Genomic DNA, 144,179 nt, shown 5'->3' with positions numbered 1-144,179 from the left:
ACAATTATGGACGGGCTGCCGAGTGCCGACACAGAGGTAGCCACAGCCGTGAACTACCGCACTGTACTGTGTCTGCTGCTAATATAGACTGGTTGATAAAGAGATAGTATACTACTAATATTATATACTGGTGGTCAGGTCACTGGTCACTAGTCACACTGGCAGTGGCACTCCTGCAGCAAAAGTGTGCACTGTTTAATTTTAATATAATATTATGTACTCCTGGCTCCTGCTATAACCTATAACTGGCACTGCAGTAGTGCTCCCCAGTCTCCCCCACAATTATAAGCTGTGTGAGCTGAGCAGTCAGACAGATATATAATATATATAGATGATGCAGCACACTGGCCTGAGCCTGAGCAGTGCACACAGATATGGTATGTATGTGACTGAGTCACTGTGTGCTGTGTATCGCTTTTTTCAGGCAGAGAACGGATTATAAATAAAATTGGTGGTCACTGGTCACTATCAGCAAAACTCTGCACTGTACACTACTGAGTACTCCTAATGCTCCCCAAAATTAGTAAATCAAGTGTCTAAACGGAGAGGACGCCAGCCACGTCCTCTCCCTATCAATCTCAATGCACGTGTGAAAATGGCGGCGACGCGCGGCTCCTTATATAGAATCCGAGTCTCGCGATAGAATCCGAGCCTCGCGAGAATCCGACAGCGTCATGATGACGTTCGGGCGCGCTCGGGTTAACCGAGCAAGGCGGGAAGATCCGAGTCGCTCGGACTCGTGAAAAAAAACATGAAGTTCTGGCGGGTTCGGATTCAGAGAAACCGAACCCGCTCATCTCTATTCAAAAGAACCCGCAAGAATCCAACACCAAAATGATGATGTTTTGCCTCAATTTGGAATCTGAGTCTGGCGTGAAACCTGAAGCTGTGGCTTGGATTGACTTGGATTTGAGAGTTCGGGTGGTCTCAGATTCCAAGGATTCCGAACTGCTCATCTCTAGCGAAAACATTTACTACTACATCAGGATCTGTATTAAAATAGTTAGCTTTCAGTATACAGTAAACTATCCATGGGCATGTCGTTGAGTGAGTACTGATGTTATGCAATTTGTGATTAGGGTTGAGTCTTAGCTAATGTAGCTCATTGTATGTAAATACAGTATAATATGAATATCAAGTGCTGTAAGTATTGATCAATAAAGAGCAGGCAATCCTGTGTGATAATGGTGAGAACAGCATTTTAATGAGAGCAAAGTTTCCTAAACATTCATTTAAGTACATGTGGCCTGATTCAGAGGTGTACGCTATGCCGATATATTTGCAATTGAGCGATTGTTGGTAAACTGTGTATGCACCACTGCTGCAATGTGAATGCACAGCGATTGATTTGTGATAATGGGCCTTATTCAGCATCATACTCTTATGCACTGCGATCGCATTATGCCGAGAAAGGGGTTACTGCTCACACGTAGGGCCCGATCTGCACGTGCGCTTGCTGGCAAATGTGATCACATTGATGCGAACACCTGATTGACAGGCAGATGTGTTTGCAGGGTAGTTGGGGGCGGCGACACTGCATTGCGGAGATGGGATAGTGAAAATGGGGGTGGGTCCGGACTAGTGATAAGCGGGTTCGGTTCCTCGGAATCCGAACCCCCACGAACTTCACCCTTTTTACACGGGTCCGAGGCATACTCGGATTCTCCCGTATGGCTCGGTTAACCCGAGCGCGCCCGAACGTCATCATCCCGCTGTCGGATTCTCGCGAGATTCGGATTCTATATAAGGAGCCGCGCGTCGCCGCCATTTTTCACTCGTGCATTGGAAATGATAGTGAGAGGACGTGGCTGGCGTCCTCTAACTTTGTTTCAGGGGGCTGCAGTGCAAATATCTTTATTCTGGGGACTAGCAGTATTGTAGGAGGAGTACAGTGCAGAGTTTTACTGACCAGTGACCACCAGTATACGTTGTCTGCCTGAAAAATGCTCCATATCTGTGCTCAGTGTGCTGCATATATCTGTGCTCACACTGCTTTATTGTGGGGACTGGGGACCAGCAGTATTATATAGGAGGAGTACAGTGCAGAGTTTTGCTGACCAGTGACCACCAGTATACGTTGTCTGCCTGAAAAACGCTCCATATCTGTGCTCAGTGTGCTGCATATATCTGTGCTCACACTGCTTTATTGTGGGGACTGGGGACCAGCAGTATTATATAGGAGGAGTACAGTGCAGAGTTTTGCTGACCAGTGACCACTGACCACCAGTATTATACGTTCTCTGCCTGAAAAACGCTCCATATCTGTGCTCAGTGTGCTGCATATATCTGTGCTCACACTGCTTTATTGTGGGGACTGGGGACCAGCAGTATTATATAGGAGGAGTACAGTGCAGAGTTTTGCTGACCAGTGACCACTGACCACCAGTATTATACGTTCTCTGCCTGAAAAACGCTCCATATCTGTGCTGCATTGTAGTATATAGTAGGAGTACAGTGCATAATTTTGCTGACCACCAGTATATAATATATAGGAGTACGGTACAGAAGGCCACTGCTCTACCTACCTCTGTGTAGTCAAGTATACTATCCATCCATACCTGTGGTGCATTTCAGTTTTGCACAGTTTGCTGACCACCAGTATATAATATATAGCAGTACGGTACAGTACGCCACTGCTCTACCTACCCCTGTGTCGTCAAGTATACTATCCATCCATACCTGTGGTGCATTTCAGTTTTGCACAGTTTGCTGACCACCAGTATATAATATATAGCAGTACGGTACAGTAGGCCACTGCTCTACCTACCTCTGTGTCATCAAGTATACTATCCATCCATACCTGTGGTGCATTTCAGTTTTGCACAGTTTTCTGACCACCAGTATATAATATATAGCAGTATGGTACATTATGCCACTGCTCTACCTACCTCTGTGTCGTCAAGTATACTATCCATCCATACCTGTGGTGCATTTCAGTTTTGCACAGTTTGCTGACCACCAGTATATAATATATAGCAGTACGGTACAGTAGGCCACTGCTCTACCTACCTCTGTGACGTCAAGTATACTATCCATCCATACCTGTGGTGCATTTTAGTTTTGCACAGTTTGCTGACCACCAGTATATAATATATAGCAGTACGGTACAGTAGGCCACTGCTCTACCTACCTCTGTGTCGTCAAGTATACTATCCATCCATACCTGTGGTGCATTTCAGTTGTGCGCAGTATATATAGTAGTAGGCCATTGCTATTGATACTGGCATATAATTCCACACATTAAAAAATGGAGAACAAAAATGTGGAGGGTAAAATAGGGAAAGATCAAGATCCACTTCCACCTCGTGCTGAAGCTGCTGCCACTAGTCATGGCCGAGTTGATGAAATGCCATCAACGTCATCTGCCAAGGCCGATGCCCAATGTCATAGTAGAGAGCATGTAAAATCCAAAAAACAAAAGTTCAGTAAAATGACCCAAAAATCAAAATTAAAAGCGTCTGAGGAGAAGCGTAAACTTGCCAATATGCCATTTACGACACGGAGTGGCAAGGAACGGCTGAGGCCCTGGCCTATGTTCATGGCTAGTAGTTAAGCTTCACATGAGGATGGAAGCACTCATCCTCTCGCTAGAAAAATGAAAAGACTTAAGATGGCAAAAGCACAGCAAAGAAGTGTGCGTTCTTCTAAATCACAAATCCCTAAGGAGAGTCCAATAGTGTTTGCTGCGATGCCTGACCTTCCCAACACTGGACGGGAAGAGGTGGCGCCTTCCACAATTTGCACGCCCCCTGCAAGTGCTGGAAGGAGCACCCGCAGTCCAGTTCCTGATAGTCAAATTGAAGATGTCACTGTTGAAGTACACCAGGATGAGGATATGGGTGTTGCTGGCGCTGAGGAGGAAATTGACAAGGAGGATTCTGATGGTGAGGTGGTTTGTTTAAGTCAGGCACCCGGGGAGACACCTGTTGTCCGTGGGATGAATATGGCCATTGACATGCCTGGTCAAATTACAAAAAAAATCACCTCTTCGGTGTGGAATTATTTTAACACAAATGCGGACAACAGGTGTCAAGCCGTGTGTTGCCTTTGTCAAGCTGTAATAAGTAGGGGTAAGGACGTTAACCACCTCGGAACAGCCTCCCTTATACGTCACCTGCAGCGCATTCATCATAAGTCAGTGACAAGTTCAAAAACTTTGGATGACAGTGGAAGCAGTCCACTGACCACTAAATCCCTTCCTCTTGTAACCAAGGTCCTGCAAACCACACCACCAACTACCTTAGTGTCAATTTCCTCCTTACACAGGAAAGCCAATAGTCCTGCAGGCCATGTCACTGGCAAGTCTGACGAGTCCTCTCCTGCCTGGGATTCCTCCGATGCATCCTTGAGTGTAACGCCTACTGCTGCTGGCGCTGCTGTTGTTGCTGCTGGGAGTCGATCGTCATCCCAGAGGGGAAGTCGGAAGACCACTTGTACTACTTCCAGTAAGCAATTGACTGTCCAACAGTCCTTTGCGAGGAAGATGAAATATCACAGCAGTCATCCTGCTGCAAAGCGGATAACTCAGGCCTTGGCAGCCTGGGCGGTGAGAAACGTGTTTCCGTTATCCACCGTTAATTCACAGGCAACTACAGACTTGATTGAGGTACTGTGTCCCCGGTACCAAATACCATCTAGGTTCCATTTCTCTAGGCAGGCGATACCGAAATTGTACACAGACCTCAGAAAAAGACTCACCAGTGTCCTAAAAAATGCAGTTGTACCCAATGTCCACTTAACCACGGACATGTGGACAAGTGGAGCAGGGCAGACTCAGGACTATATGACTGTGACAGCCCACTGGGTAGATGTATTGCCTCCCGCAGCAAGAACAGCTGCGGCGGCACCAGTAGGAGCTAAAACAGAGCGATTCCGCTAGACATGTGGGACTTGTGGATGGAGCCCTTAATTCGCTTAACCAGGATTCATGGGTGGTCAATCTGTTGAAATCAGAGCACTACATTTTGGCCACCGTGCTCGATCCTAGATTTAAAACCTACATTGTATCTCTCTTTCCGGCAGACACAAGTCTGCAGAGGTTCAAAGACCTGCTGGTGAGAAAATTGTCAAGTCAAGCGGAACGTGACCCGTCAACAGCTGCTCCTTCACATTCTCCCGCAACTGGGGGTGCGAGGAAAAGGCTAAGAATTCCGAGCTCACCCGCTGGCTGTGATGCAGGGCAGTCTGGAGCAAGTGCTGACATCTGGTCCGGACTGAAGGCCCTACCAGCGATTACTGACATGTCGTCTACTGTCACTGCATATGATTCTCTCACCATTGAAAGAATGGTGGAGGATTATATGAGTGACCGCATCCAAGTAGGCACGTCAGACAGTCCGTACGTATACTGGCAGGAAAAAGGCAATTTGGAGGCCCTTGCAAAAACTGGCTTTATTTTACCTAAATTGCCCCCCCTCCAGTGTGTACTCCGAAAGAGTGTTTAGTGCAGACACTCACCTTGTCAGCAATCGGCGTACGAGGTTACTTCCAGAAAATGGGGAGAAGATGATGTTCATCAAAATTAATTATAATCAATTCCTCCGTGGAGACATTCACCAGCAATTGCCTCCAGAAAGTACACAGGGACCTGAGATGGTGGATTCCAGTGGGGACAAATTAATAATCTGTGAGGAGAGAGATGTACACAGTGAAAGGGGTGAGGAATCGGACGATGAGGAGGAGGTGGACATCTTGCCTCTGTAGAGCCAGTTTGTGCAAGGAGAGATTGATTGCTTCTTTTTTGGTGGGGGCCCAAACCAACCAGTCATTTCAGTCACAGTTGTGTGGCAGACCCTGTCGCTGAAATGATGGGTTTGTTAAAGTGTGCATGTCCTGTTTATACAACATAAGGGTGGGTGGGAGGGCCCAAGGACAATTCCATCTTGCACCTCTTTTTTCTTTAATTTTTCTTTGCATCATGTGCTGTTTGGGGACAATTTTTTTGAAGTGCCATCCTGCCTGACACTGCAGTGCCACTCCTAGATGGGCCAGGTGTTTGTGTCGGCCACTTGTGTCGTTTAGCTTAGCCATCCAGCAACCACAGTGCACCTCTTTTTTTCTTTGCATCATGTGCTGTTTGGGGACTATTTTTTAAATCAACCATCCTGTCTGACACTGCAGTGCCACTCCTAGATGGGCCAGGTGTTTGTGTCGGCCACTTGGGTCGCTTAACTTAGTCATCCAACGACCTCGGTGCAAATTTTAGGACTAAAAATAATATTGTGAGGTGTGAGGTGTTCAGAATAGACTGGAAATGAGTGGAAATTATGGTTAATGAGGTTAATAATACTTTGGGATCAAAATGACCCCCAAATTCTATGATTTAAGCTGTTTTTGAGGGTTTTTTGTAAAAAACACCCGAATCCAAAACACACCCGAGTCCGACAAAAAATTTCAGGGAGGTTTTGCCAAAACGTGTCCGAATCCAAAACACGTCCGCGGAACCGAATCCAAAACCAAAACACAAAACCCGAAAAATGTCCGGTGCACATCACTAGTCCGGACCAGTTTCAGGACGGTCATTTGATGTCACATGTGGCCTCTGCTATGGGGAAAATGGCAGGTGCCAGACTGCCTTCGCAGTCAGGCTGCACAGGCAGGGGGTTTCCCTTATTCAGCAATGCAATCGCAATTGTATTGTGATTGCATCGCTGGCCGCCATTAGCATGCTGTATGGCCTTGCCCTGTGCTGGGCGGTCCCCAGCATGCAAACACAAGCAGTTGCAGTTTTGCTAATTTAGCAAAACTGCAACTGATGCTAAATAAAGTCCTATGGGGGTAATTCAGAGTTTATCGCAGCAGCAAATTTGTTAGCAGTTGGGCAAAACCATGTGCACTGCAGGGGGGGGGGGCTGATATAACATGTGCAGAGAGAGTTAGATTTGGGTGGGTATGTTCAAGCTGAAATCTAAATTGCAGTGTAAAAATACAGCAGCCAGTATTTACCCTGCACAGAAACAAAATAACCCACCCAAATCTAACTCTCTCTGCAAATGTTATATCTGCCCCCCCTGCAGTGCACATGGTTTTGCCCAAATGCTAACAGATTTGCTGCTGCGATCAGCTCTGAATTAACCCCTATGTTCGCAGTGATGATTAATTTGCAAGCGATTGATAGGAAGCAGACATTTTGTAGGAGGTAACAGGGAGTGGCGCCAAAATCACATCTACACAGGAATCACGTCTATGGAGTCTCAATTGCGGCGGCCATTCTGAATAACCATAGACTTTCTTGTGAATGTGTTCACAGTTGTGGGCAGCTGCAAAGGCTTCGGTGGGCGTCTTGATACAAATCCCAGCAGTGGCTCAATTAGCAAATTTTCTCACAAAAATCGCATCTGTGGCAGCATTAGCATACAACTATGAATCAGGCCCATGATGTACAGATTGCATACTACAAATAAAAACCACGTACAATGAAATAAAAAATGATAATATTGCAAACATTTTTGGGCAAACAAGGATATATTGTTATAAACAAAGTATTCATTTCTAGCAACATTTATAATGATTACACACAGTTGTTTTTTTGTCTATGTGAATCACTGTCATATACGTTTTGATGAGCACCTTTCCCAAGGCTCAGTGTCATTGAAGGATCAGCTTGCACATGATTATGTACGGGATCAGCATGATCGGCTGTCACTGATTTCACTGACATCTGTCCCCACAGTGAGACAAGCTGCAACATGAATTATTAAAGACATACACATGCAGATCTGTGTCATGATTACGGCAAACAATACAGTTTTCCACACTCTTGAGAGCTAAAGGGAGCCACGGAGGACAGCTGCTTTAACCCTTTTTGACAATCTGTTATCATTTTGCAGACACAGAAACCTGTCATGGTTTTGTGAATTTTGTAGACCATTTGCCTTGGATGTTCCTCAATGAATACTTTTGCATACATTTTACTAAAATGTATTTAATATAACTGGTCCATGCTCTGTTTCAACACATATGCTTACAGATGAGAATCAGTTTTTTGCCACTTCTGCAGATTTTTCATTTATTTTGTGAAATTTGGGATTAAGGCGTCAATTCAATTACCCGTGAAGGAGGCGAGTTGCTGTTGCAGTGGTATGTAAACGCTGGCAACAGCACCGCAATTAGCCACGCTTGTGTCCTGTCCTCACTCTGGACTCACAGATTTTTATACACAGCCCTATGGGGCTGCAAAAAAAAGTGTGTGAGTCTGGTACTAGAAATGTGGCCCATGTTCTAAGCTTTGCTGGTGCCGATATAACAGAAGGCACCATACTGCATATATTTTAGGACTGCCCCATTATATGCTCTTTCTGGTGGAGGTGTACACCCTTATTAAAAATGTTTTAGACCTTACCCTCTCCCAGAACCTATCATTGGCCCTACTTCAATGGCATCACCTAGCTGTCCCCAAACCAGACTGTTACATCGTTGGCTATATCTTGATATCAGCCAAGGCCAGTGGCGTCACAAGGAGGGTCTTGGAGGCACCTGGGTGTCACCCGCTGAGGAGGTGACACCAAAATGCTAGCTACCGTGCAGTGACAGGAACTGGGATCTGCAGTGTGAAATTATACTGCCTCATCCGGCTCCTGTCACTGAGAAGGAGTTGGGGGCAGCCAAGCCTCTCTGGAGATGCTGGGCACACCCCCAAAGTGATGTAGAATGCCCCATTTCTACTATGCTATGCCTCCTTTTTTGGAGTGCAGGTGGGCTTTTGACTGCACTGGGTGCCACCAACCACAGTCCTGCTATTGGCCATGGCCGCTATTGCTTAGAGCTGGAAGTCTCTGGCTCCCCCCACCCCTCCTTAGCAAGATAATTTCAAAGACTCAATTCCACTTTGAAATTGTGATGCTGAAGGCCCCATGTTCTACTAATCCTTCATTGTGAAGTGCTATCCATGGCATGTATACTGTATGTCACAGAGGGTAGACGCACTCCCACAATGCACCCCAGTGTGGGACCCTCCCCTTCATCTTTTGATCTGAACGAAACCCCTGAGATTGGACCGTATATGTAACGTACGTATGTGGATTTTCATGTACAATTGCTGTGCTAATATTCTGTTCAGCCTATTATATATGCCTATACACTTGCTCTGTTTTTGAATACACATGACATTTGGGAATGTCCTGCCCCTTCCCCCCCCCCCCCCACACACACACACACACACACACCATTTCCCCCTACCGTCTCCCCTTTTTTTTCTATTCTGTAACCCAATTCTTACATATCTCAATAAAACTTAATATTGAAAAAAAAAAGTGTGGCATACAGCAGCACTTATGCCACAATGAACTCACGGTTAATTGGATTGACCAATGTTCTTCATGTAATTGATTCAGATAATTTTTTTTATTTATGAGTCACTGTTTTCTGCATTTAAAATGTGTGTGATATCTAGTGTGGTGCAGATAGATATGTACACACACACACACACACACACACACACACACACACACACACACACAGTGCATACCTTGTACTTTGAATGGACACTGTTGTTGAAACACAATGGAGGACACATTGAATAATGGTGAACCTGAAGCACGTGCACAAATCAGTGGTCTTTAAACACACTCATAGTTCAAAGTAAACAAAAAACAAAACTTTGAATGATAATCGCAAAGTGAAACATAAAGCAAAAACTGTTTACAAGAACCACAAGATCTAAGAAGGTTTTGTTTAGTGCAGGGGTGGGGAACCTTTTTTCTACCGATGGCGATTTGGATATTTATAAAATCCTTCGGGGGGCCATACAAGTCTGCCCCCGCGTGCGCCAAAAAAATGGGTGTGGCCAGTTAAAATGGGACGTGATACACATATGCCCCCAATAGTGCAGTGCCAGATCCACAATTGCCCCCACAGTGCCAGGTATACAAATGCCCCTCACAGTGCCAGGTATACAGATGCCCCCACAGTGCCAGGTATACAAATGCCCCCCACAGTGCCAGGTATATAAATGCCCCTCACAGTGCCAGGCATACAAATGCCCCCACAGTGCCAGGCATACAAATGCCCCCACAGTGCCAGGTATACAAATGCCCCTCACAGTGCCAGGTCTACAGATGCCCCCACAGTGCCAGGTATACAGATGCCCCACAGTGCCAGGTATACAAATGCCCCCACAGTGCCAGGCATACAAATGCCCCCACAGTGCCAGGTATACAGATGCCCCTCACAGTGCCAGGTATACAGATGCCCCCACAGTGCCAGGTATACAAATGCCCCCACAGTGCCAGGTATACAAATGCCCCCACAGTGCCAGGTATACAAATGCCCCTCACAGTGCCAGGTATACAGATGTCCCCACAGTGCCAGGTATACAGATGCCCCCACAGTGCCAAGTATACAGATGTCCCCACAGTGCCAGGTATACAAATGCCCCTCACAGTGCCAGGTATACAGATGCCCCCACAGTGCCAGGTATACAGATGTCCCCACAGTGCCAGTTATACAAATGCCCCTCACAGTGCCAGGTATACAGATGCCCCCACAGTGCCAGGTATACAGATGTTCCCACAGTGCCAGGTATACAGATCTTCCCACAGTGCCAGGTATACAAATGCCCCTCAGTGCCAGGTATACAGATGTCCCACAGTGCCAGGTATACAAATGCCCTTCAGTGCCAGGTATACAGATGTCCCCACAGTGCCAGGTATACAGATGCCCCCACAGTGCCAGGTATACAGATGTGCCCACAGTGCCAGGTATACAAATGCCCCCACAGTGCCAGGTATACAGATGTCCCCACAGTGCCTGGTATACAGATGTCCCCACAGTGCCAGTTATACAAATGCCCCTCAGTGCCAGGTATACAGATGTCCCCACAGTGCCAGGTATACAGATGCCCCCACAGTGCCAGGTATACAGATGTCCCCACAGTGCCAGGTATACAGATGCTCCCACAGTGCCAGGTATACAGATGCCCCCACAGTGCCAGGTATACAGATGCCCCTCACAGTGCCAGGTATACAAATGCCCCCACTTGGCCAGGTACACAGATGCCCCCCACAGTGCCAGGTATACAGATGACCCCCACAGTGCCAGGTATACAGATGCCCCCCGTCCCTGTCCCCCTTACCGCTCCTTTCGGCGGGGACACGGAGGAGAGCGCGGCTATGTTGGGCGGCGGCGTGTAAGACTTGAAACCAGCCGCCGGTTCGAGAGCCAATCAGAGCTCGCGGACCGGCAGCCACGGCTCCTGATTGGCTGCCGGTCCGCGAGCTCTGATTGGCTCACGAACCGGCAGCTGGTTTCAAGTCCTACACACCGCCGCCGCCCGACAATAGCCGCGCTCTCCTCCGTGTGGTGACAGCTGAGACACGCTGCCGCCGGACTGTGCGGCGGCGTGTCTCACTGAGAGGAGCGGGTGGGCCAGACCAAACGGCTTTGCGGGCCGGAGGTTCCCCACCCTGGTTTATTGCAAATTTACTTATTGGTCGGTATGAAAAAGTCACACCAACTCGAACATTATAATGTGCAACTTTTTCCCGGAACTCGGCCAATGTAATGGCGTGTGGACCAACCAGAATGCATCTTTTAGGATAGGAAGTCCACAGTGTGAAAGTTACCCATTGCCATCCCATGAGTAAAGCAACACACCCTAAAAAAACCCACAGTCCTCCAGGATGCACAAGCAGCTTATGCTGATTAAAATGATATGCAGCATGGCTAGAATATGTGCGTGATTGCAACTGTGTCAGCATACCAAATTATGTTGCAGTGTTTGGCTGGAAATGCACTGTAGCATAACATTTTGTATGCAGATACAGTTGTTATTACACACAGAATATAGGCATGCTGCATATCATTTAATCAGCATAAGCTGCTTGTGTGTCCTGGAGGATGCATTTTCTGAGTCAAAATGTGCAAAAATTACATGTACACTACTCAGACTATTTTGAGAGATCAAAGTTTTTTTTTGTTATTAAGGTTAAAATTAATTTTTAAAAGGTTTATTGTAAATGTGCTGGAATTGGGTACTTATAATTGATTTTCAGTGTTGACAAATTTGACTCTCCCCCCCAAAAAAAGGTCTATTTGCTGTATGTCCGACTTTGTAGAGCTGTTTTGTGTGGGATTTCCGAACTCAGACTCCATTACATCGGCCGAGTTGTATGCCTAACATGGACAAAACATCTGGATCCAACTTTTTCCCAGCCACTCTACTTTAGAACAGAGAGCAGACGAGTTTTCATGTACTCGGCCGCTAATACACTAGCTGACTTTGCAAAACGTCCGACTTTTGCAGCTATGTCCGTAAAAGTCGCTCATATCTACAAACTTGGCCACCATTACATCCCATGCCTTTGTTATACTGTATATTGGATTTTTTGCGTTTATTACATTTATTGGCCTATGTCTTGTTTATTTTATTGTCCAGTACACTATTTGTGTGTGAGTGGCGGAGATGATTTTTTTGTTTGTTTATTATACTATGTTTTGCATTGTGGGAGTTATTCAGGTTGCATCGCTAAGCGATTGACAGGCAGAGGCATTTGCGAGGCTGCAACTGACTATTGCGGGGCTGGCGCATCAAAAATGGGGGTGGGTCGGATGCATTTTCATGGGCAGCTGTGTGACATCACACGTAGCAGCTTTGATCTAAAACATGGCGGCATACCTCCTACACAGCTATGATAGTGAGAAAACTGCAAATACAGTACTATGGGGCAGATGTATTAACCTAGAGAAAGCATAAGGAAGTGATAAACCAGTGTTATATGCAATGTGATAAAGGCACCAGCCAATCAGATCCTAACTGCTAATTTACATATTGGAGCTGATTGGCTGGTGGCTTTATCACCTTGAACTTATCACTAGTTTATCACTTCCTTATGCCTTCTCCAGGGTAATACATCTGCCCGTATGTCTTCAATACACTACAGCTCCGTTTTTAGCTGCAGTTCAAAAAAGATTATGCAGCGTGAGAAAGATTCTAAAATGCAAAAATACAAAACTGACTATCAAGTTAGCGCCATCTAAATTGCATAAAGCATCTCTCATCATATAGCGTAAAGACTATATTTACTGAAGGTTTTTTTTTTAATTGATTGAAAAATGTTTCTAAATTGATGTTGTGTTTCAGGGGCTAAAAAATCATTATCAAAAATTGTCTAATAGTAAATGTGCTTTATAGCCCATGAAGCACAACATCGATTTAGATTGATTTAGATCGATTTTTATTTTTTATTTTTAAATAATGACTTTTAGTAAATATATCCCTTGGTGAATTAGGGCACATATGTACATTATCTGATATGAATAGGTATGATACAATCATTGGGTGTATTTATTAGAGATGAGCGCCGGAAATTTTTCGGGTTTTGTGTTTTGGTTTTGGGTTCGGTTCCGCGGCCGTGTTTTGGGTTCGACCGCGTTTTGGCAAAACCTCACCGAATTTTTTTTGTTGGATTCGGGTGTGTTTTGGATTCGGGTGTTTTTTTTAAAAAACACTAAAAAACAGCTTAAATCATAGAATTTGGGGGTCATTTTGATCCCAAAGTATTATTAACCTCAAAAACCATAATTTACACTCATTTTCAGTCTATTCTGAATACCTCACACCTCACAATATTATTTTTAGTCCTAAAATTTGCACCTAGGTCGCTGGATGACTAAGCTAAGCGACCCTAGTGGCCGACACAAACACCGGGCCCATCTAGGAGTGGCACTGCAGTGTCACGCAGGATGTCCCTTCCAAAAAACCCTCCCCAAACAGCACATGACGCAAAGAAAAAAAGAGGCGCAATGAGGTAGCTGTGTGAGTAAGATAAGCGACCCTAGTGGCCGACACAAACACCGGACCCATCTAGGAGTGTCACTGCAGTGTCACGCAGGATGTCCCTTCCAAAAAACCCTCCCCAAACAGCACATGACGCAAAGAAAAAAAGAGGCGCAATGAGGTAGCTGTGTGAGTAAGATAAGCGACCCTAGTGGCCGACACAAACACCGGGCCCATCTAGGAGTGTCACTGCAGTGTCACGCAGGATGTCCCTTCCAAAAAACCCTCCCCAAACAGCACATGACGCAAAGAAAAAAAGAGGCGCAATGAGGTAGCTGTGTGAGTAAGATAAGCGACCCTAGTGGCCGACACAAACACCGGGCCCATCTAGGAGTGTCACTGCAGTGTCACGCAGGATGTCCCTTCCAAAAAACCCTCCCCAAACAGCACATGACGCAAAGAAAAAAAGAGGCGCAATGAGGTAGCTGTGTGAGTAAGATAAGCGACCCTAGTGGCCGACACAAACACCGGGCCCATCTAGGAGTGGCACTGCAGTGTCACGCAGGATGTCCCTTCCAAAAAACCCTCCCCAAACAGCACATGACGCAAAGAAAAATTAAAGAAAAAAGAGGTGCAAGATGGAATTGTCCTTGGGCCCTCCCACCCACCCTTATGTTGTATAAACAGGACATGCACACTTTAACCAACCCATCATTTCAGTGACAGGGTCTGCCACACGACTGTGACTGAAATGACGGGTTGGTTTGGACCCCCACCAAAAAAGAAGCAATTAATCTCTCCTTGCACAAACTGGCTCTACAGAGGCAAGATGTCCACCTCATCATCATCCTCCGATATATCACCGTGTACATCCCCCTCCTCACAGATTATCAATTCGTCCCCACTGGAATCCACCATCTCAGCTCCCTGTGTACTTTGTGGAGGCAATTGCTGCTGGTCAATGTCTCCACGGAGGAATTGATTATAATTCATTTTAATGAACATCATCTTCTCCACATTTTCTGGATGTAACCTCGTACGCCGATTGCTGACAAGGTGAGCGGCGGCACTAAATAAATAATAAATAAATAAACACTCTTTCGGAGTACACACTTGTGGGAGGGCAACTTAGGTAGAATAAAGCCAGTTTGTGCAAGGGCCTCCAAATTGCCTCTTTTTCCTGCCAGTATAAGTACGGACTGTGTGACGTGCCTACTTGGATGCGGTCACTCATATAATCCTCCACCATTCTTTCAATGGTGAGAGAATCATATGCAGTGACAGTAGACGACATGTCCGTAATCGTTGTCAGGTCCTTCAGTCCGGACCAGATGTCAGCATCAGCAGTCGCTCCAGACTGCCCTGCATCACCGCCAGCGGGTGGGCTCGGAATTCTGAGCCTTTTCCTCGCACCCCCAGTTGCGGGAGAATGTGAAGGAGGAGATGTTTACAGGTCGCGTTCCGCTTGACTTGACAATTTTCTCACCAGCAGGTCTTTCAACCCCAGCAGACTTGTGTCTGCCGGAAAGAGAGATCCAAGGTAGGCTTTAAATCTAGGATCGAGCACGGTGGCCAAAATGTAGTGCTCTGATTTCAACAGATTGACCACCCGTGAATCCTTGTTAAGCGAATTAAGGGCTCCATCCACAAGTCCCACATGCCTAGCGGAATCGCTCCGTGTTAGCTCCTCCTTCAATGTCTCCAGCTTCTTCTGCAAAAGCCTGATGAGGGGAATGACCTGACTCAGGCTGGCAGTGTCTGAACTGACTTCACGTGTGGCAAGTTCAAAGGGCATCAGAACCTTGCACAACGTTGAAATCATTCTCCACTGCACTTGAGACAGGTGCATTCCACCTCCTATATCGTGCTCAATTGTATAGGCTTGAATGGCCTTTTGCTGCTCCTCCAACCTCTGAAGCATATAGAGGGTTGAATTCCACCTCGTTACCACTTCTTGCTTCAGATGATGGCAGGGCAGGTTCAGTAGTTTTTGGTGGTGCTCCAGTCTTCTGTACGTGGTGCCTGTACGCCGAAAGTGTCCCGCAATTCTTCTGGCCACCGACAGCATCTCTTGCATGCCCCTGTCGTTTTTTAAAAAATTCTGCACCACCAAATTCAAGGTATGTGCAAAACATGGGACGTGCTGGAATTTGCCCATATTTAATGCACACACAATATTGCTGGCGTTGTCCGATGCCACAAATCCACAGGAGAGTCCAATTGGGGTAAGCCATTCCGCGATGATCTTCCTCAGTTGCCGTAAGAGGTTTTCAGCTGTGTGCGTATTCTGGAAAGCGGTGATACAAAGCGTAGCCTGCCTAGGAAAGAGTTGGCGTTTGCGAGATGCTGCTACTGGTGCCGCCGCTGCTGTTCTTGCGGCGGGAGTCCATACATCTACCCAGTGGGCTATCACAGTCATATAGTCCTGACCCTGCCCTGCTCCACTTGTCCACATGTCCGTGGTTAAGTGGACATTGGGTACAACTGCATTTTTTAGGACACTGGTGAGTCTTTTTCTGACGTCCGTGTACATTCTCGGTATCGCCTGCCTAGAGAAGTGGAACCTAGATGGTATTTGGTAACGGGGGCACACTGCCTCAATAAATTGTCTAGTTCCCTGTGAACTAACGGCGGATACCGGACGCACGTCTAACACCAACATAGTTGTCAATGCCTCAGTTATCCGCTTTGCAGCAGGATGACTGCTGTGATATTTCATCTTCCTCGCAAAGGACTGTTGGACAGTCAATTGCTTACTGGAAGTAGTACAAGTGGGCTTACGACTTCCCCTCTGGGATGACCATCGACTCCCAGCAGCAACAACAGCAGCGCCAGCAGCAGTAGGCGTTACACGCAAGGATGCATCGGAGGAATCCCAGGCAGGAGAGGACTCGTCAGAATTGCCAGTGACATGGCCTGCAGGACTATTGGCATTCCTGGGGAAGGAGGAAATTGACACTGAGGGAGTTGGTGGGGTGGTTTGCGTGAGCTTGGTTACAAGAGGAAGGGATTTACTGGTCAGTGGACTGCTTCCGCTGTCGCCCAGTTTTTGAACTTGTCACTGACTTATTATGAATGCGCTGCAGGTGACGTATAAGGGAGGATGTTCCGAGGTGGTTAACGTCCTTACCCCTACTTATTACAGCTTGACAAAGGCAACACACGGCTTGACACCTGTTGTCCGCTTTTCTGTTGAAATACCTCCACACTGAAGAGCTGATTTTTTTGGTATTTTCACCAGGCATGTCAACGGCCATATTCCTCCCACGGACAACAGGTGTCTCCCCGGGTGCCTGACTTAAACAAACCACCTCACCATCAGAATCCTCCTGGTCAATTTCCTCCCCAGCGCCAGCAACACCCATATCCTCCTCATCCTGGTGTACTTCAACACTGACATCTTCAATCTGACTATCAGGAACTGGACTGCGGGTGCTCCTTCCAGCACTTGCAGGGGGCGTGCAAATGGTGGAAGGCGCATGCTCTTCACGTCCAGTGTTGGGAAGGTCAGGCATCGCAACCGACACAATTGGACTCTCCTTGTGGATTTGGGATTTCGAAGAACGCACAGTTCTTTGCGGTGCTTTTGCCAGCTTGAGTCTTTTCAGTTTTCTAGCGAGAGGCTGAGTGCTTCCATCCTCATGTGAAGCTGAACCACTAGCCATGAACATAGGCCAGGGCCTCAGCCGTTCCTTGCCACTCCGTGTGGTAAATGGCATATTGGCAAGTTTACACTTCTCCTCCAACAATTTTATTTTAGGTTTTGGAGTCCTTTTTTTACTGATATTTGGTGTTTTGGATTTGACATGCTCTGTACTATGACATTGGGCATCGGCCTTGGCAGACGACGTTGCTGGCATTTCGTCGTCTCGGCCATGACTAGTGGCAGCAGCTTCAGCACGAGGTGGAAGTGGATCTTGATCTTTCCCTAATTTTGGAACCTCAACATTTTTGTTCTCCATATTTTAATAGGCACAACTAAAAGGCACCTCAGGTAAACAATGGAGATGGATGGATACTAGTATACTTATGGATGGACTGCCGAGTGCCGACACAGAGGTAGCTACAGCCGTGGACTACCGTACTGTACTGTGTCTGCTGCTAATATAGACTGGATGATAATGAGATGTAGTATGTATGTATAAAGAAGAAGAAAAAAAAAACCACGGGTAGGTGGTATACAATTATGGATGGACTGCCGAGTGCCGACACAGAGGTAGCTACAGCCGTGAACTACCGTACTGTGTCTGCTGCTAATATAGACTGGTTGATAATGAGATGTAGTATGTATAAAGAAGAAAGAAAAAAAAAACCACGGGTAGGTGGTATACAATTATGGATGGACTGCCGAGTGCCGACACAGAGGTAGCTACAGCCGTGGACTACCGTACTGTACTGTGTCTGCTGCTAATATAGACTGGATGATAATGAGATGTAGTATGTATAAAGAAGAAAGAAAAAAAAAACCACGGGTAGGTGGTATACAATTATGGATGGACTGCCGAGTGCCGACACAGAGGTAGCTACAGCCGTGGACTACCGTACTGTACTGTGTCTGCTGCTAATATAGACTGGATGATAATGAGATGTAGTATGTATAAAGAAGAAAGAAAAAAAAAAACCACGGGTAGGTGGTATACAATTATGGATGGACTGCCGAGTGCCGACACAGAGGTAGCTACAGCCGTGGACTACCGTACTGTACTGTGTCTGCTGCTAATATAGACTGGATGATAATGAGATGTAGTATGTATAAAGAAGAAAGAAAAAAAAAAACACGGGTAGGTGGTATACAATTATGGATGGACTGCCGAGTGCCGACACAGAGGTAGCTACAGCCGTGGACTACCGTACTGTACTGTGTCTGCTGCTAATATAGACTGGTTGATAATGAGATGTAGTATGTATAAAGAAGAAAGAAAAAAAAACCACGGGTAGGTGGTATACAATTATGGATGGACTGCCGAGTGCCGACACAGAGGTAGCTACAGCCGTGGACTACCGTACTGTACTGTGTCTGCTGCTAATATAGACTGGATGATAATGAGATGTAGTATGTATAAAGAAGAAAGAAAAAAAAAACCACGGGTAGGTGGTATACAATTATGGATGGACTGCCGAGTGCCGACACAGAGGTAGCTACAGCCGTGGACTACCGTACTGTACTGTGTCTGCTGCTAATATAGACTGGATGATAATGAGATGTAGTATGTATGTATAAAGAAGAAAGAAAAAAAAAACACGGGTAGGTGGTATACAATTATGGATGGACTGCCGAGTGCCGACACAGAGGTAGCTACAGCCGTGAACTACCGTACTGTGTCTGCTGCTAATATAGACTGGTTGATAATGAGATGTAGTATGTATAAAGAAGAAAGAAAAAAAAAACCACGGGTAGGTGGTATACAATTATGGATGGACTGCCGAGTGCCGACACAGAGGTAGCTACAGCCGTGAACTACCGTACTGTGTCTGCTGCTAGTAGACTGGATGATAAATAATGATATAAAAAATATATATATATCACTACTGCAGCCGGACAGGTATATATTATATAATGACGGACCTGCTGGAGTGGACACTGTCTGTCAGCAGAATGAGTTTTTTAATTTTTATAGAATAAAAAAACACGACGAGTGTACTTTTTCAGGCAGACATTCAATCACAATATACTATACTGGTGGTCAGTGTGGTCAGGTCACTGGTCACAGTGGTCAGTGGTCAGTCACACTGGCAGTGGCACTCTGGCAGCAAAAGTGTGCACTGTTTAATATGTACTCCTGGCTCCTGCTATAACCTATAACTGCTCCCCAGTCTCCCCCACAATTAAGCTGTGTGATCACAGTCAGATATTATACATAGATGATGCAGCACACTGGGCTGAGCACAGATATGGTATGTGAGTGTGACTGAGTCACTGTGTATCGTTTTTTTCAGGCAGAGAACAAGAACAGAACGGATTATTAAATAATAATAAATTATAAAACTGCACTGGTGGTCAGGTCACTGGTCATCAGTCACTAGTATAACTCCTCCTAAGCTCCAGTAAGTAAATGAAGTGTCTCACTCTCACTCTCCTATCTATTTTAATTTCTAAACGGAGAGGACGCCAGCCACGTCCTCTCCCTATCAATCTCAATGTACGTGTGAAAATGGCCGCGACGCGCGGCTCCTTATATAGAATCCGAGTCTCGCGATAGAATCCGAGCCTCGCGAGAATCCGACAGCGTGATGATGACGTTCGGGGCGCGCTCGGGTTAACCGAGCAAGGCGGGAAGATCCGAGTCGCTCGGACCCGTGTAAAAAAACATGAAGTTCGGGCGGGTTCGGATTCAGAGAAACCGAACCCGCTCATCTCTAGTATTTATAAATACATGAGGTACGCTTGGTACAAATGCTGCTGTTGTTTAGACTTAATGCATGCAGGTAAATAATTAGAGATGAGCGGGTTCGGTTCCTCGGAATCCGAACCCCCCCGAACTTCAGCCTTTTTACACGGGTCCGAGGCAGACTCGGATCTTCCCGCCTTGCTCGGTTAACCCGAGCGCGCCCGAACGTCATCATCCCGCTGTCGGATTCTCGCGAGGCTCGGATTCTATCGCGAGACTCGGATTCTATATAAGGAGCCGCGCGTCGCCGCCATTTTCACACGTGCATTGAGATTGATAGGGAGAGGACGTGGCTGGCGTCCTCTCCGTGTAGAATAGATTAGAGAGACACTTGATTTACTACTTGGGGAGCATTAGGAGTACTCAGTACAGTGCAGAGTTTTGCTGATAGTGACCAGTGACCACCAGTTTTATTTATAATCCGTTCTCTGCCTGAAAAAAAACGATACACAGTCACATACCATATCTGTGCTCAGCCTCAGTGTGCTGCATGATAATATCATCTATGTATATCTGACTGTGCTGAGTGCTCACTGCTCACACAGCTGAATTGTGGGGGAGACTGGGGTGAAGTTATAGCAGGAGTACAGTGCACACTTTTGCTGCCAGTGTGACTGACCAGTGACCACCAGTATATTGTCTGCCTGAAAAAGTTAAACAAACACTCCTGTGGTGTTTTTTTTTTTATTCTATAAATGCATTCTGCTGACAGTGTCCAGCAGGTCCGTCATTCATTATATTATATAAATATTTACCTGCAGTAGTGTTATATTTTTTTTGTTCATCTCTATCATCTTTATCATCTCTATATTAGCAGACGCAGTACGGTAGTCCACGGCTGTGGCTACCTCTGTGTCGTCAGTGCTCGTCCATAATTGTATACCTACCTGTGGTGGGTTTTTTTTTTCTATCTTCTTCATACTAGTAGTTTAGGAGTCTGCTGACAGTGTCCAGCAGGTCCGTCATTATATTATATATACCTGCAGTAGTGATATATATATATTTTTTATATCATTATCATCTCTATACTAGCAGACGCAGTACGGTAGTCCACGGCTGTAGCTACCTCTGTGTCGTCAGTGCTCGTCCATAATTGTATACCTACCTGTGGTGGGTTTTTTTTTTCTATCTTCTTCATACTAGTAGTTTAGGAGTCTGCTGACAGTGTCCAGCAGGTCCGTCATTATATTATATATACCTGCAGTAGTGATATATATATATTTTTTATATCATTATCATCTCTATACTAGCAGACGCAGTACGGTAGTCCACGGCTGTAGCTACCTCTGTGTCGTCAGTGCTCGTCCATAATTGTATACCTACCTGTGGTGGGGGTTTTTTTTCTATCTTCTTCATACTGGTAGTTTAGGAGTCTGCTGACCGTGTCCAGCAGGTCCGTCATTATATTATATATACCTGCAGTAGTGATATATATATATATTTTATATCATTATCATCTCTATACTAGCAGACGCAGTACGGTAGTCCACGGCTGTAGCTACCTCTGTGTCGTCAGTGCTCGTCCATAATTGTATACCTACCTGTGGTGGGGTTTTTTTTTTCTATCTTCTTCATACTAGTAGTTTAGGAGTCTGCTGACAGTGTCCAGCAGGTCCGTCATTATATTATATATACCTGCAGTAGTGATATATATATATTTTTTATATCATTATCATCTCTATACTAGCAGACGCAGTACGGTAGTCCACGGCTGTAGCTACCTCTGTGTCGTCAGTGCTCGTCCATAATTGTATACCTACCTGTGGTGGGGTTTTTTTTTTCTATCTTCTTCATACTAGTAGTTTAGTAGTCTGCTGACAGTGTCCAGCAGGTCCGTCATTATATTATATATACCTGCAGTAGTGATATATATATATTTTTTATATCATTATCATCTCTATACTAGCAGACGCAGTACGGTAGTCCACGGCTGTAGCTACCTCTGTGTCGTCAGTGCCTCGTCATCCATAAGTATACTAGTATCCATCCATCTCCATTGTTTACCTGAGGTGCCTTTTAGTTGTGCCTATTAAAATATGGAGAACAAAAATGTTGAGGTTCCAAAAATAGGGAAAGATCAAGATCCACTTCCACCTCGTGCTGAAGCTGCTGCCACTAGTCATGGCCGAGACGATGAAATTCCATCAACGTCGTCTGCCAAGGCCGATGCCCAATGTCATAGTACAGAGCATGTAAAATCCAAAACACAAAATATCAGTAAAAAAAGGACTCCAAAATCTAAAATAACATTGTCGGAGGAGAAGCGTAAACTTGCCAATATGCCATTTACCACACGGAGTGGCAAGGAACGGCTGAGGCCCTGGCCTATGTTCATGGCTAGTGGTTCAGCTTCACATGAGGATGGAAGCACTCAGCCTCTCGCTAGAAAAATGAAAAGACTTAAGCTGGCAAAAGCACAGCAAAGAACTGTGCGTTCTTCGAAATCACAAATCCACAAGGAGAGTCCAATTGTGTCGTTTGCGATGCCTGACCTTCCCAACACTGGACGTGAAGAGCATGCGCCTTCCAGCATTTGCACGCCCCCTGCAAGTGCTGGAAGGAGCACCCGCAGTCCAGTTCCTGATAGTCAGATTGAAGATGTCAGTGTTGAAGTACACCAGGATGAGGAGGATATGGGTGTTGCTGGCGCTGGGGAGGAAATTGACAAGGAGGATTCTGATGGTGAGGTGGTTTGTTTAAGTCAGGCACCCGGGGAGACACCTGTTGTCCGTGGGAGGAATATGGCCGTTGACATGCCTGGTGAAAATACCCAAAAAATCAGCTCTTCGGTGTGGAAGTATTTCAACAGAAATGCGGACAACAGGTGTCAAGCCGTGTGTTGCCTTTGTCAAGCTGTAATAAGTAGGGGTAAGGACGTTAACCACCTCGGAACATCCTCCCTTATACGTCACCTGCAGCGCATTCATCATAAGTCAGTGACAAGTTCAAAAACTTTGGGCGACAGCGGAAGCAGTCCACTGACCAGTAAATCCCTTCCTCTTGTAACCAAGCTCACGCAAACCACCCCACCAACTCCCTCAGTGTCAATTTCCTCCTTCCCCAGGAATGCCAATAGTCCTGCAGGCCATGTCACTGGCAATTCTGACGAGTCCTCTCCTGCCTGGGATTCCTCCGATGCATCCTTGCGTGTAACACCTACTGCTGCTGGCGCTGCTGTTGTTGCTGCTGGGAGTCGATGGTCATCCCAGAGGGGAAGTCGTAAGACCACTTTTACTACTTCCAGCAAGCAATTGACTGTCCAACAGTCCTTTGCGAGGAAGATGAAATATCACAGCAGTCATCCTGCTGCAAAGCGGATAACTGAGGCCTTGGCATCCTGGGCGGTGAGAAACGTGGTTCCGGTATCCATCATTACTGCAGAGCCAACTATAGACTTGTTTGAGGTACTGTGTCCCCGGTACCAAATACCATCTAGGTTCCATTTCTCTAGGCAGGCGATACCGAAAATGTACACAGACCTCAGAAAAAGACTCACCAGTATCCTAAAAAATGCAGTTGTACCCAAAGTCCACTTAACCACGGACATGTGGACAAATGGATCAGGGCAGACTCAGGACTATATGACTGTGACAGCCCACTGGGTAGATGTATTGACTCACACCGCAAGAACAGCAGCGGCGGCACCAGTAGCAGCATCTCGCAAACGCCAACTCTTTCCTAGGCAGGCTACGCTTTGTATCACCGCTTTCCAGAATACGCACACAGCTGAAAACCTCTTACGGCAACTGAGGAAGATCATCGCAGAATGGCTTACCCCAATTGGACTCTCCTGTGGATTTGTGGCATCGGACAACGCCAGCAATATTGTGTGTGCATTAAATCTGGGCAAATTCCAGCACGTCCCATGTTTTGCACATACCTTGAATTTGGTGGTGCAGAATTATTTAAAAAACGACAGGGGAGTGCAAGAGATGCTGTCGGTGGCCAGAAGAATTGCGGGACACTTTCGGCGTACAGGCACCACGTACAGAAGACTGGAACAACACCAAAAACGCCTGAACCTGCCCTGCCATCATCTGAAGCAAGAAGTGGTAACGAGGTGGAATTCAACCCTCTATATGCTTCAGAGGTTGGAGGAGCAGCAAAAGGCCATTCAAGCCTATACAACTGAGCAGGATATAGGAGGTGGAATGCACCTGTCTCAAGCGCAGTGGAGAATGATTTCAACGTTGTGCAAGGTTCTGCAACCTTTTGAACTTGCCACACGTGAAGTCAGTTCAGACACTGCCAGCCTGAGTCAGGTCATTCCCCTCATCAGGCTTTTGCAGAAGAAGCTGGAGACATTGAAGGAGGAGCTAACACAGAGCGATTCCGCTAGGCATGTGGGACTTGTGGATGGAGCCCTTAATTCGCTTAACAAGGATTCACGGGTAGTCAATCTGTTGAAATCAGAGCACTACATTTTGGCCACCGTGCTCGATCCCAGATTTAAAACCTACGTTGTATCTCTCTTTCCGGCAGACACAAGTCTGCAGGGGTTCAAAGAACTGCTGGTGAGAAAATTGTCAAGTCAAGCGGAACGCGACCTGTCAACATCTCCTCCTTCACATTCTCCCGCAACTGGGGGTGCGAGGAAAAGGCTCAGAATTCCGAGCCCACCCGCTGGCGGTGATGCAGGGCAGTCTGGAGCGACTGCTGATGCTGACATCTTGTCCGGACTGAAGGACCTGCCAACGATTATGGACATGTCGTCTACTGTCACTGCATATGATTCTCTCACCATTGAAAGAATGGTGGAGGATTATATGAGTGACCGCATCCAAGTAGGCACGTCAGACAGTCCGTACGTATACTGGCAGGAAAAAGAGGCAATTTGGAGGCCCTTGCACAAACTGGCTTTATTCTACCTAAGTTGCCCTCCCACAAGTGTGTACTCCGAAAGAGTGTTTAGTGCCGCCGCTCACCTTGTCAGCAATCGGCGTACGAGGTTACTTCCAGAAAATGTGGAGAAGATGATGTTCATTAAAATGAATTATAATCAATTCCTCCGTGGAGACATTGACCAGCAGCAAATGCCTCCACAAAGTACACAGGGAGCTGAGATGGTGGATTCCAGTGGGGACGAATTGATAATCTGTGAGGAGGGGGATGTACACGGTGATGAATCGGAGGATGATGATGAGGTGGACATCTTGCCTCTGTAGAGCCAGTTTGTGCAAGGAGAGATTAATTGCTTCTTTTTTGGTGGGGGTCCAAACCAACCCGTCATTTCAGTCACAGTCGTGTGATAGACCCTGTCACTGAAATGATGGGTTGGTTAAAGTGTGCATGTCCTGTTTATACAACATAAGGGTGGGTGGGAGAGCCCAAGGACAATTCCATCTTGCACCTCTTTTTTCTTTCATTTTTCTTTGCGTTATGTGCTGTTTGGGGAGTGTTTTTTGGAAGGGCCATCCTGCGTGACACTGCAGTGCCACTCCTAGATGGGCCAGGTGTTTGTGTCGGCCACTAGGGTCACTTATCTTAGTCACACAGCTACCTCATTGCGCCTCTTTTTTTTCTTCTTTGCGTCATGTGCTGTTTGGGGAGTATTTTTTGGAAGGGCCATCCGGCCTGACACTGCAGTGCCACTCCTAGATGGGCCAGGTGTTTGTGTCGGCCATTAGGGTCGCTTAGCTTACTCACACAGCTACCTCATTGCGCCTCTTTTTTTCTTTGCGTCATGTGCTGTTTGGGGGGTGTTTTTTGGAAGGGCCATCCTGCGTGACACTGCAGTGCCACTCCTAGATGGGCCAGGTGTTTGTGTCGGCCACTTGGGTCGCTGAGCTTAGTCATCCAGCGACCTCGGTGCAAATTTTAGGACTAAAAATAATATTGTGAGGTGTGAGGTGTTCAGAATAGACTGAAAATTAGTGGAAATTATGGTTATTGAGGTTAATAATACTTTGGGATCAAAATGACCCCCAAATTCTATGATTTAAGCTGTTTTTAGGGTTTTTTGAAAAAAACACCCGAATCCAAAACACACCCGAATCCGACAAAAAATATTCTGTGAGGTTTTGCCAAAACGTGTTCGAACCCAAAACACGGCCGCGGAATTGAACTCAAAACCAAAACACAAAACCCGAAAAATTTCCGGTGCACATCCCTAGTAAATATGCTTTTTTTACGTGCATCCAACATACATTCCTACGTACGTTCAAACAGGGATGCCACAATGTTTCTAGGTTGGGGGTGCCAAGCTATAATATCATTTTGCGGCCCCTACATTGCTGAATGTCACCCCTCAGGGGCAGCTTATTTACATTGCCTGCCACAACCCCTACCTGACAGAGATAAATATCTAGGCAAAAGAAGGGGCGATCAGGCACTGGTCATAATTACTTGAGACATGAATAATAATTAATATCTTTCTTCACCTATTTAATGGAATTTTCCATTATTGACTAAGAGTGCGCCCAAACAAGAGCCTTCTTTCTCTCCCTCCACTAGTAGAGATATCTATCTATCTATCTATCTATCTATCTATCTATCTATCTATCTGTGAGGAACATATGAAGTGGGAGGTGAGATGGGCACAGGGCTGACCCCAGTGGTGGGGCCAGCCTACAGTAATTAGACACACACTGTAAGTGCTGGAGCAGTGTGCAGGCTAGAGGAGGGCCATAGAGGTGGGGAAGGAAGAGGTGGAGCAGCCAGAAAGGAGAATTATCTCCATCCTGACACTTGGCTTGGCAGGCCTAGATGCGTCCCATAACCCAATACATTGACTGGGTCCTCTCTCAAATACATGGTGGGTGAGATGCCTCATAGCTTCCCCCCCTCCCCCATTCCGACACCTATGCTTTTAAGCACAAATTAGTCCATCAATATCTGTAAAACATTGCAAACTATGTACATGCTGTTTAAAAAAAATAAAAAAGTTAACACGCTTAGTTAATTAGGAAACATTTTAACCAGGACGATCTGAGGCAACCTACATTAAGTGGCACATTGTGAATGAATCTGGTTAAAATAATATTTTAATCCTAAATGTATATTATTTTGTAAGCAAACTATAAATAGTGCAGGGTTTACGTGAATGATTTCTAAATACAATATACTCTGTGTAATTATGTAGCTCATACCCCGGCAAATCTGGATTACAATTGTCATTACAGTTTTGAAAGATTGCATGACGTTATAGTATTAAGCTAAGATTTGGAAACACAATCAGTTTGACAATACGGAATAAAGGTTTTTTTTGGATAGAAAATGTAAAAGCTTTCTCATAGTACTGTATGATAAAAACTATTCTAAATACAAAAAAAAAAATGTATAATTATTTTGCTTTATACTGTTTTATAGTTTATAATATTGCATATGCTAAACAGCTTTTTTCCATTAAAGTAATTCAGAATTAAATACAAAAATGTAAATGTCTATTAACAACCACTTTTTCTAAAATACATACAGCACATCTACGATCAGTTACTCTGAAATGCGGGGGGGGGGGGGGGGGGGGACACCCAGCACAGGGCTAGTCCGCCCCGCATGTCAGTCCCTGTCCACCCTCCCCACCTTGCACAGGTTCAAAAGAATTTCATGGTGGCTATGCTTTTGTACCTGACAAGTAGCTCCCTGCCAGCGCAGCTCCTGCGCGCTGGCGGGGAGCTACTGGCCATGTCCCAGGTTGAAGAGGCTGCGTTCCCCAAAGGTCTGGACATGCCTCCATTGTACGGACCTTGCCATTGGCACGCCCCCTCAATCAGGCAGAGGGGATTGCAGCCAAGAGATGCTCATAGCATCTCACTGGGCTCCCGGGGTGCGCACGCGCAGTGCTGCCGATGTGCGTGCACACTCCACAAAAAGATTCAGACTGCAATCGCTGCCGCTGTAGCGATTCAGTCTGAATTAGCCCCCTAGTGTGTATATCGGAGTGGGCATGATTAAAAATTGTATTATTCACATTGGATGATTTATCAATGTTTATTTTGTGGAACATGTGTTAGGCTTACAACTTGTTGAAACCTAATTACTCTGCTGATACACAGCTTGTTTATCTTACAGCTCAGAGGTGTCAGACCTCCATTTAGAACATAAAGGGAATGGGGGAACGGGATGTGCTCTGGTATTAACTGAAAAGAGGGCCCCGACTAATGTCCGTCAATGAATCGTCCACTTATTACTGGATATTCAGGGGGCGCTACCAGAGACAAGTTATATTATACAGAAGAGAAGAGAGAAAGAATGTCTCTTTGTTGGCACACATAAGATAATTAAAAATTAACTTTTAATAAATCCATTAAAATTGTCCAAACACGAAATAAGAAAATACAATACAACAAATAATACACTTATCATATTCTTGAATAAAGAACTTAATAAAGTGAAATTTTAAAACCAAGGCTCGCTACCTGTGTCATATCTTCATTAGTCCAATTTAAATATATCTTACTGCGGATCCGAATGCTCAAGGGTAGTTGTTCAATATTCTACATATAGTGTACCAATAGAGACTGTAACCTGTCTACTAAATTTGATGTCTAGACCTCCATTTATACAGGGGACCAGAGTTTGCTTGGAGAATGCATTAAGGGGCCTGGGTGAATCCTTCACAGATGCTATGGCCAGCAGGGTGTGAACTGCACTTCCTAGGATTCTATTGTAAAAACCAGTATAGACTGATTACCAGACCAGGTCCAGAGCTTCAAACAATGCTGTAAAAATAAGGCCATCCACCCCTGTCAAAATGGCTGTGAAGCCCAAGTGCAAGCTTAGACTCAATCCATTCTGGGGGGGAAACACCTGCAGTGGGTTTAAGTATGAGAAACGCTTGCTGCAAGCCATTCATTTGTAGTGAAGGGATCTAGATGATCATGGTGAAACATACCTCCCAGAAGGGACTTCACCTCAATCAGCATTCAGCCTTGCCTACGTGATATGAATGTTGTCCCTTTTTTATGTCTTGAAATTGTAATAACTTGTGTGACTATTTAAACTATTATATTCTTGTAACCTTTCTTTTTCTCGTTTTCTGTAACTATAAGCTTTGAAGTTTTAACTTGGATTTAAAAATCTGAATGTTAGTTCTGGAATCTGTATTTTCACACTAAAGCCCCAAGAGGTTCATGTTACCTAATTTTTACGTATTAAAAATTGTGTTTGGGGATGAGAGCAGGAGCTCTCCCTGTGCTTGATGCAAAAGGTACTTCTGCTGATAGCAATTACCGCATTCTCAGATTGGAGAATCGCCATGCCTGGAATCGTGGCACATTGTTTCTCTACAACCTTCTCATGTGCATATATTTCTTTTCATTTGGTTAAACTGAAACTGCCCTGATGAAGTCATAAAGTGAAAATTAACTGTGTTAGCACCTGTTGTAGTAAAAGTACTTTCACACAGTGCCAAAAAACATATATATATATATATATATATATATATATATATATATCTTCAATGTATGGGCTTTATCTTTTATCATATATGTGACTAAACATTATGTTTTTAAACCACAGTATGGACATGCATCTTTCTCGGTGTCTCTTGGTATAAGGAATTCCACCACAACTAAACAGTCTGTGAAGAAACAAAAGAACACTCCAGATAAGATTAATTTTATTATTTCTTTTGTAAGAACATATATGGCATTTATTTTGTTATACTTCACATATTGAAAATTGTTTATTGTACTATGAGACAACTTGTATTTTTTCTTTTCTCAAAACACTTTAACCTCTGACTCTTAAAAGAAAAAATAAGAACCGGCATCCACTCTCAAAAAGATTGTATTATTATTTTATGACTGTTTTTATATTTATTTAATGTCCATGAAAGTAAGTAGTGTCACTCACAAGCTCCAATTTTTCCATAGCTTGCATTGCATTGAACATTGACCAATCTTTGATCTAATAGGATCTGGACTTTACTGATGTCATCACACCAGTGTATAATAACATCATGGAGGTGACAAGGCCTATCCAACACTACAGAAAAGAAATATAGTGAATTGGGGTTGGTGGAATGTACCCTATCTCCTCCATTCTATGACCTACAGACTTGGTGGTACACACAGACTTGAAGGCACACTGAACCAGATGCAAAATTTGTCAAGGCACAGCACTAGTTTTTTTTAAGAGAGGCTTTTTATTATACACTGTAGTAACCTCCAGTTCATATTATATGCCACACTGTAGAGCTACCAGTTCATATAAATTGCCACACAGTTCACATTATATGCCTCAAGTTAGCATTACAGTTTATGCCACACAGCCCCCAAATCATATCAAATGACACACAGTGCCCTGAGTTCACATTATATGCTACACAATGTCCACAGATCATATTATATGTCCTCAGATTAAGCAAAGCACATTAGCCTAACTCACCAAGATGGGTCTGTCAGCTTGTGATTTTTGAGACTATCCTGAAGGCAACAGGCTATTTGCATGAAAAGCCAGGCAGACACAGCAGCTGAATTTTCTTCTATAGGGTTGAAGGCTCCATCCAGTTAGTGCAGCTCAGCTAATTCCTATGATGCAGTGAGGAGTCCAGTGTGCAAAAGTGAGCCACAAATCACAGAGGGATCAGCAGACTGTGTAAGCAGAAGGCTGAGTACTAGACCGGCAGGCCCAACAGTTCTGGGATGGAACAGACTGATTGTCTGAAGCTGCACTACTAGCTTTTGGATTGGGGAATACATCCAGTTTCTGAAATTGAGTTCCTCACCTCCATCTTTTTGTAAAAGATAAACTATAGTGTTTAAATGCAAACACTGCTTGGCTCTCCGTATTGGCTAAAATTAGGCATAAGCTAGTGTCAGGAATGCATCCCATTGGACTAATTCAGACTGTTAATGTTATGCATAGTTGCAGAGATATCATCTGGGTTGGGTTGGGGCAGGTGGGCGGGGGGCACAAGAGGGAGTGCAGCTATTCCCCTTTAGTGTCTGTGGTATACGCTGGGGCAGAGGGCTCTGTGAGTGTCTGGCCCCTGCAATTGGCACATCTGTTTTCTGTCATCATACCTCCATTTTCATAATTTAGCAAGATTGACTGTGTTATCAATTGTCTCAAATAAAAATAAAATATGTTTTGAGGTAATCTAAATTTAAACCACTTCCTTTAATATGTAAAATGAGTAAAGCATTGAGTATTGAAATAGCTTAACCCCTTGGGGTGTGAGGACTAATTTTGTCCTCACACCCCATAGATATGCACAGGGAAAGTAACGAAGTTGAGGGTTCCATTATAGGCAAAGCCAACTATCACAATGTTGTTCTGCAGCACATTGCCCTGAATTGAATTGTCCTCTTAATGTTAAACATGCTATCGCCTTATCAAAAAGAATTTAGCAAACATTCTCTAAGAAAATCTGTGTTACTCTGTCCTGGAGCACACCATGAAAGGCTTGCTGTTTGTGTAGTAGACATGGAGTTCCTGGTATGTACTGGGCCCTCTTCCATATCCAATCTCTTCCATTCTACCTTTGCTCTTTACTCCTATCATACAGTTTCATGTTATCTGATTTGAGTATCAGTGCAGTAACTGTACACTAGATTTTACTGACATCTCACAGTGATCTGAGCAACAAACAAATGGCACATCATAGGATGATGCGTACATGGTGACATATGCTAGCCATGGGAGAGAAAACTTTGGGTGCGGTACATTTTGTTGACATTCATCAAGTTGACACTGATGAAATGTCCATATGATTAGAATGTTGAATAATGTCCCTGGTGGTCTAGTGGTGACAAACCTTGTATGATGGGTCCAGCAGCTCCTGTGGTGTCTTTTAAGTCCAATAGTGATGGAAGGCTTCTAAGGACTTCTGGCTAATCCTGCAAGATTCCCCATGGTGAATTTTACTTATCCTAACCCCTATCCTTATCCCTCCCCCTAATGCCTAACCCTAACCTCATCTCCCATAGTCTAAACCTAACACTACCCCTAGTGTGTAACCCTAACCCTCTACTCCTGCAGCCTAACTCAAACACGTTAATATTTGACCATGTAAAATGTTGATATTTCAACAATGTCAACTTCATAACGGTTGACAATCTGGTTTAGACATTATTAATGTCTAATGTCTACGTTGTAAATGTCGACATTATGACTGCATCCCCTGCTATGTAATAGTCACTAGATCTGAGATGTTGCCAAACAATAGGCTTGTAAGATCCTATTGTATATTAACCACCAGATTGGAAGGCTACCATGCACCAGTCATCAGACTGAAAGTCCTGTCATAAAATAGCCATTGCATTGAAGGTGGTGCCAACCAATAGCCAACATATTGGAGGTCTACTTTATTAAGCACTAAATACAGTACTATATTCAGTTCAGCTTTGTATATTATTCATCAAAATGCATGCTTTATATACTCACCTCCAGCAAGTAGTGAATTGTAAGATAGATGCGCGTATGATTAGCAGTTTGTAGGGAGCCATGAGATTTCTGATGGCAAATTTGCAGCAGCAACAACAGACAGGACAGCTTTACAAGATCCATTGATCATTGAAATAATTAGAAAACCTGGTGACCCACTTAGTAATAAAAGGCTGTCAGCAATAATCCCTCCAGCTCTGACAGGTAAACAATTCTAACAATTATTTATTACATGTGGGGTTTATATCTGAGCTCTTCAAGCTCTGCACATATTTTTGTGAACTTTGGTAGCTCATACTGTACTGTATCTCCATGTTTCTTAAACTAGAAAAGTCCTATCACTGGCACCTGAATATTATAGATAATGGCGATGATGCAGAGTTGTGCATATGCCTATTTGTGGGAAATATCTTAGATGAATTACACTGCATATATTCCAAAAATGAGCACAAGCAAATACTGGCTATGTAGATATATTGATCGTATCTACACTTGCGACCCAACGGGTAGAACTGGTTTGTTATAAGCAAAGCTCAGTGACAGTGTGTTCACACAAATACATCTTATAAATACCTGGAACTTAGCACAAAAATGTATTTTTGGAGATGTATATTTTGCATCTAGTATATGACAAGTACACACTGATAATGATAAGTCTCTCAAATTTAGTCATAGACATACTGATGTAGCCAAACTCCTCATCATTGCTGTAGTTTCACCATATACACGTCTTAGTCACGACATAACTATAGCACAGGTTGACATAGTATAGCATGGTAAGGCGTACTAAACCGCACAAATATCCACAGCAAGTAATACACAGTTTCACCACTTGGTAGCGATTGCTCCATTAATCAAACTACAGTGCTCAAAACAATAGCAGCATATGGATATGCAATGCATACAGTAATCCAATAGTATACAATACCAAGTCCTGAGAAATGGGCCAGTCACTTAGTGTAAAGCTTTGCAGTGTACAGTGTAATTTCGGCGGGCGACACTGATGCACTGATAACATGCCTTACAAATGAACGGTGGGCTTCAGGGGTGCTGTAGAAAATATACATTTTCTGGTAGGACAAAAAAAAAACCCTGTTTCTATAAACATGAGTTTGCGTCTCTTTACACAATCAGTAGTGTATAAGCAGTTACTGCTTATACTGTATATAGGGCTTGGACACTCGCAATCCCTTACACTATGCAGCAAAGGGAAAAGAAACTGAACTGCAAGGGACGCCTCTATGGGTCTCTTTTCCCAACCAAAGCCAGCATGAGCCGTTCAATTACAGAAAGCAGAAGAGGGAATGTACTGTACTGCAAGTGGCTATGGTCCCGGGTTTGATTCCTGGAACTGGAGAGTGTTTTTTTTTTATTATTTATTTATTTTACACATTAACACATATATGACCCCTACATTAACTAGAAATATGAATGCAGAAAAAGATCACATAAACTATATATCCCTGTGGAGCGCTCTTATTTAACAGATTAATCAAAAATTTTGTTTTTTTTAATTAAAAAAAGATATAAATAGAGGATGACCTTATCTGTACCTCATAAATGTATACACCCATATGTTAAAAACACACATCTTTTTAATAAAACAGCATAATCCAAAACATTACATTTCTGTACTCAATCATTTTGTAAAACAATGTTGATGATTAAATATACGTATGTTTGTTCAATTTTTGTTTATACGTTAAAAATAAATTTGTAAAAAAATGTATGCATTTTTTTTTTTTTTTAACGTATAAACAAAAATTGAACAAACATACGTATATTTAATGATCAACATTGTTTTACAAAAAGATTGAGTACAGAAATGTAATGTTTTGGATTATGCTGTTTTAATAAAAATATGTGTGTTTTTAACATATGGGTGTATACATTTATGAGGTACAGATAAGGTCATGCTCTATTTATATCTATTTTTAATAAAAAAATTAAAAAAAATTGATTAATCTGTTAAATAAGAGCGCTCTACAGGGATATATAGTTTATGTATCTATCCATTTTTTGATCCTTATCGACAAGGGATCTTTTTCCTGTGTTGAAGCTGCCCAAAAAGAGTAGTGTTTAATAAACTGTATCAAACAGAATAATTAACTTTAAGGTCAGTAAATCTATAAGCCTATAGATTTATAAAAATAGCACATTAATGAACCCCTTTATTTGCAGAAAAAGATTAGCTGGCATTATGAACTGAAAAGCACAGTTGTGATACAATCCAATATAACAAGAAGAAAATAGAGACTATAGGGTATACAGTATTTACTAAACTACAGTTTCTCAGGAGTGGAGATGTTGCATGTGATGATACCAGGTTCCAAATCACTCAGGCACAGTGGTAGATGAAAAACCAACAGTGTTTTATTGAACAACATGGGTTATAAACAGCTCAGCACACCTCTGTAATCCAATTCCACATGACAATTTCCACAACAAACTGCTGACAGAACATTACTTCTTAGTCTTGGAGCAGAGAATCTCCCTCAACTCTCTGGGTAGCTCTACTTATACCCCCAGAAGCTTCATATTGCAGGGGTGTGTTTGATTTCCTTGTTTTACGATCTTATAGCATTGGAATACAATACATATTCTAATCAAGGTGAATACATCTGTCAGTGAGCCACCCTGCCTGGTCAGCTCACTGTTGGATAATAGGGAGTAAACACAAAGGGACAATGGTACCTTATATGACTCACCCTCTGAGTGTCCACTATGGTGTATGAAAACAATAGGAAACTAGGTCTAACATAAATACATTATCTAAAAGGTAACAGATAACATAACACAATTGCTTATATTAACAATATTAAGGTTGATTTAAACACAATATTGGGTGAGCAGTAATGGACATGTTATGGAGAATGAGCAAACAGATGAATTGAATGTATAGGGATATGGGGATAAAAAGTACATATTTGATATGGGAAATGAGGCATAGCTATATTAATTGTCACAGACCTCTCATTTCCTCACATTGCACATAGCAACCAAGCAATATACAGTACCCCTATGGAAGTGTATGGGCTTAGCAGACAGTACTTGAGCACCGTGCATGGCAATTTAAGGGAGATATTTTGTACATTACAAATCTCATTTTATTCCAAGCTGCCAATCATACTGTGGACATGGCCTTTACAACTTAGGCAGTGACGCACGGGCAGCAATGACATACTGATACCATGCCTTACAAATGAACAGTGGGCTTCAGGGGCACTGTAGAAAATATGAATTTTCTGTCAGGGCCAAAAAACACTGCTTCTGTAAACACCTCAGTTTGTGTCTTTTTATACACACAGTAGTGCATAAGCAGTTATTGCTTATACTGAATGTGGGGCAATCACTTACACTATGCAGAAAAGGGGGAAAAAACACAACTGCAAGATACCCCTCTATGGGTCTCTTCCCCCAACCAAAGCCAGCATGAGCCCTTCATTTACCAACTGTTTTGTTACTTATTTAAGCTGTCCTCCCTGTCTGTGAAATGAGAAGTTTCATAAGGAGGGGGGTAGGCTGGCTATAGTGTGAAGTCAATGGAGAAGTTATGCCCCCTGGGTCCTTTCCCCCAACCACAGCTGCCATGAGCCCTTCAATGACAAAATGTAGAAGAGGAAATGTACTGTGGCCAAGCAGTTTTTTTTTCTTTTAATACATTTATACATGTACTGTAGGACCCCTACATTAACTAGAATTGTAAACACAGAAAAAGATTAGCATTCATTATGAACTGATGGTCCGTCACCGAAAAAAGTGCAATAACTTTATGGAATCTAACCTAGGTACATGGACATGCTAAGTGTTAACAGTACCTCTAGACCAAAGTCGCCACACTAGCAAAACTTATACACTGGAAGTGACATACTGTGCTGATGCCACTGATTACAATGATTTGTTTGGCTTTTTTTATGTGTACTGTAGTTGCTGATGGTCATTTTCAGTGGGGCAATAGATGCATGCAATTAACTCAATGCTGTAGTTACTGTGAGTGATCATGAGTGTCGCAGCCATATACTGTAAAAACAGAAGCAGTCCTTTTTTATGCCCTGACTTGCTGTATAGTGATAATATTATAGGATGCCCTTGAAGCCCATTGTTTCATTTGTAAGGCATGGTGTCACTGTGCAGGGTCCCAGATCACAGCACAAGTTGCTCGCTGTGTGAAATAACATGAGATTTGTAATGTAAAATATGTACAGTGTACTGTATATAGCATAATATTGATTACAGCAATTGTTTTAAAAAGTATAATCACTTGCAGGAATCAATCCCGGGTACATGGACATGCTAAGCATTAACAGTACCTAAAGACCAAAGTCGCCACACTATCAACTCTTGCACACCAGCAGTGACAAACTGTAGTGATGCCACTGATTGCAATTATTATTATTATTATTATTATTATTATTATTATTATATGTGTACAGTAGTAGCTCACTGTCATTTTCAGTGTGGCAACAAAGGCTCGCAATCAGCTCAATGCAATGCTGGTACTGTAGTTACTGTGAGTGATCATGAGTGCCCAAGCAGGAGCATGGCAAATTTTGCAGTGTGTAATAAAAAATCTGTTATCATGGTAGGCCTTGTAAAACATACATAACAGTGCTGTATAGCCACCATAATATGATTAAATGAATAATAAAGCATCTAAAAATAGTAGTTCTTAAACTGCAAGCATTGTTTGACTTTACAATGGATACTTCAAGCATGTGCAATAGTGGTTTTCAAAAATGATACCTGGTGGACCAACCCCACTATTGCACTGACCAGAGACTCTGGGCCTGCTTCAGAGCTGATTGCTGCTGTGCGTTTTCGCACAGCGGGCAATTATCGATAGACTGCTCATGCGTATGCACTCTAATGCGTGTCGCCAAACAACACAGGCATCGCCGAACAGCAACAGGTTGGTGCAAAAATTTCAACCACACAGCAATTCACATGCTGATTGACAGGAAGAGGACAGTTGTGGGTGCTAACTGACCATTTTCTGGGAGTGTCAGGGAAAACGCAGGCGTTCCCAAGCATTTTCAGGGAGGGTGTCTGACGTCAGCTCCGGACCAGATCAGCCTGTTCTCATCTCAGTGTAGGAGTAAGTCCTGGGCTGCGCACAGACTGCACACACTGGTAAAAACATTCAATGGTGAGTGTGGTGCGAACGGATTTGCAGCTGTCCGCTGACTGAGAGATATTTGTAGAACGGTGTACACATGAAATCGCACACTATCTGAATGCAGGACGGCAAAATTAGCAGCTCATCGATCAGGTCTGAATCGGGCCCTCAGTTCATTACACTGCGACTGAATATACCACCTTGCGACTGAATATGCCACCCTGTGACCAGATGCAGGCATACGTAATGCAACTAGTTTTTTGCACTACACGCCACACGGAGAATAGATAAACCTGGCTACATCTGCATTTACAAAGTAAAAATGTGTATACATATAATACAAATTTTAATAACATCATAATGATACATTTTAGATACTTTTTTTTGTTGTTGTTGCACCAGTTGCCTTCATACATAGGATACTGCCATTGCACCATTGTAGTAAATGAACCTGAGTAATGTCATTGGCTTCTAGTTAAATCAAAGCTTGTATGATCATTGACATTGATTAGCCAATCTTAGAATGGTGCAATGGCAGACCTACAGAACCACAATTGCAGTGGATGCAAAGGATAAGGGGCCTGTTTAGAAGAGGGAAAACAATGCTGGGACCTCAAAGGACCCTGCTCCCCCGGATTCCCACATGTGTTCTGTAATAGCCACTGTACAGTTCCACTTTTCTGCCACAATCCCACTGACCTTCTTTTCTTCCAATGTTGTGATGTTTTATTCAATCTTCAATATTAGACAGTAAAGATTTTGCATATACTGCATTTTAAATAGAAATACAGAGAACTTACTGTGACCTTCAATAAACTCTCAACAGGTCAAACTATGGTCACAGTTGATGTCATATGACCTGTACAAAAGAAATATCAGTCCTAATTTTTCATTCACGTTCACATTAATAGATTGTATGTTATCATTGTTTATGACCAGTATTAATTTTCATGAAGGAATGGTAATTAAATTAATTAAGACTAATAATGCAGTTAACAGTAAATTAGTGCACATACTACCAGCTAAAACAGATTAGCATTTAGTCAGAAGAAAATAATTGCTTTAAAAGCCAAGCAACCATTTATTTCAATACATTTTTATTATACATTATCCCAGAATACAAGATTAATTTATATGGGAGTGCTTGTCTGGTTAGCAGGCAGGTTGCTAGTATGTTAATTACAGTACATACTGTATATATTCTGTACATTTGCTAAGATAAGCATTAGAGTTGAGTGAATCTCCTGTAAAATGATTAGAGATATTAGGCCTAAAGTACTATTTTTATATTTTGTAACTTATTAACAACACTTTAAAGTTTAATGGTATGAAAAGTTGTTTAGACCCTGTATTTGTTCAGTTTGTTTTTATTTAGAATTTTTAAAATAATTCATTAATAATCTATCAAAATATAATTTTGTAAAAACATTACAAATAAATATCAATAATGTTTTAAAGTCTTAATTAAGCATTGCTCTGTCTTAAATAATACATGGAAATTTGTAGATAGTTGAACTCTGCTTAAACTATTCACTACATCTCATAATAAAAACAAACTTTCATCATGCCACTTCTGAATTTTGCCATATTCCAGGTTGAAAAAATTTAGAAATAAGTAAGCTGGGTTACTTTCATGCAAATGTAAGGGTACCCACCTTTTACTCAAGTGGCTAGAACTTGAATTTTGCCTTGGGCTCCATTTTTATTTAAAACCAGATCTAATTTATTGGCAAAGCTACAAACAGAATGTTAACTGTTCAAGTTTTTTTTAATAATATCAAAATTGAAGTTGAGAAATTAAACAATAAAACATGAGTATAAATAATAATAAAAAAAGTTCAATTTGAGATGCTACAATACACAATTGTTAACCGAGATTGACTATAGATACAACTAATACCGCTTTTAGAATGAAGTCGCGGGTCGCAGCCGAGAGCCTGCCATGGGTGCTACCTGGCTGCGACACGCGTCAGCCTCCTTTCCCACTGCAGTCACCAACCCGGCATATTGCCGTGTTGGTGTAGTTGCTGGTGATGCGGCGGAGGGCGGCGCTTAGAGATCACATGATCTCCAAGCACCGCCTGTCAATTCACAGTGAACGGGAAGCCGGGTCAATGCGACCCAGCTGCCGTTTACACTGCAGTTTGCTGGGTTGAACCCGTGTTCAACTCTGCAAACTAACCGAGTTGGAATATACTATAGCTAAAGTAATAAGTATTATTATTGGGATATCTGTGCATTATCTTAATTGATTTTTTATTAAAATATGTACAAATCAAACATATTTTTATTAGTTACCCATTTCAGCCTTTTTGGGTTACTAAAAATAAATCTTCTTTTGCATAAATATTGTCTGCAATTGTCTGTGACTGGTTGGGGAACCCTTTCATTTCTGCCAGGTCATGGTGAAGATGGGAGTTGCTGCAGAGAAAGAAGACCTGCAATGTACCTAATGGATGAAGCCCAACCTCTCTCTCCATTCATACAGTACCCCCAGGAACCCTTAACCAGCTTTTACTAAAGCACAAAATCTAACCAAGTCTGTTTTGCAGAAACAGACCTCTAAATCATATAGGTCAGAAACCTGGGACAAACATATCTCCCATTTATAACTTTGCCAGTACTTTTATCACAGGTATTAAACATGGAAAAGTTTCAGGAATATTCCAGAAGGAAGAAAATGAAGATAAATTTGCGATGATAAAATTTTCCTAAACACTGTTGGGTTCCGGTCAGCAACCGCACTAAGGACGCAAGAGCCAGAGTCTTGTTGAAAACTGCACAGAGAATGTAAATACAATGGAAAGCAATTTATGAATATACCTCCAACATTTTTAAGTTCAGATAACAGGGATACTATAGACATCAGATATTCAGATTGTAAGCTATCAACCAAACAAGACTAAACCCCTAAGTAACTTTGCTGAAAATTCAGCTGGCTCTTTCTAAATTGTTGGATATGAAATAGCAGCAGTCGGGATCCATTCCAACAGTAGGAAGACTGATAGCAGGATCCTGTCGGACAGAATTCCAATACAACCTGGTAAGTACAATGAGTCCTAGCTCACCTTATACACTGCTGCTAATAGTCACAGGTTATTTGCCATGATTATAGTGCCTGCGAACATGCACAGGCACTGGTTACGCACCTGTGAGCCATAGGATCCATGCGACCTGTTTGCAAACAAGGTGAGTGCAAATATATCTGAATTTTTACACTAACCAACCCATCCCATAGCCTAACCTTCACCTCTCCCACCCACAGCCTAACCCTAACCCTTCCCTTTCACAGCCTAACCTCCCTCCCACCTCGCAAACCCTAACTTTCCACCTAGTGCCTAACCCTAACCCTGGAAACTGAATCCCGCTGTGGGTCTCCGGACAGTCGGGAAACTGACTGTTGTTGTTTTTTAAATTCATCCTTTAAAAAACATCCATGTTGGTGGACATTTACTAAGCTCCAGTGTTTGAGTTTGCATTTTCATCTCTTTGAGCCGGTCCTGGTTGTTAAAATACCAGCGGTAAAAATGTGCAGGAGGGGAGACCCACACAATTTTTTATTTTTATTTTTTAAACTATTTAAATACTTTACACAATGAAGCCCTGCACAGCTCTCACTGATCCAGCTGGGCTTCACTGTGTAATGTTCAGCAGTATTTTACTAAACTCTCCCGTAAAATACTGCCCTTCAATAAGAATGACATTGACATCGGAAAACTCAAATCTCACAAACACGGTAGTTTAGTAAATTACCTTTTTTTTAAAGTGGTCACTTCACATGTCCGCTGTCATTCGAATTCAATCTCAACTGAAATCATCTGAAACACAAATTTTAGTAAATTTACCCCGTCATTGGCTATGAATGAGAAATTTTAAATATATGTTTGTAAATGCTAAAAGTTTCTTAGGTTTTATGGGGCAACTTGCATTTTTGGTTTTGTATCCTTTTAGAACTAGCATGGCAATGTAAAGCTTACATTTTCTTTAGAATCAGAAATTCCAATTCCTCAAATGATGCAATATATTATGAAAACTTTATAATTGTTACCTTGTATAAGATTTATTACTTATTATTACTATTTTTATATGTTAAAGTAGGCGTTGCATAAAATGTTGGTTACATTTATAAACATTTTGCAGTACTTTTGCACATTGCAGCAAAACATCTGATTATATGCTTTTTTAGCATGTTTTTGCTGTTCGAGCATTGGTTTGTGCTATGAATAAGCATTTAATTCAGTAAAAAGTCACTGAAGGTTCTTTGAAGAAAAATATGACTGCTCGTGTAAACAATTAATGGTTGTTAAGCATGGCAGTGTATATTATGACAAACAACACATGCTACATTATGCCAGCTGGTATAATGATGTGATAATGTCTGACTCATTAACTCTAGCACACAGTTTACGATGCCCTTGTATGACAGGATTAATTGATTCACACATACATTAAAACAAAAATAACTAATCTGAAATTCAGCTGGAAGCCTTGATTCTCATTTGTCATAAACTCTATTGACTGAGTGTGACTATAACCTTTGTCTTGGCTTCGAGTGGCCACCTTCACTTCAGTCATTTTTCATTGGCTACTGCTTCTTGTTTTGCTTTTCTAATTTTTATCCAAAACTTTTGGAATTTGTAAAATGAGAACAGATAAACCATATTCAACAGAAAAAAGTTAAAAGTTCAAATGTAACGATTGAACACATGCAGTTGAAATGATGTACGTTACAAAAAGAAAGATATATTGCTTAAATTATTGTAAAATGTAAAGCAGCCACTAAAACTAAGCTAAATTAAACTACACCAAAATAAAACAATGACAAATCTTAAAATGATTCTAAACAACCTCATAAAACCTCTCACATGTCAATAATGTGCTTTCCTAGACCCTAGAGCTCAAAAGGGCTGATGATAAATAACTTACAGTGGCTGTTACATAAAATTTGTAGGTAAAATTATTTAATTCAGCACAATAATGATTTGACTACAGAGTGACCAGCAGTGTGACCAGCTGTTGGCATAGGAGCAAAGGAATCCTTATACTTGCAACTTGTCTTCAAATGCTCTGCAATTGAAAGTGCCAAATGGCCTAAAGTAGGGCCCCCAGAATGAATGGCATTGCCCCTAAGCTAAAAATGCTCTCCTTCCTTTCTTTTCCCAGTTAACAATGGACTATTAATGAGTAGTCCTCTATAGTTTTGTGATGTCATTTGAGGCTTGATTCACTGATAAAAATGAAAGGCTTTTAATTTGTTGCTCCTAAAACAGTTATTATTTCATAATATATGCTAAAAAATGTACTGTAGTCGTTATGGATTATTAACATAGCAAATGTGATAACAGATAATAAAAATGGTAAAATGTAATTCTAAAAATAATCTGATTTTTTTTTCTTTTGCACATTTAATACCGGATTTTCATAGTAACAGTGTATAGCTGTGAAAAGTTTCCCATGATAAATACAGGTTATATACGCAGTTATATTTACCGCTGTACTGACTAGACAGAGCCGGCCCTAACCAATATGATGCCCTAGGCAAAATTTTGGCTGGTGCCCCCTAGCACCACCGCTGGTTCCGCCTCTGACCTTGCACCTCTTTCCCAGCACCAGCACCCCTCACCTATAGCAGTCCTTTTTTTGGTGTTTGTACCCCCTATATTTTAAATAGGAACAGTTCACACATTTGGCGCACAGCCCAAAAAGGGGTGTGTTTTGCTGGCAAGGGGCATGGCCACACAATAATAACCCCAATTCCAGTTACGCCACACAGTACTGCAACTTTATTCACAGTTGATCATCCGATAGTGTCCATAATTCATATTACAGCCCACAGCAGTATCACTTTACCTTATAAACGTTACTCCTTACAGTAGAGCCCCTTGTTCACATTACATCACACTGAATTGCTCCTTATTCACATTACACCACACTCTATTGCTCTTTATTCACATTAGATGACATAGTAGTGCCCTTTCTATATGCAACACCACATAGTAGAGCACCTTATACACATAATGCCACACATTAGTAATGCATTTATACACCTAATTCCACACAGTAATGCCCCTTACACATATGAGACACCTTATTAATGTCCTTATAAAAATAATGTGCCTTACACATTATGACAACCTTTATTAATGCCCTGTTACACATAATGGGGCAGATGTATTAACCTGGAGAAGGCATAAGGAAGTGATAAACCAGTGATAAATGCAAGGTGATAAACACACCAGCCAATCAGCTTCCATATGTAAATTAACAGATAGGAGCTGATTGGCTGGTGCATTATCACCTTGCACTTAACGCTGCTTTATCACTGGTTTATCACTTCCTTATGCCTTCTCCAGGTTAATACATCTACCCCTATGTCCCTTACACATATGCCGCACATTATTAATGCCCTTATATACATAATGACACACATAGTGCCCCCTACACATTTGCTGCACATTATTAGTGCCCCTATACACATAATGACACACATACAGTAGTACCCTGTTACACATATGCCGCACATTATTAATACCCTTATACACATAATGACACACATAGTGCCCCTTACACATACAGGTATGTTGCACATTATTAATGCATTTTTACATGACACACATAATGCTCCTTACACATATTCCAAACACTACTGCACAACCAACCCACTCACATGCACACAGCACTCACATTGCCACTAACACTGTGGCCTCTGCCTCTGCTTGGATACCGATGTGTCCTCATAAATCTTGCCTCAATGCAAACATCGGGCACACCTTTTTTTTTATGAAAATGCATCTTATTTGCATTGCTATGTGGCTAGGATGCATAAGCAGCTTCTGCTGATTAAAATGATATGCAGCATACTGTGTGAGACTGTGGCTGTATCTGCATATGAAATGCTACACACAGAATATAGGCATGCTGCATATCATTTTAATCAGCAGAAGCTGCTGATGCCCCTAGGCATATCAAATGCCCTAGGCAATTGCCTAGTTTGCCTATGCCTATGGCCGGCTCTGTGACTAGAGATAGCTTTTTGCTTAAATATCTTGTTACCTACATAAAAGAAATCTCCAGGAGCCAAGGATGAAGTTCTGCTCCTATTAGCAGTGACCTGAAAATGATACGGTATGTCCACTTGCCTGTATCCATCAGGAGTAGCTACTGTATGACACATCTGCTGGAGGTGAAGTGCCAGCAGTGTGGTAAGCTATAGGTATTCAAAATTATACTTTTGCCAAGATGTTGAGGTACTGGTAGTGGCTCTGCTGCCCTGTATTTGCAATCCCCATATTCCTGAGCATGAAGTGCAGGTAAAAGTTTTAGTGAATTTATTCCTCTGAAAGCAAACGATGGGGAAATTTTGCTGATCAACTTTGAAGGTTTCTTGTAGACTATAATGCAATGAATTTCCATTCTATGTGTGTTCTTTTCCATGTACAGTACATTATAAACCCATCTTATTGCTGACTTTATTAACTGATACATTGCTCTATGCTAAGGTGTTTAACCATTGAATTTTCACAGTACATGCACAACAGCAAGTAAAATTTGAAGATAGCACTTTCACAAAGTTGTACCACAGTAAACTCCAGAGGAGAAATGTCTTGCTGGGACACTTGTTTCTCTGCACTGCTGTGATTGCAGATACAATTGGCTGCATTCAGAGTTGCTGCACATGCTCCTCTTACAGTATTCACGAAAATTGCTGAGGATGAGCTGCTGTGCATGATCAGCTGCACAGCTCATTCCACATGCCATTGGTCACAGTTATGGGCCAGCTGTGGCAGGTAAGGGCCCTGATAAAATAAGTGTAGAGGTAGTGGAACTCTTAATGGAATAGGGGATGGGCTTGGACTAAAATAGTGGCAGGTGATTTGGGGGTTAATCATTTAATTATGAGAGGGAATTAATTTATTATGGGGGACTTTTCTGTTTAAGGAGCTGTTTAGTGGCATAACTAAAATCATAGCCATGTACCTTTCATTGAGGCCATGTACACTCTTGAGGCATAATGCTGAAACCTTCTTCAAGAAATCCTGTTTGCCCCTGCCAATAAATTATAGTACAGATAGTTTTTACATGACATAAAGGTAGACATAATGTTACCAGAATTCAGCAATTTGTGCTCTGGTACTATGGCATGTACTGTACATTTTATCATCGACAAAAGCAATAATATTGTTCTCTGTGTCTCAAAGCACCCTGGAGACCTCAGTCACAGAACCTGGCACTTAGCTATCTGGGCACTATCAGGTCTTCTTCACAGATTGCCAGAGGTCTGCAAGCCACTGTCTCCCTCTGCTGCAGCATCTTCTAGGTCTCCTGTGGCAGCTTGTTCAGTGATCTCCCACCGGTGCCTGCAAATAGTGAGGTGGCTCCAGCGTCCTCTTCTCCCTGGTTCCCGCCAGCTCTGCACTTAGGGCAGAGCCATCTTCTCCTAGGTCAGCTGACCGCAGCACTGTCAATGAGAACCTAGGTAATGGTTTTCCAGAGGGCTCAGCCAATCAGCAGCAAGCAGTCTGTATAAAGGGACTTCCTGTAACTATGGCAGATTGCCTGCAGTGTGAGCAGACTCTTGGTGCTCCTCAGAATTTTCACACTGAGTGTTCTACTGCTAATTCTTGTTCCTGCTTTGTGTCAACCACTGGTCCCAGTCTAGTGTTCAGCTCCTGTATCATTTGGCCTAGCCCAGTTTCCAGCTACTGTACCACTGGTTCAAGTCCAGTGTCGAGTTCATGCACCACTTTTCCCAGCCCAGTGTCCAGTACCACTGATCCCAGCCTGGTGTCTAGCTCTATTCCCATTGGTTCCATCCCAGTTCCACTGGTTCTGGACCAGTGTTTAGCTTAAGTACAACTGATTTAGTCCTACCAGTTCCAACTCAGTGTTTAACTTAAGTACCACTGGTCTCCATCAAGTCCTACTGGTTCCAAACCAATTGTCCAACTTAAGAACCGCTAGTCCCAGCACAGTGTCCAGTTCCACTGGTTCTGGCAAGAACTGGTGGAACTGGAAACTGTGCTGGGACCATAGTTTTGGGCCCAACCATCAGTACTTTTGGTGTCGATTCACAGCTCAACATTCCAGATTCTCAAGCCACCAGTCCTAGTCTGGTATCCAATCCACATGGTCCATATCCAGAATCTGTTTTACAGACTACAGTCCTGTTCCCAGTATCACACTGTGACTTTGATTGTACCAATCTCGCATATATCCTAGCCTAGTATTCTACTGATCCCAGAACATTTCCAGAGTCAAGCCTTGATGATCATAACCAGCTTCTATGCCAATCCTCACCATTGTTGCCTTGCTAAGTTAGTGTTCTACAGGTCTTCAGCATTCGAAATCGTTATTTCCCTGAATTTTCAAGTGCTTCCACAGTGTCACCTGAGTTCCAGTCCATGTTCAGGAACTTCATAATGTCACCAAGCTTCCTGCATACTGCCATTCCTCCAACTCCAACCCTAGACTCCAGGCCAGAAACACAAACACACCCAGACGTGACACTCTGTATGGGATCCTTGATAACTTTTGCAAACTGCAGTTTGACTTTATGCACTAACAAACTAAACAATTTATGTGCATTAAACACGACTACACAAACTGACATTGCCACTATAGCATCATAGTTTACTAGAGCAAGACTAACATATGCTTTAGAACACATAGACAGGCATATGCTTGACCTCACACAAGCTCTCCATGAGCAAAGCACAAATCAGCCATTAATTAGCAACCAACTTTGTGCAGCAATAGTCTTAAACTTGGTCATAATCAACACTTACAGCACCAAGTACATCAAATTCAAGCAAGAGTGTCAAGAGGATCAGATCTTGAGGAACATTAAAACATATTTTTTTTTTAGAATTTCATGACTTGCACATCTGCAATAAGTAAAAACTATGGGTTTCATTACATTTTGCATTTTTTATCATTCCAAAAGACATAGAGAGTTCACTTTAGACATACAGTAACAAGTAAACCTATTGTTCAAGGCTTCAAAAAAGATCTATAGTACATACAAAACTATTTGACCAAACATGTTTTAACCTCACTTCAGGCATTTCTCAGATCAAATGTAAAATAAAATAAAATAAAAAAAAAATTGCTGACGTCACACACCCTCCATGAAAACGCTTGGGAACTCTTGCGTTCTTCCAGACACTTCCAGAAAATGGCCATTTGCCACCCACAAACGTCCTCTTCCTGTCAATCAACTTGCGTACGTCTAGTGATCAAAGTTTTCGCACCATTCTGTCACTGTTTGGAGTCGCGCCTGCGCATTGCAATGCATACGCAATCAGGTCTGAATTAGGCCCTGAGTGAGACCAGTACCTATCATAGGAATAGTGGTAAAGCCTCTATAATTGTAAAATGATTTAGAGAGAATTCTTACACTTGTACCACAAGAACCGAACCTCCCCGAACTTCACGTCTCGAGCCCGGATCCGAGTCCGGCTCGGGTTTTCCCGCCTGACTTGGAAACCAGAACGAGGCAAAACGTCATCATATTCTAATGGGTTTTGGATTCCATATAAGGAGCCGTGCGTCACTGCCATTTTCACTACAGTCCTGGAGAGTATAGCGAGATGACGAGTTTCTCTCCTCAGTGTCTGTCTGTGTGGGAAAGTGGTGTGGTGACCTGCTCTGTCTTATGTGTGTCATTCCAGTGCTGTGTTGTGCTGCATCAGTCTAGTGGTGGTGTCTTGTGCTGCATAAGTACAGTCACAGTGGTGGTGTCCTCTGCTGCCATATGTCCAGTGCTGCTGTATAAGTCCATTGCAGTGGTGCTGCATTGTACTGCATCAGTCCACTGGTGGTGTCTTGTGCTGCATCAGTCCAGTCACAGTGGTGGTGTGCTCCGCTGCCATATGTCCAATGATTCTGTATAAGTCCAGTCCATTGCAGTGGTGTTGTGTTGTCATGCATCAGTCCAGTGGTGGTATCCCTGTGCTGCTGTATAAGTGCAGTGGTACTGCCGTATAAGTCCGGTGATACTGCCGTATATGTCCAGTGGTACTGCCGTATAAATCCAGTGATACTGCCGTATATGTCCAGTGGTACTGCCATATAATTCCAGTGATACTGTTGTATATGTCCAGTGGTACTGCCATATAATTCCAGTGATATTTCTGTATATGTCCAGTGGTACTGCAATATAATTCCAGTGATACTGCTGTATATGTCCAGTGGTATTGCCATATAATTCCAGTGATACTGCCGCATATGTCCAGCGGTACTGCCATATAATTCCAGTGATACTGCCGTATATGTCCAGTGGTACTGCCATATAATTCCAGTGATACTGATGTATATGTCCAGTGGTGCTGCTGTATAAAAGTCCAGTGGTACTGCCGTATAAATCCAGACCAGTGGTACTGCCGTATAAGTCCAGATGTACTGCCGTATAATTCCAGTGATACTGCTGTATATGTCCAGTGGTACTGCCGTATAAAAATCCAGTGGTACTGCCGTATAAATCCAGTCCAGTGATACTGCCGTATAAGTCCAGTGATCCTGCCATATATGTCCAGTGGTACTGCCATATAAGTCCAATGGTACTGCCATATAAGTCAAGTGGTACTGCCATATAAGTCCAGTGGTACTGCTGTATAAGTGCAGTGGTACTGCCGTATAAATCCAGTCAAGTGATACTGCTGTATAAGTCCAGTGATACTGTCGTATATGTCCAGTGGTACTGCAGTATAAATCCAGTCCAGTGTTAATGCCGTATAAATCCAGTGGGATTGCCATATAAATCCAGCGGTACTGCCGTATAAATCCAGTCATTTGATACTGCTGTATAAGTCCAGTGATACTGTCGTGTATGTCCAGTGGTACTGCCGTATAAATCCAGTACAGTGATACTGCCGTATAAATCCAGTGGGATTGCCGTATAAATCCAGTGGTACTGCCATATAAATCCTGTGGTACAGCCACATAAGCCAAGTGGTACTGCTGTATAAATCCAGTCCAGTGGTACTGCTGTATAAATCCAGTGATACTGCCATACATGTCCAGTGGTACTGCCGTATAAATCCAGTCCAGTGATACTGCCGTATAAATCCATTGGTACTGCCACATAAGTCTAATGCTACTGCCATATAAGTCCAGTGGTACTGCCATATAAGTCCAGTTGTACTGCCATATAAGTGCAGTGGTACTGCTGTATAAATCCAGTCCAGTGATACTGCCGTATAAGTTCAGTGATACTGGCGTATATGACTAGTGGTACTGCCGTACAAATCCAGTCCAGTGATACTGCCGTATAAGTCCAGTGGGACTGCCATATATGTCCAGTGGTACTGCAGTATAAGTCTAGTGGTACTGTCATATAAATCCAGTCCAGTGATACTGCCATAAAAGTCCAGTGATACTGCCATATAAGTCCAGTCCATTGCAGTGGTGCTGTGTTGTCATGCATCAGTCCAGTGGTGGTGTCCCTGTGCTGCTGTATAAGTCCAGTGGTACTGCCGTATATGTCCAGTGGTCCCTGTGCTGCTGTATGAGTCCAGTGGTACTGCCATATAAGTCCAGTGATACTGCCGTATATGTCCAGTGGTACTGCCGTATAAATCCAGTCCAGTGATATTGCCGTATGAGTCCAGTGGGACTACCATATAAGTCCAGTGGTACTGCCGTATAAGTCCTGTTGTACTGCCATATAACTCCAGTGGAACTGCCGTATAAATCCAGTCCAGTGATACTGCCGTATAAGTGCAGTGATACTGCCATATATGTCCACTGGTACTGCAGTATAAGTCCAGTGGTACTGCCATATATATCCAGTGGAGTGATACTGTCGTATAAGTCAAGTGATACTGCCATATAAGTCCAGTGGTACTGCCATATAAATCCAGTCGAGTGGTACTGCTGTATAAATCCAGTGGTACTGCCGTATAAATCCAGTCCAGTGATACTGCCGCATAAGTCCAGTGGTACTGTCGTATAAGTCCAGTGGTACTGCCGTATAAATCCAGTCCAGTGGTACCGCCGTATAAGTCCAGTGGTACTGCTGTATAAATTCAGTACAGTGGTGCTGCCGTATAAATTCAGTGGTGCTGTCCTAGGCTGTAAATGATTTACTCCAAATAAAGGGGTTATTAATATTTAATCCAAATAATTTTCACAGGGTTTGCCGTGTGGTGTAGAGGAACGCTCTCCTGTGCCGCATATTGTTATATAACTCCAGAAAAAAAACGAAGAACAAAAATTTGGAGGATAAAATAGGGACGGATCAAGAACCACTTCCTCCTAATGCTGAAGCTGCTACCACTAGTCATGACATAGACAATGAAATGCCATCAAATTCGTCTGCCAAGGCCGTTGCCCAATGTCATAGCAGATGACATGTAAAATCCAAAAAGCCAAAGTTCAGTAAAATGACCCAAAAAAAATAAATTTAAATGGTCTGAGGAGAAACGTAAACTTGCCAATATGCCATTTACGACACGTTGTGGCAAGGAATGGCTAAGGCACTGGCCTATGTTCATGACTAGTGGTTCAGCTTCACCTGACAATGAAAGCCCTCATCCTCACACTAGAAAAATGATAAGAGTTAAGCTGGCAAAAGCACAGCAAAGAACTGTGTATTCTAAGATGGTATCACAAATCCCCAAGAGTTCAAGTGTGTCAGCGGTTGCAATGCCTGACCTCCCCAACACTGGACGGGAAGAGGTGGCTCCTTCCACCATTTGCATTCCCTCTGCAAGTGCTGGAAGGAGCACCCACAGTCCAGTTTCTGATATTCAAATTGAAGATGTCACTGTTGAAGTACACCAGGATGAGGATATGGGTGTTGCTGGTGCTGAGGAGGAAGTTGACAAGGAGGATTCTGATGGTGATGTGGTTTGTTTAAATCAGGCACCGTGGGAGAGAGTTGTTGTCCATGGGATGAGAAAGCCCATTGTCATGCCTGGGAAAAATACCAAAAAAGCCATCTCTTCATCGTGGCATTATTTCTCCACAAATCTGGACCACAGGTGTCAAGCCGTGTGTTGCATCTGTCAATCCATAATACTGTAAGTAGGGGTAAGGACGTTAACCACCTAGGAACATCCTCCCTTATACGTCACCTGCAGCGTATTCATCAGAAGTCATTGTCAAGTTCAGAAACTTTGCATAAGAGCGTAATCAGTCCAACGACACCTAAATCCCTTCTTCGTCTTGTACCCAAGCTCCTGCAAGCCACACCACCAACTCCCTTAACGTCAGCCCATGTGACAGGCATGACTGATGAGTCCTCTCCTCCTCCGGAGGATCCTTGAGTGGTATGCCTACTGCTGCTGCCGCTACTGTTGTTGCTGCTGGTAGTCGATCGTCATCCCAGAGGGGAAGTTGGAAGATGACTTGTACTACTTCAACTAAGCAATTGACTGTCCAACAGATCTTTGCGAGGAGGATGAAATAGGACAGCAGTCATCCTGTTGCAAAGCGGATAACTGAGGCCTTGACAGCTATGTTGGTGTTAGACGTGCGTCCGGTATCCGCCATTGGTGTAGTGGGATTTAGACGATTGACGGAGGTAATGAGTACCTGGTACCAAATCCCATCTAGATTCTACTTCACTAGGAAAGCGATTTCTGGACTGTACAGGGACATTAAGAAAAGTGTACTCAGTGTCCTGAAAAATGCGGTTGTACCCAGTGTCCACTTAACCATGGACATGTGGACAAGTGGAGCAGGGTAAACTAAGGACTACATGACTGTGACAGCCCACTGGGTAGATGTATTGCCTCCCGCAGCAATAACAGCAGTGGCACCAGTAGCATCATCTCACAAACGCCAGCTCATTCCTAGGCAGGCTACGCTGTGTATCACCGGTTTCCATAAGAGGCACACCGCTGACAACCTCTTATGGAAACTGAGTGACATCATCGCACAATGGCTTACCCCAATTAGACTATCCTGGGGATTTGTGATATCGGACAATGCCACCAATATTGTGCATGCTTTACATCTGGGCAAATTCCAGCATGTCCCATGTTTTGCACATACAATTAATTTGGTGGTGCAGAATTTTTTGAAAAATGACAGGGGCGTGCAGGAGATGCTGTCAGTTGCCCAAAAAATTGCGGGCCACTTTCGGCATTCAGCCACCACGTGCCGAAGACTGGAGCACCAGCAAACATTCCTGAACCTGCCCTGCCATCACCTGAAGCAAGAGGTGGTAAAAAGGTGGAATTCAACACTCTATATGCTTCAGAGGATGGAAGAGCAGCAAAAGGCCATTCAAGCCTATACATCCACCTATGATATAGGCAAAGGAGGGGGAATGCACCTGACTCAAGCGCAGTGGAGAATGATTTCCGTCTTGTGCAAGGTTCTCCAACCCTTCGAACTTGCCACACGTGAAGTCAGTTCAGACACTGCCAGCTTGAGTCAGGTCATTCCCCTCATCAGGCCTTTGCAGAAGCAGCTGGAGAAATTGAAGGACGAGCTAAGATGGACCGATTCCGCTAAGTATGTGGGACTTGTGGATGGAGCCCTTCATTCGCTTTGCCAGGATTCAAGGGTGGTCAATCTGTTGAAATCAGAACACTACATTTTGGCAACTGTGCTCAATCCTAGGTTTAACGCCTACGTTGTATCTCTCTTTTTGGCAACAGAAGTCTGCAGAGATTCAAAGACATGCTGGTGAGACAGCTGTCAACTCAAGTGTAACGTGACCTGTCAACAGCTCCTCCTTCATTTTCTCCCGCAACTGGGGCTGCCAGGAAATGGATAAAATGTCCGCGCCCACCTGCTGGCGGTGATGCAGGGCAGTCAGGAGCATGTGCTGACATCTGGTCCAGACTGAAGAACCTGCCAATGATCACTGACATGTCTACTGTCACTGCATATGATACTGTCACCATTGAAATAATGGTGGAGGAGTATATGGGTGACAACATCCAAGTAGTCATGTCAGACAGTCCATATGTATACTGGCAGGAAAAAGAGGCAATTTGGAGGTGCCTTGCACAAACTGGCTTTATTTTACCTAAGTTGCCCCCCCTCCAGTGTGTACTCCGAAAGAGTGTTTAGTGCAGCCGCTCACCTTGTCAGCAATCGGCGTACGAGGTTACTTCCACAAAATGTGCAGAAGATGATGTTCATCAAAATGAATTATAATCAATTCCTCCGTGGAGACATTCACCAGCAATTGCCTCCAGAAAGTATACAGGGACCGGAGATGGTGGATTCCAGTGGGGACGAATTAATACTCTGTGAGGAGGGGGATGTACACAGTGAAAGGGGTGAGGAATCGGAGGATGATGATGAGGTGGACATCTTGCCTCTGTAGAGCCAGTTTGAGCAAGGAGAGATTGATTGCTTCTTTTTTTGGTAGAGGCCCAAACCAACCAGTCATTATTATTAATATTATTATTATTATTATTATCCTTTATTTATATGGCACCACAAGGGTTCCGCAGCACCCAATTACAGAGTACATAAACAAATAATCAAGCAGGAAAACAGCAACTTACAGTTGACGACAATATAGGACAAGTACAGGGTGAATAAACATAGCTACATCAGCAGATGACACTGAAATAAGTATCAGGTGGCAGAAGACTGCTGGATATGGTGCAGTTGAATATTATTAGAGTAAGAAAAGGATAAGCACATGAGGGAAGAGGGCCCTGCTCGTGAGAGCTTACATTCTAAAGGGGAGGGGTAGACAGACAGGGGTGAGAAAGATGGGGTACATAGAGAGCATGGAATAGAGGTTTAGGATGAGATTTGGCTGGGTTTGGTGAAGAAGTGGGTCTTGAGAGCCCGTTTGAAGTTTTGTAGAGAGGTGGAGAGCCTGAGGGCGAGAGGTAGGGAATTCCAGAGAAGTGGTGCAGCACGTGAAAAATCTTGGAGGTAGGAGTGGGAGGAAGTAATCCGTAGGCAGGAGAGTCGGCGTGCATTAACAGAGCGAAGAGGACGTGTGGGAGTGTAAAGGGAGATAAGGTCAGAGATGTAGATGGGAGAGGAGTGGGTGAGGGCTTTGTAAGCAAGTATGAGAAGCTTGAAATGGATTCTGAAAGGGAAGGGGAGCCAATGAAGGACTAGTAAGAGAGGAGAGGTGGACGTAGTGCGTTTGGTGAGGAAAATGAGCCGGGCAGCAGCATTGAGGATAGATTGGAGTGGAGAGAGGTATTTGTCAGGAATGCCAGTCAGGAGGAGATTACAGTAGTCCAGTCTGGAGATGACCACTGAGTGGATAAGAGTCTTAGTAGCATCCTGGGTCAGAAAGGGTCTGATCCTGGAAATATTTTTTTAGATGAAAACGGCAGGTTTGTGAGAGGTGCTGAATGTGTGGTTTGAAGGAGAGGGAGGAGTTAAGGATTACTCCAAGACAGCGCACTTGGGGGCTAGAGGAGATAGTAGTGCCATCAATAGATAATGAGATTGTAGGAGGTGAGGTTATGCGGGAGGGAGGGAAGATGATCAGCTCGGTCTTAGACATGTTAAGTTTAAGAAAGCGCTGGGACATCCAGGAAGAGGTAGCAGAGAGACAGTTGGAGATACGAGTGAGGAGAGCAGGGGAGAGGTCTGGAGAGGAAAGATAGATTTGAGTGTCATCAGCATAGAGATGATACTGGAAACCAAAAGAACTAATGAGCTTACCTAGTGAGGACATATAGAGAGAGAAGAGGACCAAGGACAGAACCTTGGGGTACCCCTACAGTTAGTGGAAGTGAGGGGGAGGTGGAGTCATGAGAGGAGACAGAGAATGAACAGTCAGAAAGGTAGGAAGACAGCCAAGAGAGGGCAGTGTCACGCAGACCAATGGAGTGAAGGATTTGCAGTAGGAGAGAATGGTCCACAGTGTCAAAAGCAGCAGAAAGATCAAGTAGAATAAGTAGAGAGTAGTGTCCCTTAGATTTAGCAACATGGAGGTCATTGCATACTTTTGTAAGGGCAGTTTCAGTGGAGTGGAGAGGATGGAAGCCAGACTGGAATGGGTCAAGCAGTGAGTGTGAGGAAAGAAAGGAAGTAAGGCGGTTGTAGACAATATGCTCAAGGAGTTTGGAGGCAAAAGGGAGGAGAGAGATGGGTCGGTAGTTGGAGAGAGTGTTTGGATCAAGGGTAGGTTTTTTAAGATTAGGAGAGATGAGTACATGCTTGAAGGCAGAGGGGACAGTGCCTGATGAGAGGGAGAGATTGAGAAGGTGGGAAAGATGGGAACAAGCAGAAGGAGAGAGGTAGCAGAGGAGGCGAGAGGGGATAGGGTCAAGTGGGGAGGTGGTGAGGGGACAGGAACAAATGAGGGCTATGACTTCCTCTCCAGATGCATGGGAGAAAGATGTCAGAGTTGGTGCGAGGGATGGGGAGGGCTGGTAAGGGATGGGAGAAGGCTGTTTACTGATGGTCTGTTATTATGTGATGTCCTGACGTATGGAGTCAATTTTGGATGTGAAGTACGTGGCAAAGTCAAGAGCAGAGAGTGAGGAACGGAGACGAGGTGGGCAGAGCAGTGAGTTGAGAGTGGCAAAGAGGCGCCGGGGGTTGGAAGACTGGGAGGAGATGAGGTTCTTGAAGTATGACTGTTTAGCAAGAGAAAGGACAGCACTGAAGGATGAGAGCATAAGTTTGAAATGGAGGAAGTCTGCCTTAGAGCATGATTCCTCCAGTGTCGCTCAGCAGTACGTGAGCATTTTTGCAGATATCTGGTGCATTTGGTGTGCCAGGGTTGAGGTGTTAATTTGCGAGTGTGAATAGTGGTTGGTGGAGCAACTGAGTCAAGAGCAGAAGTAAGGGATGCATTGTATGTGGAAGTGGCTTGTTCAGGGCATGAGTGAGAGAGAATAGGAGAGAGAAGTGAGTCAAACAGGGAGGAAAGGAATGTGGTGTCAATAGCTTCAATGTTACGCTTAGTGATGGTAGCCTTAGGAGGTAGAGATGGGGAAGTTGAGAGAGATAGGTTAAAGGAAAGCAGGTGGTGGTCTGAGAGGGGAAGTGGGGAGTTTGAAAAATCAGAAATATCACAGCGGGGAGTGAAGACCAGATCCAGTGAGCTCCTATTCACATGGGAGGGTGAAGAGGTCCACTGGGAGAGACCAAGTGAAAAGGTGAGGTTAAGGAGTTTAGAGGCCAGGGATTGTGTGGGGATGTCAATAGGGATGTTGAAATCGCCTAGGATAATGGAGGGAATGTCAGAAGAGAGGAAGTGAGGAAGCCAGGAAGCAAAGTTGTCGATGAATTTGGAAGCAGTGCCGGGGGGTGGTAAATGACAGCTACTCTAAGATGTACTGGTTGGAAGAGGCGTATGGCATGGACCTCAAATGTAGAGAAAGTATGGGATGGTTCTGGTGGTATGAGTTGGTAGGAGTAACTAGAAGGTAAAAGGACCCCAACACAACCCCCATGGCGACCCCCAGGTCGGGGTGTGTGTGTGAATGTGAGGCCCCCAACAGAGAGAGCAGCAGGAGAAGTAGTGTCAGAGGGCGTAATCCAAGTTTCAGTAATGACTAGTAGGTGTAGGGAGTTGGAAATGAAAAGGTCATAAGTGGGGACCAGTTTGTTACAAATTGATCTGGCATTCCAGAGGGCACAGGATAGGGGGTATGAGTTTGTGGGAGAGATGTGAATGAGATTATCAGGGTTGCTGTAGCGATGAGGTGAGATTAACTTTGAGGGCAGGGATGATGAGAGAGTAGTGATGGTACGGGTGCCTGAGCTAGGAGGGGAAACTGCAGGAGGTGGGCAGGGAGGGAGGTCAGTGTGATGTGAATTCGGGTGTGGGGAGGTGACAGGGAAGGGAGAGAGGGAGCAGGTCTGAGTTGTGGGGTAGCAGGACCATGGGGCAGAGGTGAATGAAAGTGGGGTAACAGGAAAGGAGGGAGAAGGAAACAGAGGGATGGAGGGGAGACAGAGGAGGAGGTGTAAGAGACTAGGGGGGAAGGATAAAGATACATTATTAGGTAGACACTGAGTGATGTGGGGAGTATAAGAAAGCCTTGACATAGTGTTAAGTAGGTAAATAGGTTGGTGGAAGTAGGAGTAGAGGCTGTAAGGGAATCCGAGCAGAAGAATTGCAGAAATGCCGGTGAGAAAAGCAGTGTAGGCTCAATGGGTGTAGATTTAGTATGAAATGAGTCAAAAGCGTAGATAAAGTGGGTGCAGAAATGTATTTGGAGTGTAAGAAATGAAAGGATTGTGAGAGGTTTAAGAAGCGATGGTAATTATGTTAGATGTTTTAAGTGTTTGCAGGTAAAATTGCATTGGTGCAGCTGTGCTTCAAAAAACAAAATTACAATAATACAGATACAAGCATTTGTAGGTAAAATGGATGGTTTTTGAATTGTCCAAGTAAGGTAGTTCCGTGCTATTTAATCGGATGCAACAATCAGGAGGTGTGTGATCTGAGAAGTGATTCACATATGTTACTAGTTCCTCTGTTTTCTTTGTTTTGTTAGATTGGTGTCATTTCAGCCACAGTCGTGTGGCAGACCCTGTGGCTGAAATGATGGGTTTGTTAAAGTGTGCATGTCCTGTTTATACAACATAAGGGTGGGTGGGAGGGCCCAAGGACAATTCCCTTTGCACCTCTTTTTTTATTTATCTTTGCATCATGTGATGTTTGGGGCCAATCCTCTCTGACAATGCAGTGCCACTCCTAGATGGGCCAAGTGTTTGTGCCGGCCACTTGGGTCGCTTAGCTTAGTCATCCAGCAACTTCGGTGCAAATTTTAGGACTAAAAATAATATTGTGAGGTGTGAGGTGTTCAGAATAGACTGGAAATGAGTGGAAATTATGGTTATTGAGGCTAATAATACTATAGGATCAAAATTACCCCCAAATTCTATGATTTAAGCTGTTTTTGAGGGGGTTTTGAAAAAAAACACCCGAATCCAAAACATACCCGAATCCGACAAAAATTTTTAAGGGAGGTTTTGCAGTGTCCCCTGCAATAAACCCTCTCACCAGAATCACCCAAATAAAAGAGCTCAGACATACACATTTATAAAAACATGGTTCTTTACTCATTAGAACAAATTATTCTTTAAAAGACAAGAATTCTTTGACTAACACCAATAAATCCAAATGCATGTCAAGGTACAGAGTTGGAATGCCACCCTCACCTTAGCAAAGGTGTGCGCTCTGGGTGGAAATCAAATACACAAGAACATGTTGAATGTTGATTGGTGAACCCTACACATTTCATCTTAGCGACTTCACCAGGGGTAAAAACGATTAGGACTTCAAAGTGCATATATACACGTTGGTTCCTTAGTTTGGTCTGCTTTATAAAACCTACACCGCATAAAGAAGTATTGCAGATTTTTTAGACAGAAGTATCAAGACAAATTGTGAGTGTGGCAAAAAATGTCCTAAATCAGTATAACACGTTCTCTCTGTTGACCAAAAAACTCTCATTGGTGTGACCCAATTGAATATCAATAATCAGTGATCAGAATCCCAATGGATACATGTGCATAGATCAACAGTCAGAACTGTTCTGGGTGCCTACTAGCAGGAGTCCCATCTCTGGTGCAGCTCACAGTTCAGTGCAATCTAAGAGTAAATAATATTTCTTATTATATATATATATAAGGGACCTTCTTCAAGGTGCAGCAACAGAGAAATATAGACAGCCTGTGACAACAGCAGCCATGGGGAACTGGAATCAAGGATATTGCCTCACAGGCCCCCATTAAATACCCATAATTAATAGACTTTATATTGGAACTATCTAGCCTTGTCCTTAAGTGTAACCATTTCATGCATCTGGAGAAATATTATGTACAACACTCTGGTACAGCGATGGGGTCAAACCTGGCATCCGCCTATGCAAATATTTATATGACAGCCTACGAGCAGATGCATATATTCCCCAGATTTGATTCTAGGATTGTGTTCTATAAGTGGTTTATCGATGACGTCTTCCTAATATGGAGAGGCACCACCGAGTCATTTCAAGAGATGGTAGGAACGCTAAATGCAATGGATAATCCTATTAAATTTACCCACAAGATTGATGCACATCATATAGATTTTCTGGATATCACAGTATCATTGGAAGGGAACACAATTCGGACAAAGTTGTACCGGAAATCGACTGACAGAAACACAATGGGGGTAATTCCAAGTTGATCGCAGCAGGAATTTTTTTAGCAGTTGGGCAAAACCATGTGCACTGCAGGGGAGGCAGATATAACATGTGCAGAGAGAGTTAGATTTGGGTGGGTTATTTTATTTCTGTGCAGGGTAAATACTGGCTGCTTTATTTTTACACTGCAAATTAGATTGCAGATTGAACACACCACACCCAAATCTAACTCTCTCTGCACATGTTATATCTGCCTCCCCTGCAGTGCACATGGTTTTGCCCAACTGCTAAAAAAAATTCCTGCTGCGATCAACTTGGAATTACCCCCCTTATTACTACATAGCAGCCAACATCCACCGGCCTTAAAGGATAATCTGCTCATTTCCCAATTTCTCAGGGTGATGAGGAATAATTCAGATAAAGAGATTATGGAAGAACAACTACAGGAGATGGTACTATGCTTCCGGGAACGAGGCTACAACTCTAGGAACATTGTACATTGTTTATACAAAGCAAGAACTAAGTTCACAGTACACTGCAATGTCTGTAATGTTTAAAGCTTTCAAAAGTTGAATATAAGGAGGTTAAATTACATGTATTGTAAAGTGCATGAATCATGCACAATACAACAAATTAATTAGTGGCATCCTGCTGTGGGTAAGGGTGCAGTGATGTCTGTTACTATCTAGTTATAGCTAATTGTTTTTATATATTCAATTAATATATTAACTATATATATATATATATATATATATATATACATACACATATATACAGTGCATCCAGAAAGTATTCACAGCGCTTCACTTTTTCCACATTTTGTTATGTTACAGCCTTATTTAAAATTGGAAATAACTCTTTTTTTCCCTAAAAATTCTACACACAATACCCCATAATGACAATGTGAAAAAAGTTTTTGGAGATTTATTCAAATTTGGCAGCAATTACAGCCTAAAGTTTTTTTTTTTATATGAAGCCACAAGCTTGGCATACCTGCCTTTGGACAATTTGCCCATTCCTCTTTGCAGCACCTATCAAGCTCCATCAGGTTGAATGGGAAGCGTCGGGGCACAGCCATTTTCAGATCCCTCCAGAGATGTTCAATCGGATTCATGTCTGGGCTCTGGCTGGGCCACTCAAGGACATTCACAGAGTTGTCCTGAAGCCACTCCTTTGATATCTTGGCTGTGTGTTTAGGATCATTGTCATGCTGAAAGATGAACCCCGTCACTCCAGTCTGAGGACAAAAGCGCTCTGGAGCAGGTTTTCATCCAGGATGTCTCTGTACATTGCTGCATTTATCTTTTCCTCTATCCTGACTAGTCTCCCAGTTCCTGCCACTGAAAAACATCCCCACAGCATGATGCTGCCACCACCATGCTTCACTGTAGGGATGGTATTGGCCTGGTGATGAGCAGTGCCTGGTTTTCTCCAAACACGACAACTGGCACTCACGCCAAAGAGTTCAAAATTTGTCTCATCAGACCAGAGAATTTTGTTTCTCATGGTCTGAGAGTCCTTCGGGCGCATTTTGGCAAACTCCAGGTGGGCTGCCATGTGCTTTTTACTAAGTAGTGGCTTCCATCTGGCCACTCTACCATAGAGGTCTGATAGATGGATTGCTGCAGAGATGGTTGTCCTTCTGGAAAGTTCTCCTCTCTCAACAGAGGAATGCTGTAGCTCTGACAGAGTGACCATCAGGTTCTTGGTCACCTCCCTGACTAGGGCCCTTTTCCCCCGATCGCTCAGTTTAGACGGCCGGCCAGATTTAGGAAGTGTCCTGGTGGTTCCTAACTTCTTCTATTTACGGATGATGGAGGCCACTGTTCTCATTGGGACCTTCAAAGCAGCAGATATTTTTCTGTACCCTTCCCCAGATTATGCTCCTGAGGAAGCTGGACTTGAGACACCAGCGAAACGCGTTGAGCCTGCTACGCCTCTACCTGATTTTTGGGATCCATTACCTACGCTGGTACTACTTGGTCACTCTTAACTTGGAAATGCTCCTTGGTGCCTAATTCACTGTGGATACAATTAGAACCGGATGAACTCTGTGTTTCTTCACAAAGTGGATATACTGCACATCGACCACTGAGGATAACCCTACTGCTAAATCATCGGAACATGCAAATAACCGATTTATGAGATACTTTACAGTGGAATATATTTCATCAGAGTGAATCCTAGCCAGCACATACAGACTATCCCAATTTTAACAATATCTTCATGCAGGTTTATATGTAGCCACTCATTTCTATTTTTAATAGTTGTTTTATCATGTTTATTCAATAAATGTACATTCTTTTTATATAAACCGTTCAGATATTTATTTATTTTTTCATATAGTTCTTAACAGCAAGCGCTGGTAAATTTCTGTATTATCCACAGGATAACAATGGGATATGATGGAGCGATAGCGGATTGGCACCAAACGATGACAAGCTTTCAGTCCTCCCAGGATGCAACGGGCCCGTCCATATATACCCGCCCACTGGCTCAGGCAAATCAGTTTTTTGTTTGGTGCGGCAGGAGCCGGACCATGGTAACAGAGCTGCTGTTTTTGGCAGCCCTAAGCTTTCTTATTTTATTTTTATAGTCTTACTATGTTTTTGAGTGATCTTTCCTAACAGTGTCTTATATGCATATTGGAAAGAGTCACTCCAACAACTCTCCGCCGGGTCGCAACAACGCTTACCCACGGTACAGTGCTGTCTCGGCGGGCATCTGTGTCGGATATACTAGCAGGTCCAGCAGACATTACCAGGCTGTGGCCGGAGCACGGGGAGAAGGTAAGGAATCAATTCCACTTAAAAGGGGAATATGGACACAGCCGCACTGTTTTGGGAGGAGACTACCAAACAGTAGCTGGCACGCCGCCACCATGGGTGCTACAGTGCTAGGCCTTAGGGATCATAAGGCACCAGGAATAGTATGAGGCTACGATCCCTAGGGATGTCAGCGGTGGGGAGTCAGAAGCTCTCCTGGTCGCCCTTCCCCCCAGTTCATGACCAGTTTCCGTTGGTCTCCCGCCATGAACTGTGGCCTCACTTCCATCTCAGATGCTACCATGAGGAGTCTCGGTCGCAACATCGGCCGCTGCGTCTGTGTTCACTAAAAAGCTACCGCAAGGAGACCCGGCCGCAGTACAGGCGTCTGTGTGACCGGAGCGTCTGTGTGCACAGTACGTCTGTGTTCACTAATAGTTCCCGGAGCGACAGTGTACACTAGTAGCGTCTGGATCCACTCAGCATTAGGTGAGTCTCCCTGTATCCCACTCTACTGAGTACGGGTTATACAGCACTAAATTTCTATCTACTTTTGTTAGTATCAGGCCTGGCGCTTCCCGCTCAGCAAAGGGATGCAGAGCAGGTAGGCGCCGGGCAGGAGAGGCGCCTTCACTGCTCTGCATCCCAGCTGAAGCGCTGTCCTGTCCCCCCTGCTGCTGCTGCTGCGCCTGCCCTGTCACACTGACAGGCAGCCGCAGCAGCGCCGACAGCATGACTCCCTCTCCTCTCTCCCCTGTGACAGGGAGAGGAGTGTCAGTGTCAGTGATCGTTCGGCCGAAAAGGAGTGGAGCTACATGGACCAAGGGGGCGGAGCTACCCAGGATCATGCTGTTGAAAATCTGGCCAGCACAACTGTGGTAAGTGGATGTAAAAAGAGTGTGAAAGAGAAAGTGTGTGTCTGGGTATGTGTGTGTGTCTGGGTATGTGTATGTATGTGTGTGTTTGTATTTATGTATATACTTATGTATGCAGAGCTGTAATGTGTAAAAAGGGGACGCTCTCTGCCGTAATGTGTAAAAAGGGGGATGCTGTCTGCCGTAATGTGTAAAAAAGGGACACTGTCTGTCGTAATGTGTAAAAGAGGGACGCTGTCTGCCGTAATGTGTAAAAAAGGGACACAGTCTACCGTAATGTGTAAAAAGGGGGACGCTGTCTGCCATAATGTGTAAAAAGGGGGATGCTGTCTACCGTAATGTGTAAAAAGGGGGACTCTGTCTGCCGTAATGTGTAAAAAGGGGGACGCTGTCTGCGTAATGTGTAAAAAGGGGATGCTGTTTGCTGTAATGTGTAAAAAGAGGGATGTTGTCTGCCATAATGTGTAAAAAGGGGGACGCTGTCTGCCGTAATGTGTAAAAAGGGAAATCTGTTTGCTGTAATGTGTAAAAGGGGCTCTACCTGGTGCAGTGGCACTGCTGTGCGGCGTAGTTTGAATAATGGAGACTACTATAATATGTAATATGAATTGGTATTATTTTGTGGCCACAACCCTTCCCCATGAAGCCACGCCCCTAATTTTTTTGCGCGCGCCTGAGGCGCGCAGTGCCCCTACTTTACGTACAGGGAGGCCGCCAATGCCCTCTCTTGCACACAGCGCTAAAATGTCTAGTTATGGCACTGTCTGTGTGCAGGGCCGTAACTAGCGCTGCACAGGGTGTGTGTGGGCAGAGAGTTCACATCCATAGTCTTACATGGATCTCCTGCAGCTCAGGGGCCCAAGAGGCCATGGTAACCCTCCGGCCCTGCATGTAAAGTATGGGAGGGCGCAAATTTATATTTTGCAGGAGGGCACCGAACACCCTAGCACCGGCCCTGGTTAGTATGAATAGTTAAGTTTAGTGCCCATTGCATATGAGTCTGTGTACATTACTGTGGTTTTCTTCGCATTTGCATCTGAGTGTTAAGATATGAACAGAATTCAGTAATATGTACTCCTACATACATTGAAATGCTCATATGACTAATATATAACATATGACTGACTGCTAGTGTGATTGCTGACTTTATATATGTTTGTTAGTGGTTTCTTCTGAGCCTCAATGCTGGTGCATGGGTAGGGTCAGATTGATATCACTTTGAAAAAGTAAAGTGATTACAGTCACAAATTGTGTAGTATACTGTGGAAGTGCTGATTATTTATCATGTCTAAGAGCGGCAAAAGTGACAAGGTCACACTGATAGTAGCACCAACACTCATCATCATGTTTGTCCTGCAAAACGGTATTATAATCTCAGGATCTGGTACAGGATGGTTTATGCGCAAATTGTTTTGCTTTTCAGCAGATTACAAGGCAGATCCCTGTTCAACGTCAGGTAGATCCACCTTGGGTAATGTTTGCACAGACCTTGTCCAGTATAGCTGAATGGGTAATTCCTACAGCTTCAATACCAGGAGTAGGGTATACTATTAACCCATACATGCAGCTCCCTTCCTACGGTATATCCCCAACAGCTTCTCCAATGAAACAAGCTGATAAACCGAGTGTAAATAAATCATCAAATTCACAGGCTACACAGGATGATACATCAGATGATGATAGCTCTATATACTCTGCTTCAGCATACGAAGAACAGGTAGAGGGTATCAGCTCAGTGGATGTAGCTGAATTAATTAGAGCAATGAAGGCTATTCTGTCCTTAGAGGATTTAGCAGATCCGGTGTTAAAAACTAAGGCACCTGTGTTTAAATGTCCCAAAACAGTTAGGATAGAGTTTCCAGGATCAGATCAGCTGACGAAATTCATGGAAGAAGCTTGGGCTACACCCAATAAAAAATACAGAATTCTCAGAAAATGGGATTCCAATTATCCTTTTCCAACTGGGGACTGTTTAAAAAGGGAAGTGCCTCCTAAAGTAGATACACATGTCATTCGATTGGTGCGAAATCTATATTGCCTTTGCCATCAACGTCATTAGATGATGTCACAGACAGGAGAGTGGATGGGTTTTTGAAAACCATATTTTCTCTGTCGGGGCAGTCATAAGGCCAGCTATGGCTTCAGCTTGGATGGCAAAAGCAGTAGCTGAATGGGCTGAGGTACTGGAAGACTGGCTTTCAGCACCTTCTAGGGAGCAAGAATCCCATATAGCTCACATGAAACAGACTGCAATATTCTTGGAAGAAGCGGCAATAGATATGGGTACTATTGCTTCTAAAGCATCAGCCTTAACAGAAGCTGCTCACAGAGCAGTTTGGTTACGTACATGGAAAGCTGATTCAGAATCAAAAAAGGTTCTGGAATCTTTGCCTTTTGCTGGGAATATTCTGTTTGGTAAGGAATAGACAGATATTCTGGAATCAGAAGCAGAATCCAAGAAGGTCAGGTTTCCTGCCACATATAACCCCAGGCCTAAGGGTCCGGTTTTTTGGCCATTTCGGTCACAAGGAAAAGCAGTGATCGTAAGCAGCTCCAATACAATAAGTTTGGTAAGGCAAAGAAGCACTGGGCCACCAGAGGGCCAGCTTCCAAACCAGAAGATAAGCCATCAACCTGATGGTGGGGCCTCCACCTGGGGGACCCCAGGGTAGGGGGCCGACTTCTTCATTTTGCACAGATATGGCAGCAGTCTACAATAGATGCCTGGGTGCCAGAAGCAATATCTCTGGATTATGCTTTCCCTTTCAAGAAGCAGTCTCCTCGAAGGTTCTTCTGCACCAGCCCATCTCGGGTAGAGGCGAAGGCCAGAGCCCTGCAAGAAGCAGTTCAGAAATTGCTTTAGTCAGGAGTAATTATTCCAGTACCCCCTGCACAACGGGGACAGGGTGTTTACTCCAACCAGTTTTTGGTTCAGAAGCCAAATGGGTCGTTTCAGCCCATTCTCAATCTCAAAATGCTAAACAAATACATTTGGGTACCACGGTTCCACATGGAGACGTTACGCTCCATAGTTTTGGCCATGGAACCAGGAGATTAAATGGTATCCTTGGATATACAGGATGCTTACCTACATGTTCCTATAGCACTGTCTCATCAGTGTTATCTCAGGTTCGCCATCCTCCAGCAACATTTTCTGTTCCAGGCTTTACCCTTTGGGTTAACCACAGCCCCCAGAGTATTTACCAAGATTATGGTGGTTATGGCAGTTTATCTCCGCAAACAGGGGATAAGAATTTTTCCATACCTTGATGACCTTTTAATCCTGGGACAATCCCACTAATTGCTCTTGGGCCATCTCCAACAGACAATAACTTGTCTACAGGAGCACAGATGGCTCATAAATTGGGCAAAGTCATCTCTGATTCCGTCACAATGGATGATTCACTTGGGGGCTGTATTGGATTCAAGTCGGCAGAAAATATTTTTACCTCGGAACAAGATATCCAAGGTGCAGTTAAGGATTCAGGAGTTGTTACACAGTCAAACAATATCAATTCATGCAGCAATGCGAATGATGGGTTTGATGGTGTCAACATTCGACATGGTGGAGTATGCACAATTCCACTCAAGACCTCTGCAGCATCTGATTCTAGCCAGATGGAATGGAGTCCATCAGACAATAAAGAAACAGACCATATTACTTTCAGAAAAGGTAAGATAGTCATTAGTCTGGTGGCGGCAGACATCCCCTCTAGACAAAGGGAGACCCTTGTGGATATCAGATTAGGAGATCCTGACAACAGATGCCAGTCTTCAGGGCTGGGGAGCAGTGTCCGGAAAATTATGGTTCCAGGGACAATAGACCAAAGAAGAAAGTTGCCTGCCAATAAACCTGTTGGAACTTCGGGCCATATACATTGCACTGATTCAGGCAAAGGACATTCTGCAAGGAAAACCAGTCCAGATCCGCTCGGACAATGCAACGGCAGTAGCGTCCTCAACCATCAGGGAGGAACTCGCAGCCAAAAGGCAATGAAGGAGGTAAGTCACATACTAAAGTGGGCAGAACTCCATCTACCAGCCTTGTCCTCAGTGTTCGTTCCAGGAGTCCTAAACTGGGAAGTGGACTTTCTCAGTCAACACACCATTCAAGCAAGCGAATGGGCTCTACACCCGGAAGTATTTCAGACTCTGGTAGACAAGTGGGGTTTGCCAGAGATAGATCTCATGGCGTCCCGTCTGAACAAAGTGCCAGTATACGGGTCAAGAACAAAGGATCCCGGAGCGTTCTTTGTGGACGCCTTGTCAGTGAAATGGGACTTTCATCTGGCATATCTGTTTCCTCCGATCATCCTGCTACACAGGGTGGTGAGGAAAATAAAACAAGCAAAATGGTGCCGTATTTTTAATAGCTCCGGCTTGGCCCAGAAGGCATTGGTACATAGATCTGCAGAGGATGTCGATTTATGCTCCAATTCTGCTCCCTCAACGTCCAGATCTAGTGATGCAGGGTCCTTGTTATCACAGGCATCTGGATCGACTGTCATTGACGGCGTGGCTCTTGAAACCTATATCCTGAAATCAAGAGGATTCTCACAACAGGTAATTCAAACTATGCTCAGAGCAAGGAAACCCTCCTCAGCTCGCATTTATCACCGAGTATGGCGGGCCTATATTCATTGGTGCAGTGAAAGAAATATAGACCCAAAATCTTTCCAAGTTTCCAGGATCTTAGATTTCCTTCAAGCAGGAATGGATAAGGGTTTGAAGGTGACTTCCTTGAGAGTGCAAGTATCAGCATTAACTGTATGGTTCCAAAAGAAAATTGCCAATTTATAGGATGTGCGTACTTAGCAGAATTTGCAATCCTTGCTGAATCAGGTCCATAGTTTGTAGCATGGTGCCAAATGCCAAAATAAACCGGACACCTAGCCATCACTCCGTCTGCTCTTTATTTTTATGCATGAGTTTAATATGGAGCAAAACTGTGGTGTAGTGGGGTTTCTGGGGGATCAGTAATCCCCCTGTTTTTGGACAGATGACCTCATACACCTCAACTATTTCTCCTCCTATTTCACTTTCTTTCTATTTCACATTCTTACTTGCAACACTTCTTGTGTCCCTCCTTGTACCAGCACCTGCTCTGCTTCCTCTATCATTAGCCACCCACAACACAAAAAACACAGGAAAAAACACCTACAAATTACACAGACAGGACTTAAAATCATAGAAACAGTATGGATAAAAAAGAAAAGAAGGGTGATAAGGGACGAGATGTAGTGTATCAACCCTAGAGAAGACAGGTGGAGAAATGGCTCAGAGCAACCAATCAGCTTGTAGCTTTTATTTTACAGAATTTACTGGATAAATAATAGCTACAGTACAGCTGATTGGTTGCTATGAACAACTTCTCTGCCTTTCCTCTTTAGAAGATTTGAAACATCTCCCCTTATGACATAATTAAATAACAAGACAACTCATAGAAATCTATAAATGATTTAATTAATCACTTACTAAGACCTATGAAACTTTCCTCTTCTGTCACCTCCCTCATTGGTCCCTATCAAAGATAATGAAGAAATGTTAAGATTTTTATTGATGTTCTATTGTCACAAACACAAATCCGCACAATAAAAAGGCATCTGGTTTGGGACTTTGCAATACCTCCACCTCTGCAGGCTAGTAAGTCCAGCAATTTGACTATGAAAACTGCATTTAGTATATGACTGCTTGCAAGCTGCATATGAAACCACACTTTAGTAAATTTCCAGCTGAATATTTTCTTTTAAGTTTGGACATTTCTGATTAAACTACATTCTGGTATGATCTCTTAGGAACAAACAGTGGGCCTGATTCATGTTTGTAAGTAAAGCAAAAAAAGCAAGTAACTTTGAATCTGGAATAAACCATGTTGCCATGCAAGGGCAGCAAATACATATATATATATATATGTTTTTCTGTGCAGGGTAAATATGTCTTTTGTATGTAGCAAACAAATGTTAGACAGCTTTATTTTTACAATGCAATTTAGATTTTAATTTAAACACAGTCACACCCCATCCAACTGTAAATTTCTCTGCTCGTTATATATACCCCACCTGAAGTGCAACATGGTTTTGCCCAGTTACTTACTTTATTGCTTTACTTAAAAAACATGAATCAGGCCCAATGTGTGATAGTGATGATGGAGGCAATTTGTTGGTGCAAGTATATTTTTGTATATTGTATTCCAGTTGAAGGTGTTTCTATTGCTTATCTCCTATATAATAGCCCAGATCTGTGATTCAGTGCCTGGGTCTCTAATGCTGGCCGGAGTCACAGGGCTGGGCGGAGTCCCAGATGTGGGCTAATCTATGCAGATCAGTGATGCCTGGCAATGAGGAGCAGCTGCCACGGGCATGGCACAAGCAGGGGTGTGTGAGGGGGTATGCTGTACAACAGGGACGTGCAGTCAGGGGAGGCAGGGGAGGCAGTGCCTCCCCTGTCATTAATGAGTAAAATAATACAAAGAAGATACTTATGACACATAAGTATCTTCTTTATTATTTTACCTATGTGAAAATCAGTTTGGGAGGCACCGATCGTGGTGCCTCCCGTTGTGATTAGGAAATGTATGGGGAGCGGGGGTGGGCGCGGGTGGGGCCTATCAATGGGCAGGAAAAGCCCATTGAAATAACATGGGAAAGCGGCACCATTAGTGGTGCCGCTTTCCTACAGGGACGTGCTTTCATCCTATGAAAGCACGTCCCTGTGAGTGAAGGCACAGTGATTGGCCAGCGGATCCGTCACTGGATCCGCTGTCAATCACTGTGTGGGCGTCGGTACCTGCGGAGGTGCGGGCGGCGGAGATGCTGGCGGCAGAGAGGCGAGCGGCGGTAGCGGCGGCGGGACGCGGCATTCAGACCCCTTGTGCAGAGTTTGGCAGCGGAAGCGGTACCCATTTCAAAAATGGCGCCTCAGCGTCATTTTTGAAATTCAAGATGGCCGCCGCGAGCCAATCATGGCTCGCCGCGTCATCGCCCCGCCCCCTCCCGCTGACTTATATAAGTCAGCGCGAGGCAGCGGCTGTCAGTCCGATGGCGGAGGAGGAGCGGAGAAGAGCTCCTGAAGACGCCGTGGAAGTCCTGGATGGGCGGCGGCTATGCAAAAGAGCTTAGCAGCCGCCGCCCACCAGGTGAAGATGCTGGAAGTCCTGGGAAGGCGGCGGCCATGCAAAAGAGCTTAAAGGCCGCCGCCTCCCAGGTGAAGACGTCGTGGAAGTCCTGGATGTGCGACGGCTATGCAAAAGAGCTTAGCAGCCGCCGCACACCAGGTGAAGACGCCGGAGGAAGACCCCAGAAGCCCTGGGGAGGTGGCGCCCCCCCAGGTGAAGACGCCGGAAGCCCTGGGAAGGCGGCGGCCATGCAAAAGAGCTTAAAGGCCGCCGCCCCCAGGTGAAGACCCAGTTTAATAAAGGATTTTTTAAAGAATGTGTCTTGTTTTTTTTCCAATATTTTCTTTACAGGTGGACTACAGGTGCCAGCGGGCCCTTTATGTCCGGGCATGCTGGCACTTGTGGTTCTCCAAGTGCCAGCATGCTGGGGCAGGCCTGCTGGGATCTGTAGGCCACCTGTAAAGAACAGTATTAGCATACAATGAACCCCGCACCCACCGCCACCAGGGGTGCGGGGCATAGCACTGGGCTATCAGCCCAGTGCTGGTTGTTGCTCGGGAGGGGGGAACCCATTTAGATTTTTTGGGGGCCCCACTTTCCGAGGAATTCCAGCCCTGGGCTGACTGGTTTGGGGGGTGTTTAATGGCATGGCAGGGGGACCCCACACTGAGTGTCTCCCCTGCTATGGCATTATCCCCCCTGGCTGGTTCTGCCTGGTGCTGGTTTTAGTGGTGTGGGGGGACTGCACTTTTTTTTTCCGGGGGGGGGGGGGGGGTTTAGCTGCAGTGCCTCCCCAGGTCCGGACCTCACCGCACGTCACTGCTGTACAAACAGACAGAGGCACCGGCTTACTATGTGCTTGACCCCCCGCATCAGCACACTCAGCAGGGGCTCGCTGGCTCAGGACAGATTCACTCTGCCACACACCATGCTTCTTCTCGGCGCACATGTCCCCAGTCTTCCATCGTCCCTCCAGTCTTGTGGCGTTGATGTGACCCCGGAAGGTGACTCTCCGACTGACGCTGAGCGGGTCTCACTCCCGCTCCCTGCCTGAGCGCCGGTGCCTCTCCCCTTCTGGCTGTCACAGTAGCCCATGCAACGGCCTGACACAATGAGGATAGAGGTAACCCTCCACCACGCTCCCATTGCCGACTCAGCCCTCCCCAGCTCTCCGTCCGGTGTTCCCGGTAGAGCCGGTCCCCGCTTCAAACACGATGGCTGCCTGCTGTGGTCAGTGCGGACCGCTGCATATGGGGCGGATGGCAGGGGGGAGATGTGAGGCAGAGCGGGTTACGTGGGAGCAGGGACACCGCAGACTGTATTAATATTAGTGATGTGCACCGGACATTTTTCGGGTTTTGTGTTTTGGTTTTAGATTCGGTTCCGCGGCCGTGTTTTGGATTCGGACGCGTTTTGGCAAAACCTCACCGAAATTTTTTTGTCGGATTCAGGTGTGTTTTGGATTCGGGTGTTTTTTTTTACAAAAAACCCTAAAAAACAGCTTAAATCATAGAATTTGGGGGTCATTTTGATCCCATAGTTTTATTAACCTCAATAACCATAATTTCCACTCATTTCCAGTCTATTCTGAACACCTCACACCTCACAATATTATTTTTAGTCCTAAAATTTGCACCGAGGTCGCTGGATGGCTAAGCTAAGCGACACAAGTGGCCGACACAAACACCTGGCCCATCTAGGAGTGGCACTGCAGTGTCAGGCAGGATGGCACTTCAAAAAAATAGTCCCCAAACAGCACATGATGCAAAGAAAAAAAGAGGCGCACCAAGGTCGCTGTGTGACTAAGCAAAGCGACACAAGTGGCCGACACAAACACCTGGCCCATCTAGGAGTGGCACTGCAGTGTCAGGCAGGATGGCACTTCAAAAAAATTGTCCCCAAACAGCACATGATGCAAAGAAAAATTCAAGAAAAAAGAGGTGCAAGATGGAATTGTCCTTGGGCGCTCCCACCCACCCTTATGTTGTATAAACAGGACATGCACACTTTAACGAACCCATCATTTCAGCGACAGGGTCTGCCACACGACTGTGACTGAAATGACTGGTTGGTTTGGGCCCCCACCAAAAAAAGAAGCAATCTCTCCTTGCATAAACTGGCTCTACAGAGGCAAGATGTCCACCTCATCATCATCCTCCGATTCCTCACCCCTTTCACTGTGTACATCCCCCTCCTCACAGATTATTAATTCGTCCCCACTGGAATCCACCATCTCAGGTCCCTGTGTACTTTGTGGAGGCAATTGCTGCTGGTGAATGTCTCCACGGAGGAATTGATTATAATTCATTTTGATGAACATCATCTTCTCCACATTTTCTGGAAGTAACCTCGTACGCTGATTGCGGACAAGGTGAGCGGCTGCACTAAACACTCTTTCGGAGTACACACTGGAGGGAGGGCAACTTAGGTAGAATAAAGCCAGTTTGTGCAAGGGCCTCCAAATTGCCTCTTTTTCCTGCCAGTATACGTACGGACTGTCTGACATGCCTACTTGGATGCGGTCACTCATATAATCCTCCACCATTCTTTCAATGGTGAGAGAATCATATGAAGTGACAGTAGACGACATGTCAGTAATCGTTGGCAGGTCCTTCAGTCCGGACCAGATGTCAGCACTCGCTCCAGACTGCCCTGCATCACCGCCAGCGGGTGGGCTCGGAATTCTTAGCCTTTTCCTCGCACCCCCAGTTGCGGGAGAATGTGAAGGAGGAGATGTTGACGGGTAACGTTCCGCTTGACTTGACAATTTTCTCACCAGCAGGTCTTTGAACCTCTGGTTAAGCGAATTAAGGGCTCCATCCACAAGTCCCACATGCCTAGCGGAATCGCTCTGTTTTAGCTCCTCCTTCAATGTCTCCAGCTTCTTCTGCAAAAGCCTGATGAGGGGAATGACCTGACTCAGGCTGGCAGTGTCTGAACTGACTTCACGTGTGGCAAGTTCAAAGGGTTGCAGAACCTTGCACAACGTTGAAATCATTCTCCACTGCGCTTGACTGGCTTGAGTCAGGTGCATTCCCCCTCCTTTGCCTATATCGTGAGCAGATGTATAGGCTTGAATGTCCTTTTGCTGCTTCTCCATCCTCTGAAGCATAAAGAGGGTTGAATTCCACCTCGTTACCACCTCTTGCTTCAGATGATGGCAGGGCAGGTTCAGGAATGTTTGGTGGTGCTCCAGTCTTCTGTACGCGGTGGCTGAATGCCGAAAGTGGCCCGCAATTCTTCGGGCCACCGACAGCATCTCTTGCACGCCCCTGTCATTTTTTAAATAATTCTGCACCACCAAATTCAATGTATGTGCAAAACATGGGACGTGCTGGAATTTTCCCAGATGTAATGCACGCACAATATTGCTGGCGTTGTCCGATGTCACAAATCCCCAGGAGAGTCCAATTGGGGTAAGCCATTCTGCGATGATCTTCCTCAGTTTCCGTAAAAGGTTGTCAGCTGTGTGCCTCTTCTGGAAAGCGGTGATACAAAGCATAGCCTGCCTAGGAACGAGTTGGCGTTTGCGAGATGCTGCTACTGGTGCCGCCGCTGCTGTTCTTGCTGCGGGAGGCAATACATCTACCCAGTGGGCTGTCACAGTCATATAGTCCTGAGTCTGCCCTGCTCCACTTGTCCACATGTCTGTGGTTAAGTGGACATTGGGTACAACTGCATTTTTTAGGACACTGGTGAGTCTTTTTCTGAGGTCTGTGTACATTTTCGGTATCGCCTGCCTAGAGAAATGGAACCTAGATGGTATTTGGTACCGGGGACACAGTACCTCAATCAAGTCTCTAGTTGCCTCTGAATTAACGGTGGATACCGGAACCACGTTTCTCACCGCCCAGGCTGCCAAGGCCTGAGTTATCTGCTTTGCAGCAGGATGACTGCTGTGATATTTCATCTTCCTCGCAAAGGACTGTTGGACAGTCAATTGCTTACTGGAAGTAGTACAAGTGGTCTTCCGACTTCCCCTCTGATGACGATTGACTCCCAGCAGCTACAACAGCAGCGCCAGCAGCAGTAGGCGTTACACTCAAGGATGCATCGGAGGAATCCCAGGCAGGAGAGGACTCGTCAGACTTGCCAATGACATGGCCTTCAGGACTATTGGCTTTCCTGGGTAAGGAGGAAATTGACACTGAGGGAGTTGGTGGTGTGGTTTGCAGGAGCTTGGTTACAAGAGGAAGGGATTTAGTGGTCAGTGGATTGCTTCCGCTGTCACCCAAAGTTTTTGAACTTGTCACTGACTTATGATGAATGCGCTGCAGGTGACGTATAAGGGAGGATGTTCCGAGGTGGTTAACGTCCTTACCCCTACTTATTACAGCTTGACAAAGGCAACACACGGCTTGACACCTGTTGTCCGCATTTGTGTTGAAATAATTCCACACCGAAGAGCTGATTTTTTTTGTATTTTGACCAGGCATGTCAATGGCCATATTCGTCCCACGGACAACAGGTGTCTCCCCGGGTGCCTGACTTAAACAAACCACCTCACCATCAGAATCCTCCTTGTCAATTTCCTCCCCAGCGCCAGCAACACCCATATCCTCATCCTGGTGTACTTCAACAGTGACATCTTCAATTTGACTATCAGGAACTGGACTGCTGGTGCTCCTTCCAGCACTTGCAGGGGGCGTGCAAATGGTGGAAGGCGCAAGCTCTTCCCGTCCAGTGTTGGGAAGGTCAGGCATCGCAACCGACACAATTGGACTCTCTTTGGGTATTTGTGATTTAGAAGAACGCACAGTTCTTTGCTGTGCTTTTGCCAGCTTAAGTCTTTTCATTTTTCTAGCGAGAGGATGAGTGCTTCCATCCTCATGTGAAGCTGAACCACTAGTCATGAACTTTGGCCAGGGCCTCAGCCATTCCTTGCCACTCCGTGTCGTAAATGGCATATTGGCAAGTTTACGCTTCTCCTCAGACGCTTTTAATTTTGATTTTTTGGTCATTTTACTGAACTTTTGTTTTTTGGATTTTACATGCTCTCTACTATGACATTGGGCATCGGCCTTGGCAGACAACGTTGATGGCATTTCATCGTCTCGGCCATGACTAGTGGCAGCAGCTTCAGCACGAGGTGGTAGTGGATCTTGATATTTCCCTATTTTAACCTCCAAATTTTTGTTCTCCATTTTTTAATGTGTGGAATTATATGCCAGTAACTATCAATAACAATGGCCTACTACTATATATACTGCGCACAACTGAAATGCACCACAGGTATGGATGGATAGTATACTTGATGACACAGAAGTAGGTAGAGCAGTGGCCTTCCGTACCGTACTGCTATATATACTGGTGGTCACTGTCAGCAATCTGCAAAACTAAAATGCACCACAGGTATAGAATGTAGATGGATAGTATACTTAATGACGACACAGAGGTAGGTACAGCAGTGGCCTTCCGTACCGTACTGCTATATATAGTATACTGGTGGTCACTCTGTCAGCAAACTGCAAAACTAAAATGCACCACAGGTATAGAATGTAGATGGATAGTATACTTAATGACGACACAGAGGTAGGTACAGCAGTGGCATTCCGTACTGCTATATATAGTATACTGGTGGTCACTGTGTCAGCAAACTGCAAAACTAAAATGCACCACAGGTATAGAATGTAGATGGATAGTATACTTAATGATGACACAGAGGTAGGTACAGCAGTGGCCTTCCGTACCGTACTGCTATATATAGTATACTGGTGGTCACTGGGTCAGCAAACTGCAAAACTAAAATGCACCACAGGTATAGAATGTAGATGGATAGTATACTTAATGATGACACAGAGGTAGGTACAGCAGTGGCCTTCCGTACCGTACTGCTATATATAGTCTCATGGTGGTCACTGTGTCAGCAAACTGCAAAACTAAAATGCTCCACAGGTATGGAATGTAGATGGATAGTATACTTAATGACGACACAGAGGTAGGTACAGCAGTGGTCTTCCGTACCGTACTGCTATATATAGTATACTGGTGGTCACTGTGTCAGCAAACTGCAAAACTAAAATGCACCACAGGTATAGAATGTAGATGGATAGTATACTTAATGACGACACAGAGGTAGGTACAGCAGTGGCCTTCCGTACTGCTATATATAGTATACTGGTGGTCAATGTGTCAGCAAACTGCAAAACTAAAATGCACCACAGGTATAGAATGTAGATGGATAGTATACTTAATGACGACACAGAGGTAGGTACAGCAGTGGCCTTCTGTACCGTACTACTATATATAGTATACTGGTGGTCACTGTGTCAGCAAACTGCAAAACTAAAATGCACCACAGGTATAGAATGTAGATGGATAGTATACTTAATGACGACACAGAGGTAGGTACAGCAGTGGCCTTCCGTACCGTACTGCTATATATAGTATACTGGTGGTCACTGTGTCAGCAAACTGCACAACTGAAATGCACCACAGGTATAGAATGTAGATGGATAGTATAGTTAATGACGACACAGAGGTAGGTACAGCAGTGGCCTTCCGTACCGTACTGCTATATATAGTACACTGGTGGTCACTGTGTCAGCAAACTGCAAAACTAAAATGCACCACAGGTATAGAATGTAGATGGATAGTATACTTAATGACGACACAGAGGTAGGTACAGCAGTGGCCTTCCGTACCGTACTGCTATATATAGTATACTGGTGGTCACTGTGTCAGCAAACTGCAAAACTAAAATGCACCACAGGTATAGAATGTAGATGGATAGTATACTTAATGACGACACAGAGGTAGGTACAGCAGTGGCCTTCCGTACCGTACTGCTATATATAGTATACTGGTGGTCACTGTATCAGCAAACTGCAAAACTAAAATGCACCACAGGTATAGAATGTAGATGGATAGTATACTTAATGACGACACAGAGGTAGGTACAGCAGTGGCCTTCCGTACCGTACTGCTATATATAGTATACTGGTGGTCACTGTGTCAACAAACTGCAAAACTAAAATGCACCACAGGTATAGAATGTAGATGGATAGTATACTTAATGACGACACAGAGGTAAGTACAGCAGTGGCCTTCCGTACCGTACTGCTATATATACTGGTGGTCACTGTGTCAGCAAACTGCACAACTGAAATGCACCACAGGTATAGAGTCTAGATGGATAGTATACTTAATGACGACACAGAGGTAGGTACAGCAGTGGCCTACTGTACCGTAATGCTATATATTATATACTGGTGGTCACTGGTCAGCAAAACTCTGCACTGTACTCCTCCTATATAATATTATACTGGTGGTCCCCAGTCCCCACAATAAAGCAGCACACTGAGCACAGATATGGAGTGTTTTTCAGGCAGACAACGTATACTGGTGGTCACTGTCAGCAAAACTCTGCACTGTACTCCTGCTATATAGTACAGCTGCTCCCCAGTCCCCACAATTAAGCAGTGTGAGCACAGATATATGCAGCACACTGAGCACAGATATGGAGCGTTTTTTTCAGGCAGAGAACGGATAACTGGTGGTCACTGATCAGCAAAACTCTGCACTGTACTCCTCCTATATTATACAGCTGCTCCCCAGTCCTCCCCACAATTAAGCAATAGTGCACAATCAAGTTCAACAATAACGGAGAGGACGCCAGCCACGTCCTCTCCCTAACATTTCCAATGCACGAGTGAAAATGGCGGCGACGCGCGGCTGCTTATATAGAATCCGAATCTCGCGAGAATCCGACAGCGGGATGATGACGTTCGGGCGCGCTCGGGTTAACCGAGCCATACGAGAGAATCCGAGTATGGCTCGGACCCATGTAAAAAGGGTGAAGTTCGGGGGGGTTCGGTTTCCGAGAAACCAAACCCGCTCATCACTAATTAATATTTGTAGAAGGTTAATTTGGCTTGGAATATTACGAAATAAATAATATGTAAATATATATGTTTTGATTGACAGTATTGGAAATATATATGTCCATCATAAGCTCATGGTTAAATAAACTTTACAGAAGGAAACCAAAAGGTTCAGATGACAAATATCAAACTCTCTCAGTATTAATTTTCATATTAGTTTTTGGGCTGTTCATACACCTTAAAATAAAGTACAAATTATAACAATGACATCATCCAAAAAGTAATAAATGGATAATGCTTTACATAACTGAGTTTTTGTATATGACAGAGAAAAGGATCTTCACATTTTAGATTACAGCAGTGGTTTCCAAACTTTTTTGAGTCACGGCACCCTAGAATATCAGAATTTTTTTTACGGCACCCCTAGACCAAAAATTTCTTATTGAGAAATTTAGAAAGAAATACAGGTTGAGTATCCCTTATCCAAAATGCTTGGGACCAGAGGTATTTTGGATATCGGATTTTTCCGTATTTTGGAATAATTGCATACCATAAGGAGATATCATGGCGATGGGACCTAAGTGTAAGCACAGAATGCATTTATGTTTCATATACACCTTATACACACAGCCTGAAGGTAATTTTAGCCAATATTTTTAATAACTTTGTACATTAAACAAAGTGTGTGTACATTCACACAATTTATTTATGTTTCATATACACCTTATACATACAGCCTGAAGGTCATTTAATACAATATTTTTAATAACTTTGTGTATTAAACAAAGTTTGTGTACATTGAAACATCAGAAAACAAAGTTTCCACTATCTCACTCTCGCTCAAAAAAATCCGTATTTCGGAATATTTGGATATGGGATACTCAACCTGTATTACATTAAGTAGATTGCGTTTATATGTCATCCTTAGGGTCAGTGGTGTGGTGAGGGACAAGATTTGCTTCTGTTTGGCTACATATTATATGACTGGCAGTCACCAGCACTGGTTTTGCCTATTATATTGACCATGAATAATTTGAATTGGTCCTGGACCACCAACCCAGGGCACCCCTGTAAGTGTCCCGAGGCACCCCAGGGAGCCACGGCACACGGTTTGGGAACCTCTGGATTACAACATTACTGTTTCAATGTATAGAACAAAAAAAGAAAAAAATAAGAACTATTGATTTATATGTCATGCACACCTAATACATGATTTTGCATTGTGCTAAATGTTTAGTACTGTATTTCTTATTTTTAAATTGTGTTTCATTTATTTTGCTGAATGCACTAGATATACAATGGGGAGTGACTTTGAGGTTGTCAGATCCATCATGGAAAGTGTTCCCATAGTGATTTAAATAAAAGCATTATTGCATTAGTTCTTTCATATCGAGTGTAATTTATCACATATGTTCCTTTGCTAATTACAGAATTTTACTAAATTTGCTTTAAAGAGAAAGGGCTTTCATGCATTTGCCTATAATTGCATTTATCAAAACTAAATCTGCAAAAAATATTTTGATAAATTGTAACAAAAGAAACAGTACTATTATGGGGCCCATACATCAGGCAATTCCTTGTTCTGCCAATGCTTGACCCGGAGATCAGGGAAATCCAACGTGTTGGAAATCCTTGATACACCAATTTCTACCAAAAAAACTATTGGGATTGAGGACTCAGATATTTTTAACATGCAGTTTTTTGCTGATTCCCCAATGGATCACCGTTCATCGATGTTGCCGATCAGCATTTCCGCTGGTCAGATCAGAATGAGAAATCATCCCATATACTGTATGTGTGGGCCCATTACACAATACCTCCTGAATGTCAAGCAGACATACAGCTATATTGTACTAAAGGTCTGATGGGTAAAACCATGTGCACTGCAGGGGGGGCCAGATATAACGTGTGCAGAGAGATTAGATTTGGGTGGGGTGTGTTCAAACTGAAACCTAAATTGCAGTGTAAAAATAAAGCAGGCAGTATTTACCCTGCACAGAAACAATATAACCCACCCAAATCTAACTCTCTCTGCAAATGTTATATCTGCCACACCTGCAGTGCACATGGTTTTGCCCAACTGATAACAAATTTACTGCTACGATCAGGTCTGAATTACCCCCATTGTCTCTATCTATTGAGGCCTGCACTTCATTTTATGGTGACTGAATTTATTTGCTAATCATATGTGTACATAAATATGTTGCATATTGGAATGAGATATTTGGTAGGCGCTCTGACCTATGTGCAAAACCCTTCTTTTGTTTACTTCATCTGGGATCCAGTCAGGAACCTGGCAGTTGGGAGCCCAGCGCTTGAATTCCAACTGCTGGAATCCCAAACGAGTGTTTGCTGGACCTCCAGAAAGGTAAGAGCAACCCAATCATATTGCTGCAGCTGCTGCCACCAGTCTTGATGACGATCCTAGTCCTTCAATGTCATCTACTAAAGCTGATGCTCAAGGATATAGATGGATGTCAGGGCATCTAAAATAAAAAAAATACACAGTGGTAAAGAAAATAACACCTCTAATAAAGGTAACGTTTGGTGCAGAAAAACATAAAATTGCTAATATGTCATACACCACATATTTATGAGTGGTGGTTCTACAACTGTTAGTGAGGCAACTTCTCCTGCCTCTCATGATGATGCAATACCTTTTCATTCAAGTATAGAAGAGGTGTAAATAATGAAAACCACTTAGGCAGTAGAACAAACTGTGCATTCAGAAACTAAAATATCAGAAATCCCTGAGGATAGTCTAAGGGGTAAATTTACTAAAGCTTCTAAAACAGAGAATTGGTGATGTTGCCCATAGCAACCAATCAGATGCTGTCTATCTTTTCTAGATTGCCTTTTAGAAAATGATAGACAGCATCTGATTGGTTGCTATGGGCAACACCACTAATTATCTGTTTTAGAAGCTTTAGTAAATTTACCCCTTAGTGTGTCCTCGAGTACTATATGTGAGCCTGACCTTTCTGATACTGTATACACAGGGAATCCGCCTTCCACCATTTCAGATTCCTTTCATATGTGGGAATGAGCAAAAGAAATTGAAGATGCCACTGAGGAAGTGCAAGAGGATGAGGGGGATATTTGTATAATTGACACCGGTGCTAATGAGAATGTTGAGGATGAGGATATTGTTTGCATAAGTCAGGCACTAATGGAAGCACCTCTTGGCCATGTTAAGAAGAAGGCCATTGTCATGCCTCAGCATAAATCAACAAATCCACCTCTTGGAACCTCCTCCCTGTAACGTAATTTGCGCGAGTGCATGAAAAGTTTTGACAACATCAGAACCTGGTGCTAAAAAAATAACAACAAGCAGTCCAGCATCAGCTAGCTCCCTTCTCTCAACTAGATCCTACCAACTGAAATCTCCACCACCAACATCTTCATCTTCAATATCCTTTCTAACGATCAGAGGTAGTCCTGCATCCAATTTGTTAATGCTAGATGACTCCTCCCCTATCCAGGATTCCTCAGAAGAATCCTTCAGCACTAGGCCTGCAGCTGCTTGGGATGGATCTTCATCCCAGAAGAGGACCACAAAGACTTGTATTTTAAAAAAACTATTTACTATGAAATAATCCTTTGCAAGCAGAAGCAAGTATAACAGCTCTCACTCAGTTGCTCATCGAATCACTGACTCCATCATGGCTATGCTAGCATTAGATCTGTGTCCAATATCTGCCATTAATGCAGTCAGTTTTAAACAGTTATTTAAGGTCCTGTGCTCCCAGTACCAAATTCCATCTCAGGTCCATTTACCCGAAAAGCCATTTTTTGGCTGTACCAGGACATTAAAAAAAAACTAGTTATTAGCCTACAAAATGCAATTGTACCCACTGTCCATGCGGTAGTGGGCAAACTAAAGATTACATGACTTTGACAGCCCACTGGGTGGGGGAATCACCTTCAGCAGCAGCAGTATCTAACAAACAATGCCAGCTCATTCAGAGGCAGTATAACTGGCTTGACTAAGAAGCATATCTCTGACAACCTCTCAACTAAGGGATGAAATAGCAAAATGGTTTACCCCACTTGGATTCTCCTCAGTCCCAAATATTGTGAATTCCAACATGTCCCATGCTTTACTTACATGATCAACTTGGTGGTACAGGTTACAGGGGCGTGCAGGAGATATAGTCTGTGGGTCAAAACATTTGGGGACATTTTCAGCATACAGCCACACATTCAGGAGATTACAAATTGTGTAAGGAGGGGGATGCTGAGTCTATTCAGAATGACTTAGTTAAATTAGAAGCATGGGTAGCCAAATGGAGAATGCACTTCAATACAGACAAGTGTAAGGTAATGCACTGTGGTATCAAGAACAAGAATAACACCTACATACTAAATGGGGTAATATTAGGGGATTCTGTACTGGAAAAGGACGTAGGTGTTCACATAGATAGCAAACTAAGTAGCAGTACCCAAAGTAGGATTGCAGCAAAGAAGGCTAATAAGATATTAGCATGCATAAAACAGGGAATTGATGCAAGGGACGAGAGTGTTATACTCCCATTATATAAATCACTAGTGAGGCCACATCTTTTTGGGCACCATACCACAAAAAGGATATTCTGGAGCTAGAAAAGGTTCAGAGGAGGGCAACCAAACTAATTAAGGGCATGGAGACTCTGGAATACGAGGAAAGGCTTGCAAGGCTAGGCATGTTTACACTGGAAAAGAGGAGACTAAGAGGAGACATGGTCAACATCTACAAATATATAAAGGGACAATACACAGAGCTTGCGCGGGACCTGTTTTTGGTAAGAACAGCACAGAGGACACATGGACACTCGCTTAGGTTAGAGGAGAGGAGATTCCGCACAATGCGGCGTAAAGGTTTTTTCACAGTAAGGACAATACGTGTTTGGAATTCCCTACCTGAGGGAGCTGTAATGGCGGACTCAGTCAACACCTTTAAGAATGGGTTAGATAAATTCCTAATGGATAAGGATATCCAGGGTTATGGTGCGTAGTCGCGCACTATAGTTACTATGAAAAGAGGAATAAAACACAACGGCTGACATCAGCAATTAGTGATGAGCGCCTGAAATTTTTCGGGTTTTGTGTTTTGGTTTTGGGTTCGGTTCCGCGGCCGTGTTTTGGGTTCGACCGCGTTTTGGCAAAACCTCACCGAATTTTTTTTGTCGGATTCGGGTGTGTTTTGGATTCGGGTGTTTTTTTCAAAAAACCCTAAAAAACAGCTTAAATCATAGAATTTGGGGGTCATTTTGATCCCATATTATTATTAACCTCAAAAACCATAATTTCCACTCATTTTCAGTCTATTCTGAATACCTCACACCTCACAATATTATTTTTAGTCCTAAAATTTGCACCGAGGTCGCTGGATGACTAAGCTAAGCGACCCTAGTGGCCGACACAAACACCTGGCCCATCTAGGAGTGGCACTGCAGTGTCACGCAGGATGTCCCTTCCAAAAAACCCTCCCCAAACAGCACATGACGCAAAGAAAAAAAGAGGCGCAATGAGGTAGCTGACTGTGTGAGTAAGATAAGCGACCCTAGTGGCAGACACAAACACCGGGCCCATTTAGGAGTGGCACTGCAGTGTCACGCAGGATGTCCCTTCCAAAAAACCCTCCCCAAACAGCACATGACGCAAAGAAAAAAAGAGGCGCAATGAGGTAGCTGTGTGAGTAAGATTAGCGACCGTAGTGGCCGACACAAACACCGGGCCCATTTAGGAGTGGCACTGCAGTGTCACGCAGGATGTCCCTTCCAAAAAACCCTCCCCAAACAGCACATGACGCAAAGAAAAAAAGAGGCGCAATGAGGTAGCTGTGTGAGTAAGATTAGCGACCCTAGTGGCCGACACAAACACCGGGCCCATCTAGGAGTGGCACTGCAGTGTCACGTAGGATGTCCCTTCCAAAAAACCCTCCCCAAACAGCACATGACGCAAAGAAAAAAAGAGGCGCAATGAGGTAGCTGTGTGAGTAAGATTAGCGACCCTAGTGGCCGACACAAACACCGGGCCCATTTAGGAGTGGCACTGCAGTGTCACGCAGGATGTCCCTTCCAAAAAACCCTCCCCAAACAGCACATGACGCAAAGAAAAAAAGAGGCGCAATGAGGTAGCTGTGTGAGTAAGATTAGCGACCGTAGTGGCCGACACAAACACCGGGCCCATTTAGGAGTGGCACTGCAGTGTCACGCAGGATGTCCCTTCCAAAAAACCCTCCCCAAACAGCACATGACGCAAAGAAAAAAAGAGGCGCAATGAGGTAGCTGTGTGAGTAAGATTAGCGACCCTAGTGGCCGACACAAACACCGGGCCCATCTAGGAGTGGCACTGCAGTGTCACGCAGGATGGCCCTTCCAAAAAACCCTCCCCAAACAGCACATGACGCAAAGAAAAATAAAAGAAAAAAGAGGTGCAAGATGGAATTGTCCTTGGGCCCTCCCACCCACCCTTATGTTGTATAAACAAAACAGGACATGCACACTTTAACCAACCCATCATTTCAGTGACAGGGTCTGCCACACGACTGTGACTGATATGACGGGTTGGTTTGGACCCCTCCCAAAAAAGAAGCAATTAATCTCTCCTTGCACAAACTGGCTCTACAGAGGCAAGATGTCCACCTCATCATCATCCTCCGATATATCACCGTGTACATCCCCCTCCTCACAGATTATCAATTCGTCCCCACTGGAATCCACCATCTCAGCTCCCTGTGTACTTTGTGGAGGCAATTGCTGCTGGTCAATGTCTCCGCGGAGGAATTGATTATAATTCATTTTAATGAACATCATCTTCTCCACATTTTCTGGATGTAACCTCGTACGCCGATTGCTGACAAGGTGAGCGGCGGCACTAAACACTCTTTCGGAGTACACACTTGTGGGAGGGCAACTTAGGTAGAATAAAGCCAGTTTGTGCAAGGGCCTCCAAATTGCCTCTTTTTCCTGCCAGTATAAGTATGGACTGTGTGACGTGCCTACTTGGATGCGGTCACTCATATAATCCTCCACCATTCTTTCAATGGTGAGAGAATCATATGCAGTGACAGTAGACGACATGTCCGTAATCGTTGTCAGGTCCTTCAGTCCGGACCAGATGTCAGCATCAGCAGTCGCTCCAGACTGCCCTGCATCACCGCCAGCGGGTGGGCTCGGAATTCTGAGCCTTTTCCTCGCACCCCCAGTTGCGGGAGAATGTGAAGGAGGAGATGTTGACAGGTCGCGTTCCGCTTGACTTGACAATTTTCTCACCAGCAGGTCTTTCAACCCCAGCAGACTTGTGTCTGCCGGAAAGAGAGATCCAAGGTAGGCTTTAAATCTAGGATCGAGCATGGTGGCCAAAATGTAGTGCTCTGATTTCAACAGATTGACCACCCGTGAATCCTTGTTAAGCGAATTAAGGGCTCCATCCACAAGTCCCACATGCCTAGCGGAATCGCTCCGTGTTAGCTCCTCCTTCAATGTCTCCAGCTTCTTCTGCAAAAGCCTGATGAGGGGAATGACCTGACTCAGGCTGGCAGTGTCTGAACTGACTTCACGTGTGGCAAGTTCAAAGGGCAGCAGAACCTTGCACAACGTTGAAATCATTCTCCACTGCGCTTGAGACAGGTGCATTCCACCTCCTATATCGTGCTCAATTGTATAGGCTTGAATGGCCTTTTGCTGCTCCTCCAACCTCTGAAGCATATAGAGGGTTGAATTCCACCTCGTTACCACTTCTTGCTTCAGATGATGGCAGGGCAGGTTCAGTAGTTTTTGGTGGTGCTCCAGTCTTCTGTACGTGGTGCCTGTACGCCGAAAGTGTCCCGCAATTCTTCTGGCCACCGACAGCATCTCTTGCACGCCCCTGTCGTTTTTTAAATAATTCTGCACCACCAAATTCAAGGTATGTGCAAAACATGGGACGTGCTGGAATTTGCCCATATTTAATGCACACACAATATTGCTGGCGTTGTCCGATGCCACAAATCCACAGGAGAGTCCAATTGGGGTAAGCCATTCCGCGATGATCTTCCTCAGTTGCCGTAAGAGGTTTTCAGCTGTGTGCGTATTCTGGAAAGCGGTGATACAAAGCGTAGCCTGCCTAGGAAAGAGTTGGCGTTTGCGAGATGCTGCTACTGGTGCCGCCGCTGCTGTTCTTGCGGCGGGAGTCCATACATCTACCCAGTGGGCTGTCACAGTCATATAGTCCTGACCCTGCCCTGCTCCACTTGTCCACATGTCCGTGGTTAAGTGGACATTGGGTACAGCTGCATTTTTTAGGACACTGGTGACTCTTTTTCTGAGGTCTGTGTACATTTTCGGTATCGCCTGCCTAGAGAAATGGAACCTAGATGGTATTTGGTACCGGGGACACAGTACCTCCAACAAGTCTCTAGTTGGCTCTGCAGTAATGATGGATACCGGAACCACGTTTCTCACCACCCAGGATGCCAAGGCCTCAGTTATCCGCTTTGCAGTAGGATGACTGCTGTGATATTTCATCTTCCTCGCAAAGGACTGTTGGACAGTCAATTGCTTGGTGGAAGTAGTAAAAGTGGTCTTACGACTTCCCCTCTGGGATGACCATCGACTCCCAGCAGCAACAACAGCAGCGCCAGCAGCAGTAGGCGTTACACGCAAGGATGCATCGGAGGAATCCCAGGCAGGAGAGGAATCGTCAGAATTGCCAGTGACATGGCCTGCAGGACTATTGGCATTCCTGGGGAAGGAGGAAATTGACACTGAGGGAGTTGGTGGGGTGGTTTGCGTGAGCTTGGTTACAAGAGGAAGGGATTTACTGGTCAGTGGACTGCTTCCGCTGTCACCCAAAGTTTTTGAACTTGTCACTGACTTATTATGAATGCGCTGCAGGTGACGTATAAGGGAGGATGTTCCGAGGTGGTTAACGTCCTTACCCCTACTTATTACAGCTTGACAAAGGGAACACACGGCTTGACACCTGTTGTCCGCATTTCTGTTGAAATACCTCCACACCGAAGAGCTGATTTTTTTGGTATTTTCACCAGGCATGTCAACGGCCATATTCCTCCCACGGACAACAGGTGTCTCCCCGGGTGCCTGACTTAAACAAACCACCTCACCATCAGAATCCTCCTGGTCAATTTCCTCCCAAGCGCCAGCAACACCCATATCCTCCTCATCCTGGTGTACTTCAACACTGACATCTTCAATCTGACTATCAGGAACTGGACTGCGGGTGCTCCTTCCAGCACTTGCAGGGGGCGTGCAAATGGTGGAAGGCGCATGCTCTTCACGTCCAGTGTTGGGAAGGTCAGGCATCGCAACCGACACAATTGGACTCTCCTTGTGGATTTGGGATTTCGAAGAACGCACAGTTCTTTGCGGTGCTACTGCTTTTGCTAGCTTGAGTCTTTTCATTTTTCTAGCGAGAGGCTGAGTGCCTCCATCCTCATGTGAAGCTGAACCACTAGCCATGAACATAGGCCAGGGCCTCAGCCGTTCCTTGCCACTCCGTGTGGTAAATGGCATATTGGCAAGTTTACGCTTCTCCTCCGACAATTTTATTTTAGGTTTTGGAGTCCTTTTTTTACTGATATTTGGTGTTTTGGATTTGACATGCTCTGTACTATGACATTGGGCATCGGCCTTGGCAGACGACGTTGCTGGCATTTCATCGTCTCGGCCATGACTAGTGGCAGCAGCTTCAGCACGAGGTGGAAGTGGATCTTGATCTTTCCCTAATTTTGGAACCTCAACATTTTTGTTCTCCATATTTTAATAGGCACAACTAAAAGGCACCTGTGGCCGGAGAGCCCCAGCCACGAGGCAAATGGCCGCTTTGGCAATGAAGGGGTTAAACCCCTAGTGCCCGGCGCCATTTGCAGAGACAATGGGCGCTTGGCGCCAGATTTGACTTATGTGGGGCGCTAGGCGCCGTGTTTATGACAGTGTATAAAAGTGTTTAAAAACTGTGTAAAACAATTGTATTGTTAACTGTGCCGTGGTCCCGGACCCCTCCGGAGACCACGGCAGGGAGGACAGCCCCGGGCGCGCTCAGCAGTGTGTGCGCGCCGGGGGAGAGGAGGCAGCCGCTGACCGCCGGAGTCCGGGAGCTCCGCTCCCGGCAGCGGTCAGTGTAGCCCCGGGCGCACTGGAGTGTGCGCGCCGGGGAGAAGGGTGAGCGCTGCGGCTGGGAGCTCGGCTCCCGCTGCAGTGCTCTATGTGAGAGCCGCCGCTGGGGGCCGGGAGCTCTGCTCCCAGCGCCTCAGCCCAGCACGGGTGGCCAGCCGCAGCAGCCGGGACGGACGTCCCGGGCTGCTAGCCGGCGAGGGGGGTGCGCTGCAGCTCGGCTCCCCGCCGGACGCTGCAGCGAGGCTACCAGACAAGCGCCGCGCATGGGGGACCGGGCTAGCCGGCTCCCTAGCGGCGTGGGTGAATTAGGCGGGCGAGCAGGCTGATGAGCGCTGGGGACCGGGAGCTACGCTCCCGGCGCCCCAGCGCTACAACAAAGCCAGAGTCACGGCGGCCGGGACAAGTGTCCCGGGCCACCGGGCTTAGGTACAGGGGGATGCGCCGCTGCGTGCGGCGAGGCCACTGGTTAGTGCCACCCTGGGGGGACAGGGAGAGCCAGCTCCCTGGAACCCCAGAGGCAGGAAGGCAGGCTGGAGGATGGGGGAAGCCAGCCCCATACCTCCAGCACTGAGAGGGAGAGCCCTAGCAGCCAGGCTGCAGGGCTAGGGAAGGCACTGCAGTGCCTGAGTATGTAGAGTCTGTGCAAGGCACAGGCTCAGCAATGTACAGTGTGGTTTTAAATGTAATATATTTAAAGAGAAAGTGCACTTACTTGATTGTGTGTCCCAGGAGGGGGGAATCCATAGCTGTGCAGGCTGATGGATTCTCCCAGACCCTTTCCCCAAAAACGGAATGTTTTCCCATCCAGCCTCACAGTTCCAAAGGGTACAGGGAGAAAGAGAAGCAGCTTAGCTATAAAACAAGCTGAGTGGTTTCTTGGAGCTCCATGGAGATCAGCCGTAGTGTCAAGAAACCTGGACCGGGGAGCCCGACTGCCCAGCTCTGGAGCCCAAATCCAGGCTGCAGGCAGTGAGAGGGGTCCCGGGCAGGTTTCTGGAAGTCAGATTTAGGAGGGAAAACTTCCCCCCAGCCAGACTGGACGGCACCGGGGAGTATCCTGATTCTCCAAGGTAGGAGCGTCAAAGGAGACCGACCACTCCCCACTGTCCATAGGGAACAATGTTAGGTGTGCATGAGACCAGAGCATGCACAGCTCATGGGTAAACATTGATTGGTTGTACACCACAGGGCGGGCTTACCCCCTGTGGTAAGGGGTCTTGAAGAGGGATAAAAGAAGGGCAGTTGGCCCATAGGATTGTGTATTGTAACATCTTCTTCTGCTGAAAAGATCTTGATTGTATGCTGTTGCCCCTAGCAATAGGGAGGAGCCTTTTTAAAGGTTATTTGAGCAATAAACACCTTTGCCTCAAGAAGACTGCTTCATCTTGTGACCAACAGGGTTAGGCCAAACCTAGCCCCGTTCTCCGGCTGTCCAGGGAAGCACCTGACGTCTCCAAGCTCCGCCTTCCGCCAGCTACCGGTAGAGGCCTAGCAAGTGGCTAGTGGGGATTCGTCGACACCACACAGGTGTGGTAAAGCAGTGCGTCGGCACATACAGAGCAGAACCGTGGTTCCAAACGCCACGGCAGGTTAGGAGTTTGGTGGTGGCAGCGAGAACCCGCCCACAGCGCAGTGGGTGGAGTCAGTAACAGGCGGTTACTGACGGTAAGCGGGAATCCCCTATGTGGTCAGGCCTCGTGCGGCTTGACCTTCCATTCTGTGCACAGTCAACGGGACGCGGAAGCTGCGAGTGCTTCCGTACGGTATCGTCCTGTCACAGCACCTCAGGTAAACAATGGAGATGGATGGATACTAGTATACAATTATGGACGGACTGCCGAGTGCCGACACAGAGGTAGCTACAGCCGTGGACTACCGTACTGTACTGTGTCTGCTGCTAATATAGACTGGTTGATAAAGAGATGTAGTAGTATGTATGTATAAAGAAGAAAGAAAAAAAACCACGGGTAGGTGGTATACAATTATGGACGGACTGCCGAGTGCCGACACAGAGGTAGCTACAGCCGTGGACTACCGTACTGTACTGTGTCTGCTGCTAATATAGACTGGTTGATAAAGAGATGTAGTAGTATGTATGTATAAAGAAGAAAGAAAAAAAAACCTCGGGTAGGTGGTATACAATTATGGACGGACTGCCGAGTGCCGACACAGAGGTAGCTACAGCCGTGAACTACCGTACTGTACTGTGTCTGCTGCTAATATAGACTGGTTGATAAAGAGATGTAGTAGTATGTATGTATAAAGAAGAAAGAAAAAAAAACCTCGGGTAGGTGGTATACAATTATGGACGGACTGCCGAGTGCCGACACAGAGGTAGCTACAGCCGTGAACTACCGTACTGTACTGTGTCTGCTGCTAATATAGACTGGTTGATAAAGAGATGTAGTAGTATGTATGTATAAAGAAGAAAGAAAAAAAAACCACGGGTAGGTGGTATACAATTATGGACGGACTGCCGAGTGCCGACACAGAGGTAGCTACAGCCGTGGACTACCGTACTGTACTGTGTCTGCTGCTAATATAGACTGGTTGATAAAGAGATGTAGTAGTATGTATGTATAAAGAAGAAAGAAAAAAAAACCTCGGGTAGGTGGTATACAATTATGGACGGACTGCCGAGTGCCGACACAGAGGTAGCTACAGCCGTGAACTACCGTACTGTACTGTGTCTGCTGCTAATATAGACTGGTTGATAAAGAGATGTAGTAGTATGTATGTATAAAGAAGAAAGAAAAAAAACCACGGGTAGGTGGTATACAATTATGGACGGACTGCCGAGTGCCGACACAGAGGTAGCTACAGCCGTTAACTACCGTACTGTACTGTGTCTGCTGCTAATATAGACTGGTTGATAAAGAGATGTAGTAGTATGTATGTATAAAGAAGAAAGAAAAAAAAACCTCGGGTAGGTGGTATACAATTATGGACGGACTGCCGAGTGCCGACACAGAGGTAGCTACAGCCGTGAACTACCGTACTGTACTGTGTCTGCTGCTAATATAGACTGGTTGATAAAGAGATGTAGTAGTATGTATGTATAAAGAAGAAAGAAAAAAAAACCACGGGTAGGTGGTATACAATTATGGACGGACTGCCGAGTGCCGACACAGAGGTAGCTACAGCCGTGGACTACCGTACTGTACTGTGTCTGCTGCTAATATAGACTGGTTGATAAAGAGATGTAGTAGTATGTATGTATAAAGAAGAAAGAAAAAAAAACCACGGGTAGGTGGTATACAATTATGGATGGACTGCCGAGTGCCGACACAGAGGTAGCTACAGCCGTGAACTACCGTACTGTGTCTGCTGCGACTGGATGATAAATAATGATATAAAAAATATATATATATCACTACTGCAGCCGGACAGGTATATATTATATAATGACGGACCTGCTGGACACTGTCTGTCAGCAGAATGAGTTTTTTATAGAATAAAAAAAAAAACACCACACAAGTGAAGTCACACGACGAGTGTTTAACTTTTTCAGGCAATCACAATATAGTATACTACTAACTATACTGGTGGTCAGTGTGGTCAGGTCACTGGTCAGTCACACTGGCAGTGGCACTCCTGCAGCAAAAGTGTGCACTGTTTAATTTTAATATAATATGTACTCCTGGCTCCTGCTATAACCTATAACTGGCACTGCAGTGCTCCCCAGTCTCCCCCACAATTATAAGCTGTGTGAGCTGAGCACAGTCAGATATATATACATAGATGATGCAGCACACTGGGCTGAGCAGTGCACACAGATATGGTATGTGACTGAGTCACTGTGTGTATCGTTTTTTTCAGGCAGAGAACGGATATATTAAATAAAACTGCACTGTCTGGTGGTCACTGTGGTCAGTCACTAGTAAACTCTGCACTCTCTACACTTCTACAGTACTCCTAAGCTCCAGTAAATCAGGTCAATCTCTCTCTCTCTCTCTCTCTTCTAATCTAAATGGAGAGGACGCCAGCCACGTCCTCTCCCTATCAATCTCAATGCACGTGTGAAAATGGCGGCGACGCGCGGCTCCTTATATAGAATCCGAGTCTCGCGAGAATCCGACAGCGTCATGATGACGTTCGGGCGCGCTCGGGTTAACCGAGCAAGGCGGGAGGATCCGAGTCTGCTCGGACCCGTGAAAAAAACCATGAAGTTCGGGCGGGTTCGGATTCAGAGAAACCGAACCCGCTCATCTCTAATCAGCATCAGACAAAATTTAGACCAAAATAATCCTGCATAGGAGACCACAAATAGGTTGAACTTGATGGACAAATTGTCTTTTTTTAACCTTAGATACTATGTTACTATGTTTACCCTGCACAGAAACAATGTATCCCTCCCAAATCTAAATCTCTCTGCACATGTTACATCTGCCCCACCTTCAGTGCAACATGATTTTTTCCATTACTGTGCTTTTTGTGTGTACTAACAATCCTGAATAACCCCCAATGACATCTTGCCACTGCAGAGCTGTTAGCTTAGCTGCCTTTAAACCCATTGGTAGCCTGTTTTGTGGGGCCCAAAGAAACTAAGCACTTCAGCCACAAAAGTGTCAGTCTCTGTCGCTGGTGTGCTAAATTGTGCATGTCCTTGCTAATATCCAACAATAGCATGTTGCAGCCTTTGGCCTAAACCGGATGAAAACAATATTGGGGGTCATTCCGACCCAATCGCTCACTGCAGTTTATCATAACGCAGTGATCAGGTTGGAACTGCGCATGCGCCGGCACATACCAGATGGCCGAAGGCCGACGTTGCCTAGCGATCGCCTCTGCCTGATTGATAGGCAGATACGGTCGCTGGGCGGGAAGGGGCTGGATGGCGGCGTTAAGCCGCCATTTAGTGGCGCGGTCCGGCCAACGCAGGCGTGGCCGGACCATTGTGGGGGCGGGCCGCGGCGGCTGCATGATGTCACACGCAGCCACTGTGATCTGGGAAGCGAAGAGATTCTCCCGGCCAGCCGCAGGAGCTGCGCTGGCCCGGGAGTTACTCCTCAAATACAAAAGCATCGCCGCTGTGCGATGCTTTTGCATTTCTGCATGTCTGAGTGCCTGATCGTAGCTGTGCTAAATTTAGCACAGCTACGATCAACTCGAAATGACCCCCATTGTGAGCTGTGAGGGGGTCAAATTAACTGGAAATGAATGGAATTGAGGTTAATAATACTATAGGAACAAAGAAAAGCCCACATTTTTTGTTTTTAGCTATTTTCGCCAAAATTTTTTTTTAAAAACACAACTAAAACCAAAACCAAAACCATTCACAGCGTTTTTGCAAAACCAAAAGAAGATGACGAATTAAAAAAAAGACAAAAATGGTTCAGTGCACATCTCTGTTTAATCCATGTTGAAATTTCATAACAGGGGTGTAATAAAACAATCTCTGCATCAAATGTTGCATAAATTGTTCCATGTTTACTTTCACAGATTTTTCTCAAAAAGTACAGTTCCAGCTGCCACCCACAGTCAGGGAAGCTAGTGACGATGATGGAGAGGTATCAGGTGAGTGTCATCCATGTGTGTAATGTCGACTCCCAGGACATTAAGGATCCCAGAGATCCTATAGATGGCTAGTTTATGGCCATGCCACCAGGGGCGTTTTAAGAGAGGAGGAGGCCCGTGTTCAGCCTCCTCCGTTCGGGCCCCCTCCTCTCTGCCCGGAGTGCGATAGAGTCTGAGCACTAGAGGGCTCAGACTCTACTGCGCATGCGCAGATCTCCGGGAAAATGGCGCGGTGGCCATTTTCCCTGAGATTTCTCTACTGCGCATTCGCAGAACTCCGTGAAAATGGCAGCTGAGCCATTTTCACTGTGTTCTAACAACGCTGCGGATGCCGGCGCTGGACTTTGGAGGGGTGAGTATTTTAAAAATGGGTGCAGTGTGTGTGGTGGGGGCCCCCTCTGGACTCAGGGGCCGTGTGCACCACACACACTGCACACATTATAGAAATGCCAGTGCCTGCCACTCTGCTTGTGGAAGCATGTATATGTATATCACAATGTGTTGATGGCATTTAACATTGGTATACATGTTTTGAAAATATTGCCTGCATAATCCCTAATACAGTAGTTTAGAGCTCACAGACTCGAAAAACTACTGGTGGCCATAAAGTGTAGGGCACATGATAAATTTTGTGGCCCAGACACAGATGTGTCCTCATATTACTTTGTGGATAAATGGTTCAAAGATACAATGTGCCATATCTGCTAGCTATTGCTGCATTCAGTGGTCATCATTATTGCTCTCCTTGTGCTGGCCGGCCCGCTGGATTGAGGTATCTGTGACATTGCAGGGTTTACTGGCTTGACAGCGGGCACACTCAATTGTACTACAGTAAATCCTGAACGAGATTAATTGTCAGTGAGCCTGCACATTGTTCTTCCAGGATATCAGTGGTATGCTGGTCTGAGCTGCACTGCTGGCTCTAGCAGGCTGTTACAGGACTGACTGTGATCCAATATATGGCACATGGACCCCAAATGCTTCTGTAGTGGGAAGCATTACTATTTCCTATACATTGGTGAAACACTACCCACTCACCCACAATTCAAGTAACCATTTTTGTTGTAAGTGTGTTGAGACTGACTGCATTGCACTGAAGGTGCATACACACTGGGGGTAGTGGCGTAAGTTTGTCCGGAGGCAAAGTAAATATTGGTGCCTCCACCATAACCTGTTACACTGAAGGCAAACACCTTACTGATAGAGATATTTGTTCAAGATTGCATTTTATTTCAAGATTGCAGATTCAAACTATATGAAGCTGCTACATAGAATTTTAAGTTCAGAATCATTGCATCTAGGCAGATCTATGTAGCGTACAGCCACACACTACATAGATCTGCTCACTACCTCACAATGCTGATTATTTCTCTGCCAATTATTTTACACAGGATTAGAACCCACAACCTATTACAGTGGAAGCAGGCACCTTACTGATGGAGCTATTTTCTCCTCTGTAGGAAGCATGATAATTCTAACTATATGAAGTTACTTGTAATTGTCAGAGAAGAAAATTCATTAAGATAGAATTCTTATGCTTTCTATATAGGAGCAAATAGCTTCATCAGTAAGATGTCTCCTTCTAATGTTCCTTCTAAGGTTCTAATGTTGGGTATAACACTTGAAAAATGTGTATTTATAATAAAGAGGGTGTGACTTGTAAGGTGCAGGGAAAAAGAGAAAGTAACGGCAGTCAATTTAATTGAATGGTGTAATTGAACACATGAAACGGTTAATTTAATTGAATGGTGTAACTGAACACACGGAATGGGAGGAGAGGTGCCCCCTTACAGAGCAGGAGCCAGGCGGCAGCCAATTCCATTGCCTCCCACAGTTAAGGTGCATACACACTGGGCGTTTTTGCCCAGCGTGTATGCACAGCGATTATCGCTGACATCGCTGGGCTGAAAATTGCTCAGTGCATACACACTGAGCGCTTTTCCCCCCTGCCCAGCGATGTCAGCAGGGTGAGCGGCTTTCCATAGCAGGATGCTAATGAAAGCCGCTCACCCCGCCGTTCATCTACTGGTAATACCAGTAGATGAACGGCAGCTACGGGCGATGAGCTCATCGTTTGGGCATACACACTGGGCGGTTTTGAGCTGAAAGCAGCTCAAAACACCAAAAGTGAGCTGCTTTCAACTCAAAACCGCCCAGTGTGTATGGGCCTTTACGCCTGTGACTAGGAGATTTTCATTTAAAAAGATTTTGACAAAGTCTCTGAAAGATATATCTTTCACCAAACTAGTGCATACACACTGAGCTATTTTCCCAAAGAGCAAGAGATTTTCAGGAGGCAAAAGACTTTGCTGAAAATCTTTCATTAGAAAGGCTATTTACATAATGGTCTGTGCCAGCAATGTATATATTACTGGGGGACAGTCACATTCAACATTGGTGGCAGTGGATGCTGGCTACTCACTTTGTACACGACTTTTGTTTTCCCCCCTGTGCTGCTGCTGCTGCTCTGTGGGGTTAAGACACAAAATGGGGCTTGGGGAGGGAGCAGGGTGGGGTTGCAGTGACGAAAATCATTCGTCTTTCATCCATCATCGCTAGCGCCATACACACTGACCGATGATGGAGGAAAAATGAGAGGTGTTCGCAAAACATACTGGAAAAACGAGACGATGAATCACCTCGCTGGTGATGATGCGGGAGCGTGCATCATCGGGTCGCTGGGGCATACACACTAGGCGACTTTGCGCTCAAAATCGCTTTTTATATATCTGCCACTTCTTTAGGTGTTGGATGTACTTATTTATGAGGAAAGTGAGGCGAATATCAAACACTCTGCTCCAAAACAACATCTACAGATGGAGCCATGCTAGTCGTAGCTCCGTCTGTGCCTAGGTGCGCCCGCCTAGGTGAGCCTAGGACTCGGCGTCTCTGTCTCTGACTGGGCATGCGGGCCCATGATGGAGACGCGCCCCATTCACTTGAAGACGCTCTGAATGGGAACGACTCTGTGCACTCCCAACGTGACTAGGCAGACGGATCGCCTAGTCACGCCGGGATTGTTCGTTTGCGATGGAGCCGCCTCAGATGAGTGCGGCTCCATCTGTATGTATTACTACACCTATATGCAGATATATGAGAGCTTATTTATGCAAATTAACACTGAATAGTGGATATTTTGTGACATATATGATATATGGAAGCAAATTGCACTAAAGAGTGCTTTTTGTTTTAAATGATTGTATCTATGGGCCTATTTCAGACCTGATCACAGCAGCAAATTTGTTAGCAAATGGGCAAAACTATGTACACTGCAGGGGGGCAGATGTAACATGTACAGAGAGAGTTAGATTTGAGTGGGTTATATTGTTTCTGTGCAGGGTAAATACTGGCTGCTTTATTTTTACACTGCAATTTAGATTTCAATTTGAACACACCCCACCCAAATATAAAGCGGTGTACACACGGCGCGATGCGCCATATGCCCGATATTGACTATTTGACGAGGCCTAAGCCCGGCCCTGCCAATATAGTCAATGTTAGGCTGCCTGCACAGTCTATTTTTCCTTGCAATGCCGATCCCGCTGTACCGTGTATCGGCATCGCAAGGACTATACACACGGTGCAATATGCACTATATTTCCTTATGATTTTGACTATATAGCCAAAATCGCAAGAAAAATCGCACCGTGTGTACACACCTTTACTCTCCCTGTAAATGTTATATCTGCCATCCCCCCCCCCCCCCCCTGCAGTGCACATGGTTTTGTCCATTAGCTAACAAATTTGCTGCTGCAATCAGGTCTGAATTAGGCCCTTTATTTGGCCCCAGAGCTGTGATTTTGATACATTGTATTACGTTATGCCCCACTAGCGGGAGTTATTATGTATATTTTGTGTTTTTAATAAATTATGATTGTATTTAATTAGAGATGTGCGATGGACACTTTTCGGGTTTTGTATTTTGGTTTTGGATCTGGATCCCTGCTCGTATTTTGGATCTGGATTGGGTTTTTTTTTGCCAAAATCACCCTTTCGGGTTTTGGTTTTGGATCTGGATGATTTTTGAAAAAACATAAAAACAGCTAAAATCACAGAAACTGGGGGTAATTTTGATCCTACGGTATTGTTAACCTCAATAACATTAATTTCCACTCATTTCCAGTCTATTCTGAACACCTCACACCTCACTCTATTGTTTTTAGGCCAGAAGGTTGCACCGAGGTAGCTGGATGACTAAGCTAAGTGAGACAAGTGGGTGGCACAAACACCTGGCCCATCTAGGAGTGGCACTGAAGTGGCAGACAGGATGGCAGTTTTAAAAGCTAGGCCCCAAAGAGCACATAATGGAAAGGTAAAAATAAGAATTTACTTACCGATAATTCTATTTCTCGGAGTCCGTAGTGGATGCTGGGGTTCCTGAAAGGACCATGGGGAATAGCGGCTCCGCAGGAGACAGGGCACAAAAAAGTAAAGCTTTACTAGGTCAGGTGGTGTGCACTGGCTCCTCCCCCTATGACCCTCCTCCAGACTCCAGTTAGGTACTGTGCCCGGACGAGCATACACAATAAGGGAGGCATTTTGAATCCCGGGTAAGACTCATACCAGCCACACCAATCACACCGTACAACTTGTGATCTAAACCCAGTTAACAGTATGACAACAGAAAGGGCCTCTTAAAGATGGCTCCTTAACAATAACCCGAATTAGTTAACAATAACTATGTACAAGTATTGCAGATAATCCGCACTTGGGATGGGCGCCCAGCATCCACTACGGACTCCGAGAAATAGAATTATCGGTAAGTAAATTCTTATTTTCTCTATCGTCCTAAGTGGATGCTGGGGTTCCTGAAAGGACCATGGGGATTATACCAAAGCTCCCAAACGGGCGGGAGAGTGCGGATGACTCTGCAGCACCGAATGAGAGAACTCCAGGTCCTCCTTTGCCAGGGTATCAAATTTGTAAAATTTTACAAACGTGTTCTCCCCCGACCACGTAGCTGCTCGGCAGAGTTGTAATGCCGAGACCCCTCGGGCAGCCGCCCAAGATGAGCCCACCTTCCTTGTGGAGTGGGCTTTTACAGTTTTAGGCTGTGGCAGGCCTGCCACAGAATGTGCAAGTTGAATCGTGTTACAAATCCAACGAGCAATCGACTGCTTAGAAGCAGGTGCGCCCAACTTGTTGGGTGCATACAATATAAACAGCGAGTCAGATTTTCTGACTCCAGCCGTCCTTGCAATGTATATTTTTAAGGCTCTGACAACGTCCAACAACTTGGAGTCCTCCAAGTCGCTAGTGGCCGCAGGCACCACAATAGGTTGGTTCAGATGAAATGCTGATACCACTTTAGGGAGAAAATGCGGACGAGTCCGCAGTTCTGCCCTATCCGAATGGAAGATTAGATAAGGACTTTTATAAGATAAAGCCGCCAATTCAGATACTCTCCTGGCAGAGGCCAGGGCTAGTAACATAGTCACTTTCAATGTGAGATATTTCAAATCCACCTTTTTCAATGGTTCAAACCAATGGGATTTGAGGAAATCTAAAACTACATTTAGATCCCACGGTGCCACCGGAGGCACCACAGGAGGCTGTATATGCAGTACTCCCTTGACAAAAGTCTGGACCTCAGGGACAGAGGCCAATTCTTTTTGGAAGAATATTGACAGGGCCGAAATTTGAACCTTAATGGATCCCAATTTGAGACCCATAGATAATCCTGATTGCAGGAAATGTAGGAAACGACCCAGTTGGAATTCCTCCGTCGGAACCCTCCGATCCTCGCACCACGCTACATATTTTCGCCAAATGCGGTGATAATGTTTCACGGTGACTTCCTTCCGTGCCTTAATCAAGGTAGGAATGACTTCTTCTGGAATGCCTTTCCCTTTTAGGATCTGGCGTTCAACCGCCATGCCGTCAAACGCAGCCGCGGTAAGTCTTGAAAAAGACAGGGACCCTGCTGTAGCAGGTCCCTTCTCAGAGGTAGAGGCCACGGTTCGTCCGTGAGCATCTCTTGAAGTTCCGGATACCAAGTCCTTCTCGGCCAATCCGGAACCACTAGTATTGTTCTTACTCTTCTTTGCCGTATGATCTTCAATACCTTTGGTATGAGCGGCAGAGGAGGAAACACATACACTGACTGGTACACCCAAAGAGTTACCAGTGCGTCCACAGCTATTGCCTGTGGATCTCTTGACCTGGCGCAATATTTGTCCAGTTTCTTGTTGAGGCGAGACGCCATCATGTCTACAATTGGTCTTTCCCAACGGTCTATTAACATGTTGAAGACTTCTGGATGTAGACCCCACTCTCCCGGATGAAGATCGTGTCTGCTGAGGAAGTCTGCTTCCCAGTTGTCCACGCCCGGGATGAACACTGCTGACAGTGCTATCACGTGATTCTCCGCCCAGCGAAGAATCTTGGCAGCTTCTGCCATTGCACTCCTGCTTCTTGTGCCGCCCTGCCTGTTTACATGGGCGACCGCCGTGATGTTGTCCGACTGAATCAACACCGGCTTTCCTTTCAGGAGAAGTTCCGCCTGGCTTAGAGCATTGTAGATTGCTCTTAGTTCCAGAATGTTTATGTGAAGAGACTTTTCCAGACTCGTCCATACTCCCTGGAAGTTTCTTCCTTGTGTGACTGCTCCCCAGCCTCTCAGGCTGGCGTCCGTGGTCACCAGGATCCAATCCTGAATGCCGAATCTGCGGCCTTCTAATAGGTGAGCCTTCTGCAACCACCACAGAAGTGACACCCTTGTCTTTGGTGACAGGGTTATTCGCAGGTGCATCTGCAGATGCGACCCTGACCATTTGTCCAACAGATCCCTTTGGAATATTCTTGCATGGAATCTGCCGAATGGAATTGCTTCGTAAGAAGCCACCATTTTTCCCAGGACTCTTGTGCATTGATGTACTGACACCTTTCCTGGTTTTAGGAGGTTCCTGACCAGATCGGATAACTCCTTGGCTTTTTCCTCTGGAAGGAAAACCTTTTTCTGAACCGTGTCCAGAATCATTCCTAGGAACAGCAGACGAGTTGTCGGGATTAAATGGGATTTTGGAATATTCAGAATCCACCCGTGTTGTCTTAGCACCTCTTGAGATAGTGCTAAAGCTGTCTCCAGCTGTTCTCTGGACCTTGCCCTTATTAGGAGATCGTCCAAGTATGGGATAACTAATACGCCTTTTCTTCGAAGAAGAATCATCATCTCGGCCATTACCTTGGTAAAGACCCGAGGCGCCGTGGACAATCCGAACGGCAGCGTCTGAAACTGATAGTGACAGTTTTGAACAATGAACCTGAGGTACCCCTGGTGTGCGGGGTAAATCGGAACGTGTAGATACGCATCCTTGATGTCCAAGGATACCATAAAGTCCCCTTCTTCCAGGTTCGCTATCACTGCTCTGAGTGACTCCATCTTGAACTTGAACTTTTTTATGTAGAGGTTCAAGGACTTCAGATTTAGAATAGGCCTTACCGAGCCATCCGGCTTCGGTACCACAAATAGAGTGGAATAATACCCCTTTCCTTGTTGTAATAGGGGTACTTTGACTATCACCTGCTGAGCGTACAGCTTGTGAATGGCTTCCAACACCCTCTCCCTTTCGGAAGAGACGGTTGGTAAAGCAGACTTCAGGAAACGATGAGGAGGATCCGTCTCTAATTCCAACCTGTACCCCTGAGATATTATCTGCAGGATCCAGGGGTCTACCTGCGAGTGAGCCCACTGCGCGCTGTAATTTTTGAGACGGCCGCCCACTGTCCCCGAGTCCGCTTGAGAGGCCCCAGCGTCATGCTGAGGTTTTTGCAGGAGCCGGGGAGGGCTTCTGTTCCTGGGAAGGAGCTGCCTGTTGGTGTCTCTTCCCTCTTCCTCTGCCTCGTGGCAGGTACGACAAACCCTTTGCTCTCTTATTTTTGTAGGAGCGAAAAGGCTGCGGTTGAAAGGTCGGTGCCTTTCTCTGTTGGGGAGTGACTTGAGGTAAAAAAGTGGATTTCCCGGCAGTAGCCGTGGCCACCAAGTCTGATAGACCAACTCCAAATAACTCCTCCCCTTTATACGGCAAAACCTCCATGTGACGTTTTGAATCCGCATCGCCTGTCCACTGTCGTGTCCATAAGGCTCTTCTGGCTGAAATGGACATAGCACTCACCCGAGATGCCAGTGTGCAAATATCCCTCTGTGCATCACGCATATAGATAAATGCATCCTTTATTTGTTCTAACGACAGTAAAACATTGTCCCTATCTAGGGTATCAATATTTTCAATCAGGGATTCTGACCAAACTACTCCAGCACTGCACATCCAGGCAGTTGCTATAGCTGGTCGTTGTATAACACCTGCATGTGTGTATATATTCTTTTGAATAACTTCCATCTTTCTATCTGATGGATCCTTAAGTGCGGCCGTCTCAGGAGAGGGTAACGCCACTTGTTTAGATAAGCGTGTGAGCGCCTTGTCCACCTTAGGGGGTGTTTCCCAGCGCGCCCTAACCTCTGGCGGGAAAGGGTATAATGCCAATAACTTTTTTGAAATTATCAACTTTTTATCAGGAGCAACCCACGCTTCATCACACACGTCATTTAATTCTTCTGATTCAGGAAAAACTGTTTGTAGTTTTTTCACACCATACATAATACCCTGTTTTACGGTATCTGTAGTATCAGCTAAATGTAACGTCTCCTTCATTGCCAAAATCATATAACGTGTGGCCCTACTGGAAAATACGTTTGAATTTCTACCGTCGTCACTGGAATCAGTGCCTGTGTCTGGGTCTGTGTCGACCGACTGAGGCAAAGGGCGTTTTACAGCCCCTGACGGTGTTTGAGGCGCCTGGACAGGCATTAATTGATTGTCCGGCCGCCTCATGTCCTCAACTGACTGTTTAAGGGAAGATAAACCATCACGTAATTCCACAAATAAAGGCATCCATTCTGGTGTCGACCCCCTGGGGGGTGACATCTGCATATTTGGCAATTGCTCCGCCTCCACACCAATATCGTCCTCATACATGTCGACACCCCGTACCGACACACACCGCAAACTCACAGGGAATGCTCTAATGAAGACAGGACCCACTAGCCCTTTTGGGGAGACAGAGGGAGAGTCTGCCAGCACACACCACAAAGCGCTATATATACAAGGGATATCCTTATATTAAGTGCTCCCTTATAGCTGCTTTAATATATAATATATATATATATAGCCATTAATGTGCCCCCCCTCTCTGTTTTACCCTGTTTCTGTAGTGCAGTGCAGGGGAGAGACCTGGGAGCCGTCCTGACCAGCGGAGCTGTGACAGAAAATGGCGCCGTGTGCTGAGGAGATAGGCCCCGCCCCTTTTTCGGCGGGTTCTTCTCCCGCTATTTTTCCAGTCAGGCAGGGGTTAAATATCTCCATATAGCCCCTATGGGCTATATGTGAGGTATTTTTAGCCTTGTATAAGGTTTATATTTGCCTCTCAGAGCGCCCCCCCCCAGCGCTCTGCACCCTCAGTGACTGCCCAGTGAAGTGTGCTGAGAGGAAAATGGCGCACAGCTGCAGTGCTGTGCGCTACCTTATGAAGACTGAGGAGTCTTCAGCCGCCGGTTTCCGGACCTCTTCACGCTTCAGCATCTGCAAGGGGGTCGGCGGCGCGGCTCCGGGACCGGACTCCACGGCTGGGCCTGTGTTCGATCCCTCTGGAGCTAATGGTGTCCAGTAGCCAAGCAGCAAATCCACTCTGCATGCAGGTGAGTTTACTACTTTCCCCCTAAGTCCCACGTTGCAGTGATCCTGTTGCCAGCAGGACTCACTGTAAAGAAAAAAAACCTAAACTAAACTTTCTCTAAGCAGCTCTTTAGGAGAGCCACCTAGATTGCACCCTTCTCGTTCGGGCACAAAATCTAACTGGAGTCTGGAGGAGGGTCATAGGGGGAGGAGCCAGTGCACACCACCTGACCTAGTAAAGCTTTACTTTTTTGTGCCCTGTCTCCTGCGGAGCCGCTATTCCCCATGGTCCTTTCAGGAACCCCAGCATCCACTTAGGACGATAGAGAAATAGAGGTGCAACGAGGTAGCTGGATGACTAAGCAACACAAGTGGGCAGCACAAACACCTGGCCCATCTAGGAGTGGCACTGCAGTTGCAGACAGGATGGCAGTTTTAAAAACTAGGCCCCAAAGAGCACATCATGCAAAGAAGAAAAGAGGTGCAAGATGGAATTGTCTTGTGCCCTCCCGCCTAACCTTATGTTGTTTAAACAGGACATGCACAGTTTAATAAACTCTTTAATAAACTCATATAAACACTTGTTGGAAGAAGCCAACAAAAAAGAGTAGATTGCTTTTTTGGAGCACTCTTTTGAAATAAATAATTTAAATAATTTGACATGATTGTATTAATATAAAACATAACCTTTAATATACTTCCATAAAATAGAATAGGGTAATTACACCACAATGTTCATAAGTGAACATATTAAAATCAGCGCATGATCTATGATGCACCCCCTATCCATGAATGGATAGGGGGTGCATCATAGATCATGTGCTGATTTTATATTAATACAATCATGTCAAATTAATTAAATAATTTATTTCAAAAGAGTGCTCCAAAAAAGCAATCTACTCTTTTGTGTTGGCTTCTTCCAACAAGTGTTTTTATGAGTGTATTGTTCATGGTTGCAGGAGCACCTCCAGCTTTTTGGAATTATATAATCCCAAATAAGGGTATATTTTATAGAGCTGGTTCTTTCAAATAGTTTATGACATACTACTTACTATTACCATATGTCTGGTGTGGGATACAAATATTACAGTTTAATAAGCCCATCATTTCAGTGACAGGTGGTCCGCCTGTAAAAAGCTCGCCAAGTTCTCCGAATCTTAGCTAGCTACAAACATACCACCTCCATATTTGATGACTTTTCACATTATGGGAAGAGGCAAGAGGAAGAGGATAGTGTCAAGAAGGTGATTAAAAATTAGATCGGTACATGCAAACAGGAACAACACACAGGCTTTCACCTCCACTCCTATATTGGTGTGGAACAGAAAGGACTTCAACCAAGCAAATATATCATTATTAATTACCACATTACTGGACAAACTGGAAAACTAGGGGCCAAAGCCTCCAAAATTGTAGCCCCTTCTCCATTTTCAAGGATTAAGATAATTTCAGATTTAATTATTTATTAGCAGTTTCCATTGCGCTTTACAATTAGAGCAACAGTTATAGAACGAAACTGGACAAAAACAGACATAGAGGTAGGATGGCCCTGCTCGCAAGCTTACAATCTATTTAATGCTGGGGTGCAAATAAACTGGTGTATAGCACAGGATCAAGATTGGATATTTTCCCCTCAACGGAGTCTGGAGACTTATTTTGGCAATTTCCAATTCTACCTTTGCGTCTTGTTTTCACAAATCTGTTTGTGATGTTGAAGCTTGTTTTATATCGGTTCTGCTCTAGGCTTTCATTTAAACCTAGGATCAAGTACAGCAGCACCCCTGGAATTATACGGCAGCATCCCTGGACTTATACAGCATAGGCAGCACCCCTGGAAAATTACACAGGACAGCATACAGGCAATAGCACCCGTTGACTTAAATGGCAGTGGGGCAGCACCCCTGGACTGATAGAGCAGAGGGGCAGCACCCCATATAGGACAGCACCCCTGGAATGATGTGGAAAAGAAAAGAGGTGCAAGATGGAATTGCCCTTGGGCCCTTCCACCCACCCTTATGTTGTATAAACAGGACATGCACATTAACAAACCAGTCATTTCAGCGACAGGGTCTGGCACACGACTGTGTCTGAAATGATTGGTTTGTTTGGGCCCCCATCAAAAAGAAGCAATTAATCTCTCCTTGCAGAAATTGGCTCTACAGTGGCAAGATGTCGTCATCATCCCCAGATTCCCCCCCCCCCCCCCCCCGCACACACACACACACTTCAGTGATTACATCCTCATCCTCACAGAGAAATACTGTTCAAACAAACCACATAATTTAGGTGTCAGTGGACTGCTTACGCTATTACAAAAAGTTTCTGAACTTGACAATGACTTATGATGAATTAATTGCAGGTGACGTATAAGGGAGGATGTTCCTACGAGGTTAACATCATTACCTCTACTTATTATGGATTGACACTGGATTTATTATGGAGGAAATAGCGCACTGAGCTACCTTTCTATTGGTATGTGATGTATATAGACCGGAATATAAAAAAATAATATTATCTTATGATATAATGATACCCATTACCTATGGGAGGATTACAATTCTAATTCATCAAATTAGCAAAAACCCGGCGGTGCTCCCTTGAGTTGTAAAGAACAAATCGACTAATATACAGAAAGAGAAGACAACTCCTTTTTATGGGGCACTCCTATTAATAATCTAAAATGTAACTTTTATTGAAATTGGACTCACATTAACATACAACATAAAATATTTAATCAATTGAGATAATTGATGGTATGACTGGCTAAGCCTCTAAACCTATCTCCATGTGACGTCCTTCTCACCGTATAGATATGACTGTCCCAATTAAATCCAAATGTCCATAATATTAAGTTCTACTGCTATAAATGATTGTTTGTAGGGAACATGTCCTATGGATTACTTCCAGATCCAAAAATATCCAAAGTTTTTTACTAAGGTATAACCATTCACCCTACATGTCATAGACGATTAATTGTAATACTGCTGTTGAAAATCCCCTAGTATGACTGGAAATTTAAAGCAACTAACACGGTGCATCTATTGTGAATACATGCTGTGGCCAAACTTTACAGTCAATTGATGGTATGTATCTAATAAGCAGGTAAACTTAATTGGGCACTTGTGGAAGAAATATATATTTTTGAGGGGGAAAGTGGGAGAGAAGGAAAAGGTCAGAAGGAAGATGGGGAGAAATAGGTGACTAAATGCCTGGTTTCTGCTTTTGGAGATCTGCTTGGAAAGCATCGAATCTCCAATGAGAGAACCACCTGGAGCATATGCACCACTCCCAAGACCTGTATCTGCTGTTAACTAAATCTACCCAATTAAGGGCAAAGTTAATGAGAGTGCAGGGGAGAGGTCCCTAGCCAGTGTATAATACCTATGATGCTGACTACTTATGAGCCCTTTATTAGTATAAATCACAACATTTATTTGAAATATCACCTTGTTGTGTGAATTCACAATAAAGTATGTGGCATCTGTGAAAAACACATTATGGATTGATAAAGGCAACAGATTGCTTGGCACCTGTTGTCCGGATTTGTGGAGAAATAATTCCACACCGAAGAGGTGGTCTTTTTGGTATTTTGCCCAGGCATGACAATGGCCTATTTCATCCCATGGCCAACAACTTTCTCCACTGGTGCCTTATTCAAACAAACCACATCACCATTAGAATCCTCATCATCAACTTCCTCCGCAGCACCAGCTACACTCATAGCCTCATCATCCTGGTGTACTTCTACAGTGACATCCTCAATCTCAATATCAGCAACTGGACTGGGCATGCAAATGGTCGTAGCAGCGTCCTCTTCCCATATAATGTTGTGAAGGTCAGGCCTAGACATTGCCAGCTCCCCTGTATTTTCACAACACCCCTGTATTTTTACTGCATACAAGACAGGGCCAGTGTACATTGATTTTCACTGCACCCTAGAATTATTACAGCATACAAGACAGGGCAAGTGTACATTTATTTTCACTGCACCCCTGAATTTTTACAGCATACAAGACAGGGCCAGTGTATATTGATTTTACTGCACCCTTGAATTTTTACAGCATACAGGGCCAGTGTAATTTTGTTTTAACAGCAGCACCCCTATATTTTTACAGCATACAGGAGCAGTGTGCTTTTAATTTTTACCAACTGCACCCCTGAATTTTTACAGCATACAGGGCCAGTGTAATGTTATTTTAACAGCAGCACCCTATATTTGACAGCATACAGGAGGACAGTGCCCCTGCCTCCTGTACAACACAGTGACAGCCAGGACAGCAACAACCATGTACAGGTGCAGCACATGAAACAGCGCATGAAACACCAGTGACAGCCAGGACAGCACCCCTAACACAGCACAGGTACACCACAGTGACTGCAGCAGCACCCCTACAGAACGCACATTAACCCCACATGATGCCACCACCCACAGAGAGACAGAGGTCTGTCGCCCTCACTCTCCAAGTCTGGAGTGAAAATGGTGGCGACGCGCGGCAGTTTTAATGGCATCCAAAACCCACGAGAATCCGACAGTTGGATGATGACATTTTGCTTTGTTCTGGTTTCCAAGTGTGGCAGGAAGTCCCGAGCAGGGCTCGGATACTTTCTCGGAGCATGACATTCAGGTGGATTTGGTTCTCTGGGAACTGAACCCGCTCATCTCTATATTTAATAAATTTTTGTACGAGTGTGTAATCATGTTCCACCTGGTTCTTTTCTGGATTGTAATATAACTTTTAAAACAAAAACAAAAATGCACACAGCAAGATCACACTTAGAGTATAACACCTCTCAAATCATCTCTTACACAGCAGTGAATTTTCCATTAGGCATGTGAGGCACGTTCCTAGGGGCGGCACTTGTATGGGTGTGGCACTTGGATGCTTGTGTTGCCATCTTGAATGGAATGTGGACGAGTCTGGAATGCACAGACTGCCCCTGTAAACTAGACAATCAGAAACTAATTGCAGCCTTGCGCTTTCCAATTTGCTGCCGGTTCCTTAGTAAACGAAAAGTACACACAAAAATCTTTCAACATATATTTAACACAAGAAAAGGCAGAAACCAGGACCCGGCGCTTTTAAATGTGGAATGTAGTAGAGGGAAGAATAATACCACATAGTCTCAAAGAATTATCACTGTGTCTCTCTTGGAAAAACACTTACTGGATATTTCTGTCCCGCGTATATATAAAGGTATCTTTCATCAATAAAGCTTCAACCACTTGCCACTAAACACTCCCCAAAAAGTGGACACTTACATCAGATTCCTGTCTCGCGTTCCCATAAAGGTATCTTTTTATCTCCTTCAACCTTGTCTCAGGTGAGTAACTTCCCAAAACAGGTTTGGCAGGCAAAGTATCCAAAAAAAATGTCTTTTTATGTATAAAAGCATCATACACACTTATAAAATATCAAATGAATGGCTTCTTATACTTCACAGGAGAGTAGACATCGGTGGCTGATGAAATCAAGCAATTCTCACACAACCGGCTGCAGTCTAGTAAGTGTGAAACGTCCGAGAACACTTGAATCACTGATACCACCAAATCCTGGAGAATGGATGCCTGGACAGCTTCAACGCGTTTCAGGTAGCTCTCTCCCCTTTGTCAAGAAGTGCTGTCCTCCTCCTGTGTCTGGGTTTTATTCCAGACTAATTCCACACACCTGTTTTTATTACAGCCAGGTATCTCATATCCCAAATTAATTAACATCAGCATGTTGATGCAAAATACATTAAAATACAAAATCTCCACCTGGTTATTTGTTCCAGTCCGTCATCAAACTATAGATGGTATAAAATAATCACTACTCGCCCCAAATGATAGCCCGATACCGTTACTGGCAAAGAACCATTACATAATTCAAAACACCCACACAAAACAAATGGATGTCTGGTCTATCCAAACTAATCCAGGAAAATGTAACTAAAAAAACTCAATGGCTATAATAATAAATGGTGTAGCAGATAATATTTTATCCCATCCGCTCCGTCCACTCTTCGGAGAAATGCAGGAACCACACTTATAATTCGAATGTTCTCGGACGTTTCACACTTACCTGACTGCAGCCGGTTGTGTGAGGATTGCTTGATTTCATCAGCCACCGATGTCTACTCTCCTGTGAAGTATAAGAAGCCATTCATTTGATATTTTATAAGTGTGTATGATGCTTTTATACATTTACACATAGAGACAAAGTGATAATTCTTTGAGACTACATGGGATAATTCTTCCCTCTTCTACATTCCACATTTAGAAACGCCAGGACCTGGTTTCTGCCTTTTCTTATGCCCCTATAAGCTGTCCCACTTAGTAAATATGTATACATAAGTAAAAATAAATATATATCATAGTTAGTGGCTTTTTTAAAATGATTCTATTAAATTGACTAGCTTAAAATGAGGGATTATAACCAATCAGTAAAAATTATAAAATTAGGCAGGGGAGGGGGGGGGGGGGGGGGGGGTGATCAGTACTGATGTGCCTAGGGGTGCTCTCACTAGTAAATCCACCCCTGATCCTACATTATAGGGGCTAATTCAGACCTGATCGCTGCTGTGCATTTTTGCAGAGCGGGTGATCAGGTCTGAACTGCACATGCGTATGCACCGCAATGCACAGGCGCAACGGTCCGCAGCCACGGGGAGCGCCTGGAAGCGACGGGATGGTGCGAAAAATCCAATCGCACCGGGGATCACAAGAAGATTGACAGGAAGAGGGCATTTGTGGGTGGCAACTTATCGTTTCCAGGGAGTGTCCGGAAAAATGCAGGAGTGACCCTGCATTTTGTGGGAGGATTCGTGATGTCAGAGCCGGCCCCGATCATCGCAGCGGCTGAGTAAGTCCTGGGCTGTGCAGAGACTGCACAAACTTCTGTTTGTGCAGCTCTCCTGCACATGCGATCGCACACCTGCACAGTGAATTCTCCCTCCCCCTGTAGTCGGCGACTACCTGATCGCAGGGATGCAAAAAATGCACCCTAGCGATCAGGTCTGAATTACCCCATAGCTCTTTTTTTCTCCAATACAAAATAATCAAGTCTAAGCCCCTTCACACCCTTACAACTTAACCAAGCACACTAGATCCAACATGTTTCATCCCCTTACCCTGCTAATTCCAATTCACAGAATTTCTATTCAGTGGTGTTTATCTCCTTAAGACCTAAGGACTGAATATTTTGTTTCAATGAGAAACCTTCCGATTGTGTTTACTTTGAATTCTATGTGCTGCAATTAGGTTTCCATGAACCACATGAGATGCTTCCTTGCACTCTGAGGTAGAGTCCGTTCCTTAAATGCATACCTCCCAACATGACCCTCTCCAGGAGGGACAAAATGCTCTGCTCCTGGACTTTTCTCTTAATGTATGATTGCCAGTACCTGTGTTGAACAGGTTAATGGATAAGAAAAGTGTTTTAGTAAAGGTACTGGCAATCATATATTAAGAGGGAAGTCCAGGAGCAGAGCATTCTGTCCCTCCTGGAGTGGGTTATGTTGAGAGGTATGTAAATGTGTGGACCCCCTTCACCGCATTATTACGGTGAAGCAGATACACACAACGACCTGCCTATTGCCAATATGGGAGTTTGATATTTCACTTCTCCGCTGATCCACTACCTCAATCATTGGCTGTCTTTTTCAGCGGGCACACCAGCCCCGTCTCTCTCAGCGGGCTCAATGCCTGAGAGCTGGTCAGGGGCGTGCGGTGAGGTCAGTGGCTGGTGAGGGACTGCACCCATAAGGTCCACTGATGCCCGCTACCACCCTCAAGCCAATGCTCGCTACCACCACTGCTGATGGCCCCGCCCCTGCCAATGGCCTTCAAAATCGCCGACATCAGCACCCTGGCCCCCCTTGCCACTAATTTGCATCTCAGGGTGACAGGCAGAGGATGACACGAGGGAGAGAGTGATAGCAGCGGGTGACAGGGAGAGGGTGACACCAGGGAGAGGGTGACACCAGGGAGAGGGTGACAGCAACGGGTGACAGGGAGAGGGTGACTCCAGGGAGAGGGTGACACCAGGAAGAGGGTAACAGCAGCGGATGACATGGAGAGGGTGATGCCAGGGAGAAAGTGACAGCATTGGGTGACAGTGAGAGGGTGTCACCAGGGAGAGGGTAACAGCAGTCGATGACAGGGAGATGGTGATGCCAGAGAGATGGTGACAGGGGGAGGGTGACAGCAGGGACAGGGTGACGTCGGGGAGAGGGTTACCCCGGGGGGGGGGGGGGTGACAGCGGTGGGTGGTAGGAGAGGGTGACAGCAGTATGTGAAGCCAGGGAGAGAGTGACAGCAATTGGGGACAAAGAGTGACAGCAGTGGGTGACAGAGAGAGGGTAACACCAGGGAGATGGTGACAGCAGCGGGTGACAGGGAGAGGGTAACGGCAGCGGATGACAGGGAGAGGGTGATGCCAGGGAGAAAGTGACAGGAGCGGGTCACAGGGAGAGGGTAATAGCAGTGGATCATAGAGAGAGTGGGTGATGCCAGGGAAATGGTGACAGGGATAGGGTGGCAACAGGGACAGGGTGATACTGGGGAGAGCAGGCAACCCCCCCCCTCCCACATACACATTTGGACTGCACTTCACACAAACACACATGGAGAGCAGACTGCACCCCACCCCCACCACCACACACACAAACTGACTGCAGCTTACAAACATATGCACACACTGACTACAGATTGCTCCATCCCCTGCACAAATATCGGACTGCAGATCACTTACACACAGGGACTGCAGGCTGGCCCTTCCCTCACACACTCACTGTCCTGCAGATTACACGATACAGACTCTGTGACTGGAGACTGTCTCCCCCCTCCCACACACAATGTCTGCTTGCCCCACACCAATAGCATAAAAGGAAGCTGGCACCTGACAGAGATACTAGTGGCAATTCAGCAGCTCAGCTGTGCTGCCTGGAATCGAGGAGCAGTTAGTGCAAAGGACCATGGGAGCTGCCTATTCTCCTCCAGCCCTGCTCGGCAAACACTGTAGCTGTGAAGAGCAGCTGAGATCACAGCCCAACCTCTGAGGGAATAAAAAAAAAAGTGATGTGCAGCGGTGATGGAACGGACCCCCCCCCCCCCTCCCACCCCGCATGCGCCACTTACCTGCTCCCTGTGATGTGCTCGCCCTCCAGCGCACCCTAGCTCTGCCATTCCACCTGTACAGGGCCGCCCTGGATGGTGAGTGTACAGCAGGCTGATGGGGTGCAAGCCGCAGAGTTACTGCTGTGTTGCCTTGCAACAGAGCTTCCCTGGTGTGACTGGTCAGCCGCTGGGAGCCGGTGATGGAAGGGGGGCCGAGGCAATTGGGATAGGAGAGGGAATCGCGGCCCCTCCTCCCCATCCTGTCAGCTGCGCTGCATTAGATGACAGGGGCAAACCCTTTGCCCACTGCCCAATCACATCTAACTGAGTGACAGGGGCGTACTTTCAAATGGGCTGAAAGCACGCCCCTGTCAAAGAGGCACGTATACTAGTGCCGCTTGCAGGGCTTTTTTTAATGGGCTTTTACTGCCCGATGCCTGGCCCCGCCCCCCGCTTCCAGCCCTTTCATATTGACATCGGGAGGCACAGAGAGCGGTGCCTCCGACACCCATTTACTGTAAGAAGCTTTTTACACGGTAAAAAAATATTAAAATAATACAAAGTTTAAAGCATATACTTCTTTGTATTGTTTTAATAATCAATGACAGGGGAGGCACTGCCTACCCTGCCTACCCTGACTGCACGTCCCTGGAGCCGGTGTATGCGTGTTTCATTTGGAACAAACCTTGTTTAACGAAACATAGGAAAACATGGCCACTGCTGCCGGGTGAGGAGACGTTGGGATCAGAGGCGGAACTACCATTGGTGCAGCAGGTGCATTGCACCGGGGCCCCTGAGGACAAAGGGGCCCACTGCTACCCAGACCAGCAGTGTGTTATATCCTGGCCCCATCTGCAGACCATTTTGAGCAATGTCGGATGAATGCCCCACTGCCTGAGGGACATGCTCCTTACCTTAGGGAGACAGGGCTGACCTTGTGTGTGCCGGACAGATATAGAATTATTGTCACCTATCAGCACTGATGATCACATCCACATACTGACTCTAATACACACATAGCTATATATTTTTTCTAATTCACTGCTGTCTGTAAATTTAAAGCAGCTCACAACCAGTGTACCTGGCGCTGTCAGAATCTGCCTGACTGAGTGCCAAACAGAGGAAAGCAAAAGGTGTGCCCCTGTGCAGAGCAGAGGCTACTGTGTTCCTGCCCCCATCAAGGTACATGCCCGCTTTCCTCTGCACTGCACAGGAAATTCTGCTTGTACCCATGTCATCCACTGTCTCTCCCTGTTACCCACTGCCTTCACCTGTCATTCACTGCTTCTCCCTGTCACCCTCTGCCTCCCCTTGCCTTCCATTGTCACCCTCTGCCTCTCTATGTAAATCTCTGCCCCTCCCTGCCTTAAGTTGTCACCCTCTGCCTCTCCCTGTGGCATATTGTGAACTTGGGTTGGGGTGGAGGAGGGGGGCCCAAATTATACTTATGCACCTGGGCCCACTACTCACGAGTTCCACCACTGGTTGGGATGCACCACTGGCAACATCGATAAAGGCATTAAACAAAACAATAAAGTGAACTGACCTTTAATACATTAGTTTAGAGACATTGCCGCATCTGACTTCACTCAACCTCACTGACCTCACTCAACTTGTGCAGTTATCGATTTCTCAGCTATCACTGGTTAATACATCTACTACTCTGTTTGGTTCAACGAGGATCTCAGAAGTTTGCTGACTGCATTTTAATACAACAGGTAAGATTGAAGAAGATACTGCTTTGCCATTTTAACATGATGGCAAGGAATACATAAGATATCTTGGCAGTCAGGATGCCAGTGGTAACATGACAGACCGCAGCATCCCGACACTGAAAATATCGACATCAGAGGGTGTAAGTATTTTTACCCCCTGTCCTGTCCCCTACGCTAACCTTAATCCATGGGAGGGAGGTGGGTGGCAGCTAGGGCTAACCCTCCAGGGTTGTTGGCTATGGCTAACCCTCCTTAGTGCCTAACTTTTCCCTCCCCCACTGCCTCACCCTAACCCTCTTTCCCTGGGGCCCTAACCCTAAGGCTGAACAGCAATACTTACCTTCGGCATCCCATCTGTTGGTGATCCAGCGCCAGTCTCTTGAGTGGTGTTGGGATTCTGGCATTGGTCACATGATCACTGGCATCCCAACGGGCGGGATGCTCAATGCATCCCGAAGGAAATTAGTTACGTTTTTAGCAACTTGCAACTAAATAGTAATAACATGAGTCGAAAAAATTTTTTTGAACTGTTAAGATATATTCATATAACTTTTTCACTGACATACGATTCCAGAAAATTAGTATATAATAGGAAAACATAAAGAAAATAATTTTTAAATAGAAATAAAAACATGCACACGTTAGCATGAGCGTGAAGTTATGTATGCATACAACTGTATTTTCTTGCTATTAATGGATTTTTTGCAAGGTACTGCCATTTTACTGTAGATTGGTTCTCTATTAGCATTAACATATGTGGTTTGCCCACCAATGTATATACAGAATTTAGATATTAGCGTAGAACTAAAATTATTCTTCCTAATAGCAGATGTCCTCTTTCAGCATGTTCTTCCTACTGCAATAATAACTCAGTGCTTTGAAATATCACGGTCTGTTGCTTTTGGAATGATTGTGATCTGAAAAGATGTAGAATGGCATATGAACTACCAAATATGCTTCCAAGAATCTGCCAAGAATGTAGAAATGTACTGTAGCATGAAGGGACATATTTTCATCTTGAATGTAAAATCTAAACTTTTACTTTTTTGTGTGTGAACATGGTGGAACTTATAGGTGAAACAAATAACTAGTAGTATTATTAAAATGTTAAAACATTAATGGTTTATATTAAGCATTTTCATTACTTTATCGGCATATTGGGGGTAATTCTGAGTTGATCGCAGCAGGAAATTTGTTAGCAGTTGGGCAAAATCATGTGCACTGCAGGGGGGACAGATATAACATGTGCAGAGAGAGTTAGATTTGGGTGGGTTATTTTGTTTCTATGCAGGGTAAATACTGGCTGCTGTATTTTTACACTGCAATTTAGATTGCAGATTGAACACACCCCACCCAAATCTAACTCTCTCTGCACATGTTACATCTGCCTCCCCTGCAGTGCACATGGTTTTGCCCAACTGCTAACAAAGTTCCTGCTGCGATCAACTCAGAATTACCCCCATTGGCTCTTGTTATTTATGTTGTTCAAATTATGCAACATAGTGTAATCTTGAATACCGCAAGAATATTTACATATTATATGGGGATGATGGAAATAGACTTGTGTTCAGCAAGCCTACTTTCTGGGTGGAATTCAATTGTTTGAAAAGTCAGTTGGGTGTCTGTTTTTTCCTGTCAGAAAAAACAGACACCCTACTGACTTTTCAAACAATTGAATACCCCCCACTGAGTCCATTTTGCAGTGACTTGCATGCCATAGTGTATGCTGTGGAATCAAGCAAATGCAAGTATGGGTGATGCAAAGTCAACTGGGTCATCGTAACTGGGCTGTAATGGATCATTCTCATATAGTCTATGCTCAATGAGGCAGTCCAGCTGAATCAAAATGTAACATACTGTACAGTACATGTAACTAGGTCCATTTGCAGTCACCTCTTTTGCACCAAGGATAGGGCTGGAGCAAGTGGATTCTGATAATATGAGAAGAGAGAGGTTTACTTGCCCTAAAGTCATGCATATTATTGATTGCATATTCCTGCCTGTTGTAGCACCCCCCGATATATCTACTGTACCTTTAATGGTACCTTCTTTAAATAAGCATATGAGGGCTACTTATTTTATATTATTTACCGGTGTGACTGGTACCTACAAGTGCATTGTGATAATGATGATGGCTATAAAATTGCGTATATGGCTAGTGGTCAACCAGGTGTGTACAACTTTGCATATATGTGAATCTATGCATTTAGGATGAGTTTTTTTAAAGCTTTAAGAGAAATAAAGTAGAGAGAGATAACGTACCAATCAATCAGATCCTGTAATTTTTTAAACATATCCTGTTAGAACATGATTGGCTGAAACTTTATCTCTCTCCACTTCATCTCTCTGCAAGCTTTGATAACTCTCCCCCTAAGTTCCTTACATGAAATGCAATCGTGGCTGACTGATGTTCAACTCTGCACTGGCCCCCATGTGTTTAATTCTTCAGCCGCTGGAAAGTGGCATAATTTGTTCCAAAAAATGAACCACACACTGTTGCAGCTGGGTTCACTACGATATGCCGGCGGTCGGGCTCCCGGCGACCAGCATACCGGCGCCGGGAGCCCGACCGCCGGCTTACCGACAGTGTGGCAAGCGCAAATGAGCTCCTTGCGGGCTCGCTGCACTCACCACGCTACGGGCACGGAGGCGCGCTACGCGCGCCACACTATTTTATTCTCCCTCCAGGGGGGTCGTGGACCCCCACGAGGGAGAATAAGTGTCAGTATGCCGGCTGGCGGGCTCCCGGCGCCGGTATGCTGGTCGCTGGGAGCCCGACCGCCGGCATACTGAAGACCACCCGTTGCAGCTCTCAGGCCACGTGTTTTAACTTATTTAAATTGTAAAGTGGATGCTAAAGTGCTCTCATCCATTGAAGTCAATGGAAAGTCTATTTAATGTCAATGGACTTCTGTGTATAAAAAAAATTACAGTTCCTGTTTTGTTAATCAATGACTGACCATTGCTTAAATAATACATTTACACATTTGTTTTGTTTACTGTGTATAATTGTATTAGTGTTTATACATTTACCTTCAGTGAGTTCATCTGGGATTGCTCATGTTTCTCTAATCTGAGAGAACAGCAAAAATGAATTGCGGCATTGAGTGGGTTAACATTTAAAACACCAATATTCAGCAAAAAGAAAGCAGCAAATTGTCATTAATTATTAATAAATCAGATAAATATCAACACTACTTTATTAATGCATTTAATAGATGTGATTAGGTTTAATAGAAAGAGCGTGAGAGATAAAGGAGCGATAAGCAAAGAAGCAGCCCTAAAAAGAAGCATCAATAATAATATATTACTTAAATTTAATGGATCCAAAAATGAATATTGAATAATTGATGTGAACATTATACTACTTGAGAGCTTGTGAGATGCCAGCTACCCACTGGAATTAAAAGCCATGCTTTCAGCACCAGTAAAAAGAGATAGAAAAGCAAAGACACCATAAATGATATTAGCTATCATCAAAAGTATATTGATTGATTTATATTAACTGATGTTAATGATTCATTAAAGTATTAAGCCTTGTAAAGTGATAAAGTGAAGAGAGATAAAGTACCAGCCAATCAGCTCCTAATTGCCATGTATTTGAAAATTACAGTTAAGATCTGATTGGTTGGTAGTTTATCTCCCTCCACTTTATCATTCCCCAAGGCTTAGTACATCTGCTCATATGAGATATATTTATCAAGAGGTTATTACATTTAAAAAAAAATGCAGACACTGGACTATCTGCGTTTATTTCACTTTTGTTTTAGTGTCGCATATATGTATGTATAAAGAGATTACTGTATTTGCTTTCATTGAGTTGATGCATGCATATCACTGCCCCCTTGTGCTCTAAAGGAAAGGTGATGTTGTGCAATGTATGTTTGTTTTTTGAATCTTGAAGTGTTTAAAGCCAGCTCTTGATGGCATTATCAGTGTTTTATCACAGACTGCAGCATGAGAGGGATCATATTGGATCCCTACCCTGTGTCTCTACACCATCATCTGGCTCACTTACCTAATTTCTCTCTGCTACTATATATACTGTAGTACAGAAGGGAAACATAACAACATAAATCCTCTATTGCATGCCTAAATTTAAAAAATATATTTATTGAAACCCATCCACAGATTACCCTGTCAAGTATTTTAGCTAATTGTTATTTTTTGATTTTGTAGATAATGATATCAATTTTGTTTTATTTATTAAAATTGTGTGCAAATATGCAAGGCAAGGCTTCAGCAGTTGAATTTGTTAGAAGTGGAGTGTGCTACTGTGCAATCTCCAACAAAATGGCTCCTCTGGGGAAACGTCATTCTCTAAACAATATGGCCACCTTTACTGTGTCAGCACAAGTGCAGCACCAGAGCAACGTGATGGATATCCTCCTCTTAGCTCCTGAGACCCACAACTTCACTGCACTATAACTGCTTGTCTTAAAAATGTTGTGAAATACAGTAGGCCCAGTTAAATTACTTCAAATAATTGGCAGAGCTAGCCCTGAATACATCCAAGTTCATATTTGAATTGACACAATGGGCTGATTCAGATGTGGTTGTAGTAGTTATTGCTGCTTTCATAGATGCATGCAGCAGTGATACTGTAGCTCTAATATGGTAGAGCAGCAGGAGGCATCTAGTGGTGGATGTACGCTGCTACTCCAAGCACATCTGAATCAGGCACAATGTGTATTGTATACTGACTGATGGCCTGATTCAGAGATGTACAATTTTCCCTCAGATTTCACTTATTGTGCTATTGTGAATGGAAATGACTCATACGCCTCCTTTGCTAAGAGATGACCACTGCTGGCATCTCACATCCACTGCTTATGTATAAAAGTGGAATCATCACATGCACATCGGTTGGCCATCGAACTTCTGAGTACGTCTATACTCTCTCAGACGGAGCGGCTCTCTAGCTGCGAGCAAATTCACAGTGGATGACTGGCACACCCAGAATATGGTCTCGACATACCTATATTTTTATAGCCACCCCTATCACCTCCGCCAAACCCCTGACTACTTGTCACTCACTTTTCAAATAAATCCTCTGTGTGGCTTTGGTGCAACTGCAGTGGCAAGTAATCACTCTGCTGCGTACAACATCTACATTGCGTACATCTGCTAATCGGGCCCTACATTGGAACTCTCAAAGCAAAAAGTTATTAAAATCGACTGCAAAATGTTGCCTGTTATGTTTGTTCAACCTGAAATGGCCATATTGTATAGTATTTTTTTTGCGGAAGATGAGGGTTATTGAACAGGGAACATACTGTACAATGTAGGCATGTAAGCTCAATTAAAATTTGTTTTTAGTTTGAGAATTTATCACAATTTATCAAGACAGATATCTTAATGCTATTGGATATTCAGGTGTTCAAATTACAATATATATATATATATATATATATATTTACATAAATGCAGTGGAGATTATTTATTAGTCTCTGAAAGGCCACTCTATAGGCCAATGCGGCTTTAAGCTTTGAACTTTGGCATACTTTGATTTGCCCCTCTAAGGCTTTTTCCATCTGCTCCACATAGAGGCACACATCTAGTTTGCAGAGACATCGTCCAAGAGTTGAGAATAATTGTGCTCATTGAAGCATTGTGGATGTGCATTGATTAGCACCAGCATAAAACTAAGATGTTTTGCTACTGAATATGCAGCAAACTAAGGACATTTTTGGCACAACCAGTATATTTTTTACAACATAATAACTGGTGCAAAACAAAAAGTTTGCAGTACTAATAACTATTAAATCCTGCTATCCCAACTAGTTAACGAATAAATTAATTTTAAATTCATAATATTTGCATTAACTCACAGTTAAATCACAGTATAGAGAATAATGCTTACATGTAGAAAAGAAAAGCTTTCATAAAATGATGTGCTGACTAGCCCACGTTGGTAATTCAGAGGATAATTAAGCTTCTGAAAATGTACCAACTCTTTTATTAAACTGTAACACATTTCTTTCTTTATTTAGTCACACCTTTCATGACTTTATGTCTGATGTAGAGTTAAATGCAAATTGACTTTATATTGTTGGCAGAACCTAAGCTGTGGATAGGTGTCAGGGTTAATGCAGAAGGTGTTTGCAGATGGGGTCACATGCACCTGTATTTAGACAGTAGTGGCAGTGGCATCTCTAATAGTAATCAGTAGTGACATAGTGGGGTTTGTAGTGTCTCTGCTGAGTAGCACAGTTTCCGGTATGTGGCACCGTCTCTGGTATGTGTGGTGCAATCTCTGGTGTAGCAAGACGCTCAGGGACATGTCCTCTTCCTATGGTGGACAGACAAAAGCAATGTGCAAAGATGCAGCGCATGCACAGTAGCACACTTAGGATCCCGGTAGTAGGTCATTTCAGTGATGCATGTCCAGCGGTGCCCGGTATGTAATGAAGAGATACAGTCCATAGTGCTTCCCTTCCAACAATAATGTCTTGTGTTTCATGTGCGTATATTAACTTGTACATCTTCCCAAAAGGCCAACTCCTATATGTATAGAATTGTTATTCATCATCATCATCATCATCATCATCATCAGGGCACATTTGCATAATCCTATCTACAATGCAAATGATAAATGCAAATATACAGTAAGTTTAACTTTATCTACTCTACAGGATTGTTATAGTTTTTTTTTAATGTTAAGTGACACCATTAATACAACAGCCACTTGTACCATTTTCATCAACTGCAACCTTATTTAAAATGTCAATAATGTTCCAAGAAATAACACCATATATTATATTAAAGGACAGTCATTTTTGCAAATTGAAAATACTAACTATGGAAAGCTTGTAAGAGGGACATAAATAACATAACAATTGTCAAGCGCGTACTCTGTAGTATAGGCACAAAAAGTTCAGTTGTGGTCACCAGTGGAACCAAGCCTAGAATGTCGGCTTTGATTCCAAATATGGAAAGTCATTGAAGTCTTGTTTGGTAAACCTACACGTGACCTTACATTTTGCTTGAACATATTAATAATTCATGCAGCATTGCTTGCCTTTTTAATAATAATAATGATGGTGATGATGTAAATCTTTGTGGTCTTAAAAAGCAATTATATAAAGTATAAAATGTAAGCTTACAATCAATGTTCTTTATTGCTTGTAATCATTTAAAGGGAAAATTCCAAGCAACCTGGTCTATGGTAGCCACCGATCATCATTACTGGTAGTAATATATGCAAGGTAAATACTAAAGCAGTATCATTTAACAAAACTTATATAATCACAAATGATGCCTTTCATGTATATTGGATCAGCTTTGGCAACTGATAACAGCAGCAAGCACCCAACATGGTAAGAGTCCTTAATATACAAACCTCCATGATTTTAAGGGATTTATGTACATGATATATGGTACAATGGCTCATATAAAGGACAGCAGTGGAAGCAATAGTGAAATGTGTCGATAACAACTATATTGACTTATGTATTTGCACAATGAATTTAGTTTCATCAGAAACGTGATATGGGCCTCAATATTTGAGATTGAAAATTTACATTACTGAATACTGTGAATATATGTAACAAGAAGAAATATATGCATGCTGCATATGTACAATATGATGTCACACTATAAATACTAGTGTAATACCCTCTTCTCCATGGCGTTTAGTCACTACAATATGTTGACGGTCACTATGTGGACAATGACTACAGTATGGTGACACCAGAATGTCATATCCAGTATCTGCAATGGTTGTAATACAGCACTACATAAAGCATTTTATACGTGCCATACTAAAACTTTAAACATGCTGGGAAACAGGCCCTCGCTATTCTTTTCTTGTGGAGAATTTTTTATTACATTTTGTAAAGCATACCCAAACAACAAAACATAGTAAATGAGAGAAAAAAAAAGAGACAAACATAAGGATATAAATGTGACATACAGAAAAAAATATCATAGGTTAGTTTACATAATTAAAGACCATGCTATATATAAGACAGGAAATACAGAGCACCTCACGTCATAATACAAAAAATACAAAAACCTGAAGGCGCCATATGGGCTCATATAGCCTTAGGTAATAAAGAAAAAAGGCAAAAATAGTCAATAACAAATATAAAAATAAAATAAAAATCAAGGCACACAAATCCCAGAAAAACCAAAAGTAATATACAAAAGAGCGCCTAATTGAAAAAATATTTTAGTCAAAAGCGCTATAGCCCCAGTGCCCACTATGATGACTCGAGTCAAGTCAAAAGTTTTTTTCAGGTGCAGTCCTTGTATGGCTTGTAAATATATAAAAGGAAATGAAAGCAGTAAGATGGAAACCTTTACATCTAATGTCACAAAGAAGCAGAATAAGATCAAACAGTTTCTGACCTGTGAAAGTAGCAATGTAATTTGTCTGATACAATGTGTATGTTAAAAGGAATATGTGGGGAGAACCAGTAGACCATTAAGAATCAGGATGAGAGAACATATGAACAATATAAGGAAAGGGTTTGAAACCCACTGTCTTTCTGCACGTGGTAAGGAGACACACAAATGTTCAATTAATAGTATTATAAATTTTAGAGCTATTGAGCAGGTGAAAAGAAACTGGAGGAAGAATGATGTGGCTGCAGCTTTAGCAAGATAGGGAGATGCGTTGGATCTATGAATTGAAAACCCTGCAGCCAAACGGCGGAATGGTGATTTCGAAATGAAGTTGTTTCTTTAAGGGTTTTTAATGTTGAGAAGGTCTGATAAGTATAAGGGTTGTGTTTTTAGATTAAATATTAATAATATTTTTTTTTTAATATATGATCACCCTCTGGCGCTCGCTGGTTGCAGTGGTTATAAAGATATGATGTGCAAAATATGATTTTTTTATTGTTATGTCAATGCAATGTTTTAATGTGAACAATGGAAAATTGGGAACATGTATCTTTAAAATATCCTGGAACATGAGATACAATGGAATTGATACACCGGATCTGTAGGATGCAGTATAAATTAAGTGACCAGACCAAGCCCACCTATGCCATGACTAAGACCCTGGAAGGGTAGAAATGCGTCTGCGGGACCAGATGGATTTGGTCACGATCGTATGAGAACTGGGAGATACTCACAGCATATAGAATGAACAGCGGGTGGATCAACGACATAGCGATATAGAAAGTGTACTCAAGAGGGAGGACCTGTGGACGACCTGCAGTAAAAAGAGCCCTTTTATGCACAGCCCCGGGTAATAAGACCCCTGGTGGAGAGGCAGAGCCGTGTCCAGTATTGGTGTCCGGGAGGTCCGCTGAGACAATTCCTTGCTATAAAAACTAACATCCATAAGCTGAATTGTGAGAGTGCTGAACTCTATGGTGAGCATATACGGAAGAGTTTTGTTTGTTGCTTTAAAGTGACTTTTAAATAAATACGTTGTGTTTTTACTTTGAACTTTTGCTGGATTGCATATCAAATCTTCGTACAAAAAATGTAAGAAGACATCCCGTTTTAGAAAATAATCTATTGGTCATATACTAGCTGATTAAGAACAGCGCTGAAAGTTTTTTAAGAGACCTTTTTTCATCTTCAATGTGGCGTTTTGCTGAATGGCTGATCAGCATCTCTTTTAAAAATACAGCTGCAGTTCAAACTTGAGCGCTTGAATAAGGGTCCCTTATTGGTGGTTTTACACAAATACCCCACAGTTACAAATCGTAAATGTAATAGTCGCTAATCAAAGCAGTATGTAATATCAAAATGTAAACCACCCATATTTGCATATAAAACTCCAAAATAAACCTCCTCATAAGCCACCACCCTGTATAACCTAACCCCAACCTAGGAATTCCTGGGTCCCCATACCCCCCCTCACACACACACACACACACACACACACACACACACACACACACACACACACACTAATCTACACTAACCAATTTAGGATCCCCCTCCCACCCACCTACCCAAATGAAGAATAATAACGCTATCGAGGGCAATAAGATGAATGGCCCTAAGTTAGGCTAGACCAGGCACAGCTAACCTTTAGCAGATGAAATGGAATACTGTCCCATAGGCATTAGAAAATTGTTGCAAATCTACATAGCACAATGATAAAAATAAATAAAAGAGAACTAGTAGGATATTCACAATCATGGTAATTAGAAAAATAAAAGGAGGAAAAAGGGGTGTACCAAACATTGATGCATTATAATGCACTGTGACACACTAGTCTGGCCAATATTTGGCACCTTAGTACGATGCATGTGAAGAAACAGGCCTGGCCCACTTCCAACATGTTTAATTGAGAAATCCCGTAATCCTGGCACATATACAGGGAGTACAGGAGGGGCCGCAATAGTTTCAAAACACCCAGAGACAGATAGGCAATGGACCTCAGAATCTATCACATCCAATGGGGAAAAGATATCCAGGAAAAGCTCAGTCAGTTAACTTATTGGCTACAGATTTAGAAATCGGAAGTACAATTTGCTCAGCCTCTACACAGCATTTCCCAGGCATGTAATGAGAAGGAATTATAACCCTCTGCATATCATCAAGCTGTACAGCAGCCCATTGGCAAGATGGTGGCAGCTAGCATGCTACCAGGACCCAATAGCAGAAACTGTAATGGGGACAACCCAATATGGGACAGCAGGTAGGATGTGTATTTAAACCAGCAGGAGAGCTTAAAGGAGTGTGAGCAGCAGAGGCACAGCCCTAGATGCACTACTCACTGTGCAACATCCTTAGAGACACAAAGCTAGATAGGCAGGAGAGATTGAGACATAAATTCCCAGCAGTATATAGGGAAATGAAGACACCAACCCAAATCTAACAGGATAGCTGAAACTAGTATTATCAGGCAGGTGACAGCTGGTAATATTGGCCAGAAAAAAGAGGAACAATCGATACAGACCAGGGCATCCAAACCTCTATGCTTCAGCCATACAGGGATGCAGGTGCACTATGCAATCATTACTACTCAAAATTAAAATAAATGTTACAATTAAATATCATATAATAGGCTGTTAACATAAATTTGGCCAAACATATGTGCTTGCCCACCAATGCTCAGGTCACCTCTTTATTGTGGAAGTCCATAACATTCTAGGGGTGCACATCTGAGGCACAGGGCACCACAAACTAGTCCACACCCCCTTCCCACCCCCCAGGTCACCACATTAATGAAAGATAGCAGAGACCATAGTGCCGCAGCTTCAGAGATGGGGGGGGTCCTAAAATGGTAGCAGTCACTTCCAGAATGCTGGGGCAAGACAGCAGTGAGCAGGGATCTTGCAGTCAGCTGGTAACAAAGGGTCTGGAACACCAGAAGTCATGGCTGAAGACCAGGAGGAGACCAGAGGTAAGTGTTACACAGATGAGCAGCCAGGAAAGCAGAAACAGAGTTGGAAGCACTGGACCAGATGAAGGAGGAACTAGCCACTGCCAGAGCTGCCAAGAGAAATCCTGGGCCTAGGTACAACAACTTTCTGGGCCCCCATCCCCCCCACCCAGCTGGAGGGTGTGTGACCACAGCATGCTGAGAGCATGGCCACAACTCTTTGGGGGCGTGTCTATCCCATGATACACCCACTCACAGGAGCATGGCATGCCTTCCAGCCAGGGCAGTAGAGAGCCTGGCTGGGCCCAGGTACTTTTCAGGGGGCATGGCCTAATCACAGGAGGCATGGCCATGCAACCTTAGAAAAAAATATAGATTTTTATTTTTAGCACTTCCCTGGCCACACTGCAGCCCAGCACACGCTGAGAAGAAAGCTGCAGCTGCTGCTCCAGGTAAGGTAGGGGTGGGGGACCTGGGCCCCCACTGGCCCCCTCCATCAGACCTGGGCCCAGATATTTTGTACCCTCCCCCCCCCCCCTCTCTCAACGCCACTGGCCACTGCAAAACTCTGGGAGTACACCCTTAAGTGTCACAGGACACCAGGAGAGACAGGAAGGGATAACCCACAAAATCCACAAGTGGGGAGCAGGAATATCCAAATGAGCAGGATTTATGCAGGATATATGCAGAAGAGCTGGCAAAGTGCTGCCAGTGCCTAGAGTATGCTACTCCAGACCAAGCTCCAGGTCTGGCTATCCATCTCTATTCTTACTCAAAGGATCTGCAACCAATGCTGTGTATGTGGGCGTCTCACTACATTTCTAGGTGGCTGCAGCATTAGCATATATTTACACATTTGCTGCATACTAACTTATAGATGCAAATGATTAGCTTCCATCTCTGAATCAGGAGTGACATGCTGATGTGATAATGATGGTCGCAGCATACTGTACTGTAGCTAGCCACTGGTGTATCTATAATGGGTACAGTGCGTGTGGTGCACAAGGACCACTGAGTCCAGAGGGGGCCCCCAACGCACACACTGCACTCATTTTTTTAATACTTACCCCTCCGGAGTCCCGCATTGACATCAGCAGTGCTGTGGAATCACTGTGAAATTTGCGCAACGGCCATTTTCACTGTGTTCTGTGCATGCGCAGTAGAGAAATCACAGAAAAAAATGGCAGCGGCACCATTTTCCCGGTGATCTGCGCATGCGCAACAGAGTCGGAGCCCTCTAGAGCTCAGACTCTCCAACACTGCCAGTAGAGAGGAGGGGGCTCGAACGGAGGAAGCAGCACACAGGTCTCCTTCTCTCTTAAAGCAGCCCTTTGGCTAGCATCTTCTGATTGGATGATTGAAAATCCACCTCTGACGATAACAGATGCACGTGCCTACAGTATATTATATTGTGGGCACCTTAGCACAGCTAACCCTGACGCTACAGGCAGGGGTTAAATTGCCTGCAGGCAATGCCCAGCAAAATAATGTAAATTATGTTAGCAGTGCTTCTGTCTGATATATTAGGGCCCCTCTCCGCTGGCCTGTAACATTCAAAACCTAGTTTCATTTTTCTGCGCAGTGCATGTCATGACATCATCATGTCGCACTGCCAAAGGGAATAAAGCTGCTCAGATGCAAAGAGGAGCAAGTAGGCACTGGACAACCAGAAGACAAAGAAGTAGGTAAGTATGTTGATACCAGGGTTGGCGAAGAGACACGCCAACCATGGTGGTGTTAGCTCTGTAGTGACATGACGCTGGAATGACACAATGAGCATGAAGCTGGATGTGACATATGGGGCAAGAGGCTGGAATTGACAATGGGTGCTAGTAGACCTGAGGCTGTATCTACTGACACCATCCCATCCCCACACTGGCCATATATGGTTAAGGTACATACACACATACATCTAAAACAGGTTAACAAGTTTGCATTGCACAATCCATGTAACTGTTTTAAATCATGTGTAAGATTGTTACCAAAGATCAATATATTAATGATCTATATAATAATCAAGAAACACCTAACCTACATGCAAACAGCCTTCACTTCTGTGACATAGCGTGGACAGAATATCAGAGAATAATTCTGTGCATATTAAATAAAGCTATACCTTGCATATCATCTATCTTGATATAAGTTGAAGAGCAGAGACCTGAAACTTTGCTGGAAGTGATTGTTTAATGTTATTAGTTACAGTGTTATTAAAACTAGAGATGAGCGGGTTTGGTTTCCTGAGAACCGAACCCCCCGAACATGATGGATTTCCCGCCACACTCGGAAACCAGAACGAGGCAAAATGTCATCATCCCGCTGTCGGATTCTCGCAGGATTTGGATCCCATATAAACAGCCGCATGTCACCGCCATTTTCACCCCAGACTTGGAGAGTGAGGGAGACAGACCTCTGTCTCTCTGTGGGTAGTGGCATCAGGTGTGGGTTTCCTGACTGTCACTGTGTTGTACAGGGGGCAGGGGCACTGTAAAATATAGGGGTGCTGATATCTTAATAACATTACACTGGCCCTGTCTGCTATAAAAAATTGGGTGCAGTTGTTAAAAAAAAAAACCTGCTCCTGTATGCTGTTAACTATAGGGGTGCTGATGTCTTAATAACATTACACTGGCCCTGTCTGCTATAAAAATTCAGGGGAGCAGGTCTTACAAATTAAAAGAACACTGCTCCTGTATGCTGTTAAATATAGGGGTGCTGATATCTTAATAATATTACACTGGCCCTGTCTGCTATAAAAATTCAAGGGCGCAGTTCTTACAAATGAAAAGCACACTGCTCCTGTATGCTGTCAAATATATGAGTGCTGATGTCTTCATAACATTACACTGGTCCTGTCTGCTATAAAAATTCAGGGTGCAGTTGTTACAAATTAAAGCACACTGCTCCTGTATGCTGTCAAATATATGGGTGCTGCTGGCCCTGTATGTTGTAAAAATTCAGGGGTGCAGTTGTTACAAATTAAAAGCACACTGTTCCTGTACACTGTCAAATATAGGGGTGCTGCTGGCCCTGTATGTTGTAGAAATTCAGGGGTGCAGTTGTTAAAATTTAAAAGCACACTGCTGTATGCTGTAAAATATAGGGGTGCTGCTGTTCAAATTCATTACACTGGCCCTGTATGCTATAAAAATTCAGGGGTGCAGTGAAAATCAATGTACACTGGCCCTTTCTTGTATGCTGTAATAATTCTAGGGTGCAGTGAAAATCAATGTACACTGGCCCTGTCTTGTATGCTGTAAAATTACAGGGGTGTTGTGAAAATACAGGAGTGCTGGCACTGTCTGCGGTTGCGATGTCTAGGCCTCACCTTCACAACACTGTGTGGGAAGAGGAGGCTCCTACCACCATTTGCACGCCCCCTGCAAGTGCTGGTAGGAGCACCACCAGTCCAGTTGCTGATATTGAGATTGAGGATGTCACTGTAGACGTACACCGGGATGAGGATGATATGGGTGTAGCTGGTGCTGTGGAGGATGTTTATGATGAGGAATCTGATAGTGATGTGGCTTGTTTGTCCATGGGATGAGAAAGCCCATTGTCATGCCTGGTCAAAATAACAAAAAAGCCACCTCTTCAGTGTGGAATTATTTCTCCACAATTCCGGACAACAGGTGTCAAGCCATGTGTTTCCTTTATCAATCCATAATAAGTAGGGGTAAGCACGTTAACCACTTAGGATCATCCTCCCTTATACGTCACCTGCAGCGCATTCATCAGAAGTCATTGTCAAGTGACAAATTAAATTAAAGTGAAGTACATTGTCAAGTATGTGCTGTTTGTGGACTAGTTTTTAAAACTGCCATCCTGTCTGCCAATGCAGTGCCACTCCTAGATGGGCCAGGTGTTTGTACCGCCCACTTGTGTTGCTTAGCTTAGTCATCCAGCGAACTCGGTGCACCTCTTTTTTTTCTTTGCATTATGTGCTCTTTGGGACCTAGTTTTTAAAACTGCCATCATGTCTGACACTGCAGTGCCACTCCTAAATGGGCCACATGTTTGTGCCACCACTTGGGTCGCTTAGCTTAGTCATCCAGCGAACTCGATGCACCTCTTTTTTTCTTTGCGTCATGTGCTCTTTGGGACCTAGTTTTAAAAACTGCCATCCTTTCTGACACTGCAATGCCACTCCTAGATGGGCCACGTGTTTGTGCCACCCACTTATGTTGCTTAGCTTAGTCATCCAGCTAATTTGGGGCATCCTTTTGGCCTAAAAACAATATTGTGAGGTGTGAGGTGTTCAAAATAGACTGGAAATGAGTGGGAATGAATGTTATTGAGGTCAATAATACCGTAGGATCAGAATTAACCCCAAATTCTGTGATTTTAGCTATTGTTGTTTTTTTTACAAAAATCATCCAGAGCCAAACAAACCAATCCAGATCCAAAACACGAACGGGGTCCAGATCCAAAACCAAAACATAAAACACGAAAAGTGCCTGCCGCACATCTCTACCTTTTGTGAGCCTATCCAACGTTAACAGAAATACTCTAGAGAAGTTATACATAAGTAAGTATAGACATTAGTTTAGTGCATTGCAAAAAATAGGGAGTCCAAGTATTTCACTATTTTTATACTTTTTATGAAGTAAGCCAAAGGTGGCTTAGACAGTGTAGAAATTCGTAAGACCTCTTTTAATATTCTCATTCTGAGCTTCTGCTGGCTGTCAACCTATATCGACGGTGGGGAACCTTTGGCCCTCCAGCTTTGCTGAACTACATATACCAGCATGCCCTGCTACAGTTTTGCTATTTGTTCATGCTAAAACTGTTGCAGAGCATGCTGGGATGTGTAATTCAACAACAGCTGGAGGGTCGCAGGTTCCCCATCTCTGACCTATATACACCAAACTGTCAAACTGCAGTGATAACAAGTTCATTTCTCTATTTTATTAGCTCAATAGGGGTGTGTATTGCATGACAGCATACCGACAGCCGACATCCCGGTGTATTGTATGACAGCACACCGACGTCGGCATCCCGGCAGCAGAATGCCGGCAGGGGGGGGCGAGCGCAACAAGCCCCTTGCAGGCTCTGTGGCGACCTGTGGACTAGAATGTAATGAGGAAATGAGAGCACACAACTGTAAAAAGATTTGACCCAGCAGGAGGAACTACTGGCAGTGGTAGCATAGGAAACAGAGACACAGAAAAAGCATGTAACATTATAATTACTAGATGAAGGGTAGTATTAGCAGAGATTACAAACAATCAACATGACAGATAATGCAACTGACACAGGCCTGGATACTAGAGGAACTCTGCAGAGGACGATTGTAAGGTAACCAGGCAGAAGAATCCACAGGACAGTACTATAACCAACAGACTAATGGGTCTATTCATGAAGCAGTGAAAAGAGCGGAAAAGTGAGCCAGTGGAGAAGTTGCCCATGGCAAACAATCAGCTGCTCTGTATAATTGTATAGTATGCAAATTATAAATGTTGCTTTAATGCTGATTGGTTGCCATGGACGAATTCTTCACTGGCTCACTTCTCCACACTTTTCACTGCTTCATGAATAGACCCCACGATGACCAGCAAAGAGTGAGAGGCAGAAAAGGAAAATAAAGGGCGCATGAGCCAATCAGCAATTCAGTGAAGACAGGCCTCCCCTTGATTACGATTCCATGCAACTACCTCACTGCACGTCCTGCTGTCCTGTGAGTGCTTGGCGTCTACGTAACCAGGCAACTCACTGAAGCCTGGGCGGAAGTTCCCCCCATCCGCCACATTGGCTCAGCGTCCAGGTTCCCATGGAGTCGGAGGCTAGGGGCGGAAGGATGCAAGCATCTTGGTCACCTAGCAACAACCGGACGCTACCGGAGATACGGGCCACGGCCCTTGACAGTGTTCAGTGTCAATTTCCTTATCTTCAGCTTTGTCAAGATAACTGTTTTTACTAGTGTATATATTTTTTCTCTGCGTCAATTTGTGTGTTTAAACTCTATTATATATTTGTTCTTTCTTCCCTTTTTTTCATAGCACATTTCACTTTTCTTTAGAAAGTTTTGCTTTTCCTTTCTCTTCTCATTCTCTACAACATAAATAATTTTTTTTTAACAAAAAAACAAAGACATATGCAGTGGTGCATTTGATTGCCAAAAATGTAGTCGCCGATTGACACATAACAACTTCTGTTCAATAAACAATCTTCTTATAGAATTATCTTATACAATTTACATGTGCTTCTGCCTACACATGGGACAGAAAATCAATTTCTTAAGCAAAAATTATTTTTAAATATTTGAAACAAGTTTTGTTTTTCAGTTAATATTAGCTTAATTCATCTGTAAACATCCATGACCTGAGTGTAAAATTACTTTCATTTTCTTATGATACTTCATATCATTATGTACACGCAACTTCTCTGTAATATTATGTAATCAGCTAAATTGCCACAAATTAAATCTCAAATTCAGGTTATGAAAAAATAGGATTTTGGTACCTACCGGTAAATCCTTTTCTCGTAGTCCGTAGAGGATGCTGGGGTCCACATTAGTACCATGGGGGTATAGACAGGTCCACCAGGAGCCATTGGCACTTTAAGAGTTTGAGAGTGTGGGCTTGCTCCTCCCTCTATGCCCCTCCCACCAGACCAAATCTAGAAACTGTGCCCGAGGAGACGACATACTTCGAGAGAAGGATTATACACAGATAGTGGGGAGATTCATACCAGCTCACACATACAAGGCACATCAAGCCAACAAAGCTTGAACACTCAGCAACAGCTGAAACATTACTTACAAGTAACAATGCAGTACTCAACTAAATGAAGTGGTACTGAACCAAATAACATTTGCAGGAAAACGAAGCGCAGGGCGGGAACCCAGCATCCTCTATGGACTACAAGAAAAGGATTTACCAGTAGGTACCAAATTCCTATTTTCTGTTAAGTCCTAGAGGATGCTGGGGTCCACATTAGTACCATGGGGATGTACCAAAGCTCCCAGAACGGGAGGGAGAGTGCAGAGGCTCCTGCAGAACTGATTGACTGAACTTCAGATCATCAGAGGCCAAAGTATCGAACTTGTAAAATTTTGCAAACGTGTTCAACCAAGACCAAGTTGCAGCTTGGCAAAGTTACAATGCCGAAACACCCCGGGCAACCGCCCAGGAAATCCCCACCTTACGAATAGAGTGGGTCTTAACAGATTTTGGACACGGCAGTCCTGCCGTAGAATAAGCATGCTGGATAGTGAGCCTGATCCAGCGAGAGATCGTCTGCTTAGAAGCAGAACACCCAGTTTTCTTGGGATCATACATGACAAACAGAGAGTCTGACTTTCTGTGACGAGAAGTTATTATCTTCACATATATCTTCAAAGCCCTTACGACATCCAAGGACTTTGTTGTAATTGAGGAGTCAGTAGCCACTGGCACCACAATAGGTTGGTTGATATGAAATGCCGACACAACCTTTGGAAGAAACTGCTGACGTGTCCAAAGCTCAGCTCTATCTTCATGGAAGATCAAGTAAGGGCTTTTAAAGGATAAAGCCCCCAGCTCGGACACACGTCTAGCAGAAGCTAAGGCCAACAACGTGACCGACTTTCATGTAAGAAACTTGACCTCTACCTCCTGTAGAGGCTCAAACCAATCCGACTGGAGGAACTGCAACACCACGTTACGGTCCCAGGGCACCGTAGGCGGTACAAAAGGAGGTTGGATATGCAGATCTCCCTTCATGAAAAGGAAGAGGCCTCGGCTTTTCTTGCAGTAGATTCAGAAGGTCCGCGTACCAAGCCCTTCTTGGCCAGTCTGGGGCAATGAGGATCGCTTGAACCTTTGTTCTCTTTATGAGCTTTAGGATTCTTGGGATGAGTGGGAGTGGTGGAAACACATACACTGACTGGAACACGCACGGAGACACCAGGGTGTCCACTGCCACTGCCTGTGGGTCCCTCGACCTGGAACAATAATGCCAAAGCTTCTTGTTGAGACGAGAGGCCATCATGTCTAGTTGGGGCAAAACCCAAAGGTCTGTTATTTCCGTGAACACCTCTGGATGGAGACCCCACTCCCCTGGATGGAGATCGTGTCTGCTGAGGAAATCTGCTTCCCAGTTGTCTACTCCCGGAATGAAGATGGCTGACAGCGCCAACGTGTGCTTTTCTGTCCTGAGGAGTATTCTTGTCACCTCTGACATTGCCGCTCTGCTCTTCGTTCCGTCTTGTCGGTTTATGTAAGCCACTGTCGTTACGTTGTCCGACTGTACTTTAATGGCCCGATTTCTTAGAAGAGGGGCCGCCTGAAGAAGACCGTTATAGACAGCGCTTAGTTCCAGGATGTTGATGGGCAGGCCGGCTTCCTTGGAAGGTTATTCCTTGAGTGACTGCTCCCCAGCCCCGGAGACTCGCATCCGTGGTTAGAAGGATCCAGTCCTGAATCCCAAACCTGCGGCCTTCCAGTAGGTGAGGCAATTGGAGCCACCAGAGGAGTGAAATCCATGCCCTTGGTGACAGACGAATTCTCTGGTGCATGTGGAGGTGAGACCCCGACCACTTGTCCAGGAGATCCAGTTGGAAGGTCCGAGCGTGGAACCTCCCGTACTGGAGAGCCTTGTAAGAGGCCACCATCTTTCCCAATAGGCGAATGCATTGACGCACCAGCACCCGGGGTGGCTTCAGGACATCCCGGACCATAGCTTGTATCACCAACGCCTTTTCCTGCGGAAGAAACACCCGCTGCACATCCATATCCAGGATCATTCCTAGAAATGACCTCTGGGTTGGTTCCAAATGTGACTTTGAAATGTTCAGAATCCAACCGTGACTCTGGAGCAGTCGTGTTGTGAGAACAATGGACTGCAGTAGCTTTTCCTTGGACGATGCCTTTATCAGCAGATCATCCAGATATGAAATGATGTTCACCCCTTGCTTGCGGAGGAGAATCATCATTTCCGCCATCACCCTGGTAAACACCCTGGGTGCTGTGGAGAGGCCGAATGGCATGGCCTGGAATTGGAAATGACAGTCCAGCAATGCGAAGCAGAGATAAGCCTGAAGCGGCAGCCAGATCGGAATGTGGAGGTATGCATCCTTGATATCCAGTGATACCAGGAATTCCCCCTCTTCCAGACCTGATATTTATTTATTTATTATTTATTTATTAGCAGTTTCTTATATAGCGCAGCATATTCCGTTGCGCTTTACAATTAATATCACCGCCCTGAGAGACTCCATCTTGAACTTGAACTCCTTTAGAAAGGGGTTCAATGATTTTAGGTTCAGAATGGGCCTGATCGAACCATCCAGTTTTGGTACCACGAAAAGGTTCGAATAGTAACCTTTGGTCAGCATGTGAGGTGGCACTGACACAATGACCTGTGCCTCCACCAGCTTTTGGAGAGTTGGTAAGCCTGACTTGAAAAAGCGATGAGGAGGGAGACTTCGAAATTCCAGCCTGTATCCTTGAGACACAATATCTATCACCCAGGGATCCAGGCCGGATGATACCCAGACATGACTGAAGTGTCTGAGTCTCGCTCCCACTGGCCCCACCACCGGGGCGTGCAGTCCACCGTCATGCGGAGGACTTTGGCGTACCCAAAGTAGGCTTTGTTCCTGGGAACCTGCAGCGGCTTAACCCGACCTCCCCTAAAGAAGGTATTGGATGTTCTGGCCTTTCTGGGATTGCTAGGCCGAAAGGACTGCGGTGCAGATGAAGAGAAAGATTTCTTTGTAGCAGGTGCTGCTGAGTGAAGAAATGGAGACTTACCCGCTGTAGCGGTGGATATCCATGTGTCTAGAGCTTCCCCAAAGAGAGCCTGACCTGTATAGGGTAGGAACTCCACACTTCTTCTGGATTCCGCGTCGGCCGACCACTGGCGCTGCCACAGTCCCCGACGAGCTGAAACAGACATGGAAGAAATTCCTGCAGCCATGGAACCCAGGTCTTTCATGGATTCTACCATAAAACCTGCAGAATCATGTATGTTGCGTAAATACAAAGCAACATCATCCCTATCCATAGTATCCAAATCCTCAAGTAAGGTAGCCGACCACTTTACTATTGCCTTTGCAATCCATGCTGTAGCAATAGTGGGACGTAATATGGCCCCTGAAGCAGTATACATTGATTTAAGCGTGGTATCAGTTTTCCTATCAGCCGGCTCCTTTAAGGCAGCAGATCCTGGAACAGGTAAAACCACCTTCTTTAAGAGTCTGGACACAGAGGCGTCAACAATCGGCGGGTTTTCCCATTTTTTCCTATCCTCCTCCGGGAAAGGAAATGCCACCAGGACCCTTTTAGGGACCTGGAATTTTTTCTCTGGGTTTTCCCATGCTTTTTCAAACGTAGCATTCAATTCCTTTGACGCAGGGAAGGTTAGCAAAGCTTTTTTATTTTCAGTGAAAAAAGCCTCCTCAACCTGCTCAGGTGTGGTATCATTAACATTTAACATTTAACATATACCTGATAGCCTCTATCAACAATTGCACCCCCTTTGCAAGAGATGCGGACCCCCGCAACACATCCCCATCTGTAGTGTCAGAATCGATATCCGTGTCATCTTGTGTGACATGCACAAGCGCACGTTTGTGGGGGTATATAGCGGGGCGTCCTGAGGTACCAGAAACAGGCCATACTGCCATAGAGCTCTGTAATACCTGGGTTGTCAGAGATCTGAGAAATCCAAGATTTGATCGAGGAAAAACACTCTGGTTCCCTTGCTGGTATCTATGCTAAGCCAGTGCTATCCTGATTACATGGAATGGGATCATCCTGGGAGGATAAATCATCTGCAGCATATGACACAGTGTCCTTCGACATAGCTAAAGGAGACCACCAAACACTCCACACACACACAGGTGGGGGCAGACAGAGTTCCCCCCCAAGAATGGCAATAGAGACACAGCGATCGAAGTCAACCCACACCACAGCGCTTTTAGTAAAGGGAGACCCCTTACCAGCGCAGACTGTGTCCCTTAATAGGAGACACAATCGTTTTACAGCCTCCCCTCCCTTTTACAACCCATTGGTACCGTGTACTGATAGCTGGAGTTGCTGTGGAGGGACCTGTTCTTCCATCCAGCGCTGTGCAGGCAGGAAAATGGCGCTGGAACGCTGCTGGGTCCGCTCTGAGGAGAAACTCCGCCCCCTTAATGGCACTGTCTTCCCGCTCTTCACAGATTATACTGGCCTGAGGAGAAATGTGCTGGTTGAGATCCGTGGACCCCGACAGACTTGCTGACCAGTGTGGGGGTAGGCGCCCCTCACAGCTCTGCACCATGTGCCTCTGGACCTTCATAGGAGCGCAGTTAATACTGCGCTCCCTCCGCTGTGCCACCATCTTCACACTGGCCCCCCGCTTGCTAGGGGGTCGGTGTCTCACTCACCACTGTTCAGCTATGCAAGGGGTTGGCGGCATACTACTGGGGCGAGCGGTCCCCTGTGGCGGAGAACGATCCGACCCCTCTGAATCTCAGTGTCCAGTCAGCAGAGTCAGTGGCTTAGACCCCGCAGGGCGGACACTGCTCCCCCCCTTAGTCCCATGCTGCAGGCAGGCTGTTGCCAACAGCCTCCTGTAAAAATATAAACTCTAAACTAACTTTAACTAGAAAAGCTCAGTGGAGCTCCCCTAGCTGTGACCGGCTCTTCCGGGCACATTTTCTAAACTGGGTCTGGTGGGAGGGGCATAGAGGGAGGAGCCAGTCCACACTCTCAAACTCTTAAAGTGCCAATGGCTCCTGGTGGACCCGTCTATACACCCATGGTACTAATGTGGACCCCCCATCCTCTAGAATGTAAGAGAAAATAAATTGTAAATAAATTAAAGGTAGCTATGATTAGGAGCATCAAAGCTGATGTATCTATCTACAGTACTATGGGCCTAATTCAGACCTGATTGCTAGGGTGCGTGTTTTGCATCCCTGCAATCAGGTAGTCGCCGCCTACAGGGGGAGGGGGTAGTCGCTTGCAGGGGTGCGATCTCATGTGCAGAGAGCTGCACAAACAAAAGTTTGTGCAGTCCTTGCACAGCTCAGGACTTGCTCAGCAGCTGCGGTGATCAGGGCACAGAGCTGACGTCAGGTACCCTACCTTCAAACGCCTGGACACGCCTGCGTTTTTACGGACACTCCCTGGAAACGGTCAGTTGACTCCCACAAATGGCCTCCTCCTTTCAATCTGCTTGCGATCGCCGGTGCGATTGCTTTCATCGTCCATCCCACCGCAGTCTGTCACTGGAGGGGCCTTGCGCCTGTGCATTGTGGTGCCGGCGCATGCGCAGTTCATACCCGATCGCTGCTGTACAAAAACGCACAGCAGCGATCGGTTCTGAATGACCCCCTGTGTTTGTAAAGCAGCCTAAAGTGTTAGGCTGTCTGGATTAAGGCGTCAGGTGTTGGGATTATGGCGCCGGTCTTTTGATGCTCACTACATCCCACCAACTTTTATCACATGAATAGCAGTGATTATTAAATCTGTAAGCATGGAAAAATTTTAATAAATAAGCAAAAAGACAGCTCTTCCGATAAGGAGAGGTGTGGAGAAAGTATTATGGTGGGGGCGAGAGAGAGAGGTGGGGAGAAAGTGTCGGGGAGAGTAAGGACAGTATATTTAAAATATACATGCAGTGCAGGGCATTACAGCTAGCTTTTGAGGCCTGCAGTGCTAGTCTTTTCACCATTCCTTCCTCCCCTTTTTCCCACTTACAGTATCTCTCTCCCTCCCATCCATTACTTTCTCTATATGCCTCCCTCCCTGTCTATCCCCCTTTACTCATCTTTCCCATCTCTCCCTTCCCCTCTTTCCCCATCTCTCTTTCCCTGTCCCCCATTCTCTATATTTTCTCTGTTCCCTTCCCTCTTTCTACTTAAATTAAGTTCAAGCTATGCAATTCCAGTTGATAGTGTATATCTATATCCCTGAACTTCTGATATCACAAGACCTGATCCGTACACTATACACCTTGCTGGGTGTGACTTGTGGAGCAGCTGAAGCCAGGGACATGCACTTTGTAAGGTGGACTCAGACTGCAATATAAATATGTGCACTCCAGTGACGTGTGGTGGGATGAGGCAGGTAAGGCAGAGCCTTCCCTGTTTACTAATATTTCAACCATAGTTTTAACTAGAGAGATGAGCGGGTTCGGATGTAACGCCAGAATTAACGCCAGTTCGGTTTTATCCAGATTTTTCTTATTAGCTATCCAAAACACGTGACATCCGTAAGCAAATAAGATGCCGTTTTGAGAACCGAGTAAATCCAAGTAAAACCAAGTAAAACCGAACCCGCTCATCTCTAGTTTTGACTATATAAAGTATATGAAAAATACAAAGAATATACAGTATTATAAATATCTTCTTTCTTTGTATTATTCTAATCAGTTTTATAGTCAGTACTCTAGAGTAAAAAGTATATGGCAGGTGAGGCAGTTCCTCCCCTACCTACCTTGTCTGCACTTCTCTGATCAAATCTCACCAAATTTCCAGCAGTATATACTGCTGCACATGTGTATAATGCACAGACATACCCTTTGGCTCATAAATTGTGTGCAATGGTTCTAGCCAGCGCCTCCTCAGCCATTTACCTCACCACACGTCTCTGGTACACTCACAGAGGTAAATTTACTAAGATGGGAGTTCTATGTAAGATGGAATGTTGCCCATAGCAACCAATCAGATTCCAGGTATTATCTTCAAGAAGGTGCTAGATAAATGAGAAGTAGAATCTGATTGGTTGCTATGGGCAACATCCATCTTAAATAGAACTCCCATCTTAGTAAATTTACCCCACAATGTTCAAAGATAGTTATAAAAAAGGTATGTAGATTCTCTGCCCTCTTAAATGCACGGCTTTTTTATTTTGGAATTAAATTTTCAGGTCATTTCAGTTCAGTTCCGTTTTTCCAGGGAGGAAAAATAACTTATGAAAATGAATTTTAGATTTCTCTCAGGTATTCATTTGTTCCTTTTAGTGTGTTTTACCTTGTAAAGCACCATATTTTGCCTTAGCCGGAATCCTCTCATAATTTGACTAATTTGGTGGCATTTTGCCTATTATTTAGAGCCACAGACAGATCTGATTAGAAAAACTTTTTTTTTAATTATGGTCGCTTTGTCTATCTATCTATCTATCTATCTATCTATCTATCTATCTATCTATCTATCTATCTATCTATCTATCTATCTATCTATCTATCGTATTTGTTTGTCTATCTATCTATCTATCTATCTATCTATCTATCTATCTATCTATCTATCTATCTATCTATCTATCTATCGTATCTGTCTGTCTATCTGTATATGTCTGTCTACCTATCTATTGTATCTGTCTGTGTCTATCTATCTATCTATCTATCTATCTATCTATCTATCTATCTATCTATCTATCTATCTACATATCTATTGTATATGTCTGTCTGTCTGTCTGTCTGTCTGTCTGTCTGTCTGTCTATCTATCTATCTATCTATCTATCTATCTATCTATCTATCTATCTATCTATTGTATGTGTCTGTCTATCTATCTATCTATCTATCTATCTATCTATCTATCTATCTATCTATCTATCTATCTATCTATCTGTCTGTCTGTCTGTCTGTCTGTCTGTCTGTCTGTCTGTCTGTCTGTCTGTCTGTCTGTCTGTCTATTGCATCTATCTATCTATCTATCTATCTATCTATCTATCTATCTATCTATCTATCTATCTGTTTACAGCATACTGTACATTCATTTTCCTATATTGCTTTAAACATAGGTAGACTGTATAAATTATGTAAGCTTTGTTTGTGTATTTTTCTGTGCCCTTGTTTGCAATTATTTTGCATTGAGAATCATCTCTGGACTGAGCTCAATGTTAATGTATTCATGCTTACATTTGACTTTTGAATATACTACAGCTAATTATAATTATGCAGGACAAAAGATCAGAGCCTTAAGTGTGGCGCTCGGTGTGGAGACAAAAAGAGGCCAGCTCTGCAGCCTGGCACCATGCCAGAGATTGCACTCCAGCATGCTGAGAGAACATCGGAACACTTTTCCCCTCAAGTTTCATTAGTGCTGTGAACAGGGGGTAACTAAACTAACATTTTTTGGGGAGAGCAAAAAGAGGGCAAATTTTCCCCTTAAACATCTTGTCAATATGTTGGCATGTCTCCTCTTATTAAGATGCCATCTAACTGATAACAAGTCCTGCTGTGTTTTACCAACATAAAAAATTAGACTGGAGACCGAAGAGCGGCAGGTGGCTTTTGGCACCAAGAAATAATCACACTTGATGTGGAAAGTAAAGTAAAAGGAGCCATCTGTTCACTGCAGGAGGACTTGAAAAATCACATTAACATATTGTCACTAACATCATGAAATACACAGTTAATAATTTAGTTATCATGGCAAGCCGCATTGGATGCTTGCTTAGGAGAATGTAAAAGATGTTTCAGTCCTCGCCCTTTTGAAAACTATATTTTTGTTCTTGTGTTGCCCAAAACAAAGCTTGCCCCTTGCTGCATGTCAGTGACTATGAGAACAGACAGGGCTGTGTTTCCTGTGGGAAAGTGAATGACTTCACCAATTCCCTATACTCTGCCGCTGTCCTTTAATCCACCGTGTTTTCATCTTAATATTCCTTTCATGACTGTCTGACAAATGAATTTAAATGGCAGAAATGGAAAGTCTCTGAACTGCTACAGTAGCTGAAGACTCATGCAAAGGATGGACTAATTACTTTGGAGGCTGGAGCTGCAACCAGTAAGGATTTAAAATGTCGTGTTCTATGACCTGGAATCTGAAATGTATTTTTTTTTAACTCTAAAATGATTCATTTGCTACACAACAGTAAAGGGTTTGGTTAAATACTGTAAATAAATATATAAATGAAAAACACAAAATACAAAAAAGTGAATGCAAAATATAGTACATTTTTAGAATTAAATTCTAAGGATCTGATGCAGAATTGCAGACAAGTCCATGTTGCTAACGGCTCTTGCGGCATAGCCAGATTAAGGGGGGATGCATACTGTACCCCGGACCCCCTTTGTCAGGGAGCCCCGGCCAGAGCACACTGACATATCTAGCTTTACATCTTAAGCAGCAGCAGAACCAGCAGCCAGAATGCGAGCAAGACAGTATGCAGTGCAGGTAGAGACACAGGAATATTGTGTTTCATGAGCTGCTGGCAGAGCTTTCTGACCAGAGGAGAGATAGGAGGGTGGAGAGAGCTGTAAGTGACACAGGGAACCCAGCTTCTCCTACTCCTTGCCTAGGTGTGTCCTGTGTAAACTGTTATACAACTAAACTATTTGGGTCTAGAGATAGAGAGAGACACACAGAGTCCTACTGAGTCCTGTCCCAGTGTGTAAGTAGTACAGATGCTGCTCCTATTCTTGCATGTGACAAGATAAATTATTTTATTTTTCTTTGTATATTTTAAGGTTAAGATGTATTTGTTCCACTACAAGAAAAGTTTATAAAATAGTTGTCTTTCAATTAGGTGGAGCTATAAACAGTACCCAGGCATTATTAAACGATTAGTTAAACCTAATATACACCATTGGTTTACATTTAATATACACATTCTATACATCCCACCATGACCCATTCCAGGAGGGATCAAATGCTCTCTACCTGAACTTCCTTCTTAATTTATGATTGCAAGCACCTGTGTTAAAGTACCTTTCTTATCAATTAAATAGTTCAACATAGGTGACGCCAATAGTTTATTAAGTGGGAATCCAGGTAGAGAGCATTTTGTCCCTCCTGAAATGAGACATGTTGGAAGGTATGCACAATTTAATATACATCCCCCACCTTCCATCAGGGCCCCCCTGTTTTACATGTCCCAGGCACCCCCAAGGCGTCTTCCGGCCCTGTCTTGCTGATCGTGCGCACACCATAGTTGAGTGCACATATCTACGACAAATTCAGACTCATACACAACTCAGTCATATCCAAAACTAAAATAGGGGAGTTGGGCAACACAACAAACCCAACCGTGAGCCAATACGCTGCCCAACATCGCCAGGACTCGGGAACAGCAAGCCCCCTGGAGTCCAGCTGGGTGCACCACAGCAGCTGTGGTTCAGTCCACCCCCAAGACTCCAGTGCCCTACCCACAGATTCAAGTGCCAAATAGTTTCCATTGGCTAGCTGACTATATGCCCGACCCCTAGACTCCTGTGTGTGACTCCTGTGCATGAAACAGGAGGCTGGGGGGCAGGCAGATCGTGATGCATTCTTCTGGTTCTGTGTTGCAGCCCTAGAATTGAAACCACCACTGGTCATATCTCCAGTTGCGGGTAAAGGGGTGTAACTGGATAGTAATAGGGAGTTTAGACATTGACAAAATATTGATGCGGTCTTGTTGCAGTGTAGAATTCTGCATCCAGATTTATCTCTGGACACACAATGCAGGTATAACTACAGTACTGTCAACTTGTATGCAACTGTCTCAGCCCCCAAAAGTGTTGTTGTTTTCTTACTTCATACAAATCAATTGTTTGATACTTTTTAAATAAACATAAGGACTGTATCATTTCTATTCTTAGAAACATTTTTTTGCTTAGTGCCCACTCTTTAAAGTAAAGCTTTTAGAAAAAGTTGAAACTTTTGTGGTCAGGGATTGGATGAGCCAAGGGAAGTAGAGCAAATAAGTACAAGTTTTGCTCAGCTTGACTGTGGCAGCACAGCTCATGGCTTCAGGTGGTGGACATGGTGCAGATAGAGAGTGCTAACTGGTTGTTCCAAATGCTTCACTGCTGTTGGCTGCTAAGCTATAGCAACCTGAATATCTGCCATGTGCTGACCCCAGCCACCCAAACATGGACCATCATGACTTCCAATGTAATGCATACTGTCATTTATGCTGATGTTGGCAGTGTGGAGATTAATACTGCCACCACAGCTTTGATTTGAGGGGAGTGTAAGAATAAAGTAGCTTGTGAAAAAAACCTTAAGGATGAAACATGTTTTGCATTGTAGTAAGTGGGCAACAGATGGTCCTCCCAACCTTTACCTGCAGTAGCCAGTTTATTCCTGCTTTATTGGCAAATCTGTTTACTATAGATTCTGTGACTTGTTTAAAGTGTCTGGTTAAATGTTTTCCCCAAACTAGAAACATATAGTACCTCTTGAAGAGAGAGAGAGGAGGACACATATCAGCCAAGATTTATGTGCAATCACTTCGACAGGACACCTATAGAAGAAAATGCTTCTGTTTGTAAAGCTAAACATAGCCCCCAAGAAGGGATCTTGTGCTGGAAATTGCAGGATCCATTTCAAATGTCCATGCAACTCAAAATGAGATTATGGCAAGAACACACAAATCTTGGCTCCAGTGAAGCAAAGCCACCATTTATAATCTGCAAATAATGTGATTCAACACTGAAAGTATGTACCATTTTCGATTTCTGTGTAAGGTTTCGATAATTGTATTTGAAAATCCTGTTTACTGTTCTGTGTTACATTTGTGGCCATCATAGTTGTGTCCAATAGAAAAATAGGATGGATTTCAATTGATTGTTGCATGTGGCTTACTTTTTCAAAACCAATAAAAACCTTAACAATCAACACATGCACTGGGAGATGGGCACATTACCACAACACAAAATTTTAAGAAAGCACTGATTTGATATACAGTACAGTAAAAAAAACATACCAACAATAATACTACATGAAAAGTAC

At 44.3% G+C, this 144,179-nt stretch overlaps 1 long non-coding RNA gene across 4 annotated transcripts; it reads right to left on the bottom strand.

Moving 5' to 3' along the window:
- Window positions 1-34,699: 34,699 nt before the first annotated feature.
- On the bottom strand, window positions 34,700-112,972 carry LOC134913185 (uncharacterized). Of its 4 annotated transcripts, none has more exons than XR_010177008.1 (6): window positions 112,558-112,972; window positions 112,319-112,474; window positions 109,502-109,561; window positions 68,693-68,738; window positions 41,303-41,367; window positions 34,700-38,408 (listed from the first exon to the last, which is right to left on the bottom strand). It is a non-coding gene; the product is annotated as an uncharacterized LOC134913185 (long non-coding RNA). The 4 variants fall into 4 exon arrangements; XR_010177012.1 differs by lacking the exon at window positions 34,700-38,408 and adding an exon at window positions 39,407-40,326; XR_010177018.1 differs by lacking the exons at window positions 109,502-109,561; window positions 112,319-112,474 and adding an exon at window positions 80,396-80,640.
- Between the last annotated feature and the right edge of the window lie 31,207 nt (window positions 112,973-144,179).

The sequence above is a fragment of the Pseudophryne corroboree genome, chromosome 1 (genome assembly GCF_028390025.1).
Source record: "Pseudophryne corroboree isolate aPseCor3 chromosome 1, aPseCor3.hap2, whole genome shotgun sequence".
NCBI lineage: Eukaryota > Metazoa > Chordata > Amphibia > Anura > Myobatrachidae > Pseudophryne > Pseudophryne corroboree.
The sequence above is the reverse complement of the archived record's forward strand: the minus strand, read 5'-3'. Positions and strand labels throughout refer to the sequence as shown.